Source organism: Lithobates pipiens, unplaced genomic scaffold (assembly GCF_037356315.1).
Source record: "Lithobates pipiens isolate NorthernLeopardFrog02 unplaced genomic scaffold, aLitPip1_a1.2 Scaffold_1, whole genome shotgun sequence".
NCBI classification, from domain to species: Eukaryota; Metazoa; Chordata; class Amphibia; order Anura; family Ranidae; genus Lithobates; species Lithobates pipiens.
The window spans coordinates 58558148-58702326 of NW_027507685.1; the positions used below are offsets into that span (position 1 = coordinate 58558148).

Genomic DNA, 144179 nt, shown 5'->3' on the forward strand with positions numbered 1-144179 from the left:
GACTACTTCTCCCGCAGCTCCTGCCTGCTCACCTGTGCCAGCCGTCCAGCGGTTCCTGTCCAGCATCCTGCGCTGGTTGCACCCTCTGCTCCGGTCCACCATCTGCTCCGGTCTTCTCTACCAGCTGACCAGTCTGGCACTTGTGCCCTCCGGACTCCTGAATCCCTGTTCCCATCTCCAGGGGCTCTCGAGCCGGGGCTTACGAGGCGCCGCTCCCTGCACGCTTGGGCTCTCCAACCAGGTACGTGACAGTACGGGACAGCCATGTCCGAGCCCTCGCAGGGAGCGTCTCCGATGGATGAACTGTGCCACCATCTAGCCGGCCTCACCCAGGCCGTGAAGAACCTGCAAGAGGGTTATGGTCGTTTGGAGGAACGGGTTCAAGCCCTATCTGTTGCAGCTCCAGTTGCCTCGGGATCTCCAGGTCCCCCTTCAGTGGTCATGTTGCCGCCAGAGCCAAGGGTCCCTACACCAGACCGTTTTTCCGGTAACCGGAATAAATTTAGGGCCTTCCGGAATTCCTGCGAGCTCTTCTTCGCTCTTCAGCCCCGGACCTTTTCTCTTGAGGCTACGAAAGTAGGGTTCGTTATCTCCTTACTTACCGACGAACCCCAGGCCTGGGCACATCGCCTCCTTGAACGAAAAGACCCCTGTCTGGACTCCTTAGATGTCTTCTTTCAAGCCATGTCTCGTCTTTATGAGGACCCCCAGCTCGCAGCCACCGCAGAAGCAGCTTTGCATGCACTCCAGCAAGGCCGCAGGCCAGTAGAGGACTATGTGTCTGAGTTCAGGCGCTGGAGCGCCGACACAGAGTGGAACAGCTCAGCTCTCCGTTACCAGTTCCGCATGGGACTCTCGGAGGCCTTGAAGGACGAACTGGCCCGTGTAGGAACTCCTGAGACCCTGGAAGCGCTCATCGACCTCTCTGTCCAGATCGATAGGCGGTTAAGAGAGCGTCGTCTGGAGCGCTCTTCTTCCACCTCGCGCCCAGTCTGGATGATGCCACGGGTTCCAAGTGCCAATCCACCGGTTCTTCCTGATCCTTCTTCTCCGGATTCATCGGAACCCATGCAGCTGGGATTACTACGTTCACCTCTGACCCCCGAAGAGCGCCAACGCCGAAGATCTGGTAACCTGTGCCTCTACTGCGGAGGATCTGGACATTATGTTCGCACTTGCCCCGCCAAGTCGCGTAAGTGCCTGCTTATTCCTCCCGCCTCTCCTCCTACTACGCCTAGTACCAGTACCATCTCTCACCTGGCTGTGCCTCTTCTTTTACAGTTCTCTGGCAAGACTATCCGCGTCAACGCGATCATTGACTCTGGGGCCTGTAGCGGTTTTATGGACCTATCCTTCGCCCTGAAGAACAACATTCCCCTCCGGCCCAGGGCCAAGGAACTTCCTATCTATTTGGCCGACGGTTCCTCTCTGAGATCCGGACCTGTAACCCAGGAAACATCTCCCCTTCTTGCCACCATCACGGGGAACCACCAGGAGCACCTGTGTCTGGACATTATCAAGTCTCCCCTCTTTCCCATAATCCTTGGCATACCCTGGTTGAAGGCCCACAATCCCCTGATAAACTGGTTCACGGGAAAAATCGAGTTTCCATCGGCCTACTGTCATCAGAATTGCCTTCCAGCCATCAAGACGGACCCTCCTTCTCTGCTCTGTTTGGAGACGGACACCGAAACCCGACTGGCAGTGCCCGAAGTCTATCACCAATTTCTGGATGTTTTTAGTAAGAAGGGCGCAGAGACTCTACCTCCCCACAGACTATATGATTGCCCGATAGACTTGCTTCCGGGAGCAGAGATTCCCTTCGGGAGAATCTTTCCCCTATCTGAGACCGAGCTGGGAGCTCTAAAGACCTACCTGGACGATAATTTAAAGAAGGGCTTTATCCAACCTTCCACTTCCCCGGCAGGTGCAGGGATTTTCTTCGTCCAGAAGAAGGACCACTCCCTACGACCATGCGTAGACTACCGGGCACTCAATAAGGTTACTGTGAAAAACCGCTACCCTCTACCGCTGGTGCCTGAATTGTTCCAGAGACTGGGGTCGGCTAAGGTGTTCTCCAAACTGGATCTGCGGGGCGCCTACAACCTGGTCCGTATCCGCAAAGGCGATGAGTGGAAGACCGCCATTCGTACCCGCTTCGGGCATTATGAGTATCTCGTCATGCCCTTTGGACTCTGTAATGCCCCTGCTACATTCCAGCATTTCGTCAATGATGTCTTCAGAGAGTACTTAGACCTGTTTGTTGTTATATACCTTGACGATATACTAATCTTTTCTTCCTCCTTAGCCGAACACCGGGAGCATGTGAAGATTGTCCTGGCTCGTCTCCGTCTCCATGGCCTGTACGCCAAACCGGAGAAGTGCGTCTTCGAGCAACAGAGCATTCAATTCTTGGGCTTGATCATCTCCGTAGATGGAATAGAAATGGATCCCCAGAAAGTCTCAGCCATCCTAGACTGGCCCGCTCCCTCGGACCGGAAAGGGGTCCAAGGGTTCGTGGGATTTGCCAATTTCTATAGAAAGTTTATCAGAGGATTTTCATCTATTATCTCCCCCATCACGGAGCTGACCAAACAGGGTCAAAAATTCCTATGGACTCCCAAGGCGCAAGAAGCCTTTGAAACCCTGAAGAAACTATTTGTTTCAGCTTCGATCCTGAGACACCCTGACGCTACGCTGCCCTATATCCTGGAGGTGGATGCCTCGGAAGTAGCCGTTGGGGCGGTATTATCCCAGAGACAGGGGCCTAAGTCACTTTTGTACCCAGTGGCCTTTTTCTCCCGCAAACTCTCAGAAGCTGAGCGGAACTATGACGTCGGAGACCGGGAATTACTGGCAATCAAGGCGGCGTTGGAGGAATGGCGCTACCTCCTTGAAGGTGCTTCCCACCCGATCCTGGTTTATACGGACCACAAGAACCTGGAGTATCTTAAATCTGCCAAACGACTGAAGCCAAGACAGGCCCGGTGGGCACTTTTCTTTTCCAGGTTCGTGTTCCATATCACGTACAGGCCCGGGTCGAAGAACGTGAAGCCTGATGCCCTTTCCCGGATGTACAATGAGCCAGTGTTATCTCCTACGCCAGACACCATTCTTCCCCCAGGAAACTTTCTCCTGCTCCATGAAGATCTCTTGTCCCGAATTAAACAGGCCTCCAGTGATCCGGCTCTATCTTCTGACACCTCTTTAACCCCCAAGGACGGTCTTCTCTGGCACCAGGATAGAATCTTTGTCCCCCAGGAGTTACGTACTGCGGTCCTCAGCTCCTGCCATGACCACCCATTGGCCGGTCACTTTGGGGCATTCAAAACCTTAGACTTACTTCAACGTACGTTTTGGTGGCCCCAGATGAAGAAACACTGCAGGGAATATGTGGAAGCGTGTACCACCTGCATTAGGAATAAGGGGAGTAAGTCGAAGGTTTGGGGCTTGCTGAGACCATTACCCATCCCGGATAGGCCGTGGAAAATGATATCCATGGATTTTATCGTGGAACTGCCCCCCTCTGAAGACTTTTCCTCGATCCTGGTGGTAGTGGACAGATTTACTAAAATGGCTCACTTCTTACCCATGAAGGGGACTCCATCGGCTACAGAGATGGCCAGGACTTTTATTAAAGAAGTAGTAAGGCTCCACGGCATTCCTGCTGACATCACCTCTGACAGGGGTGTTCAATTCACGTCCAGGTTTTGGAAGGCTCTCTGTGGGGCCCTGAAAATCGAGCTTCGCCTATCTTCGGCCTCCCACCCTCAAACTAACGGCCAGACCGAGAGAACCAACCAAACGCTGGAGCAGTATCTGCGTTGCTTCTCTTCCTTCTCCCAGGACGATTGGGTATCGCTTCTACCTTTAGCGGAGTTCGCATATAATAATTCCGTCCATTCGGCCACCAAACAGTCCCCCTTCTTTGCAAACTTCGGTTTCCATCCACTTTTTCTGCCCAGTAATCTTCCTGAGTGTTCGGTACCGGCGGTCCAGGAGGACCTTAACTTCTTCAGGAATAATAACAGGATTCTTCAAGAAACGCTGGCTAAAACCCAGGAACACTATAAGGAAGTCTTCGATAGGAAGAGAAGGGGCGAGCTTAACCTCCAGGTCGGGGACCAGGTCTGGCTGTCTACGCTAAACTTGAAGTTGGCCTGTCCTTCCAGGAAGCTGGGCCCGAAGTTTGTGGGTCCATTCCCCATTCTGAGGAAACTAAATGAAGTAGCCTTTGAGCTGAAACTCCCGGGGTCATTCCGGATCCACACGGTTTTTCACGTTTCATTACTCAAGCCCGCGGTTCCGGACCCCTTTGCCGACCGGAGTACCAACCCCCCAGAACCCGTGATGATTGATGGGGAATTGGAATTCGAGGTTGAAGCTATCTTGGATTGCAGGAGGAGACGTAACCAGACCCAGTTTCTGGTTAAATGGAGGGGATATGGCCCTGAGGAGAATTCATGGGAACCAGAGTCCAACCTGCATGCCAAAAGACTAATCCAGGCCTTCAAAAGAACTCACCCGGATAAGATGGCACAGTTGGGCATCCGGAGGTTGCCCCTTGGGGGGGGCAATGTCACGGTCGTTCCACCACCCCGGTCACCCAAGTAAGACTTACCCGCAGGTTCCCGGTACGAGGGGATCGTCGGTGCCTTCGGACGCGGGTTGGCGCTAACGAACGCACGCGAGTGCACATAGTCCCCAACAGGCGCACGCGGGTGCGCGTTGACACGAGCGGGCGCACGCGGGTGCGCGACGAGCCGAACGGGCGTACGCGGGTACGCGGGGTCACGAACGGGAGCACGGTCACCCGCGGGGATACGTAGACGTACCGTGCGACCGTTCTTGGCGCCCAGTTGCCTACTTAAGGGACCTGCTCCTGCTGCTCTGTGCTGTCCCGTCTGCAGCTTTCCCGTGACTCCTGCTATCTGTTCCTGTGTGTGTGTTCCTGATTCTGTACCCGGCCTGTTCCTGGACTTTGCCTGTTTGCCGCCTGCCTCCGACCCTTTGCCTGATTGACTACGCTTCTGCCTTCTGCCTTGTACCTCTGCTGCCCGATTGTTGCCGACCCAGCTCGTCCCTGACTACTCCTGCCAGTCTGCCTACGGACCTGCTCTGACTACTTCTCCCGCAGCTCCTGCCTGCTCACCTGTGCCAGCCGTCCAGCGGTTCCTGTCCAGCATCCTGCGCTGGTTGCACCCTCTGCTCCGGTCCACCATCTGCTCCGGTCTTCTCTACCAGCTGACCAGTCTGGCACTTGTGCCCTCCGGACTCCTGAATCCCTGTTCCCATCTCCAGGGGCTCTCGAGCCGGGGCTTACGAGGCGCCGCTCCCTGCACGCTTGGGCTCTCCAACCAGGTACGTGACACCTTTTATCTTGTCACTTTCCACCAGTACACTGCGGGACCAAGTTTTTCCATACCAGGCCTCTGGCCATTTATCAGCCCGGAGACAACCCCCTTTCCCGCAGTGCCACCAATCGTGTATTCCAGCCTACCCTTCCGCTCGGATACACCAAAAGGGGGCACATACCATCTATGAGCCCCCCCCCCCCCCACACTTCCATCAGTTTCCTTGCCCCGTCAAAGACAAAAGACACTGCTGTTACAGCTGCTATGGTGACCCACATCACCGACCCCTGTAAGAAAAGTAAACACAGACAAACAACAAGAAAACAACACAACAAATAAATACAGTTATACCCCACAACACAAATGGGAGGGTGGGTGGGCAACTTCTCCTGTGCTCTGCCCCACGCTTGCCGCTAGACTCCTCACCCTCCTTTTATATCTCTCCACCCGCTCCATTCATTTTGCACAACTCCACCCCTTCTTCTCTCTCTGTATGTTTTAACCCCTGAGTTCCTTCCCCTGAGCATTTGTCATGCCCGGCCCTCCACCTACGTCCTTCTGCCTTCTTTTCCAGGCCTCCCTAACTTGTTACAAAGATTACAACACATATTATTGCAGTCCTTTGCAACATGCCCTGAGCCCTGACAGAGGGAACATTTCTGCACAGAACATGAGATGGAAAAATGCCCCTTTTCACCACAGCAATGACACAGCTTTGGTTGCCCTGCATAAAAAATAATAATCCTGTCACGACCTATAAAGGCAAACGAAGGGATGTGCTTAACAACATTACCCCTGACATGCAGTTTTACTAACACTGTCCATCCTTCTGTCCATATCCCCCTATCATCTACAACTTTTCTCAAGGGGGCTTGGACATCTGCATATCTCCCTAACCACACCACCAGATCTGCAGCAGGAATGGACTCATTATGTACTAAAATGGTGAAGTTTTTTGTATAATGGCTGGTGAGAGACTACTTTGGGTGACAAACCTTGCAGCGTTTAAAGGAGCGACCAAATGGTGTCAGATTGACCTCACCTTTAATCACATCCCTCCTAGTGACCGTAGAATAGCTGGCCCTACTCACCCTCGGGACAGGTGAAGCCACCCCTGGAGCATATGAAATAACCACACTCCTTGCAACATCCCGCACATCACTTTTAGTTACAGATCCCTCTTTAGATAAGGTAGAAACAACATTATTGTCAGGAACAGATGGAGCAGAGACTTCTGACACATAAATATCATTTACATTACCCTTGGTAATTCTTATTACATTACCAGTAACTAAGGATGAGCTCCGGCGGGTTAGCACACCCCACGTGCAGAGCTCACCAGCGCAGTGCCAAATTCCTGGCGGGCTCTGCACTTGGGGTGTGTGAAAACGCCGGAGCTCATCCTTACCAGTAACTAAAGGGTTACTAACAGTGGAGATGTCCTTATCAGCACTCTTCAGAGTCTGTACACAGGTGGGAGTCTCAGCCAGGAGATGAGCTTGCTCTCTTCCGCCCTCTACTGCACCATCCACAGGAACTACACCTCTATTATGTTGTATAGGCAAGTCATGAACAAAAACAGCTTTTTCTGTCAACCGATGTTTCAGAGGTTTTGGGGGGACATAATTATCCTCTTCGTCATCCTCAGATGATCCAGACACGGCAAACTTGCCACCATGCAAAGGCGATTCCATTTCTATAATGAACTTTAGCATACCTGCTCCCTTCGCAGGCTCAAATGGATCATCTTGCTCCATAGCCTCCTGCTGCAGTGAGAAGGATGGATCATCTTGCTCCAGAGCCTCCTGCTGCAGTGACAAGGGCACAGAACTTCCTTGGCATGATGACTTACTGCCAGTCAAAACACCTGACTGCTGATCACTCGCAGCCTGCCAGAGCTTTCTCCAGGCATACTGATACTTGACTTGGGATGCGAAGATTTTCCAGTGTGCTGGCCAAAAACACAGTCCAAGCCCACAGAAACTTCTTTGCATTGCACTGACCTTGGCTTCTCGCATTCTGATAATACCTGCCCTCCACTGGCCTCTATGACCCCTCTGCACATTGCAAGGAAGCATCATTGCCATACTTTTCCTTGAAAGCTTTGCTGGTTTCTTTCAATGCAGCCATCAACATACTCAGTTTTTCCACTTTGGCCTCCAAAGCCATTAACGCATCTGTCTTCTCTTGGAACTGTGAAGCCGGTCACTTGCAATTTTTTTATGCTTGAAGTCAAACTTTAACTTCGCCAGTACTTCCTCCTTGGCGACTCTCACAATCCTCGCACAAACCTTCTTTCTGTAGTTTGCCAGGATTTCACCTTTACCTGGGCCATTTCCCAGGTCCTCAAACACTGGTATGGGAAGACCAGTACTCTGGCCATCCGGGGGATCCTCCCCTGGGTTCACCCCAGATCCCTGCATCTACTCTGGGTATAGGAAGTAATCAAGCTCCTTGGACCAGTAGGCCTCACTGGAGCTCAGGAGAGCAGCAGTTTTGCAGCTATAACAGCTTCAACTCTTCTGGGAAGGCTGCCCACAAGGTTTAGGAGTGTATCTATGGGAATGTTTTACCATTCTTCCAGAAGCACATTTGTGAGGTCAGGCACTGATGTGGACGAGAAGGCCTGGATCACAGTCTCTTCTCTAATTTATCCCAAAGATGTTCTATCGGGTTGAGGTCAGGACAGTCAAATTCCTCCTGTCTTTATGGACCTTGCTTTGTGCACTAGTGCGCAGTCATATTGGAATAGAAGGGGACCATCCCCAAACTGTTCCCACAAACTTGGGAGCATGAAATTGACCAAAATGTCTTGGTATGCTGATGCCTCAAGAGTTCCCTTCACTGGAACTAGGGGGCCAAGTTCAACCCCTGAAAAATAACCCCACACCATAATCCCTCCTCCACCAAATGATTTGGACCAGTGCACAAAGAAGGTCCATAAAGATATGGATGAGTGAGTTTGGGGTGGAGGAACGTGACTGGCCTGCACAGTCCTCGCCCTCAACCTGGTAGAACACCTTTGGAATGAATTAGAGCAGAGACTGCGAGCCAGGCCTTCTCGTCCATCATTGGTGCCTGACCTCACAAATGTGCTTCTGGAAGAATGGTCAAACATTTCCATAGACACACTCTTAAACCTTGTGGACAGCCTTCCCAGAAGAGTTGAAGCTGTTGTAGCTGCAAAGGGCAGGCCAACGCAATATTGAACCCTACAGACTAAGACTGGCATGCCATTAAATTTCATGTGCGTGTAAAGGCAGGTGTCCCAATACTTTTTGTAATATAGTATATATAGGCACGTAACATACTCTCAAGGATTTCATAGAAACTTCATAAAACCAAGTGTAGCGGCCATAACCCTTGTCAGGGTGGCCTTAACTTTTGGGCTTACCAGTTACCACCGGTTACTTCCACTTGGCTGGTTCTTCCACGTCTAGGGGTTCCCAGAGTTAGTACCCAACAACTTTGGATGCTGACACCATAAAAGTCCTGTAGAAAAGGTTTTTATTTGCAGGGGTAACATCCAACAACACAGTCTTGTATGGGAACAGAGGGCAAGGGTGAAGAAACTCAGGCACATTGAACCGCTAATATCAGAAAGTCTCTAATACCGCCCAGAGATTAGCCACTCGCAGCTGGGCGCTTCAAGGCTGAACAAATCTCTAGCCAGAGATTATGGCAGTCAGCACTTTGATCCGGAACTTGAGAAATCTCTGACCTTGAGTAACTGGTAACAGAAAAGAACAGGAACCTTTTTCCTTAGTACCTGGAACGTTCTCTGTCTCCTTGGCAGTACTGGAAAAGCGTGAAATTGTCAGTGTCCTTCCCAACTCAGCAACCAGGCACTTCTCAGGATGCCAGCTTGTTGGCCCTCCTCCGAAGAGTCCTCCCCCGGTCACCTACATGAGCTGCGGTGCCCCTCCAAGCCGAGAGCACACCCAGACGCCTTGAATCCTCCCTCAGTTACTGCGCCTCGGACCAACCGGTTCCGAGACTCGGGAACAGACAGATCCTTACCCCAGACCAGGCGGGTCTATTGGGGTTAGCCAACGAAGAATGTTGGGGAGCAACGAATGCTCCCGTGACTTGGACCCCTTTGCAGGGCTACCCCGGTCCAGAATCAGGAACAGACCGCTGAGGCCTCATGAACGAAACTTGGACACGTGACCTCAACATCTTAAGTTCCCTTCCCCAGACTCCTCAGCAGGGCCCGGCGTACCCACTGATTGGCTCCGGGAAAGCTGATACCTAAAACGTCCAACCAGGTCTGGTTCTGAGCCTGTCATGTGTACCTAACTGTACACATGACCAGGAAGAACTCTAACACAGCCCAGCCAAACTGATGTCAAAGTTAAACCTACACAATTAACCCTCAGAACCCCTTTACTGTTCTGAGGCAAAAACGAAATTTGTACATGACAGACACTTTGTCCAAAGTGTCATCGCTACACAAGTGTGAGGATCTGTATTCAATAAAGACTCTCAACATAGCTCCCAACTGTCCCTGATTTTGAGGGACTGTCCCTGATTTGGAGCAATGTCCTTCTGTCCCTCTTTCCTCCTCATTTGTCCCTCATTTTGGTCTGATCTATATAGTTGTATATAAAATGCTTCCCAATGCTGAAAAGTGCTGAAAGTTCTAAATGGTTGCATTTGTAAATTTCAAACGCCAGTATGAAGGAATAGAGGTGGTAAAAAAAAAAAAAAAAAAAAAACCCACTGGTACTTTTGATAATAGGTGTCCCTTATTCTAAGCTCAAAAATGTGGGAGAAATGCTTAATTTAAAAGCTACTTTGCAAATACACAAGGTTGGGCAGCAGTTTTTGCTAATTTCTTCATAACAGATGTTCTTTCATTAGCAGTGAAGTTTAGGCAATGATTCACTATGAGTGAATTATGCTACCATGTGTACCTCCCAAATGTCCCTGATTTTGAGGGCCTGACCCTGATTTGGTGCGATGTCCCTCTGTCCCTTTTTCCTCCTCATTTGTTCCTCATTTTGGTCTGATCTATATAGTTGTATATAAAATTTACTTTTTATCTTTCAAAAAGTTTTTCCCAGTGATAAACCTTTCATCCAAATTCTAAATTGCGGCACCTGTCAATTTTAAAAGCCAATATAAAGGAATAGTAGTGGTAAAAAAAAAAAAAAACACTCGTGGATTTAATTAACCTTTTTTTAAATTATTTCCCCTTTCAGGGGTGTGGCAGGGGCGTGTCCTATGTCTACATATGCTTCAGCCCCAGAAGGATTTATTTTTTTATAACATCAAAGTTTATTGAGAAGAGTCAATAAGTACAAAATTGGAGTCGCAGCTCCAAGCAATAAAAATTTGAAAACAGTTAGATGCATTTCGATAATTGCATTAAGATGTAACAAATTGTAACTAAACATGGTAAACAGTTCAGGATAAATATACCCCAGGAGTATCTCAGGGGGACACATGTGTCCCTTACCTTGGAAATAAAATGCTTTGTAATCCTGGTGAGGTCATGGTGGGAATCTAACCAGTCATGGAATTAGTAAGCTAAGAAAGCTGAGGATGAGGAGAAGGAAAGAAGGAAGTCTAGAAAGAGTCTAAGTAGCAAGGAAGCGTCTTGAAAAGGTTACATGCGCATGGAGAACATCATTCTTATCTGTTCTGGGCAAGGAGTCCCTTTAAAAGCCAGTATGTCAATGGACACAATCAGGTAGGGAGCCTTATAAGATCGTTTAACATTCTTTGAAGAGATCAGTATATGTCTGAGAATATGTGAATTCAAACTAAGGAGACCATGTTGCATGAAAGTGATCAACTTTCTCCGTAGACTGGGCTACAGTCTCTTCCATTTCACAAATCTCTGAAACTCTGAGCAGCCACTCCCGAACAGTTGGTGTCCGTGATGACTTCCAGTAAAGTGGAATCAATACTTTGGCCACGTTCAAAAGGGGCTTGGCGAGTGAGAATTTGTATTTCTTAATAGGGAAATTGGTAATGTGAAGAAGACAGTTGATCGCATCAAGTTTTAGTTTTGTCTCCGTGATTTGCAACACTAGTTTCCTAACCATGGATCAGAAGGGCTGTATCATTGGGCAGTGCCACCATATGAGTGTAACTTCACCGGAGTAGCGTACCAGTGAGTTAACAGTTTGTATGCGGTTTCTTACGTTTTGGTACTAATAGAGCATTTGTGAGAAAATATACAGGCTTTCTTCCATTGTTTATTTGTAATTGAGACGCTCAATTCTTTAGACCATCGCTCTCTGAGTCCATCCCCTTTTGGGGCACCACCTCCCTGAATCCATCTGTGTGTAAGTGTTGTCGCTTTAGGGATCGGTTCGTCTGTCAAACAAGCTGTCTCTAGCTCAGTCAATTGTCTACAGAAGTTCATCCTAGCTGGCGCGTTGTTAAGGTAGCTACGAATTTGAAAGTAAGTCCATAGGGGTAGGTCAGGTGTATGATTTTCTGACTTAAGAGCTGAAAAGTCTTTGAACCCATCATTGCTAAAGCACTGTTTAGCTAGGAGTGGTTTTTCCGTGGTGGGTGGTGGGTGAGTAAAGGAATTTATTTCCAAAGCCAGGGGAAAAATCAGGATTGTTGTATAGCGGAGTTAGTGGGCTTAAGTGAAAGGAGAAGTTATTGAGTCTCGTTAGTTTATGAAAAATGTCTAGTGTGGTGCCTATGAGAGGGTGTGACGTTAAGGCAATGGGTTGGGTCGCCTAAGGAATCCAGGGTGAGAATCTGAGTGGAGTTGGGTGTACTGCATTTTCCAACTCCACCCAGTCCTTGAGTTAGTAGTGACAATTCCAGTCTATAATCCTGGTGACATGGGAGGCAAGATAGTAGTGTTGATAATTAGGGATGCTCATTCCTCCCCTGTCTTTGGAAAGTGATAATAGCGCAAATTGTACTCTAGGGTGTTTGTGCACCCACACAAAAGTCATCTGAATGGAGTGGAGGGTTTTGAAAAAAGTCTGTGGGATTCTTATTGGGATGTTCCTAAGTAAGTAAAGGACTCTTGGCAATATGACCATCTTACATATTGCCACCCTTCCGAACCAGAAGTATCTTGGGTACCAATTTTGGAGGTCCGTGGTAATTGCTTTTAATAAAGGTATGAAGGTAGCTTGGGGGTCAACCAAACTCCCAGAAATCTACCCATTTGAAGGGGCATTATTGATTTTATCGAGTTAATGGTGTCAGCGGGGATGGAGACATTCATTGCCTCAGATTTGGTGAGGTTCATTTTCAAATTGGAGATCCATCCAAACAGGGAGAATTCCTCCATCAAAGGGGGTAGTGAAGTGGTCAGATTAGTTATAAAAAACAATAGGTCATCCATGTAGGCCGCTACTTTGTGCTCCTTTTTTGCCATTGTAAACCCCTGTATTCTGCTCTCTGCGACAATGTGTCTGACAAAGGGCTCCAGTGTTAGGATAAATAGTAAGGGCGAGAAAGGACAGCCCTGTCTCGTTCCATTGTGAATTTGAACTGGTTCTGATAGGGAGCCGTTAATCTTGAGCCGTGCGGTGGGGTTTCTATACAGTGAGGCAATCCAGTTGATCATGTGTTCCCTCAAGCCAATGAACCTACACGTTTCGAGTATAAAATCCCAGGCAACTCGATCGAAGGCCTTCTCCGCGTCATTAGACAGGAGAAGACCCTCGATCCCACGCAGCTTGGCCACATGTATCAAGTTCAATGCCTTAATAAATCCTGCCTGCTCCAAGCCTATCAGGCTATGGAGCAAGGGCTTCAATCTGTTGGCAATAATTTTTGACATGAGTTTCACATTTAAATTGAGCAAAGATATGGGCCTGTAGCTCGCACAGACCGCTGGGTCCTTGTTCGGCTTGGACAGGACTGTGATATATGCTGAAAGAAAAGCTGTGGGGGTCTCTTTAGAGTGTGACGTGGAGTTCAGAGTGTTCAGTAGCGGCCCCAGCAGAGGGTTGAGGAAGGTTTTATAATATATGGCAGTAAAGCCGTCTGGGCTCTTCCCCTCCTTGAGACCCTTAATAGCTTGTTGGAGTTCTGTGTCCTCTATGGGCTTTTCTAACAGATCTAAATCTGAGGCTGTCAGAGTTGGCATATTGGATTCCTTTAAGTAATTTAGTATGGCTTGTCGTCTGTTACCATGGACATGTCCTGGTTTCTGCGGTTTGGGGAGGTTATAAAGAGTGGAATAATACCCATGGAAGTGGTTAGTTATTTGTCTAGTGGTTACCTCGAGTTTCCCTGTCCTGGAACGGATGCCCAAGATATTTTGGCTTGAATTGGCTGTCCTCAAGGCTTTTGCTAGGAATCTACCCATCTTGTCCCCGTGTTCGTAATAAACTTTTTTTTTAAAAATAAAAACCATTTTGTCTTGACATCAATTGTCTGCTGGAGAACTCTCCTAACCTCCAGGAGCTCCACTGCAGACTGTTCAGTCAAGGATTGTTTGTGTCTCGTTTCTAATTCCCGAATCCTCCCAACCAAATGTCAAATTTTCCGTTCTTTTTCATTTCTACGCTGGGCTCCTAATCTGATGAGGACCCCCCTAATAGAACATTTGTGGGCTTCCCAAATTGTCATAGGGTCCATGCCTGGTGTGGTGTTCAGAGCAAAATACTCTTTAAGCAAAGTGGCTATCTGGGGAAAAAGTACCAGATCAGTCAACAGTGACGAATTTAACATCCATGGTTCGGATCTGGGGGATGGTTTTGTCAGGTCCAAGGTCAGGGAAGTCTGTGCATGATCTGAAATGGATTGTATCCCAATGTGAGCCTCAGAAATCAAGTCAAGGTCTCTTTGTGTAATAAAAATGTAATCTATCCGGGAGTAGCGCCCATGTGGCGTAGAGTAAAAAGAGTAGCCCCTGTCTTCTGGGTGGAGGAATCTCCAGGAGTCTATGAGTTGCAATGAGTTCAGTAGCATTTTGAGTTTTTTAAGGATCTTATATGTAATATAAGTTTTGCTCGTGGAGGTGTCTGTAAGGGGGTTCAAAGGCAGGTTAAAGTCCCTTCCCAGTATCAAACAACCGGAGCAGAATCCTTTAAGTGCATCAATCATTCGGTTGGCGAAGGCCAGATGGGAAGCATTAGGGAAGTAAACGTTTGCTAGCGTAATGGGAGTGCTGCCGCATTTCCCTTTCAGGAAAATATATCTTCCCTCCGGGTCAAATAATTTGTCTGTAAGTTCAGAGGAAGCAGACCCACTAATAAGTATTAGCACTCCCTTTGATTTGGCTAAATCATTTGTTGCGTGATGAGCCTGTGTGAAGAATGCGTCTGTCAGTCTAGGAACTTGGTGGGTTCTGAAGTGAGTTTCTTGTAGGAAGACAAAGTGAGGCCTACCTTTTTTAAGTTCCCTGAGGAGGGCAGTGCATTTCTCAGGGATGTTTAGCCCTTTCACATTGTACGATATCACTGTGGGGTTCTGGCCCAATGAGGAGTAGGCCATGGTACGGACCAAAAGAGCGATGGCGTGCCTGCGTCGGCAATACGACTCAATAAACAAACAAGAAAAAAAGAAAAACGAGAAAAAAAAGGGTTTGTAAGAAAACAACGTTGCGTTATGCAAAAATTATTCATGCTTTACCTTTCCAAAGATTAGAAGAGATAGACAAAAGGGTAGGAAATTAGATAAAGAAAGGAGAGAGATGAGAGAGTGAGGTATGCTGATTTCACCCGGGACCTAAAGGGTCCCGGGTTAGCGAATTAGTGATTCCTACGGGGTAAACAGTCCCCTGTAGGGATCATTCTGGGGGGTAGTACACTGTGGCCTATGTGGACAAGCCCACTATCCCATGGTCTGAAAGGAACAAGTCAAGATAGTGAGCCTGGATGAGCCGCAGCCTACTATAGCATATTTAAAGTTGAGAAAGCCATTTCTGCACCATTTGCGCCTGAAAGAGCGCAACCATTTAACATAGGAAAAAACCCAAAACTTTAAATAACAATTAGACAATTTAAGGAACCTTGTGCTAGTTGGTGAAAGGGGAGCCCTCCTTCTTGGGCACGCAAATAGTCCCTGCTTCGTGAACCCACATGGGTGACCAAGAGTGTCACCATCCACGGGGAGTCAGTGTCCGAGGTTGGAAACTCAGCGGCCAGTTGCCTATAAGACATGTTAAATCAAGTTATCCCTTCAAGCAGCTAATACCAGCATAAGGAGGCCACTTAAGGCATCCAACATGGGCATTTCTCATGTACTTATATAATCTGAAGTAAAGCCTGTAAAGCTAAAAGGGGTTATAGCCCTACCAGTTCAGGTGTGCAGTGTTAATTCACCTATCGGTAAAGGGAGGTCCTTCTGCAGCTGTGTAGTAGCTGTCGTGGTGCTGCCTCGGTTGGAGAAAGGGGAAGATAGTTGGTAGTTAACCCCTCTCAAACCATGTTAACTGACAGATGAGTAAGAGAGATAATAATTGACTACTCAGTGTGATAATAATCTTCGTGGGTGAGAACAGTACCCATTCGTGTAATTATTCCTTAAGGCGTCGGTGAAATATGAACTAAAACTTTGCTTACTTAGGAATAAGATATAATCTGTTCCAAAAACAGCCAACAAATCAGGTCTTGCGTATTTGGTTTAGTTGTAGCAGAGACATGTGGATGAAGAGTTGGTAGATGTTTGGGGGTAGAGATTACTTACAGTCTAACATGTTCTACGAGAACTAATCTATTTCCCCTCCTTGTGATCAGGCATCTTCAAATCCTCTTCAGGAGTGTGATCTGTGGCTTGGGGTGCCCGCTTGTGAGCCGCCAGGTCGAGAAGGCCTCGGTTTCTTAGCAAGGTGTTTATCCAGTGAGTCAGAGGGGAAGTCATTCTGATATCTGCACATGGGTAAAATTCAGGGAGATCATCCGGGGAACGTAGATAGTGTTGTTTCCCATTGTGATTGATCAGCGAAGCAAAGGGGAATCGCCATGTGTAACGTATGTCCCTCTCCCTCAGCCTCTCCAGCAGTGGCTTCAGGGCTCTGCGATTTTTTTGTGTGATCTGGGAAAGATCATGGAAAAGCATAATTGTCTCTGCATTAAAAATGATCTGTTCATTCCTGCGTGCTTTCCTCATTATGCTTTCTTTGAGGGAGAAACTTTGTGAGCAGCAGATTATGTCCCTGGGGGGTAGATTATCCGGGTCTTTGGCTCTGAGAGCTCTGTGAGCTCTGACAAATTCAATGGCCGTATCCTCAGGCCTTTCCAGCAAGCTGTTAAATACTCTCTCTAGGGCCGGGGTGATTAGATCTGCTTCGACAGTTTCGGGTATCCCCCTGGCCCTGATATTATTTCTCCTCCCCCTATTATATAGATCTTCGAAATGCCTGGTAATCTTGATAAAATGCTGGGTTTGTGAGCAGGTCACCTTCTCTAGTCTAAAGATTGCTCTGTCTCTATGTCTCCCTGCCGCCTCTGCAATGGCCATCTTCTCAGTGATAACAAGCATGCTGGACTTAAGGTTGGTTATAGTGGCCGAAAAGGTTGCTTTAATGTCTGCAGCTATGCCCGACATCCCAGCATAAGTGTGGGGGAGATCTGGGTGAGGAGTACCCCTACTGTCATCTTCCAGCGCAGATTGGGAGTCCTCGCTGTATTCTTCCTCCGCATGTGGCGCCACCATCTTTCCTCCAGGCATGCTGTGTCTGGCCACCGGCGGATTCCTGAAGAGATCCGAGATATTTCTCCCCTGATACTTGGCTGCTAGTCTCCGGGATCTTGTGCGAGGTGTGCCGTGGGTTTTCCTGCTCATGATAGAGCGATCTGGGTGCAGAAAGGCAAGCTAAGGCTGCGGTGTTGTCAGAGCTGTTATATTAGGCGTCCATCTCCGTTGCGTGCCAAGCCACACCCCCCGCCCCAGAAGGATTTAACCACTTCCTGACCAGGACATTTTTTGTGATACAGCACTGCGTTATTTTTACTAACAATTGCATGGTCGTGTGACACTGTACCCAAACTAAATTGATGTCCTTTCTTTCCTACAAATAGAGCTTTCTTTTGGTGGTATTTGATCACCTCTGTGATTTAAATTTTTTGCACTAAAAGCAAAAAAAGACTAACAATTTTGAATAAAAACCCAATATTTTTTTTACTTTCTGCTATAATGCATATCCAAAAAGAAAATATATATAAAAAAAAAAGTATTCATTAGTTAAGGCCAACATGTGTTCTGCTACAAATTCTTGGTAAAAAAATCGCAATAGGCGTATATTGATTGGTTTTCACAAAAGTAATAGCGTCTACAAAATAGGGGAAAGATTTAGGGATATTTTTTTATTGTTTTTACTAGTAATTGCGGCGATCTGTGATTTTTAACGGGGCTGAGACATTGCGGTGGACAAATCTGACCCTAAGTGACACTTTTTCGTGACCAGTGACACCAATACAGTGATCAGTGCTATACAAATGCACTGATCACTGAATAAATGGCACTGGCAGGGAAGGGATTAACGCTATTGGTGATCAAAGGGTAAAGTGTTGCCCTGGGGAGGTGCTTTCTAACTGTCAGGGGGGTGGGCTCACTGGGAGTAGAGAGAGATCGCTGTTCCTGATCACTTGGAACAGCTGATCTCTCTCTCTCCCCCTGTCAGAATGGGGATCTGCCTTGTTTACAAAGGCGGATCTCCATTCTGCCTCTCTCCTGCAATCACGGGTGGCCGGCGGACATCGAGTCTGCCAGACCTGTGGGCGAGTTCCCACGGTGCGAGCGCCCGTAAAAACAGTACCAGTACATCGATTCACGCAGTCGAGCCACCTTGCCGCAGTATAACTGCTACGGCTGGTTGGCAACTAGTTAACTTGTTTTGGTTACCCTGAATCTTTGAAGGCTATAACCCAGCTTAGCAGACCTTAAAGGGTAACTCCACTTTCGTGGGGGGGGGGGGCAAATAATGAAAAAATATGGTATATACAAGTGTGACACAAGTCATTTTGTAATTAAATGTTATTAAAAATTACCTTTCCTTTTTTGTGCGGTGCCAAGGACCCACAGTGGTAACAAGAACTGGTTATGGGAAGACAGAGCTGGATCCCAGGCACTAATAAGTACCTGATTTTTTAAAGTCAGCATCTACTGCTGACTTTAACCGCTTCCTAACCAACCGCCGCAGTCGCGATGACCGCCGAGCCACGAGCGATCGTGAGCTGAAGACACAGAACAGGGACGTGTTTGTAACCACACACTTCCCTGTTCTGACAGGAGTGACAGATCGTGTGTTCCTATTAGCTAGGTACCACGATCCTCTAGTCAGTCCCCTCCCCCTTCAGTTAGAATCACCTCCCAGGGAACACAGATAACCCCTTCACCGCCCCCTAATGTTAACACCTTCACTGCCAGTGACATTTTTACAGTAATCAATGCATTTTTATAGCATTGATCGCTGTATTAATGCCAAGGGTCCCAAAAATGTGTCAAAATTGTCCAAAGTGTCCACCATAATGTCGCAGAGAGAAAAAATGTGCTTTTTTAAAAAAAAAAATGGGGATATTTATTATAGCAAAAAGTACAAAATATTGTGTTTTTTTTCAAAATGTATGCTGTTTTTTGTTTATAGCGCAAAAAAAATAAAAAACGCAGAGATGATCAAATACCAACAAAATAAAGCTCTATTTGTGGGAAAAAAGGACGAAAATGTTGTTTGGGTGAAATGTTGCACGACTGCGCAATTGTCAGTTAAAGGGACACTGGTCGGTACTTCCAGGGCTGAAGTGGTTAATAAAATGAAAAGAAAGTTCCTCTTTAACTACAATGAAAAGTTGATGCAGCAAGCTTCACAATCATTCAGGCAGTTACAGTAATAATAAAATGCCAGACATTTTAGGATTTTCCCTGATTACAGGGCATTTTTTCTTGCTGACTCACCATGAGTGCGTAATATATTAAAAGAATAGGATGTCAGTTAGCTAATTAATGCTTCAGATTTTGACACAGAACTACAGAATTTCAAAACCTAATTTTAAGGGCCAATTCACACCAGATGCAGTTCTGCGCACTTTTTTTCTGCACTAAAAATACATGTACAGTGTTTTCTATGTATTCCAATGACTCTAGTTCACGCCAATGCGTTTTTTGACACTTTTTTTGGTGAATGAGTAGAGGTACAATGTACCCGATACCCATTCACATGGGGGGTGGGACAAAGGGGCTTCCAGATTCCGATAAGCCCCCCACCCGCAGACCCCCACAACCACCGGGCAAGGGTTGTGGGAATGAGGCCCTTGTCCCCATCAACATGGGGACAAGGTATTTTGGGGGGGGGGGGAACCCAAAGCACCCTCCCCATGTTGAGGGCATGTGGCCTGGTATGGTTCAGGAGGAGGCACACTATCTTGTCCCCCGCCCTTTTCCTGTGGCCTGCCAGGTTGCGTGCTCTGATAAGGGTCTGCTATGGATTTTGGGGGGACCCCATGCCATTTTTTTTTCAATTATGGTGTGGGATTCACCTTAATATCCATACCAGACCTGAAGGGCCTGCTATGGATTTTGGGGGGGACCCCCAAACCATTTAAAAATATATATTTTTTTTATCAATTATGCCGGGATCCTACAATACATTACAGCCGCAAACAGTTGTAAATTAAATTTTTTCCCTTAGGTACTGTTATGAATGGGAAATATGCGCTACTTTACAGGCAGACTAAAGCGACCCCCCCCCCCCCCCCCCCCGGCACAATATTTAACCACCTAAATACAGGGCACATACACCCCTTTCCTGCCCAGGCCATTTTTCAGCTTTCAGAGCTGTCACATTTTGAATGACAATTGCGCGGTCATGCTACACTGTTGCTACACTGTACCCATGTGAAATCATTTTCTTCATACAAATAGAGTTTTCTTTTGGTGGTATTTAATCACTCATGGCTTTTTTATTTTTTCCTAAAAAAAAAAGTCCAAATATTTAGAAAAAAAATAGTTTTTCTTAGTTCATTTTGTAAATAAGTAATTTTTCTCCTTCACTGATGGCCACTGCTAGGCTGCACTGATGGACACTGATGAGGTGGCACTTAAGCCGCGTACACACGAGCGGACTTTTCAACGTCCAAAGTCCGACGGACTGAGTCCGTCAGACTATTCGATCGTGTGTGGGCTGCAATGGACTTTTGACTCGCCAAAGTCCGAAGGACTTTAGAATATGGAACATGCTTCAAATTTTCCCGACGGAACTCCGCCGGACCCGGGTCCCTTCGAAAACTCCGCTCGTGTGTGTGCTATTCCGACGGACTAAAACCGACGCTAGGGCAGCTATTGGCTACTGGCTATGAACTTCCGTATTCGAATCCAGTCGTACGTCATCACGTTCGAATCCGTCGGAGTTTAGTGTGATTGTGTGTGGCCAAGTCCGCTCCGCCGAAAAGTCCGTCAGAACTCCGTCGGAACTCCGGCAGAACTCCGACGGAACTCCTTCGGGAAGTCTGTCGGACATAAGTCCTCTCATGTGTACGGGGCTTTATGGGCACCAATGAAGCTGCACTTATGGTCACTGATTAGGTGGCACTGATGAGGAGGCACGAATATGCCGCATTTATGGGCACTGATAGGATTCACTGATAAGTAGCACTGATGAATACTGATAGGCGGGACTGATGGGTGCCACTGGTGGGCACTGTGCACAGATAGGCAGCACGGATAGGTGGCACTGATTGGCAGCACTGATATCCAGCCCTGACTGGCATCACTAATGGCCACTGATTGCTGGCACTTGTGGGAACAGATTGGTGGGCACTTAATTGTAATCAGGACACTGATGATCAGTGCCCTGATTACATACCTCGTTCACCTCTGTGAGGAGATGCTGCTGATCGGCTCTCCTCTACTCACACTCTGTCAGTCACTTACCGGCATGTTCACATCCGACCAGCTGTGATTGGACACAGGCTCGATTCACATCCATGCATGTTGCTTTTGAGCGTTTTTGCAGTGCTTTTTGTGGTGCTTGTCGCGTTTTTGGACACGCATTTTTACCACGAATTTGGCGCGATTTTGCCGCGTTTTGCTTTTTTTTTTTTTTTTACACTGTGGTTGCTTAGCAACAAGATATATACAGTGAAAAAAAAAACACAAAACACAAATTGTGGCAAAATCGCGGTAAAAATGCAGCAAAAACGCTGTAAAATGTGGTACTTGCGTTTTTGATGCAGGTCCATTGACTTCTATTGCATGCAAAATGCTGCATTTTGCATGAAAAAAAGTACCTACCCTTTCCAAAAATGCAGAGGCACAAAAATGCATTGATGTGAACATGTTCCATAGGAACCCATGTTAAAAAATGTCCCTGCATTTCTGCAAAATGCAAAATGCATCAAAAATGAGTTAGTGGGAATCAAGCCAAAGAGCCGCGTCCACCCAGAATGAGAGCCGCACCGCTTAGCAGGGTTGGCGGCAAGTGGTTAAAGGAATATTTCATTTTTATTGTTTCACTTTAAGCATTATTAAAATCATTGCTCCTGAAAAACATCAGTTTTCAGTTTTTTTGCATTGATACATGCATAGAACAAATCTGCAAAATGCAAAAAACACTAAAAATGCATAGGTGTGAATCCAGCCTACCAGTCAGTTTCCGGTCAGTTTCTGCACCAAAAACTGACCAGAAACTGACTGCACTGGTGTGAACTAGAGCCATTGGAATACATGAAAAACACTGTGCATGCATTTTTAGGGCCAGTTCACACCACAAAAAGGCACTCCAGATACGTTCCGGGTCAGTTTTTGCTTACAGTTCACACCACACGAAGTTCCAGTACATTTTTGATACAATTTGCTAGGTTCCAGTACAATTCTGTGCAGAAAATATGCAGCATGCTCTACTTTTTTTTCTGCACTGGAAACTGACTGCACTGGTATGAACTAGAGCCATTGGAATACATGGAAAACACTGCATGCATTTTTAGTGTAGAAAACAATAAGGCACAGAACTACATCTGGTGTGAACTAGCACGTAGAAAAGGAATGATTGAACGTTGCTTGGAATTTTGATTTGCCTAAATATTTGCATACAGATCTGTCTGATCACTGAAGACTCAAAATTGAGCATTCCCAGCAAAAGCGAGACATCAATTTGAGACATGTTTTCATGATACCATACCTGCATTGCATGTTATTCAAATGCTGGTGGGCTGTGAGAGAGCTTGAAAAGTGTGCATGTGAGTAGAATTATAGGGGTCTGATAATGTTGAGATATAACTTTAAGAATTTGTAATACACTTTCTTTCTTTTTCTTAGGTAGGCGTTTTCAGTCTATGATGACCTTCACCGCCAGATAAGCAGCAACAGTTTACTCCCTTTTTGCTCCAAGAAATGGACAGTCTTATCTAGCTGCTCTGATCCAGTACTCCATCCAGTCACATGATGTAACTACCCATTTAACCGTTCCCTTGCTACTAAGAAGATATGAATGCTGATTGGACTAAACTATACAATCACACCTATAACATGCCTAGTGCTTATGCATATTCATAAAGTATATATTGTTAAACTTGATGTTTTTAAGGCAGTCAGAGACACTTCCTTCTTCATTCGGCCTGGTAGTGCTGACTATCGGTGCGTGTTGTGTCTCTCCACTGCAGTGTATGAATAAAACACCTGAACTGGTGTTGGATGGGGGCTTTGAGGCAGGGGGGCCTGTGCCCCCCACTCCAAAACACCTTGTCCCCATGTTGATGAGGACAAGGGCCTCTTCCCGACAACCCTGGCCGTTGGTTGTCAGGGTCTACAGGCGGGGGGCTCATCAGAATCTGGAAACCCCCTTTAACAAGGGGGCCCCCAGATCCTGGCCCATTATACCTTGTGCATTGTACCCCTACCCATTCACCTCTCCGGGTCTTCTCCACTGATGTCTTCTAGCCCTCTCCGGTTCTTCTCCCTCTGTCCACTGTCTTATCGCTCTTTTTCTGGCTCTTCTCCGGTGTCTTCTCCCTCTGTTCTTCTTCCGATGTTGACTCAACACTCTCTCTCGTTCTAATGCTGGGTGCGTGGTGTGCCACTACTTATATTGGCATGGGGCGGGGTCACTGTTCTTCATTGGAAGAAGAACAGAGGGAGAAGACAGCGGAGAAGACCCAGCAAAAGAGTGAGAAGACAGCGGAGAAGACGCAGCAGAGGCAGAAGACAACAAACAGAGGGAGAAGAGAGTGGGCTAGAAGACGCAGCAGAGGCAGAAGACATTGCCAGAAGAGGGAGAAAAGCCAGAGAGGGGAGAGGATGTCAGAAGAGATGCCGGAGCTGTCTTAATAAATTACTTTAAAAACTTGTATACTGCATTTTATTTTTGACACATTTCTTTAAGGGAATGGGTAAGGCTACAATGTACCCCATACTCATTCACATAGGGTGGAGGGCCAGGATCTGGGGCCCCCTTGTTATCAGGGTTGTCAGGAAGAGGCCCTTGTCCTCATCAACATGGGGACAAGGTGCTTCAGGGTGGGGGACGCAAGGCCCATCCTGTCCCAAAGCACCCATCACCAATGTTGAGGTCATGCTGCCTGGTACGGTTCAGGAGGTGAGGTGCTCAATCTTCCCCACCCCCCTTTCCTGACCTGCCGTGCTGCATGCTCGGATAAGGGTCTGGTATGGATTTTGGGGGAACCCCACACCGTATTTTCTGCATTGGGGTTCCCCTTAAAATCCATGCCAGACTGAAGGGGTTGGTATGATCCTGGAGGGAGAACCCATGCGTTTTTTTATTTATTTTGCAAGGAGTTCCCCTTCAAGATCATCAGAACACAAGTCGCATGCCAAAGTCAGTCAATCAGTTAGGATGGCGATTCGACTTTGATCCAACTTTAGTGATATTCGGTGGGCTGAAGTAGGACCAAAGTTGGTCCAAAGTAGTGCAAGGAGCATTTTCAAAGTCGGACCAGTTAAGACGGCTCTCATAGGGAAAGATTGATTTTTACACATCATGCGACATGACCTCCCAATGTCAGAGCGTTTGTTGTACAAGTGTGAACCCATATTATTATTATTCACGATTTATATAGCGCCAACAGTTTACGCAGCGCTTTACAATGTAGAGGGGGGGGGACAGCACAATTACAGTACACTACAGAAGGAACAGGAGGGCCCTGCTTACATTCTAAAGGGAGGGGGTGGTGGTACAAAAGGCAATAGATGAAGGGAATGCGTTGATGGGGTTGTTAGGTGGGTGTGGGATAGGCTTCCCTGAATACGTGAAAGGTGGACAGGTTAGGGGCTGATCGGATATACTGGGGCAGAGAATTCCAGAGGATGGGAGAGTCTCTGGAGAAGTCCTGAAGATGAGCATGAGAGGAGGTAACATGGGAGCTAGAGAGCAAGAGGTCCTGGAAGGAGCGGAGGGGACGATTTGGGCGATATCTGCAGATGAGGTTGGTGATGTAGCTGGGGGGCAATGTTGTGGATGGCCTTGTATGTTGTGCTTAGCATTTAGAATTTTATACAGAGATGGTGTAGAAAATCCATACTAATGGCTTAATTGTAATGACCAACATACAGCTGCTTTTAATGTACTCAGCCCACGTAGCATTCCGAACATCCAATTCTTCTTTCATATAAAGCAGGCATTCAGTCTGGAAGGAATTAGAGTTGATTAAGTATAATTTTGCCTAAAGTAGAAATGAAGAATGAAGACAAAGCATATTTTGGATAGGGTTATAGGCCCTGTCAGTTTTCTTTTGCCCTCTGTCTACCATTGGGGAGGATTTCATTTCACCTTCTGTCCCATGTTCAAAACAGCTAATGAGTGAAAATCCCAGTGAGGGAATTCCTGGTTGTCACCAGGATCACCAAAATTAGGGTCCCTGTTGTAAGATGTCCTCTCTATTCCTGTTCTGGTGACAACTCAAAATTTTGGATTTTCTTTCACTTTCAGGTGTAACGGTAAACAGGACAAATAAGGGTTTATTTACTAAACTGAATAAATTGTGCACATTAAAAGTGCAGTTTCACAAATTTTTCCCAGCGTTTAGTGATTGTCGTGAATTTTCACTTTGTAAACAAAACCCAATCAGGTGCAAAGAGAATTAAAAAAACACTCAGTGATGTAAACGGGCGACCCTGCTTTCCTCTGATGTCATGTGGCATCAGAGGGGGAGTGGGTTCACCCATTTACGTCACAGGGAGGCCCCACTCTCAGCTATATAACAGTCACTGGGAAGAAGCGTCACTCAGCGGGAGCCTTCCATGGAGACGGAGCTGCTGCAACTTTTTTTTTTGGCTCGTCGGCAGCATGAGATGGATCTACATCACGGGGCATTTTTATTTTTTTAATAAAGGACTTGTCCCAAAGTGTCTCCTGTCTTTTTCACTATTTTCACAAAAAGTCCTGCCAGCAGGTTTGTTGCAGTGGTGTAGGAGCGGTGAATACACTACTCCTACACCACTCTTCCCCCGCTCCTGCCTATTGAAAATAATGGGGCAGCGCCGTGATACTGCCGGCAAAGCGCCGCTGCAGCAGCGTTTTGCGGGTGGATTTAACCCCTTTTTTGCTGCTAGCAAGGTGTTAAAACCGCCCCGCTAGTGGCCGAATAGCACCACTAAAACACCAGTAAATCGGCGCTAAAAATAGCGCTGCTTAACCGCTGATGCTCGGGGCGGCTTAGTTTGAAAGTAGTCTAAGAAATGTCATTTTGCTGTGGTACTGTTTTAAACACGAGAAAACTGCTCCACTTTACAGACATACTATAGACACCCTCCCCCCCCGGCACGATATTTAAGGGAATATTTCTTTTTTATTGTTTCAATTTATTATTTATTATTAAAATCACTGCTCCCGAAAAAACTTTCCTTTTTAAAACTGTTTTTGCATTGATACATGTCCCCTGGGGCAGGACACGGCCCCCAAACACTTTTTAGGACAACTTGCATATAAGCCTTTAAAATTAGCACTTTTGATTTTTCATGTTTGTGTCCCATAGACTTTAACAATGTTCGTGTGTTTGTCTGAAATGTTTGCCTGTTCGCAAGTTGTGGAGCAAACCAAACAGGGGAGTGTGTTTGGCTCATCCTTAATAAAGACATGATGTAAAGACATGTTCTGATATTCCACCATAAAATAAAGTATTCTCTGCATCCAAGAAGTTTCTAGCGCTTAACTGCAATACTCTGATAACTATAATAACTGATTAACAACCCCCCCTGCTACTTAACTAAGCAGATCAATATCCCAGGAGTTTAACTGACTTGATACCATACTCTGATTAAAGAGGAAGTAAACCCTCATGAGTTTACTTCCTCTTTGTCTCCCTGCAAAGGTAAAGCATAATGGGCTACTATGCATCGCATAGTAGCCCATTATGTGTCACTTACCTGAAACAGGAGCCAGCGATGTCACCGCTGTCCACTGTAGTACGGAGCGTCCATCTTCTTCCGGGTGTCGCTGCTCCAGCCACTCACAGCGCCGGAGCAGCGATAACGTCACTCCCGCACATGTGCACAGGAGCCGCCACTAATGCCACGTACACACGTAGCGGACTATCCGGCGGACTTAGTTTGGCGGACTTCCCGCCGGACTGTCCGCCTGACTTTCTGAACGAGCTACTTGCCCACACACGGCACTTTTTCAGCGGACTAATACGGCGTACTAAGTCCGCCGGACTATCCTCCGTACTTTTGAAATGAACGGACTCGCCCACACACGCGGAGGAAAGTCCGCTCATTTTGAGCGCGTCTCCAGGTAGCCGGGGCCAGCAAAGGAGGCGTCGCTGGCCCGTCACCTGGTATGGACTTAAAGGAGAACCCCAACTCCAAAAAAATCGGCGTGGGGGTCCCCCCAGGTCCACATCAGACCCTTGTCCGAGCATGCTACCCGGCCGGCCAGGAAATGGGGGGACAAGCGAGCGTACCAGGCCGTGTGCCCTCAACATGGGGGGTGCCTTGGGGAAGGGGGGGCCTCGCGGCCCCCCCACCCCAAAGCACCTTGTCCCCATGTTGATGAGGACAAGGGCCTCTTCCCGATAACCCTGGCCGTTGGTTGTCGGGGTCTGCGGGCGGGGGGCTTATCGGAATCCGGGAGCCCCCTTTAATAAGTGGGCCCCTGGATACCGGCCCCCCCACCCTATGTGAATGAGTATGGGGTACAATGTACCCCTACCCATTCACCTGTAAAAAAAGTAAAAAAAAAACACAACACACAAGGGTTAAAATAGTTTATTGCACAGCTCCGGGGGTCTTCCGTCTTCGGGGGTCTTCTCGCCAGACTCCTCAGCTATCTTCTTCTAGCTCTTTTGCTATCGGAGGAGCCCGGCTTTCTTCTTCGCCGCCACCCTCTTCTTCCGACTTCGGGGGTCTTGTCCCCCTCTTCGGTTCTTCTTGCCGGGCCACCGCGCCTTCTTCTAGCTCTTTTACAGCTGGTCTTCTGTCGCCGCTGTCGCCGTCTTCTGTTCTTCTCTTCTTCTCTTCAGATGTTGCCTCATCGCTCTCTCTGCTCACAATGATGGGGACGCGGTGCGCGGCGACTTATATAGGGACATCACCGGATGATGTCCCCGCCCAGTATGATGTCACAGTCCCAGAGGATGCCGCTCGTTTGTCCCCCCATTTCCTGGCCGGCCGGGTAGCATGATCGGACAAGGGTCTGATGTGGACCTGGGGGGACCCCCACACCAATTTTTTCGGCATTGGGGTTCCCCTTTAAGTCCATACCAGGTGATGGGGCCAGCGACGCCTCCTTAGCTGGCCCCGGCTACCTGGAGATGCGCTCAAAATGAGCGGACTTTTCTCCGCGTGGGAAAAGTCTGTTCATTTCAAAAGTACGGTGGACTGGCATACCAACGTCTGGATTGTCTGTCGAAATGCGAGTCCGACGGAAAGATAGGAGTGCAAAACTTCTTTCTAAATCCGCTGTACTTTTGGGTAAGAAAAGTCCGCCGGAGGCTACACACGGGGGGACTTTTCCACCGGATTGTTTGATCGTGTGTACGCGGCATAACAGCATATTGCCGTAGACAGCAGTGCCTGTCTTTTAGTAAATATGCAAAGGATATAGGAGATATTCATTAAACCTACAGGTAAGCTTTATTATAAACTTACCTGTAGATAGAAATGTATACCCAGAGTTTACTAGCACTTTAAGAAAAGGTTATAACCCTTCCCCTTTTTTTTATTTTTTTATTTCCCTTTACTTTATGTTCCATAGGAAAAAACAAGAAGTGAGAAGAAATACCTCCAAAGTGGTCATCAGGGTCACTAGAACTAGTGTCCCCATTGGAAGATTTTCCCTCTATTACTTTTCTGGGGACAACCCAAAATTTAGGCTTTTCTTTTACTTTCACTTTCAATGATCATGGTAAAAAGGACAAATAGAGAGGGTAAATCTTCCTAATGGGGGTGCAGACAGCAATACCAACTGACAGGGGTTCTAATCCTTTTCCACTCCAATCAACACAAAAAAAAGTCTTGCCTTGAGCCCACGTTCACATTGAGCCATTTTGAAATGCGATTTGACATGTCAAATCACATGTCAAATCGCCGGTGCCACACTGATTGCCAAAAGTAGTTCTTGTACTACTTTTGGCGACTTTGGGGGTGATTTGAATAGACATCTGTGCATGAAATTGCACAGATGTCTATCAAATCGCCCCCCCCCCCCAAGTCCGACTGCATTGCCAGTTTAAAATCATGCCAGTTCAGCTGACAATGTGAACCTGGGCTTAGTTACACTTTCTTGTCTGCACTGCTGAAAACTAATAAATTGCTGAGGTCATCTAACAGTCTGCTAGTAAAATGACACTTTCAAGAGTATTGCCCTCCTGTGTTCTATAACCACTTGCCCACTGGGCACTTATACCCGCTTTTTAACAAGGTTAATTTTCAGCTGCATCGCATAGTAGCCCATTATGTGTCACTTACCTGAAACAGGAGCCAGCGATGTCACCGCTGTCCCCTGTAGTACGGAGCGTCCATCTTCTTCCCGGTGTTGCTGCTCCGGCCACTCACAGCGCCGGAGCAGCGATGACGTCACTCCCGCGCATGTGCACAGGAGCCGCCACTAACAGCATATTGCCAGCAGTGCCTGTCTTTTAGTAAATATCTCCTAAACCGTGTAGGTTTAGGAGATATTTCTTGGACCTACAGGTAAGCCTTAATCTAGGCTTACCTGTAGTGGTTTGTAAGGGTTTACAATCATTTTAAGGAGCATGGTCGGGAATGCGTCTTTAACAACCGATAAGTCATCAGCTGTCAACGGGCTTCCCCGCTGACAGCTGAATAAAAAACAAACTATTTGCCTTCAGGTCTGGTATGGATTTTAAGGGGAACTCCACTCCAAGAACAGAGTGGGGTCTCCTCCAAAATCCATACCAGACCCTTATCCGAGCATGCAGCCTGGCAGGCCTGGCCGGTGCATGCTGGGTTCGGTAATGTCCCAAGGGGACGGTGCCACCTGGTGTTGCCAGGTGACCCCACCTTTATCTATAAAAGAACTGTGAAAAGACAAGCCAGCCTTTTGGTGGTTTACCTTTAGAATGGGTGGAGTGTTTTTTTTTTCTTTTTCAGGTCAGCGGTGCGGCGAGCGGCGTTATTGATGGGGGGATACTATTTTTTTTACTTTAAAGAAAAGGAATTGTCAAAAACTGTGTCTGTGTTTTTAGTACATTTTGACACTTTTTGTGGTAAATGGGTAGGGGTACTATGTACCCACACTCATTCACATGGGGGGCGCCTGGGACCCACTTATTACCAGACCCTTATCCAAACATACAGCCTGGCAGGCCAGGAAAGGGGGGGGATAAGCAAGAGGACCATAAATGGCCACATGCCCTCAACATAGGGGGGTGGGTGTTTTGGGGTGGGGGGCTCTACCAAAAGCATCTTGTTTAACAAGGGGACCCCCCAATTCTGTTCCCCCTATGTGAGTATGGGGCACATAGTATTCCTACCTATTCACCAAAAAAGTGTCAAAAAGTAATAAAAAACAGAGACAGTTTGTGACAATTCCTTTATTAAAAAAATAAAAAACAGAAAAGTGCCCCCTGATGTAAATCCATAGTTAATCCTGCCACCGCCACACCACTGACCCAAAAATGAAAACAAAGAATAATCTCTCCACCCGTCGTGAAGGCAAACTGCTAAATGGCTGCCTTGCCATTTGAAGGTTCTTATATAAATAAAGGTGGGGCTCCCTAGCGACGTCACCTAGTGGCACTGCCCTCTGTGACGTCACCAACCGGTCGGTGCATGCTGGGTCAGTAACGTCGCAAGGGGGGCGGTGCCAAAGAAATCTATGTTTTTTTTCAATATATGATGGGTTTACTTCCTCTTTGTCTCCCTGCAAAGGTAAAGCATAATGGGCTACATAATGGGCTACTATGCATCGCATAGTAGCCCATTATGTGTCACTTACCTGACACAGGAGCCAGCGATGTCACCACTGTCCCCTGTAGTCCGGAGCATCCATCTTCTTCTGGGTATCGCTGCTCCAGCCCTTTGAGTCACTCTTGCACATGCGCACGGGAGCTGCCACTAATGACATATCACCGTTAGCAGCTGTCACTGTCTTTTACTAAATATCTCCTAAACTGTGTAGGTTTAGGAGATGTTTCCTGGACCTACAGGTAAGCCTTAATCTAGGCTTACCTGTAGGTCAAAGTAGTTTGTAAGGGTTTCCAACCACTTTAACCTCCCTGGTGGTATGATTATGTCAGATTTTTGATGCTTAAATCGGTACATTGTTTTGCATGGAAATTTGGCGTTTTATATTGTAGGCCTGTAATTCTTAGGAATAACTCACTTAAATCTGTCCAAACAAGAGTCTAGTAAACATCCCGGGTATGATAACGTTTGAAACACAAAATCATAAATTATAACATAGTAAATACCTATAAATAATTATCAAACATAATATTATAATAATGATAACATTTATTCAATAATGTAATCAACTCAAAAACACTGAAATGCGCTCAGTTGCAGAATTGTCACTGTCATCACTTTCAGTGTCTGATGACGAATTTACTCACTAGTCACTATTGCTCAATTCTGCAAGTGTTCTAATTTATTATCACTGTTTTCTAGCTGGTCTAAAACCGCTTTTGATGTAAAGGGACACTTTTTAGTTGCTATGGACATTCTCCAGTTTTCAGGCAGAAAGCAAAGTATATATAATATAAAACTAAGTGCAGGGCACTGGACAAAGCATTAGGGACAATAGGGAGGTGAAATTATTTGATGCAGTAATGTAATCTGTAAGATTACAGTGTACTGTATGTGCTCTGTTTTTTGCACTTTTTGAATTTCCCGCCAGGCTCTGTCTCCGTGCATCGCAATGCTTGGTATACAGTACATCGGGCAGAAGACACAGCCGCCACACACACAGCGGGAGGACATTGCAGGATCCTGGGGACAAGGTAAGTTACTTTCCCTGGATCCTGCGATGCACCCCCAAGTGTAGCTCGGGGTTACCGCTCTTGGTATGGAAGATTCACTCCGATCCACACTTGGGAATATTGCTAAGAAGGTTAAAAAGTGTACCTTTAATTTTTTTGAGCAGTGTACAGTAAAAAAATCCTTTTTTTGTGTAAGGTTCACTTTTTTGAATATCAAAAAGAAAGTAATCAGACAGGCTGGATATTTTAAGATAATAATGATGGATAATCTACTGCATGTGTTTATTTATGATGTAAACAAATATTGAGAAAACATATACTAAAAATTTTTTTTTTTGAATATACTCTAAATATTCCTAAATTTAACAAAACATTCTAAATTCTGATTTTGGTGCAGCATTGTCGTATGTGACTATTGACGTATTTTCCTTGGAGCAGAAAGCACCATCTGTATTTCACTGATGATGTTAGTAAATCTAGTAAATTAAGCTTTAATAACAAACTGGGGATTTTAAACTGAGCATATTTTTGAATAAATACAAGCAGAAGTTGCCTTCAAAAAGCATGTTAAAGGGATCAGTAGGTTTAGAAAAATAGATATAGACAATGCCATACTGATGTTCCCACAATAGGGATAAAACTTTTTAGCGGAAGGGAGTTTAACAAGACTCGTAGCCACTCATTTAAATGAGAAGAAAAGAGGTTTAACCTTAAGCCTCAACCTTAAAAAGAGGGTTCCTTCCTTACTGTAAGAGCAGCAAGGATGTGGAATTCACTTCCACAGGCGGTGGTCTCAGCGGAGAGGGGGGAGGACATCGATAGTTTCAAGAAACGATTAGATAATCACCTGAATGACCGTAACAAACAGGGATATACAATGCAATACTGACATATAATCATACACAGGTTGGACTTGTGTCTTTTTTCGACCTCACCTACTATGTAACTATGTAACATCACTCAAAAAACCTTGCTAAATTCAATTTTTACCAAACAAAAGAACAACTCTTATGCCCCGTACACACGATCCAAAAATGGGACGACAGATCGTCTGTTTTTTTTTACATACTAGTCGTAAATCGAACCTGAAGAGTTCACTAAAGTAAAGAAAATTATCGTACGACAGAAAAAAAAAAAAATATCGGAAGTGATGTCATGTGTTAGTAGTAGTGTATTTGTATTGTATTTTTGGACGATAACTGTACTGATTAAATGAAAATCGTACGATCTGGTATTGTACAAGAACATTTTTCGTGTTTGTCCAATCGGATAATATCGGATCAACTGTCGTGATCGTCTCTCGAAAGCTCTGTACTAATGATCCAATTATCATACGATCATGTCAAAAGCGGTATTTTTCTTCCTATTTTCGGATTGTGTGTATGGGCCATTAGCTACAGCACAAAGTAATCAAAATAGAATCTCTAACTTTCCAAGTACATAAATATCAACTCTTTGCAGACTTGTCTGAACTTACTATCAATAAAAGATGGGCTTTGAAACCCCTGCTTCAAGTGTTGCAACGCAATCAACTAACTTACCAATGTGGTTTTCCCTTTTTGTTACGTTTCACATACCAAGGCTCAAAATATGTATAACGTACTGCAAATGATTTACAAAACACCCTTCAAGACATGCATTTGATGGATCCACCTCAGACCCAGAAGACACATGTTGCAAATCAACTTCATGCTGAGCACGCAAGTCATCTACCCAATGAGGAAGGAGCGAATATCACAGTTCAAACAAAAGAGGTTGCTTTAGATCCCCAGATCCGGTTCCTGATGATTCCATGGTCTGAATGTTGCAACATAATGAGGTTTCTATACCCAATGCCTGGTTGAGACTATTGTCTCATCTCATACTATTTAATCAACATATAGCCATAAAATGTAGCCTTAAAAATTTGTGCGAACATCGTTAAAGTCTATGGGGCACGAACATAAAAAATCAAAAGTGCTAATTTTAAAGCCTTATATACAAGTTATTGCCATAAAAAGTGTTTGAGGGCCTGAGTATTGTTCCACAGGACATGTATCATTGCAAAAAAAAGACCCCTGTCGCCCCCCCCCCTTTTCCTGTGGTCTGCCAGTTTGCATGCTCGAATAAAGGTCTGGTGACCCCCATGCAATTTTTTTGGTTCCCCTTAAAATCCATACCAGACCTGAAGGGCCTGGTATGGATTTTGGGGGGACCACCACGCCATTTTTTGTTTTAAATTTTGGTGCGAGGTTTCCCTTAATATCCATAACAGACCCGAAGGGCCTGGTAATGGACTGGGGGGAACCCATGGCATTTTTTCAATGATTTTTATCTATATTTCTGGGATCTGGCAATACATTATAGCCGGGGCATGAACATGAAAAATCAAAAGTGCTAATTTTAAAGGCTTATGTTCAAGTTATTGCCATAGAAAGTGTATTTGGACCTGAGTACTGCTGTATCAATGCAAAAAAAAAAAGACCCCTCTCTTCCCCCCCTTTTCCTGTGGCCTGCCAGGTTGCATGCTCGGATAAGGGTCTGGTATGGATTTTGGGGGTCCCCCACGCCATTTTTTGGTTCCCCTTAAAATCCATACCAGACCTGAAGGGCCTGGTATGGATTTTAGGGGGGACCCCCACGCCATTTTTGGTTTTAAATGTTGGTACGGGGTTCCCCTTAATATCCATACCAGACCCAAAGGACCTGGTAATGGATTTGGGGATCCCATGCCATTTTTTTCAATGATTTTTATCATATGGCCGGGGGCCGGCAATACATTACAGCCTGGAGCAGTTGTAAATGACATTATCCTTTAGAAATTGAATTTTGCTGCTTTCATTCATTATACTATATACGGTCGCTATGTAAACAGCCTTATATGGTGTGCTGTGTGGACTTAGCCCCCTGAACCATGATTGGCCAAAGGCACCCTGCCTTTCTGTGCTTGATCCACAGCTGGTATCTCTCGTTTATACAACATGGTTTCAGCAACATCAGTCTGTCCTTTTCCAGAATTATGCAAGTCTTTTGGACTCTCCCAATCAGAAATATTCCGCTATCTACACATAAAGAATTTCTACACCCCTCTTTTGAATACTAATGATGTAATAAATAAAATTTCCCAATACAAATACGTATGAAAGATCCACATGCTAGGGACCAAATTTCAACACTCTACTCTCAACTGCTCATTAAATCAGATATAAACCCATCCTCTCTTTTGTTGCTAAATGAGAAAAAAAATCTTGATTGCACTGTTGATACTACAGGTTGGTCTGAAATATAGTCTAATACCAAATATTCCTCACAAAATGTAATAGAAATTGAAACTGCATATAAGGTACTTAGATGTTGGTATTTGGTCCCTGCTATAATTACCGAATTTGCACCTGATCACTCAGCTCTCTGTTTCCGTGGCTTTTCTGAGTAGGTTATGCACATACACATCTGGTGGAGTTGTTCAATAGTACAAAATTTCCGGAAAAAACATCTTCACACTTGACTCAGAAATGTTTGAGCATTCTATTATACCAGATCCGGCAATGGCTCTTTTAAATTTAAGACCAGACTTTCTAACACATAAACAATTCAAATTATTCATCCAGCTTTCAACAGCTGTTAAACAGACCATAGCTAAAGCATGAAAAAAAAAACATCCTCTTTAAACATAGCTGAGACCGAGTACAGAATGAATCAAACGCTATTGCATACAAAGATGGAAGCTTTGGATAAAGACAACTTAAGTAAATTCGATAATTTATGGAGACCATGGATTAGCCACTGTTTTATTCTATCATAAGGTTACAACATTATGTTATCTTAAGTATTTATGCCTCCGGGATCCCTATACCCTTTCTATCCCTTTTTTTTTTTTCCTTTTAGTTCTTTACCTTCCTTAAAAAAAAAGGTATTTTCACTAACAATTTACACATACTACCTTTACCATCAGTTAATTTCTATTATGTTTGGATGACACCAAATAACACCAGTACTGTAATTAACCTCAGCTCAGCGGGTTTTATAACTATGATTTTCCAAATATGAAAGAACTATTAAATTACATCTAATTTAAAATGAGCTCATGTATATTAGTCTAACCTTCTAACAAAGCAAAAAATGACAAAATTACCACTTTGACTTAAATTGATCTTAGTTAAACAGATCTTTTCGTTGAAGTGTCATATTTCCCTAGTACTGTATTTACCTGTAATATGTGTACCACATAACATTCTTATAAATATTCTTATCTGATATATTATAATTGTTATTTTCTGATGATCTCTCAAAAAATGCTTGAACTTGGGACTGAGCCACTGAGAGCAGGACACCAAGTGTAACCAATCCATACTGCACCTATATTACACTCTGTACAGGCATACCCCGCTTTTAAGTACACAATGGGGTTTATTTACTAAAGTCGGAAAGTGCAAAATCAGGCTCACTTCTGCATAGAAACCAATGAGCTTCTAACTTCAGCTTGTCCAATTAACTTTGGTAATAAAACCTGTAAGCTCATTGGTTTCTATGCAGAAGTGAGCCTGATTTTGCACTTTCCAGCTTTAGTAAATAAAGCCCATTCCATACTTAAAAGTGGGGTATGCTTGTACTGCACTTATTCTAAACCTAGACTGTGCCTATTGTATACCAACCTTTATGGCATTATAGCAAACCTTACTGCATCCTATACTGTACCTGTACTATACCTATACTGCATACAGGTTATCTGGGGCTGTTGTTAAGTGCACCAACGCTCTTAAAGAGCCCCAATGATAGGTGGCAGATGAACCTCTCAAAGGACTTTCCCTTCCATAATTATTCTTACAGCCCCCTTTGTTCCCCTGCCCCCCCCCCCCCTCTGTTACCATCATTCTTTTCTTGTAGACAGTGCATACCCAGTCTGTCTAGGACTAGCATTGCTGCCACAAATGTGCCCTGGCTATATGGTTCCAGTACTTGGTAGATTAAACTTTACTACTGCTCACCGCTGCACTTGAGGTGACCTTGCTACTTATGCTGATCTGGATGCCAAATGTAATTTTATGACTAATCCTTACTATTAATCCCTTTGTATGCTAAAAAAAATTCTCACTATTGTTAATCCATTTTATGTTTGCCTAGTTACCAACCATAATGGGTAACAATATATTATGTTTGCCTTTTACTACCTGGTTTGGTGCATGTTTTTTTCTACTGGATACTGTAGCCATGGTGGAAGGAAACAAAATTGCATAATCTATGGGCTGCTTAAGTATTACTTTCAGTGATTACCTGTGATATTGTATGTTTGTACACTCAACCTGGGTTGTTAGAGGGGTTGTTTTTTTGGGAAAAGGTTGAGACAAAGAAAAGAGGACCCATCCTAATCAGCAACTCCTACGGGGATAGCGCTACATTGTTAATTTTGAAGAATGAAATAGGAGGGTTGGGAACATTAGGTTTGTAACAGTAATAGTTGGAGTTCAATGTAGTGACACAGTTTGGAACTATAGTAAAGAGATCTCATTGTTAAAGTCCAGGGCTGGTGAAAGCATTTCTGCATCGTCCCCCCGATCGTCCCAAATCCCTCTCATCCCCCACAGACAGAAAAAAAAAACAACAGGTTATAACCCTCCCTTTTTTGCCTTTAGTTCTTCTTTAAAGTGTTCTGATTTATCTGTAACATTATACTATGTTGTATACTTTGCAAAGTACAAGGTTTACCTTTTAGGCCCCTTTTACACGGTTGTTCTGATTGGGTTCCGATTGGGTTTGCCTGTCCATTTTTCAGGTGGAACTTATTGGACCATCCATTCTCCTCTATGGAGAGGTGGAAGTAAATGGACAATCCGACCTCATAAAAACAGTCTAGCAAATTTGATCAGGTGATAGATGCAGACAGAGGGCCGGTTTACATCTGACCCAAATGGAGGAGAGCAGACGCTGTCCATGTCCACTCTGCATAAGCGGACCTGTGATCCACCTGGGGATCAGCGGACAGATCTCCCGCTGGATCGGTGCTGGAGTTTATCCGTGTGAAAGGAACCTAATAAGTACATCTTATTATACATCACATCTAGTAAGTGAACTACTGAGGTGCAGGAAGGGACATGGGCTGTGTATCTTATACAATCTATCAAGCCATAGAACACCTCCTAGAGCAGGGATAGCCGAGAGGACACACATGTAAAGGTATGCTGGGGGTGCCATGTTCCATGCATCCTTCTCCAGTACACATTGATTGAACACAGTGACTTTCCACAGTTCTCCCTCTGTGCAGCCCATGATAGAGATGGGAGGGGGAGGCAGTCCAGTTCGTTTTGGCAGACAGCAGACAACAGACCGTGCAGAGTCCCGGTATAAGAAGTTCGGTCCCGCACATCTGCACCACTGGAACCAAAACCAAAATCACCCATGTGTCAGGAAGAGGAATGGCCTCTCCCCCTGAGCACTGTCAGGCTGGAGCGGAGCATGGTGACAGTACTTTGTATTCCGGAGTGCTCGACATCCTATGGGGGGAGACTGTACATGCGATGTACATGGCATAGGAGGCACTAAGGCGATCAGTTCAGCCTGAATTTGTGTCAAAGGGCAGATCCCACTCGTGAATGATCAGTCAAGTGTGGTCGAAGCAGGTGCCTGGGGAATGGATTTTACCACCTCCCCCTCATCCTGGTGCCCGAAGGTGGCTGCCTTGGCTGCCTTATGCTTGGACCCGCCCTGTTGAAGTCCCCAAGACATATAATAAGCCAGCAGGTTACTCATCAACCACTACTATAGCAGATGGATGAATTTTAATCTGAAGGAATGATATTTATTTATAATCTCTTTGGATGCTAGTTCTGCCCTTCTTAGACTGGCACCTCCTAAAACTGCACCCTGGCTTTGGGGAAATTGAAGCAATCCAAGAATAACTGGATGACACACTTGGTATGTTCGAGAAATTGCAGAGATTCAAATAAACTACTCTCTTATCAAACTAATGGATTTCTAATTTACTGCAACCCAAAGCAATTTAGCACAAACACATCTGTAAAAGAGACCAGGGTTTAAATCTTTGTAAATCACCACACCTAATCCAAGAGGGTTCAATGTTTTTCTTGTACTGGCTTCTTGCTCTGAGGCTAACTAGGTCAAATATATTGCAAATTGCTACAATGCATAAATATTGCACTGTGTCCTTGGGTTGACCTGCTGAACTGGTGGTGTCTGAGAAGGAAGGGTTAAAGTGGTTGTAAACCCTTACATACCACCACTTTGACCTACAGGTAAGCCTTAATCTATGAAATATCTCCTAAACCTACACAGATATATTTGCAAAAAGACAGGCACCGCTGTCTACGGCGCATGCACCGTAGACAGAGGTGTGCAGGTGCACTGAGAATGCCGCTGCTAACTGCGATATGCCGTTAGTGGCGGCTCCCGTGCACATGTGCGGGAGCGACATCATCGCTGCTCCTGCGCTGTGAGTGGCCGGAGCAACGATACCCATAAGAAGATGGACGCTTTGTGCTACAGGGGACAGCGGTGACATCGCTGGCTCCTGTGTCAGGTAAGTGGCACATAATGGGCTACTATGCGATGCATAGTAGCCCATTATGCTTTACTCTTGCAGGGAGGCAAAGACGAAGTAAACCCATCAGGGTTTACTTCCTCTTTAACAACCAGCTTTTACTGGGTCCTGATTGGGCAAAGCTTTGGGCACAGAATGCACTGTGCAGCATGCAGTGCTTGCAGGGTGTTCAGTGGGGCGAACACCAGCCGAACATCCTGCAAAGGATATAGGAGATATTCATTAAACCTACAGGTAAGCTTTATTATAAACTTACCTGTAGATAGAAATGTATACCCAGAGTTTACTAGCACTTTAAGAAAAGGTTATAACCCTTCCCCTTTTTTTTATTTTTTTATTTCCCTTTACTTTATGTTCCATAGGAAAAAACAAGAAGTGAGAAGAAATACCTCCAAAGTGGTCATCAGGGTCACTAGAACTAGTGTCCCCATTGGAAGATTTTCCCTCTATTACTTTTCTGGGGACAACCCAAAATTTAGGCTTTTCTTTTACTTTCACTTTCAATGATCATGGTAAAAAGGACAAATAGAGAGGGTAAATCTTCCTAATGGGGGTGCAGACAGCAATACCAACTGACAGGGGTTCTAATCCTTTTCCACTCCAATCAACACAAAAAAAAGTCTTGCCTTGAGCCCACGTTCACATTGAGCCATTTTGAAATGCGATTTGACATGTCAAATCACATGTCAAATCGCCGGTGCCACACTGATTGCCAAAAGTAGTTCTTGTACTACTTTTGGCGACTTTGGGGGTGATTTGAATAGACATCTGTGCATGAAATTGCACAGATGTCTATCAAATCGCCCCCCCCCCCCAAGTCCGACTGCATTGCCAGTTTAAAATCATGCCAGTTCAGCTGACAATGTGAACCTGGGCTTAGTTACACTTTCTTGTCTGCACTGCTGAAAACTAATAAATTGCTGAGGTCATCTAACAGTCTGCTAGTAAAATGACACTTTCAAGAGTATTGCCCTCCTGTGTTCTATAACCACTTGCCCACTGGGCACTTATACCCGCTTTTTAACAAGGTTAATTTTCAGCTGCATCGCATAGTAGCCCATTATGTGTCACTTACCTGAAACAGGAGCCAGCGATGTCACCGCTGTCCCCTGTAGTACGGAGCGTCCATCTTCTTCCCGGTGTTGCTGCTCCGGCCACTCACAGCGCCGGAGCAGCGATGACGTCACTCCCGCGCATGTGCACAGGAGCCGCCACTAACAGCATATTGCCAGCAGTGCCTGTCTTTTAGTAAATATCTCCTAAACCGTGTAGGTTTAGGAGATATTTCTTGGACCTACAGGTAAGCCTTAATCTAGGCTTACCTGTAGGTCAAAGTGGTTTGTAAGGGTTTACAATCATTTTAAGGAGCATGGTCGGGAATGCGTCTTTAACAACCGATAAGTCATCAGCTGTCAACGGGCTTCCCCACTGACAGCTGAATAAAAAACAAACTATTTGCCTTCAGGTCTGGTATGGATTTTAAGGGGAACTCCACTCCAAGAACAGAGTGGGGTCTCCTCCAAAATCCATACCAGACCCTTATCCGAGCATGCAGCCTGGCAGGCCTGGCCAGTGCATGCTGGGTTCGGTAATGTCACAAGGGGACGGTGCCAGGTGGTGTTGCCAGGTGACCCCGCCTTTATCTATAAAAGAACTGTGAAAAGACAAGCCAGCCTTTCGGTGGTTTACCTTTAGGATGGGTGGAGTGTTTTTTTTCTTTTTCAGGTCGGCGGTGCGGCGAGCGTCGTTATTGATGGGGGGACACTATTTTTTTTACTTTTTAATAAAGGAATTGTCAAAAACTGTGTCTGTGTTTTTAGTACACTTTGACACTTTTTGTGGTGACTGGGTAGGGGTACTATGTCACATGGGGGGTGCCTGGGACCCACTTATTACCAGACCCTTATCCAAACATACAGCCTGGCAGGCCAGGAAAGGGGGGGATAAGCAAGAGGACCATAAATGGCCACATGCCCTCAACATAGGGAGGTGGGTGTTTTGGGGTGGGGGGGCTCTATCCAAAGCATCTTGTTTAACAAGGGGACCCCCCAATTCTGTCCATCCTATGTGAATGAGTATGGGGCACATAGTATTCCTACCTATTCACCAAAAAAGTGTCAAAAAATAATAAAAAACAGAGACAGTTTGTGACAATTCCTTTATTAAAAAAATAAAAAAACAGAAAAGTGCCCTCTGATGTAAATCCATAGTTAATCCTGCCACCGCCGCACCACTGACCCAAAAACGAAAACAAAGAATAATCTCTCCGCCCGTCGTGAAGGCAAACTGCTAAATGGCTGCCTTGCCATTTGAAGGTTCTTATATAGATAAGGGTGGGGCTCCCTAGCGACGTCACCTAGTGGCACTGCCCTCTGTGACGTCACCAACCGGTCGGTGCATGCTGGGTCAGTAACGTCACAAGGGGGGCGGCGTCTAAGAAATCTATGTTTTTATTACTTCTTTTACACATTTTTGGTAAATGTGTAGAGGGTACCCCCTACTCATTCACATAGGGTGGGGGGGGCCCTGCCCACAGACCCCCACAACCATAGCCCAGGGTTGTGGGAAAGAGACCCTTTAGGGACATTTAGACAGATTTTTTCAAGGAGTTAGGTATCTTCATTTAACCACTTGCTGAACGGGCTATAGCCAAATGATGGCTACACCATGGTCATCCAGTTCTGAGACACCAACAACACTTCAGTTACTTCCTTGTTTCTTGCCTAGGCAAATCAGGTTATACATCCCTGGAGTTCTCAGGAGGGGTGGAGGGTTTTTCTCAGCTAAGTACAACCTCCTGCCTGTATGCCTGTGTTAAGGGTAGATGGATTTCATGTAAATGCCACGTGAATCATTTGTCCTTAATCAAGATGGCCACAGCCAGAATGCTAGGGGATGTTTTTCAAGGTGATTTTTCAACAAAACAAAACACAGAGACATGGATGGATGGGGTTTGCTTTGAATATTAAAATTAAATGATTAGTGTTTTTATATCAATATAGGAAAAGTGCATTTTGGGACTTTAAATGAGGCCAGCATCAAATGGACGCCAGCCTCCATTTTTAGAGGCTTGTTGCCCAAAATACTTGCAAACAATGTATGATTTGTGAAATATAAATAAATTACATTTTTCCAGTCACTTGACCAATCCATTTACTGCTGTGTGCGTCACTCAAAGTCCCATCTCTCTCCTCTCCTTATAAAATAGTGTTTTTAGTTTGTGGTGCTCAGATGCAGTGAGGATCTGCTTTAATTAGAACAATGAGATGCCTACTAAGTAAATATATTTTACGTTTAAAATGTTGTTGAATAATGTGCCAATTTTCTAAGCAATGAAAGAGAAGTTTACTACTTCCTGATAAGCACATGGATAGTGAGTGATAATGTCATGACTCATATTATAATGTAATAATGATTTTGAAGTGTTAGCTACTGGCAAATGCTTTCCTTCTTTTAACCACACCTCTCCCCTTTGCATATATAAATCTCTACTACAATTGTACACTGACAGCAGCAAGAGGCAAAGCAGTGGATGCTGATCCAACTAGCACTAGGTGAGTGTTATTCCACTACTGGGTACACAGGGGATATTAGTAGCTGCAGATTTTTTAAAGTACATTTTATTAATATATAAAAAAAAAGAATTCTTTGTTGCTGTAACACCTTTTTAATCTTTACCTTTAATGAAAAGAAAAAGAAGGATAACAGTAAAAAGATTATTTTTTAGATACGTTGTTAGAGCTAGTCATCTTTTCCTTAATTTCTTCTAATGTGCACATATTTTTTATTTTCTACATTAATATCCTTATGTCAATGAGCTATTATAAACGTTTGATAAATGCATGTTATTTCATTTGCAGGTTAAGTTAGAAAATAATCTATCCAAGTCTCAGCAGATAAACTAATATGATCTTTTGCATAATATTTTTATTTATTTTGTTTGCTTATTTATTTACATTTTTTTACAATTTATTGATTTATTTAAATTTTTTTAACCCCCACCCATCGTGTTTCCAGGGCAGTTTCTAAATGTAATAATTCTGATTGAGTATAAAGATGCTTTTATAGGCTATCTAAAGAAATAAAATGTTTTAAAAGAAAGGTGAGGACTTGGCTTCAATACTTTCATAGTATGTGACCCTGGAAGAAGGTGCAAAGCTCTGACATTATTCTGATTTCACATGCTGCATACTTCTTCAAAGTTAATAACACATAAAGCATTGATGTGAGAGACAGCCAAGCAGCTACCATTGTTCATCGCTAGGTCAGCAAGGGTTTTTAATGTGTATGTTCAAAAAAAAATAAAAAAATAAAAAAAATAAAAATAATATATATATATATATATATATATATATATATATATATATATATATATATATATATATATATATATATATATATATATATATATATTATTTTTATTTTTTTTATTTTTTTTATTATATATATATATTTTAGGTTTTGCATGTAGTGGGGAAAGATTAGAACCATTGTCAGTTTTTTTCTGTTACCCTTAGCTCCATTAGAGAGATTTATGTATACAGGTATACCCCAATTTTAAGTACACAATGAGGTTTATTTACTAAAGCTGGAAAGTGAAAAATCAGTCTCAATTCTGCATAGAAATCAGTGAGCTTCCAGGTTTTATTACCAAAGCTTAATTGAACAAGCTGGGGTTAGAAGCTCATTGGTTTCTATGCAGAACTGAGCCTGATTTTGCACTTTCCAGTTTTAGTAAATAAACCCCATTGTGTACTTAAAAGTGGAGTATGACTGTATACATTTATGGAAACCTGGAGTAAAAACCTGAAAGAACCCCTTTTTGGGGGTAAACACAGTTTGCTGGAGTCAGACCAACAAACTAAGTTATAAAGTTATCAAGTAAAATGATATTCCTACACATCTCAGCTGTGATGGGGAGACAGGGTGACACTTCACTGCTGAGTAAGAGATGGGAAAACAAAGATGTGCTGATGTGCTATTGAGTAATGTGTAGATATGCATGCAAATGTTAAGGGTAATGGTGCTGCTGAGTAATGGATGAGTGTGCAGAGACCATGGACATTATGATCCTAAGCTGCGGGGGGTCAGTGGTATTTGAATGGAGGATGTGATATTCCCTGGGACACTACACTGCTGGTTCGCAGATGAGAAGAGTGATATCTCTACATAGTTATTGCTGAGGCACAAGTGCATTTCAGTGCCAGTTCACACTGCAGCGTTGTCCAAGATCGGATGTGATTCGCACACCGCACTGCAGTGCAAGTCACATGCGATCTCTGTGCGATGCGATTTCAGCCATGCAGATAGTATCACTGAAATCACATCGCATTTGGACCAAAATCGCAACTGGGCCCTTTTTTTGGTCCGCAACAGAATCGGATTGCATGGGTGTTTACATCTATGCGATCCGATTCCTGTCCGAATTTGCAGATTGCACTGCGATTTGCAAACAGATTTGGGGGTTATTATCTTTTAACTGACACTCCAAGGAGTTTGCACAGGGCAGGGCAAACTGCCACCGGGAGACATGCGATGCTGGAACCCGCAGTGAATTTGCAGGGTTCCCGCATCGCAGCAGTGTGAACCGGCCCTCAAGGGACATTTATTCTCATTTATTCAAGGAGTTAAGTGTCTTCATTTAACCACTTGCTGACCTCGCTATGGCTGAATGACAGCTACAGGGCAGACATCTCGTTCTGGGATGCTATCATATGGCAGCTTCCCGTAATCGCTCCTGTCATGCACCACCTGCAAGGCGCGGGCGGCGCTCTCTGTGATTGTAGTGTCTACAACGATAATCAAGGCACTGGTTATCAATGTCCTGGTTATTAGTGCAGTCCCAACAGTGCCCACCAGTGTTGCCAATCTGTGCCCACCAGTGCTGCAAATCTGTGCCCACCAGTGTTGCCAATCTGTGCCCACCAGTGCTGCAAATCTGTGCCCACCAGTGCTGCCAATCGGTGCTTACCAGTGCTGCCAATCCATGTCCATCAGTGCCTCCTCTTCCATGTCACCTATCAGTCCTGCCTACCAGTGGCCATCAATGCAGTCTATCAGTGCCTAAAAAAATTATAAAAAAATTCTTCAGGTACAGTGTTGCGACAACACTGAAAGCTGAAAATTGGCCTGGGCAGGAACAGGGTAAAAGTGTCCAGTAGGCAAGTGGTTAACATGCTATGTGAGTAGTCAATCTGAGTATCAAGACTGAATAATTGAATGAAATATTCACTCTCTCCATTAGAAAAACAGTCCAACTGTGGTGCTAAATGGGGTAAATGTAAATGATAAAAAGGTACTGTAAAATAAATGAATGTTGCTGTTCATAAATTGCAGCTATACATACAATGTCCTGAAGGTATTCTGAGAAGTCAGATCAGATTAAGATTTTTGGCATAGTTTCAGCATGTTTTCCAGGGAAATACACTGCACTGCAAAATGATTTAGTTTCTACCCAATGTTACTTTGAAAGTCTGCCATATATTTCTCATACTGACAAACTGTATATCCTGGGATCCTAAAAGTTACATTTATTAATTACATTTGAATGTTCATATGTTTGCATCTTCTTTTTACTGTTTGCTTTCTCTTAAAGGGTTTGTCTGGGTGGATTTTGATTTTTTTCTTTACACAAGTGAGTTTAATTACTGTAGCTTAAAAATAAAAAGCTGCTTTTTATTTCTGAAGATGCAAGTTCTGGGGGGTGGGTTCATTCTTATAATTGATTTAAAGGGTTTCTCTAATTTCATGGAAAAACTGTCAATATAAAAAAACTTTGATAAAAAAAAATTGCATGTATAGTATAATTGCTACACAAGCCATTTTCCTTTTCGATCTACAGCCACTGTAATTTTCTATAAAAATCAATGCACTATGGCAACCTGGAGCACGGAATGCCCCCAGAAATGTAATTTTCTGCTTGTGTGATTGGCTCACAAATTTTTCCAGAAGACTGCCAAGTCACATTGGTGGGTCACATTTGGTGAGATACTCTACAAGGGTTAAATGTTTCTAAAGGGATGCCAACACTACAAAATTTCTGATTAGAACACACTAGGTGATTGTGATGAATCAGTATTAGAAATTGTGAAAATAAATAGCTTTTTCTTCAGAACTAAAAAAAAGTTAGGAATCTGCAATATAGTTTGATAAAATCCTTGCAATGATCACCCAGAAGGGATTATTGAAAACAATTAAAATTCATGCAATCACGAAGATCACATAGGTACAGGAACAATAAACTGACGCATTTCACACCTAGACATATGTCCATTTCCCAAAGATAACCTCTGGATATGACGCTAAGCACATGCACTAAACTTCTTTGGTCGACCATGGCGAGGCCTGTTCTGAGTGGAACCTGACCTGTTAAACAGATGTATGGTCTTTGCTACTGTGCTGCAGCTCAGTTTCAGGGTCTTGGCAATCTTCTTATAGCCTAGGCCAGGCATGTCCAAAGTCTGACCTGGGGGCCATTTACGGCCCACGTTCCAGTTTGCTGTGGCCCCCACTTGGAATTTGCATATATATACATCTGTGGCCTCCAAAGCTTGAGCATTTTATATTTTTTATGTTAATGTTTTCTGTTAATATAGAGCGCTTGGGATTTGTCAGGCTAAAGAAGATAGATATATTAACAGCATAAAAAACACAACACGCTCAAGCTTTGGGGGCCACATCAAACCGGAACGTGGTTCCTTTCGAGATATATAGATATAGAGAGAGAGAGGTATTTTTAAGCATAACATGCCTGAGCTGATCGTTGCCCTGAGCGGAGAAGAGAAGATATATAATATGTATGATCATATATTGTCATCAATGTTATGAAATGAATAGTATGCCGTTTGCAATAAACTTGCATAAAATATTTAATTTGCATTTAATTTTAATGGTTCACAAAATTTCAGGCAAAATGGTCGGCCCTTACACATGTTCACTTCATGAAATCTGGCCCTCTTTGAAAAAAGTTTGGACACCTCTGGCCTAGGCCATCTTTATGTAGAGCAACAATTCTTTTTTTTTAGATCCTCAGAGAGTTCTTTACCATGAGGTGCCATGTTGAACTTCCAGTGACCAGTATGAGAGAGTGAGAGCGATAACACCAAATTGAACACACCTGCTCCCCATCCTGTAACACTAACAAGTCACATGACACCGGGGAGGAAAAATGGCTAATTGGTCCCAATTTGGACATTTTCACTTGGGGGTGTACTCACTTTTGTTGTCAGCGGTTTAGACATTAATGGCTGTGTGTTGAGTTATTTTGAGGGGACAGCAAATTTACACTGTTATACAAGCTGTACACTCACTACTTTACATTGTAGCAAAGTGTCATTTCTTCAGTGTTGTCACATGAAATGATATAATAAAATATTTACAAAAATATGAGGGGTGTACTCACTTATGTGAGATACTGTATATAAATATATTATATATATGTGTATTTATTTTTAATATGTTCATCTGTTTTGCCAAAGGAATTCATGAAAGGTATTTCTCACCCTCCAGTTCTGAGATATTCACTGCTCTGCCATACAGCATATCCCTGTCTGACAAGCAGGAGTTTTTTCACTGCTGCAGATGTGTAATAAATAATATAGGTCTTGTATCTCCCTCATCCTGTGACTGGGCAGTGAAAGCAGAATTAGCAGATTGATGAGATCATCTTTCAGTCACTCTGATATCTTGTCCAATCAGTGTATTCCTTGTTGATCCCATAAGAACTTCAGCACCGCTAATTGGCTGTTTGCACGGCTTCTCCTTCTCTAACACCAAGTTTTGCTGTACATGAGATTGCAAGAGATGACACTAGGTCATAGTAACCTGACATTCACATGCTTAATCAATTTAGGCGAATCACTAAGTAAAGAGAGGGGGGATCAGGATGACAGCTCTAGCGCTTGCACTGACTTTCACAAGTCCACAGAACAGCTCACGTATTTCTATTCTTATCCGTTAATTTAGCTGAAAATAATCTCATCAAGACATGTTATAGATTCATATTTTATATAATCTCTTTTTTTTTTCAAATCAGGGAAACAGTTTATTAAGGAAAGGCAAAATATTCCAGAGTAGACAAGTAGCCATAAAAATGAATACGTTACATCTCAGCATAATACAGTAGTCATAATTTATTTATTTCAGGCATTTACAGTATATAGCACTGTCAACTTATGCAATCCTTTACATATATATTGTACATTCGCACCAGTCCCTGCCCTCAAGTTGGTTACAATCTAAGGTCGGGTAACTCCACTTCTGTGGGGGAAAAAAATAGCAAATAAAGAAAAACGAATATAGCGTATACAATTGCGAAACAAGTCATATTGTAATTGAATGTTATTAAAAATGACCTTTACTTTTCAATCTGCAGCTCTGTAAATTTCTGAAAATGACATGCAATATGACTACCTGGCTACCTGGTACAGAACGTTCCCCAGATACAGTTGTGCTCATAAGTTTACATGGCAGAATTTATGATTTCTTGGCCATTTTTCAGAGAATATGAATAACACAAAAACATTTCTTTCACTCATGGTTATGGTGTTTGGCTGAAGTCATTTATTATCAATCAACTGTGTCCACTCTTTTTAACCTCCCTGGCGGTAATCCCGAGTCTGGCTCAGGCTGGGATTTCAGTACCATAAACGGTAACCCCAAGCCAGACTCGGGATCGCATCGCTGAATACAGGGAGAAGTTACTTACCTTGTCCCCTGGATCTAGTGATGTCCTCCACGCTGTGTGATCGAGCTGTCCTCCGCGCTGTGTGATCGAGCTGTCCTCCGCGCTGTGTGATCGAGCTGTCCTCCGCTCGATTCACACAGTGCCCGAGTACCGCAGAGCTCCGTTCCCTGCAACGTTACGGCGCACAGGAGCGGAGATCGGCGCCAAATTCAAAAAAGTAAATACACACAAAACACACACAGTACTGTAATCTTACAGTGATTGTGTATGGAGTTAGTTAACTTCTTTCTTTCTTTCTTCTATTAATCCCTCAGTGTGAGCTGGAGCAACACTAGAACACATGCATGGAGGGGGGTCATCTTCTATAATTCACAAAGAAATCTGATAAACTTTCCCTGCATTTCTATATTCCTCCCTGATGGTGAGTGTTCTCCTGTGCTGACACTGCACCCATCACAGGGCACACTGCACCCGTCACAGGGCACACTGCACTCGTCACGGGGCACACTGCACCCGTAACAGGGCACACTGCACCCTTCACAGTGCACACTGCACCCATCAGAAGGCATACTGCACCCATCACAGGGCACACTGCACCTGTCACAAGGGGCACACTGCAGCCATCACAAGGGGCACGCTGCACCCATCACAAGGCACACTGCACCCATCAGAAGGCATACTGCACCCATCACAGGGCACGCTGCAGCCGTCATAGGGCATGCTGCAGCCGTCTCAAGGGGCATGCTGCACCCATAACAGGGCACACTGCACCCGTCACAAGGGGCAAGCTGCAGCCGTCACAAAGGGCACGCTGCAGCCATTTTTAAGAGGCACGCTGCAGCCATCACAAGGGGCACACTGCACCCGTCACAAGGGGCACGCTGCACCCGTCACAGGGCACACTGCACCCATCTCAAGGGGCACGCTGCACCCGTCTCAAGGGACACGCCGCACCCATCGCAAGGCACGCTGCACTGATGAGCCTCTATGTGCCCACACAGACTCACATTGCTTGCACTGAGCATCACATGCTTCCCTTTTCTCAGCTCAGTGCAGTGTTATGTTTACACAGAGATCTTTGTATCAGACCCACAAAACACTGCTCTATTCTGTTGTTAGAACAAACCTCTTTTTTTGCATTCCTTAAAGCTGAACTCCAGGGAAAGGGAACCCCCCCCCCCCCCCCTTGTAGGGGGGCTGTGCCTGCACTGCAAGAGTTAAATGCCCATGTAGGTCGCATAGTTACTTAGTTGGTGAGGTTGAAAAAAAAGACACAAGTCCAACCTATGTGTGTGATTATATGTCATGGGTTAACAAATGCTTTAAAGCAATAGTTTGGTTGAGGACACAAACAAATGTGTCAGCAATCCCAGCATTTCAGGAATGTAACTGTGTTTTAAAACCGTTAAATCAATTGGTTTAGTTCCCCTTTATGACACAAAGGGGTTTGAAAGGCTATTAAAGGTAACCATCCTCACCTGCGATCTGTTTGCTTGGAATTAGTGTGTGTGTATAAAAGGTCAATGAGTTTCTGGACTCCTGACAGATCCTTGCATCTTTCATCCAATACTGCACTGACGTTTCTGGATTCTGAGTCATGGGGAAAGCAAAAGAATTGTCAAAGGATCTGCGGGAAAAGGTAGTTGAATTATATAAAACAGAAAAGGGATATAAAAAGATATCCAAGGAATTGAGAATGCCAATCAGCAGTGTTCAAACTCTAACCAAGAAGTGGAAAATTAGGTGTTCTATTGAAACCAAATCACGGCCAGGTAGACCAACTAAGATTTCAGTCACAGCTGCCCGGAAAATTGTTTGGGATGCCAAGAAAACCCCACAAATAACTTCAGGTGAAATACAGAACTCTCTGAAAATATGTGGTGTGGCTGTTTCAAGATGCACAACAAGGAGGCACTGGAAGCAAGATGGGCTGCATGGTCAAGTCACCAGAAGAAAGCCATTACTATGCAAATGCCACAAAGTATCCCACTTACAATACACCAAACACCACAGAGACAAGCCTCAAACCTTCTGGCATTTGGAATGATGAGAAAATTTGAGCTTGAAAATTGAGCTTTTTGGCCACAACCATAAACACTACATTTGGAGAGGAGTCAACAAGGCCTATGATGAAAGGTACACCATTCCTACTGTGAAACACAGAGGTGGATTGGTGATGTTTGGGGATGTGTGAGATTTTCAAGATGAATGCAGTATGTTATCAAAAAATACTGTAGGAACATTTGCATTCATCATCCAGAAAGCTGATCATGGGACGTATTTGGACATTCCAACATGACAATGATTCAAAACACAAGGCCAAGTCGACCTGTCATTGGCTACAGCAGAATAAAGTGAAGGTTCTAGAGTGGCCATCTCAGTCTCCTGACCTCAATATCATTGAGGTACTCTGGGGAGATCTCAAACGTGCAGTTCATGCCAGACAGCCCAAGAATTTACATGACCTGGAGGCTTTTTTGCCAAGAGGAATGCAAGCTTTGTCATGTAAAAGGTAAGAAGACATTACCTTTTACATCGCGTGGGGGCCTGCAAGCCGTGCCTCTGACTATCTTCAGGATCAACGGTCTACAGCTTCATATTGCTCGACCAGACATCTGAAGTCCCTGGAAAAAAAGGCTCTGGCTGGGTATTAGCCACAAGTGTTAAAGCTTGTGCAGCTGCTACCTGACGCTATACACTGCACAGATCCCTGTGGATTGTGTTTGTGGCTCTGAATGATATTGGATCGTGGATGGCAATATTATCGCAGATTGAGGCCTGATTATTACTTTGTGCTGGTGAGTTTAAACCCCAGAGGGGTGTGTGAGACACTGTTTGGAGGAATCTGGTGAAAGGTGCAGTTATCGCAGACAGCATTAGGACCACCTACTGTGTCTACTACGGACTTTTCTTATCACCATCTGCTATTGCTTTTTCTTATATGTGGATTTACATATATTAGCCAGTCATTTGATTTTGTGACAGGAGTGCCGCTTTAATATTTTATACTGTTGGCCAGTTTGATTTATTTGTTTTTATGAGATGTATATACATCAATATAGTCTAAAAGTACAGTCAGGAGATGGGAAGAGAACATTACAGCCAAAGTTAAACTATCATCCTGAGAAATACCAGATCTATTGGAGAGAGTCTGGGAGCATCCAACCAGCCATCCCACATATTTTTTAAATTCATCTGGACGACCCATGTGTTATTAAATGAGGTGCTTATGACGCTGGGTACTACCCATGTAATCGACTTAATCCTGCACGGTTGGGAGGTTTTTAGACTTGTGCCTGTTTTATAGTATCATCTAAAATAGCCATTATGCACTGCTTAAGCTCCATTTTGACATCAGTCTGGAAAGTTTTGCTAATTATGTTTACAAATATGGGTCAGTACTAGGAAGCTTGGGGCAGCGCCATATCCTGTGTATCAAGTCGCCGTGATCTCTACAACATTTACAGCAAATCCGGTCTTGTAGCAGGCCCAAGTCTTATATAACCTGTTTTTATGAAAGAATTTTACAACACAAAGTGAAGCCATTGCCAAGGGCATCTCTAAAGTGATGAAACTCTTGACAGTAATTTGGAAACAATGACATAAAAAGCCTAACAACAGAAAAGTATACACAATCTCATTAGACGTCTTACATATATCTATCTATAGATAGATATATGTATATAGATATATATCTATTAGCTTTGGTTAGAGTAATAGAGGGGAAAAAGTAATTTCAGTTTATTTTTTGATGTCATTGGAGAGATTTCCCTTCACTTTGTGTCCCGAAGATGTAGCAAGAAGTGATAGGACATTTTAGAAAGGAAGAAAGGGAGGGCTATTTTATTGTAGCATTAATTGTAGTGTAATGGATCTCAGGGGGGAACCCCATACAAAAAACAAGAAAAAAAATCATGGGATTTTCCCAAAATCCATATCAGACCCATCTAAGTATGCCAAGTATGTAGCCTGACAGGTCAGAAACGTTGTGGGGGGGGGGGGGGTGGCAAACATGCCCCCTTTTTCCTGAATCATAACAAGCCTCATAAGGTTGTGCAGGTCTACAGGCAGGTGACTTATTGGAATCTGAAATCCCTCTTTTAAAATAATGGGGGCCCCAGATATCCACCTAACCATTTCAACTCATCATTACTAATTGCATACTATGCAGCACACTGATTGTACATCACTGCCCTCTCATCTCACTTGAAATTTTTGAAATGAGTTCTGACAATAAATTTAACTTCCAGATGACTTATTCAAAATAATAAATTCATGGAACAGTAATTTGCCAAGAGTAATTTGGCAAGAAGGATAATTACACCGCTTAGCATATAGATAGCAACTAAAGGTAGAGCCAATATGTGCCTATATTTCACTGTCAATCAAAATATGACAAAACAAAAGATTAAAAAAGTAGCAAAGTAGTTTATGTTAAGTAGAGCTTATGACATATAGGAGGGTTTTCTTCCAAAAAGAAATAGGAACATTTGAATGAAGGCCAATGAAGGTGTGGAGTATGCATAGAGGATTTTAATCCCTTTGGTCTTTTTTAAATTCATGTTTTTTGGCAAAAGGAGCTGATTAACAATTTGCCGACCTGCCGCAGTACATATACTGTGACAGGGCAGCTCCTACAGGTACAGTGATTTCCCCGTACCTTGCTGCCTGTCTCTGGGGTTTTGGGCTACTCCGCTGTGATTTGACACAACGAGAGTTTGTCAGCAGATCCCAGCCAATGATTCATGGCCAGGATTGGCTGATCAGCTTTGCCAAATCACAGCTCAGAGCCCTGTGTTGACAAACAACACAGGACTCTATACAGAGGGAATGATCACTTTGTTACTTTTCAATGTAAAGCAGGGAAAATAAATAAATCGATCTGTAGTAGAAAGCAGCACATATTACACACATTATACATTGTTAGGAACCTAAATAGCCCATTGATTGCCTCTAGTAGTTAACCACTTCTCAGCCAGTGTCATTAGTACAGTGGCAGTGTATATTATTAGCAGTCAGTGTCATATTCCCACTGTAATAGCTTTGAAATCAGAGGTTGATGAATTAATGCTGACGTATTACTGTAATACAGTTAGGTTGCTTTATTCCTTTTTTTTTTTTTACCAGTGTGGCAAGGTTTAAAGGAGCCTATGCTGCCAGCACAAAGCAGAATCAGACTGCAGCTCTTAAAGAGGAAGTAAACCCTGATGGGTTTACTTCCTCTTTTTTTCCCTGCAAAGGTAAAGCATAATGGACTACTATGCATCGCATAGTAGCTCATTATGTGTCACTTACCTGACACAGGAGCCAGCGAAGTCGCCGCTGTCCCCTGTAGTCCGCCGCATCCATGTTGCTTGTGGCGTCTCGCAGCTCCGACGAATCACAGCGGCGCAACCGCGATGACGTCACTCCCGCGCATGCGCACGGGAGTCGCGCCTCGCAGCTCCGCCGCTGTCATACGGCGAAGCCGCGATGACGTCACTCCCGCGCATGCGCACGGGAGTCGACAAATTTGGCAAATCCATTCTTGGATTTGCCGCATTTAGTGCGCCTGCGCGCCGCTGTCTACGGCGCATGCGCCGTAGACAGCGGTGCCCATTTTCGGGCAAATATCTCCTAAACCATATAGGTTTAGGAGATATTGCTTGGACCTACAGGTAAGCCTTAATCTAGGCTTACCTATAGGTCCAAGTTGTTTGGAAGGGTTTACTTCCTCTTTAAACACAAGCTCTCTTGTGTCCCAACACAAACATTTAAGTACCACCTTAGTCAAAATAATTTTGCTCCCTGAGCATTGCTGTTAAGAAGGACAGTGTTTATAAGGATTGCCTCAAAGAGCTGGACTGCTGTGACTTTCCGAAATAAATAGTGGAGGCATTTTTATTATTGTATTTGCAGCCTGGCTACATTACAGTAATGACTTAAGAGGGTTCAGGTGGACTTTAATGTGATTCAGAGCTTCACTGGAAACTACTTAAAAGGATTGGCATTGGTATAGAGGGACAGACAGTGATTCATGAGGTTAGAGTCATTTCGAAAGCTGACTCAGTAGATTTTGAGGTTAAGGAAGAGAAGTTTGAAAGTCTTTTGTGTTGTGTGAGGGGTGTATTTTATACATGCAATACATATCAGGCTCCATGCGCCCTGGGCTTAAAAAATGCACTTGGCAGAAAAAAAACTCTCATATAGAGCATCTTTTATACAAAGTTTAGACAAGTTTAGGAGACTTGCATTTTTTCTGCCAGAAGGCTGCAACCAGAAACGCAAACCAGAAGGGTTTTTTCCTGCCTCTAAACAAGCTCAAAATAAGCATGTAATCGCCCTAATGTGCATGGACACATAGGATAACATTGAGCTGCTTCTACAGGCAGAACACAAAACTCCTGTAGAAGCAGCAATTTTTAAGCCAGTGTGCATGGAGCCTTACAGTGGTAATTAGGCAAGGCAAGAAGTGAGTAGAAAAATTGTCTTTGCTGTTCATATTCACACATTCACACAACGTATTTCTTTATTATTTCTCGTGATCTCCTGAACAATCGTTTTTATTTTTCAAGCCAGATCTCCATAATAATGCTTAAAATTTGTTTTTTGTTTTTTGAAAAATCTTTATTGGGTTTTGTGCATTTATAATCTGTTTTTATTGTCATCTTTTTTTTTTAATCAAGAACTCCTTTTTTTTTTTAATTAAATTAAATTTAAATTTTAAATTATTTTCTAGTCATCTCCATATTTTTTGTTTTGTGTGTCAATTTTCCACAAAAACATTATTATCTTGTATTTTTTAACCTTGGTGTCCCTTGTTAATTAGACATTGTATTTTTGAAATGTACCTGCCTACTCACAAACTGTCCTATTTGAAGAAAAACACATAGACAAGTATTTTCATATATATAAAAAAAAACGCATTTATTGTGGCTCATAACAAAATAAAGAGGAGGGCAACACTGGAGAAACTGCTTGAATTAGCGAAGGCACACATCAACTCTTTGTAACTTAAAATTGGCAGCCTGAGAAGTCCATAGAATAGGGAGCACAATCTGGTCCAGGACTCCCAGAGATCAGGAACAGCAGCAGATGACATTTATGTCCCCAGGCTGTGGTACTACAACAGCCTGCGTCTTCTGTCAGACTAGACTGAGCCCAGGCCATCACTTTCTTGTCTTCCCTGCAGCCTTCCCTCCACGGTTCCCTGCAGCTTTCCCTGCAGCCTTTCTTTTGAGGTTGTGGCTCTGGAGGTGGACTTGTGGCAGGAGGAGGAGGAGGATGGGCGAGTGCACATAAGTGCATGTTATCACTCATTTGGCCCCTCAACCCCTTCTGAAGGGCCTGAAAAATAATATTCTCACACATGAGGTGTTGGCTCTCCTCCATTTGCTGCAATTTTGCAGCTACATAGCAGCCATGGGCCTCTTCAGTGTCGGAGAGTGTTTTCAGGGCAACATTAGCGTCCTTAATGAGGCCCAGTGCTGCTTCCTCCACGTTTCTCTCCTTCCTGGCCCTTTTTGTTGTAAAGCAAAGGGGAGGCACCTGGGATTGGTTTAGGCAAATGATCTGGCCACCTCCTGGCTGACACTTACCCCCTCCTCCTGTCTGCCACATTCCAGAGCCCCGTCCTGGCTGAGGTCTTCCTATGTATGAAAAAGGGACATAGTTTTCGTTTTTGGTTCATCAGTCACACACAATTTTCAGCTCATGACTGTTCCAAATTGAATGTTAATAAATAGAAAAAGACTATCATTCTGAGTCCAGCATTTTTCATTCCTGTCACAATCTTTTTTGTCTCCTACTGTCTATTGATATGTAAAACATTTTTTGTTAAATCATTCATTTGTTATCAATAATAACATCTAGTTTACAAAAATAGTTTTCGACCACTAAATATGTAAAAAAATACTATACCTGGCTACAGCTAGGCTCGTCAACTTCTTCCAGGATGGAAGGCCCAGGTTGGTCCTCAGAAGCCTCAGCTGGGGTTGAGGGAAGGGTGGATGGAAGTGTAGAAAGTTATTCCCTGGCTTTAATCTGGTCTTCCGGAAACCGCATCCTGTTGTAGTACCACAGCTTACACATCCTTTGCTGCTGCTCCTGATTTCATGGAAGCCTGGACCTTATTAAGCTCCTTCCTAAACACGCTTCTCAAGCTGCCAATTTTTTTATCTACCAACTCGATGTCTGCATCGAGGACCTGTGTCTTTACAAATTGCAGCAGTTTCTCCAGCTATGCCTGCCTAGCTGGTTTATTTCTATATAAGGGGTTTTTAACCTCCCACAAATTTCTCATATCCCTGTATCTGTCTATGAACTGGCCCATGAATTCAGGGTCCTTGAATTGTTTCATATTTGCTGCAAGACAAAATACAAGACAAAAACATTAATATCAGGCTAAACTCTCCTAATATTATCCCAATATACACCTCAATCTCGAATCAGTATAGGCCACTGTCTCAAATTAAAATGTTACCTTTATTAAAATGTTTGTCCTCCTTCCTCCACACACAGAACGTACATACGACACACGCTTGATAACTTTATATACACTGCACATTTGTGTGAAACTCCGCCCGCATCGCCCACCTCTGACGTTCTTTCTAGAATATTCCCCACCCTGTCTCTTTCATCTCAGTGGGAAAGGAACATGGCAGAGACACAGCAGGTGCTTAATAGCAGTAACAATGAGGAGGAAAGCCCAGAGCAAGAAACGTCCCGGTCCAGGAGGAGATTTAAGGCCTTCAATATGTCCTTTGGTGAGATGGTGGAGATGGTGCACATATTGAAGAGGGCCGACTATGAGGGGAAGCATGAACCGTAACTAAACCCAAATGTGAGAAAGGCCAAAATAATGACTAAAGTTGTGAAGAGTCTGTGCCGGAATTTTGGGGTACTACGATCCAAGGAGCAATTGAGAAAATGCTGGTCAGACCTAAAATTGAGGGAGCAGGATCAGTACAGAAGGATCAAGTGCTTCTAAAAAGTAAGTACTTGTCTTGTGTTCCTATTATTATTATTATCATTACTTGTATGCTGCTCCATGTGCTTTTCCTTACTGTTGTACAGTTTAAAATGTAATCGTTGATAGGAAATATTGTTTGTTTGCCAACTAAATACAATGTTTTGGCAAATACAGGGTTAACTAAATTTGGTCATGCTAATTTGTACTAAAAGAAGTTTAGGACATTGTTGTCTAGATGTCTTTGAAACTAGAATGAATTGCAAACTTGATTCAGTGTAATGTAAGAAGAGGGCACTCAGCAGCTGTTTACACATCTGGACTCAGGAGCACTAGTGTGGGACACCAGAGCAAACTTTTTAGGGTGACCCACACAGGTGCTCCCGTGGATACTTGGGATGTCTCCATGTGTGAAACTTGTCCAAAAAAGGTAAGTATTCCAGCTTTGTTAAAGGAAAAATCATGTTTTCAGCTTGGAGCTCTGCCAAAACAGACAATTGTACCCCACTTCCAAGAAATGTTTCATATTCCTATTTCTGGCCTCAAATATCTGTGTGCTAAGTATACCTTTTGTTTCATTGTCATAGGGGAGAAAAGAGTCGGGACGTCTGAGGACACCAGGAACCCCCCACCTCTAAAAGAAGGGGAACAGAGGACACCACAACCTCAGGATGTGGAGGAAGGAGAGGTGGAAGAAATGGTTGAAATTTTTACCACAGCAGGTCAGTGTCAGACACCACAGATTCAGGTAATAGAGGTATGCATGGTGTGTATTTTATCTTTTAGGTGATGTGCAGGTTGTGGAAGAACAATCTCCTCATTTCACCAATGACAGTGCACAAAGACTAATCCAGGACATAATGTGGTGTATTCGGGATTTAGACATCATAAAGCAAAAAACAAATGAGGTTGAACAAAAACTGAAGAACATGATTGTTGTATTAGGGAGAATCTAAATAACAACAAAATACCACCATGTTTTCTTGCATTTTAAAAGCCAAATTTTGAAGATGCACACAGTGTGTGAACATGTGCTATCTGCCATCAGGGGATTTCAATGTATGCGTTTTGTGGGTGAAACCCCTTCCTTGCAACTCTAGTAGGTGTGAGGAAGTGGTTGCACTCCCAAAACAGGTCCGTTGATCCCCATGATGGGAGATAGCACATGTTGACATTAGGCATGGGATCAGGAGGGAAATCCCCAGTTTGACTCCCAATTTGTGTGCATCTTCAAAATTTGGCTTTTACAGGGGTGACATCACCTCATCTCATCTGAAGGCAAGATCAACACATTTTTGACACTATAATGCCTGATATTGCCTTCAGTTTTTCAACGCTGAACTTTGTAAGTTCCTGAGTTGTGTATCTTATGTTTTGAAACATGCCTGTTTATGTACTCATAAAACATTTTCAAGGTAAAAATATATAAAACCAAGATGGAGTTTTTTTTTTTAACCAAAATAGCTTTTATAACGCACGTGCATGTGCATGGAGTAAAAGGGTTTTATACTCAACAATGTGTGGCTTCTTCTTTCAATGCTCAATAACTGTTTTTGTATTAAGTTGGTGTTTACAGTGACAATGGGGCTTAGTTAATAATGTAAAAACAACTTGGCACTACAAGTGCACTAGGAGAACCTAGGAGACAGCTAAAAGAAAAACAAGCAGTAAATCATGATCAAGATTTTATCAGATAACATTTTTTTATAAAAGAAATTATTTACAAATTTGCTGGCATAGCAATGCCCCCCCACCCGTAAAATAATCCACATATTTTTGCGGCACTTCATGGGCTCTTATGGGGGGGGAAGCCAGGGTGGCCAGCTGGGGGGGCCAGGGCCGTCAAGGTAGTTTCAGGAAGTCCAGCCTCAGGCCCAACTGAGCAATATAATTTGGAGCATTTCTCTTTAAAAAGTTGTGAAGTATGCAGCATGCTAGAACTATGTGGTTCAGTTTTTACTCCGTCATATTTCTTGTCGTAAGTAATAGGCAGAAACGGCTGGCCATTATCCCAAAGGCATTCTCCACGACTCTTCAGGCTCTGGCCAGCCGGTAATTAAAAACCCTTTTCTCCGGGGTGAGGATCCTCTGGGGGAATGGCCTCATCAGGTGATCACCCAGACCAAATGCTTCATCTGCAACAAACACAAATGGGAGTCCTTCCACGTTCTCTCCGGTGGGTGGCAATCCCAAGCCACCACTCTGGAGACATCTGTAGAACTTGGTCTGGGCAAAAACTCCACCATCTGGCATACAGCCATTCTTCCCCATGTCCACATATAAAAATCCATGTTTCCCATGGATTGCCCCTCCACAGTTAGGAAAGTCTTAACACTCAGCAAAATGGGAGGCCACAGTCTGCCATTCCTGTGGTGTTGAAGGAAACCGTGGAGTCAAAAAAATTAAAAAATACAATTAGTACTTTCACACATAACATTGCAAGCAGATTAGACACAAACATTCTTGGCCAACATCAGCATAACATTTATTTTAAGGAGTATTTAAAGACAAAAATTTAAGGTCCTCTTATCAGATTCCTCACCACCTCTGATGGCCCATTGTAAAAATTTTAGAAGGGCGGAGGGTTATAAATTGAGAAATTGAGAAAAGCTTCTGGCACTCTGCCTGAATTTAAGGACAACAATGACATTTGGACACATTTTAGGGGGTGTTTAGGGTAAAACTCTACAATTGAGCTGACAAAATACATTGTTAAGTGACTAGGCTAGGTATGTATGGGCCCAGAATAGCAAGCTGGGGAGGTTAGTGAAGGCAAATATGCATGTAGAAATGGAAAAAATTATGCCGCGCTAGGAAAAAACGTGAAAACAAATAAACTATATGTGAAACAGGCAGCAGCAATAGATGTGATAGAGAGAGAGAGAGAAGAGAGAACCAACCAACACCGCACCATTGAGCTTCCCCCTCCCGGCTTCTACAGCCCGCCTCCGGCCTCCCTGACCCGGGCGTGCTTGTCACTTCCGCCGAGCCTGCCTCTTCTACTTCCTTCCGGAGCTCCGGACTCGGCGGAGGATCCGGGACCCACCCTGAGAGGAGAGGAATTACTGAGCTCCTTATTGGGACCACGAAGTATATTAGTATCTGGAAGGTACTATTAGGAGATGGAGAGCTGACCCACTAAAAAGGAGGATATCTTTTGATGGGACCCATCGAATATATACAAACGCCCTAATTTGTTTACTTTCTGGTAAGCGCATTGAATATACGGTGACGGGCACTTTATGCGCTTTTTGGATCGTGTTGAATCACTGTGGTGTCACAAACGTTTATCCGGACTCACTTATGAACTTTCCATGATTGGACTTTTGTTTATGATATTTTTACTTTATGTATTGCTGTGTTTTTTATGCACTTAAGGTGTTTTTTTATCGTTATAATCATTTAATGATAATTACTTATATATTTTGTCACTATTTTTTGTTATTTATTTTAGTATAGGGTTGCCGCAGTTTTCCATTTCTGTAAATATGCATGTAGGCCAAAAAAGGAGCTTTAAAAGCTTAAAGCATGCATGAGGATAAAGAGGATATTCACAGCATATTCCAATCATGGTAATTTGGGAATGATGAAAGAAATACAAAACATTAGCATACATTAAATACTAGACATGTGCACACTGAAATATTTTGTTACGGAATTTTTGTTTTTGTAATTTATTTAGTTACTCCCGAAATTCATTTTTATTTATTTTGTTTTTCGTAAAAAATTGCATTCATCCGAAAATCCAAATGAATTGAGGTTGAATCTGTCATTGAAGACTTATGGTGTCTGTTGAATGTTCAAAGAAGATTCGACGGAGCAGCTAAACTGTATGACTCCATATAGTTTTGCTGCTCCGTCAAATTTTCTTAGAACTTTTCGACAGACACCATAAGCCAAAGATTCAACGTTTGTATGTTTTTCGCTGCTTTGTCGAATCTTTGTCGTTCATGTTGAATGTATATCGTTCAAACAGAAAATGGACTGGTGATAGTGATCATTGATCAGACAGGTAATAAGATAGGGTATATAGAATCTATATAGAATCTCAATCTATAATATAGAATCTATAATAATAAATTCCCCCCCAACACGGGCAGCCTCTGAGGCTATTACAACACTAGAAACACTAGTATCACTATAAAGTTCACAACACTAACACAATAGCAGCAGATTATTATGAAAAAGTTAAGTTGAACTGTAGCTTGCTTCACTATTGTTCTGTGCTTATGCTTAATTGCTAAATAATTTAGGTTCTCTGACAAACAGACCAGCTAAGATTGACTGTCTTCTGAAATAATTCAGTGTGTGTGTCTCTCTCTGCAATCGTATGTGAAAGTAAGTTGGCTGTACATGTGTACTTAGTTCTTGTTATTTTACTGCTCCTCCTCTTTGATTACAATCAGCCAATAGCATTCATCATCATCATTATTTTTATTTTACTTCCCCCATCCAATTCCAGCAGCGATCTTTTCTCTCTATGTCAAATCTTTTCTCTCTATGTCAAATCTTTTCTCTCTATGTAGAATAATCCTGGACTAATAGAGTTAAGGTTAGGCACATTCGACCACATGTTCGATAGACACAGATTGTTATTGTCAGCGTCATATCGAATCTCCTATCTGTATCGAACTGTTGTCGCAATGAAAACAAAAATAAAGTATTTGTTTATGTCGGGTTTTTCGGATTCTGCACCTTTGTTATCAATTGTTAAAACGATAACAAAAATACCTGAAATTAGGACAAAAATGCATTTGGACAAAAAGGAATGCACATGTCTATTAAATACATATAATGTAATGCTAAAGGAGAAAACTTACCCTAATATAGCCCTTCTGCAGGATATGAATGATGGCAGAACAGGTCTCTGGAACAATGATTCCCAGAGCCTGGGGGGAGATGCCTGTCGAGAACTTGAGGTCCTGTAGACTTCTCCCTATTGCCAAGCACCACAAGTTGGTGACTAGCCTCTGCTCGGGAGTGATGGCTTGCCAAACGCAGGTGTCCTGCTTCATAATACAAGGGGACAGCAAAGCCAACAGACGGTGAAAAACGGGGTCCATCATCCGTAGAAAATTCCTGAAATCATCAGGGTTATTCTCCTGGATCGTCTGCAGCAAATGCATATGAGAGCATTTTTCATGCTGGAGTAACCTATTCTTTTTCCATTAACTCCTCCCCACCCTGTTCATGGACTGAGCTTGGGACAAAGTAAGAACCCCAATACCAAGCCCCTGCACAGCACGAACACTACAACAAGGACCTACCTGCAACATGGCTTCAAAGCGCTCCAATGGTCATAACGAACTAACAGAAGGCACTGAAAAACAGCAAGGCCTGTGAGGAGCGAGCTGAAAATCAGAAATGAGCGGACAAAAACGCACTGAAAAACAGACATGAACTGACTACATGCACTGAAAACCAGATACAAACCCACAAGCACAAACTGAAGAGCAGTAATGATTGGAAAAGCATGAGTCTAAAAAGTGTGAATCGCCTCTCACCAAAATTCTACTAACATGAGATAAACACAAGATTAGCAGAAGGAGCCTAAAGGGTGGCCCACTGGTTACTGAACTTACGTTTTATAGTCCCGTCGTACGTGTTGTACATCACCGCATTCTTAACTGTCTGAATTTGATGTGACTGTGTGTATGCAAGACAAGCTTGAGCAGAATCCCGTCGGAAAAACCATCCAAGGCTTTTCCGATAAAAATTACGATTGTGTGTACGCGCCATAAGATTAAGGATCCAAGTCCTGCTCGTTATCTTCAGACTCTGCTAAAAAAAGCTGTGGGAGCTGGCTGTAGTAGGAAGACTGTATTTATCGAAATCTCTCTGTGGACCAGAAGCTGTATCTAGAGAGCTAGCAGAGAGAAAAGTATCCCAAACAGCTGCATGTTATGACGCCATCTCAGATGTAGCCTGTGTTCCCAAGTGCTGCTTTATTGAAAAATGCATACAGGCACCCTTAAGAAAGAAAAAATTGTCCAGCTTCCACATCTACATACATAAGCTAGAAAAATAAAATTTTGGGGTTGTGATAATGCCCCACTGTTGTTTGCTGTGGATAAGCTGTTTGATTTGATCTACCACGCAAGGCTCATGACAATCTGATTCTAGTCCACTCTTCCTATAAGTGAAGGTTCACTGGTTTATAACTGCACTTAACCACTTGCTTGCTGGGCACTTACACCCCCTTCCTGCCCAGGCCAATTTTCAGCTTTCAGTGCTGTCACTCTTTGAATGACAATTGCGCAGTCATGCTACACTGTACCCATATGACATTTTTATCATTTTTTTCACACAAATGGGGTTTTCTTTTTGTGGTATTTATTCACTACTGAGGTTTTTATCTTTTGCTAAACAAACAAAAAAAGACCAAAAATGTGGAGGAAAAAAAAAAGCAGTTTTCATAGTTTGTTATAAAATTTAGCAAACAGGTATTTTTTTTACGTTCATTGATGTGCACTGATGAGGCTGCACTGATGGACACTGATAGGCAGCACTGATGGGCACTGATAGATGGCGCTGGTGGGGATTTATGAGGCTGCACTGATAGGTGGCATTGATGTACACTGATAGGTGACACTGATGGGCACTAATAGGTGGCACTGATAGGCACTGGTAGGTGACACTGATAGGCAGCACCAATATTTTTTTTCAACATTTCAGGTCCACTATGTATCAATATACCATGAATGTACTTTTTTTGCAGAAAAAAAAGCTTTCTATTTTTCTTAGACCATGCCTTGCCTCAGTTTCCTGTTGAAAACTCCTCCATTAGCTGTCCTGATTTTGGTATTCATTATGAGAGAACCAGACCTTGCAGCTGTCCTCCTCCAGGAAATCACTCCATTTAAAATGCAATCAGCGATCACCATTCTCACTAAATAAACAGCCATCAATTTTTTTTACATAGATTGCACAGATCCCTCATTTGGCAGAGTGTGCAGGAGCTGAACTATCACAACTTATGTGAATAGAGCTGTAGTATTGAAAACAGGAGAAGTGTGTCCTTGAAGTCAGGTAAACTTTAGATCTACCATTAACTATGTAGTGCAAGGGCCTACCTGATTGGATATAGAGTGAGTGGATAGATAGGTGTCTCCTCCTATTATATAGTTTTGGTAAATCTAAAGGAGATCGTACACAGATTGTACAATCAGATAGTGTATGGCCACCTATATACACCTAAAATAAACAGGTAATAAGCTTTCAATTACATTAATTAATGACACCTCAAACACAGAAGCAATCACACATTTTGCCACATGAAGAAACAAGCAAAAATGCAACAAAATGCACTGTAAAAAAAGTGCAAACTGCAACATGCCCCATAAGGTACTTTTCCATGTGTAAAACAGCCCATTGAAATCAATGGACTGCTCTATGCGTGTTGTGGGAAAAACATGCCACAAAAAGTGCACTTCCCCTACACTAGGTGTGGGACCTGAAAGTGAAATTGCTGTGTTTACACCAGTACAATGAGGCTCCATTCAACTCTGCGCATTTCCAAACATATGGCAAACTGCACAGAAAATGCCTGCTGCTGTGCATTTCAGAAAAGCGTTGCAAATGCACATAATTCTTTTGTTGTTTTTAAATGTTAAAGGCATTCCAAGTGCCAATAGTAGACATGGGTTTTGCCCTGTGGCAAATGCTCTGCAAACACACCAAAAAAGCATGGGATGTTTGACGCATGTAGGGCAGCTCATTCAAGTGATTTCAAGTGAACACGCTGCCCTGCGTGTGATGAGCGGAAACGCTCCAAAATGCCCCCAAAAAAATACATGAGAACCCACTATGAGTCCCCACTACGCAGAGATGTGAAGGAGGCCTGACAGCTGAGTGTCTCCATCTACTCCCTCCTATATACTTGTATGAAATGGGCATACACTATGCAATCTGATAGTACAGTCTGTAAAATTTCCTTTAGATTTACCAGAACTATTGGGTAGGAAGGCACACCTGAACAGGGGCAGATTGACAACTCATGGGGCCCCCGGGCAATAGGAGATTATGGGGCCCCCAGGCAATCAGACATTATGGAGCCACACAGTATACACAAACACACACACACAGTATACAATCGCACAGTATACACAGACATGTTTCTATTGGCTGAGAAGGAGAGGTGGGGCAGCTATAATCTTGGGATTTTTAGACCAAAAGGATGTTGGTAAGGGCCATTTCAGAGACAGATGTAAAAAAAACACAGATTTTTACATACTTTCCATGGTTTTACTGAGGCTGGCAACTTTGATGGGGCCCCCTAGTGGCACAGGGCTCTCGGGCAGTGCCCGAGTGGCCCAATGGTCAGTCCGCTCCTCCACCTGAACAATCCATTACATTTTTTATCAAATGGGACAAGCTCATGCACTACATAGCTTATGGTAGATCTAAAGGAGATTGTACAATCAGATTGTACAGAAAGTGGGTAGAAATAACACAAGAGTAGGTATAGTAATGGGGAAGGTTTGGTCCAGACAGGTTAACATCCCCTTGCATGCCCTCTTCTGTGATGCAGTAAGGAAGGGCATGGCTATCACTTCTACAGGAAGTGATGGAATCTAAAACATTTTTTTTAAATCCAAATAGGCAGAGGAAAATGTAGAGCTTCTATAGACGAGGTAAATGAGAGATAAGCACATTGGGGTGGCTGGGTCAGAAAATAGAATAGAAATTGCTTCTATTTATTATGAAATTATTATGAAATTCTGCCCAAAATATGTGGACTTAGCCTTTAAAGCAGAGCTCCACCCAAAAGGGAGCCTGCTGCCACTTCCGGGTGACTTTCCTGCAGCCCTCTCTTCCTTCTTCGCAGCCAGGCCATTCACAAAGTACAGCGTGCTTCACGCCTTGCGGATTCACTGCCGGTCTCCCATAGCTGAAATGACAGCGGTAGCACCCGAGAGCTGATTGAAAAATTAGTAAGGTATACTAAAAGTTAGCAGCTACATTTATTATATTTGTAGCTGCTGACTTTTATTTTTTTCTGAAGGAGCCTGGAGCTCCGGTTTAAGTCGCTTCATCTTGTCTTTGCATTGATTTGCTGTACAACATACTGTATGTAGGGCACTGTTGCAATGCTTTGAGGTGCATTGGGTTTGAGTGATGGTTTCCAGTTGCCTGGCATGATATAAGGCAGAAAACAGTTTGAAAAATGCTTGTTTTTTTTGGTTGGTGACTGGAAGAAGCTCTTCATGTCAGAGAGGAATCTGTGCTACTTAGTTAGTGCCTGGATGGTAAGGATTTTTTTTTTTTTGTTTTGTTTTGTTTGCAACCTTTTTAAATAAAACTGACTTAGAAAAAGCCCTTCCATTTGGACTGCCTTTTTCTCAGAGAAGGTGACCGCAACTTAAGCTAACCCCCCCACATATTGTGGATTTGGCAGGCAAATTCCTGAGCAAGTGGAAAGATGGATGCTGTGATAATAGCCTTGCTGCAGGCCACTGCAACCCAGCAGGAAACCAAATGCCAGTTTGCAGAGATTAAGTGGCAGATGGCAGAGATTCAGCAGAAAGCCACTGCAGCACAGCAGGAAATAAATCACCAGTTTATAAGGCCCAGCAAGCAGACTCAGAGCTCCTCAAGGAGGTGGCGGAGGTGGCCCAACACCTTGTGGAATTAAAGAAGGTCTCCGCAGGTCCACTGCTGGTGGAACAGAAAATGGTGCATGCCAGCTATTAACTGCAAAAGATGACATGTCATTTTTTGAGAGATACTTTCAATAGGAACATGTCTAAAGGGATGCAGGCCCAGCAGATTTTCTCATTAGTGTTGTGCAGCTTTAAAAAAATAACATTTTTGTTGCAAGGGATGCCTGAATTCTGATTTGTATCTTAGGCAGACTTCTGGCAAAATTGGTGAGCCAGTCACACAAGCCAGAAATTATGTTTCTGGGGAGTGGTCAGTACACAATCTGTGCACAGAAAACCTCCAGGTAGCCATATTGCAATGCATTCTCAGTAAATTACATTGGCTGCAGATTGAAAAGAAAAGGTAATTTTTAATAACATTCAAGTACAATATGATTAGTGTCGCAATTATATGTGCTATATTATTTTTTCTTTATTTGCTAGTTTTTTCCTCACGAAAGTGGAGTTACCCTTTAATGTCCTAAAACTTTGAAAGGACATAGACTTTGCTGGCTGGCTATACAGTATACTATAGCTTAGTATATGTATATGCCTGAGCTCTTTGTTGATAGCCCATATTTTATAGATCGTGTCAATAATACTGTAGAAAATTGGTGACATTCAAATAACAATGATCAAAGTTGATTCTCGTATGGTAATTTATCCTTACTTCATAGGTTTTAGGAGTCTACTGATAATATGGTGTGGTGGTGAAGTACATTGGTGCCTGCAGTAGATCCAGAAAAAAAAATGTAATGCCCCTTGTTAAGAGCCTACATGATAGGTTGATATAGGTATTGTGTAGAAAAACACACATGCATTTATCCATTTCACAGTCGTAGCACACTACAAGTGTTAGGAGTAGAGTTAGAGAAGCCATCTCTTCATACATTAACAATTTTAGTCTGTATCTTGACTTTTGTCAATGAATATTAACAGCAGCAAGTTTTTGTTTCAGTTAGAGGCATGGTTTACTTTTTCAGGTCTAAGCAGCAATTGTCTGTGACAATGACTCATCATTCCTGATCATTCTACATTTTCTCCTATAATTGGCTGTTAATAAAGTGGAAACACACCCAAATTTGACTTTGTGTTATCACAATAATGTTTGCTAATTATATTATATGAAAGATATCTAAGCAGGAACCTGTATTAGCGTAATCCAGTGAGCATATCATTTGCATGCCTATTCCAGATGATTCATTCTCTATTAAGCTCTTGCATTTACCTTTTAACGTAGTCATCACATTGCTACCTGAACACTTGGAACTTCTTCTACCACCTCTCCAAACATTTCCTTGTTGACTTGAATGAGGTAACTAATATTTTATTAGAATGTCATAGTTAAAACCCTAAAACTGCTTGATGGAGGTTCAGTTCACTCAGAATAAATAATTAATTAATGTCTGGATATTGGTAGTGTGAATAAACATTGAGCCCAACAGTGAAGTCTTCCTGCCAGCATTCCGTAGTCTGTGTTGACTCTGTCAATGACCCTCACTTTCGTGATTCCCTCTTTAAACAATACTTTCCATAACATAGGACAAGCAAGAGTCCAACAGGGAGATTAAAGTATATCTATAGCCAAAAACCTTTTTGTTTTCTTTTTGGATGGAGTAGGGAATGAGTAAAACCCATCATATTTGTTTGTTGCAACCTGTGTCACATTGAAGAAATCTCTCTTTGCTCCTTGTCCTGTAGACTTAACAAAAAGTGAGAAAAAATCTCTTCAAAGTGCAGTGAATCCCTTCTTATGCCGCGTACACATGATCAAACAATCGGGTGGAAAAGTCCGGCAAACTCAAGTCCGCCGGACAATCCCCCCGTGTGTAGCCTCCGGTGGACTTTTTTTACCCGAAAGTACGGCGGACTTAGAAAGTATTTTTGCACTCCAATATTCCCGCCGGACTCGCATTTCGGCGGACAATCCAGCCATTGGTATGCCAGTCCACCGTACTTTTGAAATGAGCGGATTTTTCCCGCGCGGAGAAAAGTCCGCTCATTTTGAGTGCGTCTCCAGGTAGATGGGGCCAGCGAAGGAGGCTTCGCTGGCCTCGTCACCTGGTATGGACTTAAAGGGGAACCCCAACGCCGGCGTGGGGCCCCCCCCAGGTCCACATCAGACCCTTGTCCGAGCACGCTACCCGGCCGGCCAGGAAAGGGGGGGGCGAGCGAGCGCCCCCCCCTCCTGAGCCGTACCAGGCCGCGTGCCCTCAACATGGGGGGGTGCCTTGGGGAAGGGGGGCCGCGCATCCCCCCCACCCCAAAGCACCTTGTCCCCATGTTGATGAGGACAAGGGTTAAAATAGTTTATTGCACAGCTCCGGGGTCTTCCGTCTTCGGGGGTCTTCTCGCCGGACTTCTCCGCTATCTTCTGCTAGCTCTTTTGCTAGCGGAGGAGCCTGGCTTTCTTCCTCGCCGCCACCCTCTTCTTCAGACTTCGGGGGTCTTGTCTCCCTCTTCGGTTCTTCTTGCTGGGCCACCGCGCCTTCTTCTAGCTCTTTTACAGGCGGTGGCCCGGTCTTCTGTCGTCGCTGTCACTGCCTTCTGTTCTTCTCTTTTTCTCTTCAGATGTTGCCTCATCGCATCCTCCGCTTACAATGACACGGACGTGACGCACGGCGACTTATATAGGGACATCACCGGATGATGTCCCCGCCCATTATAGTGTCACAGTCACAGAGGATGCTGGGACTGTGACATCATAATAGGCGGGGACATCATCCGGTGATGTCCCTATATAAGTCGCAGCGCGCATTTGTCCCCATCATTGTGAGCAGAGAAAGCGACGAGGCAACATCTGAAGAGAAGAAGATAAGAACAGAAGAACAGAAGGCGGTGACAGCGGTGACAGCTGTGACAGCGGCGACAGCGGTGACAGAAGACCGGGCCACCGCCTGTAAAAGAGCTAGAAGAAGGTGCGGTGGCCCGGCAAGAAGAACCGAAGAGGGGGACAAGACCCCCGAAGTCGGAAGAAGAGGGCGGCGAAGAAGAAAGCCAGGCTCCTCCGCTAGCAAAAGAACTAGCAGAAGATAGCGGAGGAGTCCGGCGAGAAGACCCCCGAAAACGGAAGACCCCCGGAGCTGTGCAATAAACTATTTTAACCCTTGTGTGTTGTGTTTTATTTTTACTTTTTTCCACAGGTGAATGGGTAGGGGTACATTGTACCCCATACTCATTCACATAGGGTTAGGGCCGGTATCCGGGGGCCCCCTTATTAAAGGGGCTCCCGGATTCCAATAAGCCCCCCGCCCGCAGACCCCGACAACCAACAACCAGGGTTGTCGGGAAGAGGCCCTTGTCCTCATCAACATGGGGACAAGGTGCTTTGGGGTGGGGGGGCCGTGCGGCGTCCCTTCCCCAAGGCACCCCCCATGTTGAGGGCACGTGGCCTGGTACGGCTCAGGATGGAGCGCTCGCTTGTCCCCCCCTTTCCTGGCCAGCCGGGTAGCGTGCTCGGACAAGGGTCTGATGTGGACCTGGGGGGACCCCCACGCCGATTTTTTCAGCGTTGGGGTTCCCCTTTAAGTCCATACCAGGTGGCGGGGCCAGTGACATCTCCTTTGCGGGCCCCGCCTACCTGGAGATGCACTCAAAATGAGCGGACTTTCCTCCGCATGTGTGGGCGAGTCAGTTCATTTCAAAAGTGCGGCGGATAGTCCGGCGGACTTAGTATGCCGTATTAGTCCGCTGAAAAAGTGCCGTGTGTGGGCAAGTAGCCCGTTCGGAAAGTCCGTCGAACAGTCCGGCGGGAAGTCCCCCGGACTAAGTCCGCCTGATAGTCCGCTACGTGTGTACGCGGCATATAACAACTGTCACTATAATGAGTGTCACCATTGAGACTTCCCCTCCATTTCTATTGTGGTGACAACTCAAAATGTTGTCTTTTCACCTCACATTTCATCCTGATGGCAATGGTCATTGAGACAAATGGAAAGACTAAATAAATTAGACAGCAACAAAAATCTGACGATGGTTCAAAACCCTATCCACAATTAAAAAAAGATAGAAAAAAACATATTCAGCTGCACTTAAATCACATCTTGAAATGGCTGTGGCAATAGGTTGAATCTGGGATTTCAGTACAGAATCTTATCATTATCCCCAAGAGAAATAAAAAAATGGGGTGTTCATTCAATAGCATTTGCCTAAAACTGCAATAACTTCTAACCATTGAAAATTAGAAAACAGACACAATTTGCTTCCAGTATATTTATTTAAAATATTATGTTGTTGTTTGAAGGAACATGTGGAACCTAAACTCCAGAACTGGATCTAATATCATCAGAAGTTTATATTTTCAATACATATCTGGAATTATGATATACCTCATAGTAAATGCAAAATTGGCAACATCATCGGTAATTGATGGTAGGTATTACATTAATGTATTATTGTAAACCTTCCTTCCACCCTTCACCCCTTTTCTCTCTTTGTCCTTTCTTCCTAAAGTGAACCTAAAGGAAAATGTTAATTTATGTAAAGCCCAAAATGTTCTGTTTAGTTTTCTCTATAAATATGTAAATGTTAAAACTCTTGTCAGGTTTAAATTTATGTTTGCATCACCACTGCAGAGTTCCTGAAGACCACTGTGTCCAGTACAGAAAGAGATGTAAAATACTATATTTATAGCTGCCACCATAACAGAGGGCTAAAGGAAATCTCTCAGTAAAGATACCTGTTCTAGTGACAATTCTCTTAAAGGGAATTTCCCATCACTTTGGAGAGATTTGCACTTACAGAGCCTTGCAAAAGTATTCACACCCCATTGGCTTTTTACCTATTTTGATACATTACAGCCTTTATTTCAATGTTTTTTTTTTCATTTGAATTATATGTGATGGATCAGAATACAATAGTCTAAGTAGGTGAAGTAAAATTAGAAAAATATATACATAAAACTATTTTTCAGAAATAAAAAACATGATAATTGGCATGTGCGTATGTATTCACCCCCTTTGTTATGAAGCCCATAAAAAGCTATGGTGCAACCAATTACCTTCAGAAGTCACATAATTAGTGGAATGATGTCCACCTGTGTGCAGTCTAAGTGTCACGTGATCTGTCATTACATATACACACCTTTTTGAAAGGCCCCAGAGGCTGCCACACCTAAGCAAGAGGCACCACTAACCAAACACTGCCATGAAGACCAAGGAACTCTCCAAACAAGTAAGGGGCAATGTTGATGAGAAGAACAAGTCAGGGTTAGGTTATAAAAAATATTCAAATCTCTGATGATCCCTAGGAGCACCATCAAATTTATCATAACCAAATGGAAAGAACATGGCACAACAGCCAACCTGCCAAGAGGCAGCTGCACACCAAAACTCACATACCGGGCAAGGAGGGTATTAATCAGAGAGGCAGCACAGAGACCTAAGGTAACCCTGGAGGAGCTGCAGAGTTCTACTGAAGAGACTGGAGTATCTGTACATAGGATGACAATAAGCCGTACGCTCCATAAAGTTGGGCTTTGTGGCAGTGTGGCTAGAAGAAAGCCATTACTTTCAGCAAAAAACAAAATGGCACATTTTGAGTTTGGGAAAAGGCATATGGGAGACTCGCAAAATGTATGGAGGAAGGTGCTCTGATTTCATGAGACTAAAATTGAACTTTTTGGCCATCACTACTTTTTGAACTCATCTGATGCAAACCCAACACATCACATCACCCAAAGAACACCATCACCAACACCATTGAGGTCTGGGCTTGGCTAGGCCATTCCAACACATTTACATGTTTCCCCTTAAACCACTCAAATGTTGCTATAGCGGTGTGCTTGGGGTCATTTTCCTTCTAGAAGGTGAACCACCATCCTAGCCTCAAATCACACACAGAGTGGTACAGGTTTTGCTCAAGAATATCCTTGTATCCCTGTAATCCCTGAAAAAAATCCCCAGTGAAACATAGTGATGGCAGCATCATGCTGTGGGGATGTTTTTCAGCAGACGGGACTGGGAAACTGGTCAGGGTTGAGGTAAAGATGGATGGTGCTAAATACAAGGATATTCTTGAACAAAACCTGTACCACTCTGTGTGTGATTTGAGGCTAGGATGGTGGTTCACCTTCTAGAAGAAAAATGACCCCAAACACGCCGATATAGCAACATTTGAGTGGTTTAAGGGGAAACATGTAAATGTGTTTGGAATGGCCTAGCCAAGCCCAGACCTCAATCCAATAGAAAATTTGTGGTCAGACTTAAAGATTGCTGTTCACAAGCGTAAACCATCCAACTTGAAGGAGCTGGAGTAGTTTTACAAGGAGGAATGGGCAAAAATCCCAGTGGTAAGATGTGGCAAGCTCATAGAGACTAATCCAATGCGACTTGGAGCTGTAATAGCCACAAAGGTTGGCTCTACAAAGTATTGACTTTAGGGGGGGGGGGTGAATAGTCATGCAAATTGACTTTTTCTGTTATTTTGTCCTATTTGTTGTTTGCTTCACAATAATAAAAAAAAATCTTCAAAGTTGTGGGCATGTTTTGTAAATTAAATGATGCAAATCCTCAAACAATCCATGTTAATTCCAGGTTGTGAGGCAACAAAACATGAAAAATGCCAAGGGGGGTGAATACTTTTGCAAGGCACTGTACTTCCTGTTTTGTTTTGAATGATTGCTCTTTTATTTAATAAATATCAATTGCAGAGTTTACAGCATCTTTTGTAGTGTGACGTTACGCATCTCATTACATCTAACCTTCTCCGACCATTTCTCAAGCCATAGCCTACTTTTCTCTAGGAAAGATGCTCCGAGCCTTCTATTGTCCTTTATTTATCCATCCCAGAAAGACTGTTAAACTTTGTAAAATGTTTTTATGTGTGATCCAATAATTTTGAAACAAGAGGCCACAATTTTATGATTTTTTTCCCAAATTAAAATTAGCTGCATTTGCTCATAGGCTTTTGTGTACCACGCATGAGCTCAAAGTTTGGAATTGTTGATAGATATTTTTTTCCCTACGGAATTGCCTCTGCAACTGTGCAAATAGATTATACATATTTTAACAGCAGTTAAAGATATACATATCAATGACCCATTGTGAAATGCTTTGTATTTGTTTGAAGTGGAAGTGAAGGCAAATTTTATTATTCTCAGTTGTAGCTATCCATATTTCTAATTTGTGTGCCTCACCTTTTACATTATTATATTCCAGACACATTGTTAATATAATAGGCAGTAAAACTTGGCCCCTGATCTGGATAGTGATTCCAAAGTGTGGTGGTGGTACCAGAATACATGTCTGTGTTTTGAACACTCCTGCTGCCCCAACAGTTTAATGTATTCACTGGAGCTTAAAATTGTATATCAATATCATTGCAAGGTTTATCAGCATGACCATATAGGTTTTTAAACAAGGAATCCAGTATATATTTGTTTAAATTTCCAAAAATCTCACAAATAAGGAATCATGATTGCATGGTTTCCTAAAGTGTATGATTCTTTGAATATCAGACAGATTTGCACAGAAATTTTAAATGCAATCAAAATGTACTGAATTGGCGATGCTCTCATGATTTGATTATTGGTATTTAAAAACTAGCTCTGCCACATACAAAAACATTATTTTAAAAAAATGTACATTAAAAGAAGCTTAGGAATACTTACCTTTCCCGCTGTCCACACCACCAAACACTAGGATGTTGAGAAATCCCTGCCCAAAATTTCTTCAGAGACTGACTCTTTTGGGATTGTCAATTTTCTTGGGTCCCTGCTGTTCATAATGTTCCTCATGCTTACTTGAATGTCTCTACTGTATCCTAAAATGGGTGTAAGTAAGCCAGAAGAAGCACTGAGAAATGCTAGGGACTCTTTTAAGGTTGAATATAATTTTTATTAGTTTTTCAATAAAGTAACAATATGACAAAACTAGTATCATTAAAAAAAGGGGGGGGGGGGGTAGGAAACAGAATAAAGAAAAGGCAAAGGGAATGGAGTAGGGGAGGTGGTCCACACCGCCTCCCACCTAGTGCAGTACATAAAAAGAACAGTTACAGGCAAACTTGCATGTTTAATACACTTTTTTGTAGAAAAATATATCTCTGTGCAGTGTCGTCTCTCTCTAGACACCGCCCGGAGTTTGTCATCAACATTCAAACTGTTGTACGGGGGAGGGTATAGTAGAGGATAGGGGAGTTAAGTGGAAGGAGGGGGTGGGGACTCAGCTTCATTGTACTTGTAATATCCAAGTTACCTATGGATTGTGGTATAAGTAAGTGTCAGAACAAAGAGCATTGGAACCCGAGGTTACCACGGCATTCATCAGTAATGGCGGCTCCATCCTCTACCTTGGTGTAGAATCTAGTCTAGGCCTCAAGTAGCAAGGCTGTTGAGGAGGAGATCAGATGAGGAATGGTGGCACCAAAGGAACCACAGAAGAACAAATTTATCATATGTGCCCTCCAAATTTGCTTGTAACTCCTCCATGAGCATTATGTCATTGAGGATGTCCATCCATCTAGAGATAGAGAGGATGTCATCCTTTTTCCAGTACAGAGAGATGACATGACAAGCTGCAGATAAGAAGAATCTGCTAGGGACTCTTTTAAAGTTATACAATGGGAAATTATGATTATAATGCATACTTAGCATCTAACGTATAAACAATAATGGATTTTATAAATTGTGCCTCCTGTGACTGCTCTTTTAGTTGACCCGCCTACGAATGTTAAAGTTGAAGATCTTGGATATTTGGGACTGATGGATGTAACTTGGGAGCCTCCAATTTCACTAAATGACAGTCAGTGCACAGCACGATATGAATTACAACATTATGATACTAATGAACCGCGTTGGAAGGTAAGATTTCATTTATAAAATAGTGTTTTAAGATGTATAATCTTAAATTGCTACTAAAGCATACAGCCTGCAGCAATCAAAAAGCAATAACAATGGATCGTGCATTTGCATAGCATTTGCTTAAGAATTCAGCATTGTCAAGTTAATTAAATGCTTTGAAAATGTATTTGCTTGCTTTAACATTTTATAGGACTTTGGGGCCATGTGCTACAGGACATCCTCTTGTAGCAGGGTTGTTTGCTACTTTTGAATGTGTACTGAATTAAGGATATTAAAGCGGAGGTCCACCCTAAAGTGGACCTTCCGCTCATCGGAACCCTCCCCCCCTCCGGCGCCACAAATGGCACCTTTCAGGGGGGAGAGGGGTGCAGATACCTGTACAGTACAGGTATCTGCACCCACTTCCGGGATAGCTCTCTGCGGAAAGGGGCGTATATTACGCCCCTTTCCGCAAGTGCCCGCCCCTTTCCGCAAGTGCCCCGCTGCCTGCTGGGAAAACACACAGATCCCAGAGGCAGCGGGGACCGTCCTTATTGCGCAGCGCGGCTCGCGCATGCACAGTAGGGAACCGGGAAATGAAGCCGAAAGGCTCCATTTCCTGATTCCCATACCCAAGATGGCAGCGGCAGCACCCGAGAGACGATCTACAGATCGGCTTCGGGTGCCGACATCGCGGGCGCGCTGGACAGGTAAGTGTCACTATTTTAAAAGTCAGCAGCTGCAGTATTTGTAGCTGCTGGCTTTTAAAAAAAAAAAACCCCCGGCGGACTCCCGCTTTAAGGATTTTAAACCTCCATGCCTTGCAAAGTGCACTAATAGCAAAAGCAGCATATTATTGAAAACCCCATCTTAATATAAGTTAGAGTTTTACATGTTATATGTTAATTACATAGTCAGCCAACTAAAAACTGACATTTTAGCTTTTGGTAGCTGCTGGAGAGGCAAATTAACTGACAGTTTTGTATGTCTTAGGCCGCGTACACACGGGCGGACTGTTGGCTCAACTTTGTCCGCTGAACAGTGTTTCAGCGGACAGTCCGCTCGTGTGTGGGGCTTCAGCGGACAGTTTCAGCGGACAGTTTGACGAACAAAGTTTTTCGGAAATTCCGAAAAACTGTCCGCTGAAACTTGGTTTGAGCGAACAGTACGCCCGTGTGTAGGCTACTTTCGAAATGAGCAAACTGTTCCCGCTCGGAGGGAAGTCTGCTAATTTCGAGCGCGTGTGCAGGTAGGCGGGGCCCGCGACGGAGACGTCGCGGGCTCCGCCGCCTGGAATGGACTTAAAGGGGAACCCCAACGCCGAAAAAAATCGGCGTGGGGGTCCCCCAAAGTCCACAACAGACCCTTGTCCGAGCACGCTACCCGGCCGGCCAGGAAAGGGGGGCGAGCGAGCGCGCCCCCCCTCCTGAGCCGTACCAGGCCGCGTGCCCTCAACATGGGGGGTGCCTTGGGGAAGGGGGGGCCGCGCGGCCCCCCCACCCCAAAGCACCTTGTCCCCATGTTGATGAGGACAAGGGCCTCTTCCCGACAACCCTGGCCGTTGGTTGTCGGGGTCTGCGGGCGGGGGACTTATCGGAATCCGGGAGCCCCCTTTAATAAGGGGGCCCCCGGATAACTGCCCCCCACCCTATGTGAATGAGTATGGGGTACAATGTACCCCTACCCATTCACCTGTAAAATAAAAGTACCCCAAAAAAAACACAACACACGAGATAAAATATTTTATTGCACAGCTCCGGGGGTCTTCCGTCTTCGGGGGTCTTCTCCCCGGACTCCTCCGCTATCTTCTTGTAGCTCTTTTGCTAGCGGAGGAGTCCGGCTTTCTTCCTCCCTGCCGCCGGCCTCTTCTCCCGACTTCGGGGGTCTTGTCCCCCTCTTCGGTTCTTCTGCCGGGCCACCACACCTTCTTATAGCTCTTTTGCAGGCGGTGGCCCGGTCTTCTGTCGCCGCTGTCGCCGCCGCCTTCCGTTCTTGTTCTTCTTCTTGTTCTTCTTGTTCTTCTCCAGGAGATGTTGACACGTCGCTCTCTCCGGCCGGAATGCCAGAGCCGCGCTGTGCGGCCACTTATATAGTGACAATGGGGCGGTGTCACATGGTATATGTCACATGGGTTGATGTCACATGGGGACTATGACATCGTAAGGGGGCGGGGTCACCATGTGACCAACCCATGTGACATATACCATGTGACACCGCCCCATTGTCACTATATAAGTGGCCGCTCAGCGCGGCTCTGGCATTCCGGCCGGAGAGAGCGACGTGTCAACATCTCCTGGAGAAGAACAAGAAGAACAAGAAGAAGAACAAGAACGGAAGGCGGCGGCGACAGCGGCGACAGAAGACCGGGCCACCGCCTCTAAAAGTGCTATAAGAAGGCGCGGTGGCCCGGCAGAAGAACGGAAGGCGGCGACAGAAGAACGGAAGGCGGCGACAGAAGACCGGGCCACCGCCTGCAAAAGAGCTATAAGAAGGCGCGGTGGCCCGGCAGAAGAACCGAAGAGGGGGACAAGACCCCCGAAGACGGAAGACCCCCGGAGCTGTGCAATAAAATATTTTATCTCGTGTGTTGTGTTTTTTTTTGGGTACTTTTATTTTACAGGTGAATGGGTAGGGGTACATTGTACCCCATACTCATTCACATAGGGTGGGGGGCCGTTATCCGGGGGCCCCCTTATTAAAGGGGGCTCCCGGATTCCGATAAGCCCCCCGCCCGCAGACCCCGACAACCAACGCCCAGGGTTGTCGGGAAGAGGCCCTTGTCCTCATCAACATGGGGACAAGGTGCTTTGGGGTGGGGGGGCCGCGCGGCCTGGTACGGCTCAGGAGGGGGGCGCGCTCGCTCGCCCCCCCTTTCCTGGCCGGCCGGGTAGCGTGCTCGAACAAGGGTCTGTTGTGGACTTTGGGGGGACCCCACGCCGATTTTTTTCGGCGTTGGGGTTCCCCTTTAAGTCCATTCCAGGCGGCGGAGCCCGCGACGTCTCCGTCGCGGGCCCCGCCTACCTGCACACGCGCTCGAAATGAGCGGACTGTTGCCTCGTGTGTGGGCGAGTCCGCTCATTTCAAAAGTTGCGCGGACTTAGTACGACGAACAAAGTTTGCCATATTTGTCCGCTCAAAAAGTGCCGTGTGTGGGCGTGTTGGTTCATTCAAAAGTTTGAGCGGACTGTTTGACGAACTTAGTTTCGGCAGACAGTCCCCGTGTGTGTACGCCGCCTTAGAGATAATGTAGAATTTCTGTGTTTGTATTGCTGGGTGTGTTCACATGTTCATGTGCTGTGGTGATAATGACGGGTCCTATTGAGTGATGTATTTAACACATCTGACACTGGGAAGGGGGGAGGGAATAACTGCACACTGAAGGTGGGAGCAGAATTGCCCATGGGGGAGGGGAGACTAAACTTATCATATCCCTCCTTTGTGCAAATTGTCTAGGAGGGATGCCTTGAAGGGGATCAAACAAAAAAATCTGTTGAGTTTAGCTTGCTGCCCGCTGAACATCTGGAGGTGTGGCTGGCCGATAAAGTGGGTGCCACTTCATGGTGTATGGCTTGTAGTGTAGGAGTAAATAAAACCCATCATTTGTGTTAGTGGCAGTAATAGTAGCCCCCAGCACTGGTGGAAGTAGCTTCAATAATCCCCCCTTCATTGATGGTCAGTGGTAGTAATGTTAAACCTCCCAGTATTGGTGGTCAATGGCAGACTGTAATAATAACCCCTCATAGTATTAGTGGTTGGGGCATGTTGTAATAATACCCCCCAGCAACAAACAACTGTGGCTATGTCCATCAGGCTCTACTTATAACTAAATATGACGTTACATACATCCCAGGGCCTTAAAATGTATTATTAAAGGTTAATTGTATTTCAGTAGAAAATATAGTTATCATTTTGCCACATGTTCCCTGACCTAGAGGTAAACTCAGCCTGCAGAGATCGTCAGCATCTTCTACAGTAGAATCTTATAAGGTCCTATTGCAGAAGTGATGTGCTTTATATGAGATGTAGGAGCCAGTTGGGGTCAACAAACAAGTTAGTACTTTTCTCATGCCACCCATTGCTTTTCTGTGGTATTTTCACTCTACCTTATTGTGAAACGTAGGCCTGAAAACCTTTGCAATTAAAATATTGTATTTTTCTAATTTTTAATGGGCTATGCTTTTTTTAAATTTTACTCTTTCCCTTAAAATAGAAGTTAGGCTTTCCCCCCACCAAAAAATCATACTTACCTGGGTGGATATTGTATCTGTCCCCCGCTGATTTTAAAACTGAGAACTGAGCGATCAAAAACCACTGATCGCTCGGTTCTCAGAGCTCCGTGAGCAGAGAACTGACCAGTCACCGTTCTCTGCTCTGCCCCCCCCATCATCGCTGAGAGGCTGAGCTCAGTCGGATCCCGACTTTATTGTAGCGATCTTGCCCGAGCCTGCACAGGCTGTCTGCTGAAAACGGGACACAGGAGTGCAGAACGAACTGAACTCCTGTGATCAAAAACAGAAGTAAAGCCAAACAAGCTTCTCCTTCAAAGAGTATGTAAACCCATGATTTCATATTCCTGATATGTGCCTGCTGTACCATGTTCTGTTCTGGACATTTTGGCCAAATCTCCTGTTTCCCATAATACTAACATTTCCGTCTTAATGATATAATACTTTAGCTTACCTTCCAAACCATCCAAGTATTCAGATATCACCCGCATTCCTACATCCTCATCTCAGCCTCGCTGCTTCTCAGCAGTCCCCTCTGGTTCCCCATTAAAGAGACATCACCAGCATTCTTACATTCTCCAATCGGTCAGCATGTCTGAGCTCTGACCTGAGCAATCTGCTTTTATTTACATATCAACAGGAAACCATGCCCTGGAGGGTTTGCCTCCAACCAGCTAAACACCTCCTACAAAGCTTGTGACCTCACAGCAGCAACACGGGATGTGAATGCCCATATAAGGAAAATAGAATGTAATACAATACACTAGAAAGTGATGTCTTCACAGACAGCCAGACATTTGTTTTTCTTCAAAAGAACCAATCTCAGACATGTATACATTCAAATAGTCAGTGACGCAAACTGACTAAATGCTTTCAGTGATGGAAACCATACAAAACCAATGAACGATGACTACAATTCCGTTGATAGAAATCCTTAATATACATTGTTCCAGAGAACAATGTATACCTGGATTATTCTACACCTCCTTGTGGATGGAAGGTTATCCCCAGATGTGTGCCGCCCATCTCCACATATGGTGATCAGATACAGCAGAGACAATGAGCGCACATCCGCACACAACCAATCCTTGCAGAGCAAGCATATGCCCCCAGACAATCGTCTGTACAATGTATAGGGGCCCTTTCGCTGGCGGACATCCCCCCACTCCGCAAACACCTCTTTCCAATCCCAGGAAGTTATCCACTACCTAACGGATCTCAACCAGTGTCAGTCTGCCCCAGTCAGCTCTTTTAGAGCGGGCTAGGGTAGAATGAACACAGAGGGGCTCTTATGACAATACATATAAAAATACATCTAAAATTTTCCACAACATACTTATATAAAAAAAGTATCCTGTTCTATTTGTATTGCTTCCTTTGTGAGAAATCCCTGGTGTTCCTGCCAAATTCCTCTGCTTTCCTATTAAAAATGGACCACACTAAGCAGGAGAGCACACTGTGGTCAGTTCACTAGTTGTGCTGGGAACTGCTCTCCTCTAATGACCAGACTTGTCCTGACACACCTCCCCTGCACAACCTTTCAATGTAAAGAGCAGTGTACTGTTGCTTCTCCTCTCCCAGCTCTTATGTAGTGAGAACAGAAGTAACAGAGGAAAAAAAGGTATTTATAATGTTTTTTATATCTGTAAACAAAAGTCTTACCTTTAATTTCTATTTTTAACTGAATGGGTTGTTTTACAAGGTGATCGTTTACAATCACTTCAACAAATGTGTTCTTATTTTACAATATGATATAAATAGGAGTGATGTGCTTATATTGGGCATTCTAAAAGCAGCTTGCATTAGCCTACCCAAACTAAGCAGCGGTTTGACTTCCCTTTTATTTGTTAATATACAATCCCATCTGTGTGATGTATTGCCTTACAAAAAAAAATTAATTGATTATGTCCTTTTATATTGTGGTTGCAAGATTTTCTTTTTTTTATATATAAACAATGGCTTACTAACAGGAATAATTTTTAATTTAGAAAATATTGTTACAAATTTAATAGCATTTCTAATTTTTCATGTCACGTTTGTCTTTTATTTATTCTCAAAGTCAGTTAGGACGAAGCAACTAAAGTACAGAGCTGCATTTAATTTTGGGAAGGAAATTGTCATAAAAATTCGAACTTACTTAAAAGGAGCATGTACAGAGGATGAGGAAATATGGAGCAAGTGGATACAAATAAATAAATCCATGCCTATGGAAGGTAGCATGAATTAGAAAAATAACTTTTTACTATGATTGATGTTAATTGCAATTTGTTATGAGAAGTTACAAATGATAGCACATTACAACAACATTAGTGAATGAACCTATATCTACACTTTTTGTATAGCACTATTTTAACATACTTGTTTTTATAATTTTCTGTAGTAACACGGGTATAATTTAATCTACTGTCTTCAGTTCTATTTAGAATGCACAAACAGCTGAATGCATCAGAGGCAGTAAACATATTCTCCCTTTCTCTATTTTATATGACTCTGTATGTAATTTCAATGAGTGAGCGACAGAGCACAACTAAACAGCTAAATCAGGGCTGTTTAATTTGAAAAATAAACACATTGACATAATAAGATAGAAGCAATTAAATATTAAATATGCTTATTTTAAAATGAAGACTTTATAGGCTTAATTAAAAAAAAATATGATATCACAGATCAGGTTACGCATTTGTAAACCTCTATAAATAATTAAATAAAATGTACCAAAAATGTATTGTTTTATTCCATAAAAAGTTGTATATTCTGGTTAGTTGTGCTTAAAAATATTACATTTTTTTTATTGAATAAAACCAGTTTATAAAATATCACATGATAAAACTGAAATGTAATTTCAGAAGAGATCGCAAGAAATTCCAATTAAAGGAAATATTATCATAAAAATCTAGTATTCTGATTAGAGCAATTAGATGCTGGTTGCTGCCATGTTGACTCCAGACCCCGCCCACTTCTTGGCAGGGATAGTCACCTACCTACTGTTTAGGAGATACTCCACCACATTGTGTCGCACTTTTCCTATTGGCCTGAGGCTCACCTCCACCATTTTTCCAGCCACAGGCCTGCTACCTGTAATAAATGAATCTCCATTCCAGTTGCATTTTAAATGCTTTACTAGGCAACTCAATCAGTGGTTTAGTACATCTCTTGTAAACAGCCACTTTACAGCTTAGCGTCTATTAATATGACTCACTGAGCAGAAGTCTAATGTGTGGAGCACTATTCCTTCATTACATGACTTAGTGAACAGAAACCCCTCAAGTGAAGAACTCACAATGTCACAAAACCATTACAGCCATCTTCCCCGACAATATAAGATTCTTATCTCAGATGTTTTGCCATAGAGTGTACCTCCCTCTCACTCAAAGGGTGCTCTTCACACAGACCCTCAGGCTATCCTAAACCAAGCCACAGCAGCTGCTAGACGAAGGCCAGGGGTGGCAAGGTTTCTGTTTCAGTGATTCAGCCCTGCAAGCCCTGCAGGGGGCTCTCTCTCTCTAAGTTCACTGGCCTAGATCATGCTGGTCAGGGGTGTCCTGTTCACATACCCCCAACTACCCTGGGTCCCACCCACAGCTGGTATAAAAAGGGGCTCTAACTATACCCACTACATCACCACAGGAGTGGCTGCTGATCTATGAGTGGCTATCCCTGCTCAACAAAAGTTGATTATTAAATCAACTTTTGTCATGGGAATATGAAAGTTTCCTTGATCAGCACTACAGGGATTCATTCATCCACCTCATTTGTGCAGATGGAGGAATCAGTTTTTTTCACTCAGCCCGCTGGCCAGAGTAAAGTGCTATTTAAGTCTTAAAAAAAAAGTACCTGCCCCCCTGCAAATAAATGACATAATGTGCTAGTATGCACCACATACTAGCATAATATGACAGACTTACACATAAAATGGAGCCCTCCAGAGGTGCACTATCACCTCTGCCAGGGATTCCATCTTCACTCAGTCTACCTTCCAGGTACGCAAGCTCCAGCTGTTTTATTAGCATGTGCACAGAAGTCATGATCGCGGCACCGCTCTTTGGTTTGATGGCACATTCAGTGTCCCCTTAATTCAGAGCGAGTTACGCATGCACCAGTATCGTCACCAGCTGCAGAATTTGTGAATATCTCCTAAATGGTGCAAATATTCATTGTGCCTACCAGTGAGCTTTATTATAATCCTGCAGATAAAGTGACCAACGGAGTTTACTCACGCTTTAAGTGCCCAGGTCAGCTGCTAGAAATTGTAAGAAAATGTTAGAATTTAGGAAAAGAGTACCAAATTAGTGCGCATGTGAATATTTCTTAATGGTGATAAAGTGATTAGTGCTGCACCTAAATAAGGAAATTTGAATTCTTGATGCTACCATATTGTTATAAGCCTTTTGTGCAAACATGTAGGTAACATTTGAAGTGATGAATGTACAATGAATAGGTAAAGGGAATCAGAGGCAGTGCAGCATAGATACAGTGATTCATATGTTCTTTGCTAGCTAAATGATCCCCTCTGGTGGCCAGAAGTAGCACTGTGCCATTTTATAATGTGATTCTGGACATGAGAATTGTATGAAAATTGTGCTGCAAAAACAATGAATTATACAGTGCTTGCAAACCATCAAGGCTCAAGAAACAGGAGTGAGATTCCAGACCACAAAATCCAAATGTATTCGCAAAAACTCAGCTGAGGATCTCAAAACACATTTTTCATCTGTGTTGTCCCCAGAATCAAATCAGTCAGCATAAAGCATGTCTAATGCTGCACCACCTCAGCCCTGTGCACTGTCATTTTCTAGTCATGAGAATGCCACAAATATTCATTTTCATGAAGTCTACTGCCTCAGTTTTTATGATGACAATTTACATATACTCCAGAATATTATGAAGAGTGATCAGATGAATTGCAGTTGATTGCAAAGTCCCTCTTTGCCATGAAAATTAACTTAATCTCATAAAAAAACATTCCCCTCATTTGTGAAGTAGGCTTTAGGGCACCCAAGGAAGTCCATTAAGTGCCAGGACCATCTCCTACAGCTGATTTAGCTGTGGGATTGGGGCACCACCAGTGCAGAGCTTGCTCAGGAATGGCAGCAGGTAGGTGTAAGTCAGGGGTGGACTGACAACTCGTGGGGCCCCCGGGCAATAGGAGATTATGGGGCCCCCGGGCGATAGGAGAAGATTATGGGGCCCCTGGGCAATAGATTATGGGGCCACATGGTATACACACACAGACTCACAATGTACACACACACAGAATACACATACACACACTGAAAAGGTACTGGAGAGGAGGGGCAGCTATAATCTTGGGATTTTTTTTAAAAACACTGATTTTTACATACTGTCCCTGGTTTTATTGAGGCTGGCAACCCTGATGGGGCCCCTTAGTGGCATTGGGCCCTTGGGCAGTGCCCGAGTGCCGAATGGTCAATCCGCCCCTGGTGTAAGTGCATCTGCACGTACAGTAAGGTGAAGACTTTTTGAGGATGGCCTGGTGTCAAGAAGGGCAGCAAAGAAGCCCCTTCTCATCAACAAAAACATCAGGGACAGACTGATATTCTGCAAAAGTACAGGGATTGGACTTCTGAGGGCTAGGGTAAAGTAATTTTCTCTAATGAATCCCCTTTCCAATTGTTTGGGGCATCCAGAAAATAACTTTTCCGGAGAAGAAAAGGTGAGCGATAGAATCAGTCCTGTGTCATGCCAACAGTAAAGCACCCTGAAACCATTCATGTGTGGGGTTGCTTCTCAGCCAAGGGAGTGGGCTCACTCACAATTTTGCCTAAGAACACAGCTATGAATAAAGAATGGTACTAAAACATCCTCCGAGAGCAACTTCTCCCAACCATCCAAGAACAATTTGGTGACAAACAATGCCTTTTCCAGCATGATGGAGCACCTTGCCACAAGGCAGAAGTGATAACTAAGTGGCTTGGGGAACAAAACATCAATATTTTGGGGCCCCTAGGAAACTCCCTAAACCTTAATCCCAATGGGAACTTGTGGTTGATCCTCAAGAAGGGGGTGAACAAAAAAACCCCACAAATTCTGACAAACTCCAAGCATTGATTATGCAAGAATGGGCTGCCACCAGTCAGGATGTGACCTAGAAGTTGATTAACAGCATGCCAGGATGAATTTCATGCCAGAGGTTTTAAAAAAGAAGTGTCAACACTGCAAATATTGACTCTTGCATAAACTTAATGTAATTGTCAATAAAAGCCTTTGACACTTATGAAATGCTTGTAATTATATTTCAGTATGCCATAGTAACATCTGCCAAAAATATTTAAAAACACTGAAACAGCAGACTTTGTGAAAACTAATATTTGTGTCTCAAAACTTTTGGCCATGGTTTTACATCCCACAAAAAGACCCCCCTGTGAGAAGGACATAATCTGTTTACGCCAAACACACCCATACCCCAGCCTGGAAAAAAACTGAAATTACATTATCATCAACAACATTTCACAAACACGATACATTATTAAAAATGAAATACAGGTATGTTATTTTTTTTTATTTTTTTTAACAGTTTTGTCAACTTGGATCAATGTAACAATGTATATGCCGTACCTGGGCAATGCCCTTGCAGGCTGGAAATCACTAAAGTAGTCACTATTATTCCAGTGATCTCCACTTGCTGTCAAGTCCTGAGCTGATCTCCTAACTTGCTGCATTCTAAACACAGGAGGTTGGCTGCTCAGCATGGGCGCCCTTCAGAGAAAACTTTGCATTCTCTGAATAAATGTAAAGCATTCTCTAAATGGACGAGGTAGAGAGCATGACATCACTGCCCTGCCTTTTTTTATCTTGTCCAATCAGAGAACGCTGAGTGGTTCAGCACAGGCCCTGTAAGCAAGTGGAGATTACTTGACTAGCAGTGTCTACTACATTGATTTCCAGCTTTCATGGGCATAAATCAGGTATAGTTTCATAGTTAGTTAGGTTGAATAAAGACACCAGTCCATCCAGTTCAACCTGAGTGAGTGTCTACAATGGTCCCTTTCCCTGTACATTGCTACACCCACATCAGTCCCTATCCTCAAGGAGTCCACAATCCAAGGTCCCCATTCATATGCTAGGGCCGATTTTGGACAGAAGCCAATTAACCTACCTGCATGTCTTTGGATTGTGGGAGGAAACCGGAGTACCCAGAGGAAACCCATGCAGGCACAGGGAGAACATGCAAACTCCAGGCAGGTAGTGTCATGGTTGGGATTTGAACCAGTGACCTTCTTGCTGCTAGGTGAGAGTGCTAACCACTACACCGCTGTGCCGCCCAATAGGCATAGTATATATACAAGCTGGAGCAATTTAATTACTGTATTTAACCGCTTCCCGACTGCCTCACACCGATATACGTTGGTAGAAGGGCACGTACTGCCAAAATCGCATTCCTGTACATTGCCCTTTAAGAGGCGGCGGGGGCAAGCATGCGTGCCCGTGGGAGGCTCCGTGAGTCTGGTCGCGGGTCCTGCAGACTTGATCGGCGCAGGGATACCTGCGATCGCCTCACGGAGAGGAAGAACAGGGAGATGCTAAAGTAAACAAGCATCTCCCTGTTCTGCCTAGCAACAGTGACACTGATCTCTGCTCCCTGTGATTAGAACAGAGATCAGTGATCTGTAAAACACAGCCACGCCCCCCACAGATAGCAACACGTCCCTAGGACACAGTTAACCCCTACACTGCCACCCCCTGGTTAACCCCTTCACTGCCAGTGTCATTTACACAGGAATCAGTGCATTTGTATAGCACCGATTGCTGTATAAATAACAATGGTCCCAAAAAATGTGTCAAAAATGTCAGATGTGTCCTGCATAATGTCGCAGTCACAATAAAAAATGCTGATCGCCGCCATTTAAAAAAAAGAAATAAATAAAAATGCCACAAAACTATCCCCTATTTTGTAAATGCTATAACTTTTGCGCAAACCAATCAATAATCGCTTATTATTATTATTATTATCGCTATTATTATATTTTTTATTACCAAAAATATGTAGAAGAATACATATTGGCCTAAACTGAGCAAAAAAATATATTTTTTTATATATTTTGGGGGATATTTATTATAGCAAAAAGTAAAAAAAGGCTGAAGTGGTTAACGGCGTATAATATGCACTTTTTTCCCCTGAAAAAAGAGGACAAACAGTTTCTGCATGTTATACGCTGATATCTCTTTCTTTTATCAACGGGGGGGGGGGGGGTAGGGATTGGGTGGGGGTGTCTGTGTAATGTGTGGAGGGGATCTGTGCAATGTGCGGGTGGGGGCTTTGGTCTGTGTAATATGCAGGGGGGCTTTGGTCTGTGTAATGTGCAGGGGGGGGGGGCATTGGTCAGTGTAATGTGCAGGGGGGGGGCATTGGTCAGTGTAATGTGCAGGGGGGGGCTTTGGTCAGTGCAATGTGCAGGGGGGGGGGGCTTTGGTCTGTGTAATGTGCAGGGGGGGGGGGGGCTTTGGTCTGTGTAATGTGCAGGGGGGGCTTTGGCCTTGAATTCTTCTTTAATAATGCTTTACAACAGTATAGAATGAATGAGATCAAGTTAAACACATAGGGGTTGATTTACTAAAGGCTAATAGACTGTGCGGTTGCTCTTTGCAGTTGCATTTGCTCCAGAGCTTAATAAATGAGATAAAGCTTAACTTTGCAAAGAATACCTAATCACGTGCAAGGAAAATAAAACAACAGCATTTTTGCTTGCATATGATTGGATGGTGGAAGTCAGCAGAGCTTTTGCTTATTTACTGAGCTCTGGAGCAACCGCTCTTGCAGAGTGCAACTGCGCTTTGCAAAGTGCATAGTCTATAAGCCTTTAGTAAATCAACCCCATAGGGTTTGTTCACACTACTTGTATGTTAAAGGCTGCATTTTAGTGTGCAGGCAGCTGCAAGTGAGCAACGTTCTGTGATGTGCACTTCAATGCAGCTGCAGTGCCGAGACATGTGGTGTCATCCAGTGTGCTGTGGGAAAATGCAGCATGCATCATTTGGTGTGACATACACAATCAGGAAAACTATTATTTTCTTTGTGCTCTTGCACTGTCTGGTTCCAGTATGGGACACACACCAGTTACTGCACATAGTTTGAATTAGCCTATACTCTTTACTAGCTAAATTATAGCCTGTGCCTATTCAGAAGTAGCAATTTGCCATTTTGTAATGTGATTCTAAATATGAGTAATCTATAAAAAATAAGGCTGCAGAAACAGATCAGAGCAGATAGTGTTATTCAAAACCTATGCAAAAAAGAGGGCAAATTGGTTTCAAATAACTACCCTGTTTCCCCGAAAATAAGACCGGTGATGGCTGCAATATAAGCCCTACCCCCCAAATAAGCCCTATTTGTTTCCCTGAAAATAAGCCCTACCCTGAAAATAAGACATACAAGGACTTTAACTAGGGCTTAATTTTAGGTGGGGTAGGGCTTATATTGCAGCCATCACTGACAATCACGCTAGGTCTTATTTTCGGGAAAACAGGGTAGGTGCTTTTGCTCAGCTCAGTTTCTTTAATATACTGCATCATAAATAGTTTAGATTATCTAGATGTTCAGATGTGTTTGTCATGGTTTTTCCCTATGTTTCTAAATCCCCAACATTTCTGTCTGTATCACCTTTGTGTAGTTTCATCCTATTTGTCCTGGTGACCATTGTCTGTTATTGACAATGATGGTAAATTAAAAACATTACATCTGTCACCAAAACAAAAGGTGAGGGGAACACTTCCAATGGGACCAACTGTTGACAACTGTCCTAGAGGGAAAAAAACTCTCACTTTGTAGATTTCCTCTAATTTCCTGTGGTGTCTTATGTGGTGCCTTCTGTCCTATAACAGAAAGTTATAGGACACAAACTGCAAAAGTAAATATGTAGGGGTTCACGCCCATGTCTTCTCTATCCAATCCCTTCTCTATCCAAAACAAAACAATACAAAAAAAGTTTTGTCTCTGCATACACTTGGATTACTTTTATTTATGAGCCAAATATTATTTCATTGGGTTCATTATTAGTTTTATATAATTCTTTTTTGACAGTTGCTGGATAAATGACAAATTAAAACTCCTAAGGTCTGACCTCATATTATATGGTTTTGGTAACCCTGAAGGAAAAAATCAGCAGAAAATCTAATAGTGTGTGTGGGGCTTAAGGCTTAATTTGCTTATGTGTTTTTGTGTCCCGGTGAACCCCATCTACCGAGTTACTTGCTGTCACAGTGACAAAAAGTAATGTAAATCTCTGCAATGGAATCACAACCAGCCATTTTAACCAGACAGATGTCCTATACATTCCTATCCAAAACTAGAAAAAAGTTTTGTCTGAAATGTAGTTTTTAATAAAGTTTTCACCTATACTTAAGACCATGCAAATTGAGAGTCACCTTGTTAACCTTTGCAGGTGATCCTGAATCAAGCGTTAAAGGCTTTTACTGCATCTATTACAATTTTGAAACATTAAGATGTGAGTGGAAAGCTGGAAAACTCAGCAATGGCAATTACGAGTTACAATACTGGTTTGTATTCTTTATTTACAGAACCTCACCTGACTGAACCTCACTGTATTTGCTTTTACACGACTTGCTCCTTCTTGCAATTTTGGGTTTAAAGTGTATGTGAAGCCAACAGTTTTTTTTTAAGGATACAGTATTGAAGGGTTTAAACCAGGGATATGCAATTAGCGGACCTCCAGCTGTTGCAGAACTACAAATCCCATGAGGCATAGCAAGACTCTGACAGCCACAAGCATAACACCCAGAGGCAGAGGCATGATGGGACTTGTAGTTTTGCAACAGCTGGAGGTCCGCTAATTGCATATCCCTGGTTTAAACCCTTATCAATTTATTGACTGTCTGCATCAGACTGTGGAGATTCCCTTTTACTTCCTGTCCTGGAGGCACAACAGGAAATTAGAGGAAATTTCTCCCAAGGGATCTCTGTCAGGGAATGTCTGAACAATTAATTTAGTCAGCTACATTATTTGTTTAATTGACTACTATACATATACAATTCCATTTAAGAAGATACAATGAGTTAAATCATGGTAATGATAATGGATTGAATATGTAGATTACTATTTTATATTTTGTACAATTTATGCATAATAGATCCGCTCCACTGCATTTAAGGAAGCTCACCTTCTCAACATCAAGTAATGTAATCTATGAAAATAAAGGTGACAGTTTTTTTAGGTATGTTAGTTCACGAGCTAAGATAGAGCATAAAAAGTGCATAACCCTAACCCATGCCAAATCATTACATTCATTTTTCAGTAGAGATAGATTAGTGGAAGGTTATTTTCAGTTAATTAAAATGAATAAGAATAACTTTAATTTGTAAATCATAACTGGTTCTTGCCATATGCAGATATGTTCCTAAAAACAGAATGTTTTTTGGTGATTATACAAAAGCTCAGGTAGCCCTGTCAGTTAGCATTGTCTCCTCTACTGTGGCCAAGTGGGAACAAAACATTTTTTTGATGGAGTTTTAAATGTCATATTTGGCTTAAGTTGGCAAATGTTGGTCCTAACTGTGTATAACCATATCTATGGAATGGTAAATCTACCCTGCAACAGATTTGGCCATCACTAATAGGGCCTAGACATTATATGAAAATTGAAGGGAAAATTCCGTTTTCGGAATAATTATTTTTATATAGTGTGTACACAAATTTTAAGAGTCAATTCAGACCTTCCAAAAGAAAAGTACTTAAGGAGCATACTGCAATTTTTTTCTAGTTACTGAACAGAACCTATGATTTTTGTGTAATGTGTACTGCTTTTGTACAATAAAACATCACATGAGAATTAATACACATGACTGGAAAAAAAATTACAACCCAGAAGCACATGCAGCCATTCATAACAACAGAGTAAATAACATAGGCATTATAAAAAAAATAATATATAAAAATATGTATAAGAAAATCCTTTTATTAATTGTAATGGGAGTTGTGCAGCAATATATTAGTCTTCTTGTCTCTGTGATCCTACGGAGCCGTATGTAGCAGAAACCAGGTTCTATGCTATTTGACCAGCAATCTTGCAATTAGTATTGCCCCGTTGTTGATATCAGGAGAAGGAATAGTGCCCTATCTTTTGTGTCTGTAGGAGAAACAGTGCCCCTTCACTGCTGTCAGTGGAAGGAATAGTGTCTTATCTCTGGAGTCAGTGGGAGGAATTTTGCCTCACTTTTGGTGTCAGTGGAAGAAAGATTGCCTGATATCTGTGGGAGGAATAGTGCCCCAAGGGTCATATAAAGGCAAGCAAAGGGCTGTATCCAGCCTACAAGCTGTAGTTTGGAGACCACTGGTCTAGAACATTATACATACTTTTGCTGGCAAACAAGGTAAATTTATTTACACATATGAGCCCATTAAACTTAAAGCCCAACTGTAGTCTTCTCAAAACCTGTTAAAATCAAGCCACCTTGATTCAAAAAGCAATTGCTATGTGAATGGATTCAGTAAATTATTTTATTCTTTCTTTTGAAAGGCAAGAGGGGATGTCTGAGAAAAAGACCTGCGATCACTACTCGAAAACAAATGGAAAAAACACTGGATGTACATTTGGAAGACAGGAACTTCAGTTATTCTCCAATTTCTTTGTTTGTGTCACTGGAATCCCTGGCATGGATCCAATCAGACCTTCCTACTTTACTTTCCAGCTTCAAAATATAGGTGAGACATCAGAACACCCTGATTATTTCATTTTGAAATGGTATGCACTGCCACATACCAATTTTAAAGAAAATCTATAAATCTTAAATTTGTCAAGCCCGTTCCCACAACTGACCAGTTTTTATATAGATTATGATAGTCTTAATAAGGCCTACCCTATATAGGACACTGAGATTTCTGAAACCAGTGTTTGCAAGGTTGTAATACTGTTCTTTCTACCTACTATATATTAAAAGAAAAAAATCTCTAAATGTCATCTGGCTATGTAGTAGGAAATACTGTATATGTGGTTACTAGGGATGAGCAGAGTGATTTCCACAAATCTGATTTGGCCATTTATCATTTGCAAAAATCTGGAAACTCTCAATTTATGCTCACCGAGCCGCATAGTTGAGCTTAGCTTGAACAAAAATTTGAGCTGTCTTATCTGGTTTTCTTAGCACAAATGTCCATAAGAATAGTTTACTTTGGGAACTAAAGTAAATGTAGTGTGGAATTTAAACAAAATCACATTTTTATTAATGTAATAGGTAAACCTGGTCCTCCAGAAGATGTAAATATCAGCAAAAGTCAGGTTGATGAATTCACATTAGATTGGACCCCACCCAATGGCAAAATTCCTGCACGTTGTTTAGAATATGAAATTGAGTATAAAGACCAAATGGACGCTTGGAAGGTTTGTATTCTATACATTTCTTTTTCTTTTTAGATATGTATTTTCTTTCAACCTTATTTCCATATTTAATTTCTTACATGTTCTGAAGATCCTTCTACTTTTTATCATATGATTTATTAAAGGTTTGTTAGAAATGTTTTTGTAATGTTTAGGAGTTTTATAAAACCAAGCACTAAGAAGCTTAGCCAACTGCAGCTCAAGCTTCTTGGCAGATCCCTATTGTCAGGATCCCTACCCAGCCTGGACCAGATCTGTGATGTCAGCCGACAGCAGACTTTAGCTTGCTGTCAGCTAAATCTGGGTCACAAGTAGGGATGAGCTTCGTGTTCGAGTTGAACGCATGTTCGACTCGAACATCGGTCGTTCGTGCGTTCGCCGAATTCCGAACGTTTCGGCCGTTCGCGGCAAAATTCGTGTGGCCCACAATGCACTGCGATGGCGCAATGCATTGCTGTCTCACGATTGGCCAAGCATGCACTGTGACCCCGCATGCTTGGCCAATCGCAGCGCCAGTAGCGAGGAGAGCAATGGTTGGCCACAGGCATCCTGCCTGTGGCCAATCATAGCTCAGACTGTGTAGTGCACGCCCCACACTATATAAAGCTGCCTTTCAGGCGGCCTCGTGTAGTGTTTGTTAGCATCTGAAGCAGTGGGTGTTCTGTGTACCTTCAACACAGTTACACACCAATCGTTTTTGGCTGATTTACTATTTTGCTCTTGTGTAGTGGTTACTGTCTGTGCCCTGACCGCAGTATACACCACTATATTCACCTCACCTATATAGCTAGTGATCTAGCTTTAATAATAGAGCTTGCAGTCAGTAGTGTTAGTGCGTGCTGTCTGCATGCTCTGTACCCAGTACATACCACTATATACACCTACAAAGCTGTTCTCTATTTGAGCCCGATTGTCATTTGCTGGAGTTATTGGAAGTTGTGTGTGCCTCCAGCACAGCACAGTATACATCTGTATATACCCCTTTAACTCTGCTGTTTTCTTGTTATTGTCTGCGTGCCCTGACCGCAGTATACACCGTGATATTCACCTCACCTATATAGCTAGTGGTCCATCTTTAACAATAGAGCTTGCAGTCAGCAGTGTCACTCAGGAGATAGTGCGTGCTGTGTGCCTGCTCTGTACCCAGTACATACCGCTATTATCCACCTACATAGCTGTTCTCTATTTGGGCCCGATTGACATCTGCTGGAGTTATTGGAAGTTGTGTGTGCTTCCAGCACAGCACAGTATACATCTGTATATACCCCTTTAACTCTGCTGTTTTCTTGTTATTGTCTGCGTGCCCTGACCGCAGTATACACCGTGATATTCACCTCACCTATATAGCTAGTGGTCCATCTTTAACAATAGAGCTTGCAGTCAGTAGTGTCACTCAGGAGATAGTGCGTGCTGTGTGCCTGCTCTGTACCCAGTACATACCGCTATTATCCACCTACATAGCTGTTCTCTATTTGGGCCCGATTGACATCTGCTGGAGTTATTGGAAGTTGTGTGTGCTTCCAGCACAGCACAGTATACATCTGTATATACCCCTTTAACTCTGCTGTTTTCTTGTTATTGTCTGCGTGCCCTGACCGCAGTATACACCGTGATATTCACCTCACCTATATAGCTAGTGGTCCATCTTTAACAATAGAGCTTGCAGTCAGCAGTGTCACTCAGGAGATAGTGCGTGCTGTGTGCCTGCTCTGTACCCAGTACATACCGCTATTATCCACCTACATAGCTGTTCTCTATTTGGGCCCGATTGGCATCTGCTGGAGTTATTGGAAGTTGTGTGTGCTTCCAGCACAGCACAGTATACATCTGTATATACCCCTTTAACTCTGCTGTTTTCTTGTTATTGTCTGCGTGCCCTGACCGCAGTATACACCGTGATATTCACCTCACCTATATAGCTAGTGGTCCATCTTTAACAATAGAGCTTGCAGTCAGTAGTGTCACTCAGGAGATAGTGCGTGCTGTGTGCCTGCTCTGTACCCAGTACATACCGCTATTATCCACCTACATAGCTGTTCTCTATTTGGGCCCGATTGGCATCTGCTGGAGTTATTGGAAGTTGTGTGTGCTTCCAGCACAGCACAGTATACATCTGTATATACCCCTTTAACTATGCTGTTCTATAAAAAAGGCATCTGCAGGAGTTAGTGGGTGTTGTGTGCCTCCAGCACAATATAAACTACCCAACTACTGTTTTACCCAACTCCCTTCAGGCCATTACCATGTCTGGAAGGCCAGCAAGGAGAGGCAGACAGGCGCGAGCCGATAAAAGAGGGCAAGCAGGCTCTGTGTCTAGAGACAACAGTGCTGGTCGTGGACGCGGTGCATTGTCATCAGCACGTGGCCATGGGACATGCTTGTCCTTCTTTTCTGCAGCTGGACATGTTGAACCGCAACATGCCAACGACTTGGTAGAGTGGATGACCAAGCCCTCTTCATCCTCCTCATCCTCTCTCACCCAGTCTCAGGGTAGTAGAAAAGCAGCTGCCAACACATCGTCGTCCCTCCTCTCAATGTCATCATCAGTGACTCCTTCCCTAGACCCACCACGTCCTCCTGAGGAGTCTCCTGAACTCTTTGAGCACAGTGTTGGGTACATGCTCCAGGAGGATGCCCAGTGTTTGGTGGGCTCTGATGATGACACTCAGCTAGAGGAAGGCAGTAGCGTGAGCACAGAGAGAGGGGATGCTCAAGAAGGACAGCAATCTGGCAGTCATGTTCCACAAGCTGCAGCATACTGCCAGGTTTGCTACAGCGATGAAGAGGGAGGGGATGATGAGGGCACTGACTCCACGTGGGTGCCTGGAAGGAGGGAGGAGGAGGAGGAGGAGGAGGAGGAGGAGGCACATGTCCAACGAGGCAGGATGCCCTCCGGGGGCACGCTTAGGGGCAGCACACCGACTGAATCACACCGCAGAGCTCCGCCTGCGCAGAGCGCTTCCTCTGCGCAGAGCGCTTCCTCTGCGCGTTATTCTAAAAGTTCTTTGGTGTGGGCCTTTTTTGAGACGAGTGCATCAGATCGCACCGCTGCTATTTGCAACATATGTCTCAAGCGTATCTCACGTGGCCAAAACATCAGCCGCTTGGGCACCACATGTTTGACCAGACATATGTTGACCTGCCATGCAGCTCGTTGGCAAGCATACCTCAAAGACCCACACCAAAGAACAAAGCGGACCTCTCCTTGCTCCTCATCAGCTGGCATCTCCAACCCCACTAGACCTTCAGTCCTCTCTGAAACCTGCTCTGAGAGGAATGAAGGTGTAGAATTAGGTGTGTCACAGCCAAGTGCTTCCGGGAACTCTGCTAGTGGTACATCCACGTCCGATTATAGCAGACAAATGTCCCTGCCCCAGCTGCTGGACCGGCGGAAGAAATTTACTCCCAGCCATCCACATGCCCAGCGGTTGAATGCTAGCTTGGCTAAATTGCTAGCACTTCAACTGCTGCCTTTTCAGTTGGTAGACTCGGCCCCCTTCCGTGAGTTTGTACAATGTGCGGTTCCTCAGTGGCAGGTCCCCAAACGCCACTTTTTCTCACGGAAGGCAATTCCGGCTCTCTACCGGCATGTGGAAGGCAATGTCCTTGCCTCGCTGCACAGGGCGGTCAGCGGTAAGGTGCATATTACCGCTGACTCATGGTCCAGCAGGCATGGACAGGGACGTTACCTGTCTTTCACGGCCCATTGGGTCACTCTTCTGGCTGCTGGGAAGGATGCAGGACAAGGTGCAGTAGTATTGGAGGTTGTTCCGCCACCACGCCTCCAAAATGCTACTATTGGTTGTGACACACCTCTCTCCTCCACCCCCTCCTCTTCTTCTTCCTCCATGGCCTCTTCCAGTGCTCTGTCCTCAGAACCAGCGGTGCTCCGTAGGCGTTGCAGGGGCTACGCAAGTACGCAGGCAAAACGATGCCATGCCGTGCTTGCGCTGGTTTGTTTGGGGGACAGGAGCCACACTGGGGCGGATGTTTTGTCAGCTCTGCAGGGGCAGGCCGAGAGGTGGTTGACGCCACGCCAGCTTAAGCCAGGAATGGTGGTTTGCGACAATGGCACCAACCTCCTCTCCGCCCTCCGACAGGGACAACTGACCCATGTGCCCTGTGTAGCTCACGTCCTTAACCTGGTGGTGCAGCGGTTCTTGGGCAGGTACCCCGGCTTACAGGATGTCCTGAAACAGGCCAGGAGAGTCTGTGTGCATTTCCGCCGATCATTTAATGCCTGTGCTCGGCTGGCTGAGCTCCAAAAGGAGTTGAACCTGCCCAAGAACCGCCTTATATGTGACATGCCCACCAGATGGAACTCAACAATGGCCATGCTGCAGCGGCTGCACACGCAGCAGAGGGCCATCAATGAGTACCTGTGCGACTACGGCACCAGGACAGGGTCAGGAGAGCTTGGTTTTTTCTCACCACGCCAGTGGGGCATGATCAGGGATGCATGCACTGTCCTGTCACCGTTTGAGGAGGCCACAAGGATGGTGAGCAGTGACAGTGCATGCATCAGTGACACTATACCTCTTGTCCACCTCTTGGAGCATACGCTGCGTGGAATAATGGACAGGGCACTTGAGGCAGAACAGAGGCAGGAAGAGGAGGACTTCCTTGCCTCTCAAGGCCCCCTTTATCCAGACAGTGTTCCTGCTGTGCCACCCATCACACAGGAAGAGGGTGAGGAGGAGGAGGAGGATGATTGTGTCAGCATGGAGGTGGAGGCTGGCACTCAGCATCAGCAGCAGCAGTCTTATAGGGATGATTTACAGTCCCAAGAAACACGTGGACTTGTACGTGGCTGGGAGGAGGTAGCTGCGGATCATGTTGTCCTTAGTGACCCAGAGGACTCCGGACCGAATGCCTCAGCTAACCTACGCTGCATGGCCTCCCTGATCCTGCAAAGCCTGCGGAAGGATCCTCGTATTCTTCGGATCAAGGAGAGGGACCATTACTGGCTGGCCACTCTCCTTGATCCACGGTACAAGGGTAAGGTTGCCGACCTTATCTTGCCATCGCAGAGGGAGCAGAGGATGAGACATCTCCGGGAGGCCTTGCAGAAAGCTCTGTGCAACGCGTTCCCAGAGACTGGGAGGTCACAAACTCCTGGTCCTGGACAACGTGTTGCTGAGGCATCAGTCAGAAGGAGCGGTGGAGAAGGTGGCCGTCTGACTGATGCTTTCAGACAATTTTTTAGTCCGCAGCCCCAAGGTATGATTGGTTCCAGCACCCATCGCCAGCGTCTAATTTACATGGTGCAGGAATACCTAGGGGCAAGGTCAGACTTGGACACCTTTCCCACTGAAAATCCTCTGGCTTACTGGGTCTTGAGGATGGATCACTGGCCAGAGCTTGCACAGTATGCAATTGAGCTACTGGCCTGTCCTGCATCCAGCGTTCTTTCGGAACGCACCTTCAGTGCTGCTGGTGGCTTTGTTACCGATCACAGGGTGCGCCTGTCCACCGAATCAGTTGATCGACTGACCTTCATCAAGATGCATCAGTCTTGGATCACCCACAGCTACCAAGCACCTGAAGCTGATGTAACCGAATAATTTTTTTTGAAATACCACATCCCTTCAAGACTGCCTATGCTGATGCTGAGTGACTGTCCTGTTATGTTGATTGTCTATCCTCTTCCTCCTCCGCTGATATGTTGGAAGAACATTTTTGGTTCTGGGTGATGCCAGCAGCCCAATTTTTCTGCCCCTGTTTAACAGGGGCGTTTAAGTACAATTTTTGATGCAATGCTTTGCAGCAGGGCTAATTCCTGAAAAAAAACTAGAGTGTATGGCAGAGGTTGCAGTGTGATGGCACCAGTGCCTAAGGCCCAATTTTTCTGCCCCTGTTTAACAGGGGCGTTTAAGTACAATTTTTGATGCAATGCTTTGCAGCAGGGCTAATTCCTGCAAAAAAACTAGAGTGTATGGCAGAGGTTGCAGTGTGATGGCACCAGTGCCTAAGGCCCAATTTTCCTGCCCCTGTTTAACAGGGGCGTTTAAGTAAAATTTTTGATGCAATGCTTTGCAGCAGGGCTAATTCCTGCAAAAAAACTAGAGTGTATGGCAGAGGTTGCAGTGTGATGGCACCAGTGCCTAAGGCCCAATTTTTCTGCCCCTGTTTAACAGGGGCGTTTAAGTACAATTTTTGATGCAATGCTTTGCAGCAGGGCTAATTCCTGCAATAAAACTAGAGTGTATGGCAGAGGTTGCAGTGTGATGGCACCAGTGCCTAAGGCCCAATTTTTCTGCCCCTGTTTAACAGGGGCGTTTAAGTACAATTTTTGATGCAATGCTTTGCAGCAGGGCTAATTCCTGCAAAAAAACTAGAGTGTATGGCAGAGGTTGCAGTGTGATGGCACCAGTGCCTAAGGCCCAATTTTTCTGCCCCTGTTTAACAGGGGCGTTTAAGTACAATTTTTGATGCAATGCTTTGCAGCAGGGCTAATTCCTGCAAAAAAACTAGAGTGTATGGCAGAGGTTGCAGTGTGATGGCACCAGTGCCTAAGGCCCAATTTTTCTGCCCCTGTTTAACAGGGACATGTAATTACAATTCTTGATATAATATTTCACAGGAGGGCCCCTTCCTGTGCCCACCCAGAGTAACTGTGAGGACTTATAGTGTTGTGGCACCAGCACCACAACCACCAAAGGTCAATTTTTCTACCACTGTTCAACAATGGCATGTAATTACAATTCTTGATATAATCGTTCACAGCAGGGCGCTCCAGCGCCCACCAAGAGTCACTTTGAGGGCTTACAATGTTGTTGCAAAACCAACACCTTGTTCCGCCATTTCTGCAGAGCATATAGGGCAGGCCCCTACTTTCAAACATCCAACTTACAAACATCTCCTACTTGCAAACGGAAGGAGACAACAGCAAGTGAGATGAAAAAAGATGGACGACAAAACAAATTATACAGGGGTGATAACCCTTCCCTATGTTTTCCAAAAAGCTTAAAAATATTTTTTTTGACTGGAGCTACACTTTAAAAATGTACCAGTTGAAAATTACAAACAGATTCAACTTAACACAACAAACCTACACAGTCCCAGTCTTGTTTGCACCGCCTGTATACTGCTGTTCTGAGTATATAGGGCCTGGGGGCCACACGCATTTCCTTTTTTTAATATGGGTACAGGGTTCCCCTTAATATGCGTACAAGACCCAAATAGGCTGGTAATGGGCAGGGAGGGCTACCCATGCCATTTTTCTGAATGATTTTCAACCATATTGCAGGAACCAGATATAACATTAAAACCGCAAGCAGTTTTAAATGGTGTTATTTCCGCTTAATGTCATTTTGTGCAGGGACTGTTCTAAACACGGGAAACACGTGGCACTTCACAGGCATACTACAGACACCCACCAGGCACCATATTTAAAGGAATATTTCACTTTTTTTTCACTTTAATCGTCATTAAAATCAGTACTCCCACCAAAACGGTAGTTTTTCAAACTTTTTTTTGCAGTGACCCATGTCCCCTGAGGCAGGAGGCAGGTCGCCAAACCCTTTTTAGGACACTATCTTGCATATTAGCCGTTAAAATTAGCACTTTCCAATTCGAACGTTCGAGTCCCATAGACTTCAATGGGGTTCTAACGTTCGTACCGAACGCGGGGGTCGTTCGCAAGTTCTGGTGCGAACCGAACCAGGGGGTGTTCGGCTCATCCCAAGTCACAAGAGTGCAGAGCTAAGTGCACTCCTGTGACTCATGGGAGAAGCATGGCCAAATAAGGTTTGGCTATACTTCTTTTTTCATTTTACAGAATGTACTTTACTAAACCCCGACCAATACAGAATGGATTAGATTTATGTTAAAGTAGCCTTTTCATTTGTAAGGGGCTGTCAAAACACAGAATGTTAAAAAAAATTGAAATTTTGTAGATCGTGTATTGCCATGGGTTGTGCTGCACTACAATGCAGGTGCTTTGGCGTTGCATTGCCCTATGACAAAACCTCCATAAAAGTCTATGAGATATCAACACACACTCAGGGCATCTGCCAAGCTTCATTAACGCGTTAAAAAAAGCACCATTAAAGCATAATTTAAGCATTGTAGAAGCTTTAAAACACATTAAAAACGCAAGTTGAAGTGGTAATCGCTTCCATGTGTTGAAGCAAGTGTAAAGAAGCCCCACCCCAGCCATTGTTTTCAGAACTCATAAAAATATACACAAATTTGAAATGTTGCTTGGCTTTGACCTGACCTCTAAAGTCCTTTTTATTTATATTCTTTTTACAAGGGCTCTAACTGTCTGGTCTGTCAGCTGTAAATTGAGATCGGATTGGTTATTAGAATAAATCTTTGAATCAACCAGAGGACCTTTCAATTGTTTTTAATACTTAAATTTAAATGTAATTGATCTTCTTCCTTTCTAGACAATTGCAGAACAGAGAGAGTCCACTCATAGCTTTAACATGTCTGCGCCATTGCCTGGATTCTGTGTCCGTATCCGTGGCAAAACAAACAGATACTGTGCAGATGATGGATATTGGAGTGATTGGAGCTCCGAAAGCTGTTGGGAAGGTAATGTGTAAACTGTAATTACATTGTCAGAAGAAAATGGGGTAGGCAAAGCAGGTTGAATACATGCAAAAAGAATATTATAAATAGTTTCTCCCTCAACTTCTGTTTTCAACACATCAAATAGACAGGAAGTGAGGAGAAGTTTTTCAAATGGGATTTACAAGCAAATTGTAGATGAGTGCATTCCATAACTCATACAGACCTCCTAAAATGGTAGATGCTGTAAAGACATAGATAGATGGTGCGGTTCTTAGCAGAGCAATGCAAAGTGAGGTATGTCGCCTGGACATTAACATAATTACCATTGGAAGTATTTACTGGAGTCATATAACAGAAAGATGCAATGTTTTGGGCCTCAAGTGGACCTCTTCATCAGGGAAAAAGTGACCATCACTCCCAAAACATTACCTTTTTCTGTTACGTGACTACAGAAAATATTTTTTTTATGGCAATTGGCAAATATGTTAGTGTGCTGGTGAGACACCTCACTTTATATTTAAAATAGAGACATAGAACTGAAAAATAGTTGTCAGGTGCTCTAATCCTTTTCTGTTCTATAAAACTCTAAAATAATAATGTTTTTTGCTGGAATTGGGCTTTAACACATTTGCTAATTTATGTTATTTTTATGACATGTCAGCTAAGTACTAAAAACAGTGCTAGATCATAAAATGTTACCGTGAGAAGATCTCAGCTGGCTTATACTATTTAAACACCATTGCTGGGAATTCAGTCAATAAAATATTGCGCACGGCGGTGAAAACAGCTTTAATCATCTGCCTCGTAGACTAACCTGAAAAGTGTTTGTATCCTGTTCCAATGTATCCTGGACAACAAATTTTACTTTAAAGGATTGTGTACATACACATTATATAGAAGATAAAGAGGTTCAGCACTACAAGAAATTATTGGATATTATTTAATTTCTCAAGTATTTGGAGTCAATCATGCTACCTTCCTTCTTTTTCGGCAGCAAATATCATAGCTTCCAGTGGTCTCTTATTTGGAGGGACTGTCCCTCATTTGAAACCAAATCCCTTTGCCCATCATTGCTACTCATACTCTTTTTGCTCCAATGTATGGATCTGTTTTTTTCTGGACTTTTTACCAACCAAAAGTGGTATACTAATTTAGACCATTGATCCTACCTATAAATGATTGCATTTTTTTTTTTTTTACCGGGGCCTATGTAACCATGATGGTTGGTTACAATATCTCAGCTTCCCTTTCACCTTGGTTTGCTCTAGACTTCACAAACCAGCCCCTAAACAAGCTATCTCTGCTGAAAGGCCCTTTGCCTCTTTTGTCTATATCTGTTTGCAGAGTAAGATTCTTAAATTATTTGTAGAATACCAGTGCTATAATAATATACTGTAGTTCAGTGCTGGTAGTGGGCAGAGAAGGCACTTGCCCTGAGCGCAGTGTTCCTTACACTGATCTTCCTGCCCACCTCCTCATTCACCTTATCTCTTCTGTTTTTCTTATGATCTCTGCTCTCCCCACAGCAAACCCTCACTGCAGCCTCCCGATCTCAGCGCTGGACATGCTATAGGCATCCTTTCCATTACAGCTTACTTTTTAGCTTTTCCTATTCTGGAACTATCCTGTGACCATCATTCACCTAGCCCATTCTCTGCAGCTATTTACTCTGCTTTTTATTAAGACTGCAGGGGCTCATTCACTCTACTGCAGTAACTGGCTTATTTTCACACTGGAAAAGCCAGTCACTGCAATGGCATATATAGAATACAATTGTTTATTTGTGCCCCATTTCCAGTGCAATGAAGCCCAGAGGCGATACAATGCAGACATGCTGAACAGGCCCTTACTATCCCACCTCCTTCATGTTTTCACTCTTTCCTTATCCCAGATTCCACTTTTTTTTCTATTTATAATTCAAATGTTATCACCTAGGGGCTAGTTCATAATAGTAGCGGTGCAAATTTGCTGCAAACCTGCACCACATCTAATTCACAAACCTGTTCAAGCAAACTGATTACGCAGTAATATTACCCCCTCGCCCATTACCCAGTCAAACAGCAGCAATGATAGACACACATGGTATCAAGCCCTTTCAGGTCCCTTCCTCCCTCAGTCCCGGTTCACACTGGTGTGATGCAGGAAACCCTAAAAATTCAGTGCCGGTTTCCGCATCGCAGACTGATTCACACTGACATCTACGAACCACTGGGGGTGTCAATGTTAAGTTATTGACACCCCCAGATTGGTTCACAGATCGCAGTGCGAACTGTCAAATGGTGCAGGAATCGGATCGCATAATTGTGAACACCCATGTGATGCAAATCCAGTGCGGACCAAAAAAAGGGTCCTGCACTATTTTGGTGAGAATACAATGCAATTTCAGTCATACAAACTGTATGGTTGAATTCACATCGCACAGACATCGCATGTGATGTGTACAGCAATGCAGTGCAAATTACATCCGATGTCTGGCATCAAACTAGTGTGAACCCAACCTCAGAGCCCCATTACAGTCTTTTAGTTCCATGCACCTTCAGATCCCAGCTTCTCAAATCCACCGAAATAGTTGCCAATCAGCCCCCCCTTAAACTGATAGTGACACTGCAGCATTTTTTTCCTTTCATTGCACCACAAATGAAAGGCCATTTTTTATTTTTAGTGATACCACTGATGCAGGGACATTTTGGTCTTTGCCACTGTTAGACCCATATTTGTGCATCTATTTTAAACTCCACATTACATACATTGGCCCCAATCTCTCCTCCACGGGGGAAGGGGGGGCATTGGTGGGGGTTTATTAGAATAGTGATGGTGGTGGGGAGGGGAACGCAGTTTGCAAACTTCTTCCTGGGTACTGGATGATCTTGTCCCGGCACTGCTGTAGTTAGAGTTTTCTTTAGGTTTGCCCTGATAAATACATAATGAAATATTTTTCTCATTTCAGAGTCGTCGCCAATACCTGAGATATCTAACATGAAGTGGATCTACTGTTTTAGTGTTTTAGCTGCAGTTCTATTGGGTTTCTTTGTGATTGCAATGCTTTATATAGTCAGGAAGAAAAGGTGAGTGTCCACAAATAAAATATTTATAAAACATAACGATGTAATATTGTTTCTGTTGGAACAGAATGGTATTACTATAGTTTAAAGTAGGTGTAAACCCCCCTAATTGCACGACATTTAATTAGCTAAAATGTTATGTATCATACACAATTTATTTTTCATCCCAATGCTACTGGTTTCCTGCAGCCTCTTTCAGCTATTTCTTGTCTGCATGCACTCGCCTAGCATTGACTGCACATCTGTGCCCTGGACCAGCTTCCTGATAGAAACAACAATGGACCATCCCTAGATCCATCAATGATTCATGTAACAGGGTGACACCACAGGAGTACAAATGGGATACAGTTTTCACTCCACCACAGGAAATGCCTGGTCTTAAATCTCAAATGGTAGTGCTGCATTTAACATAAGGCAGTTGTTGACCATTGTGTGGGGGAGGGAGATTAGGGGTAGCAGAAAAACAAATTATAATTTTTATGCCTTGTAGGGCCATATTTGAATTCTTTGGAGTAAAGAAAAGAGAAAAATGAGTGGAGCTGCAATATCATCAGTTGCTTAAACAGTGAGGTTTGAGCTCCGCAGAGATTGTACTGCTGTGAATTAAAGGATACATTCACCTTAAAAAATAAATACATGCACATGTTTTTGCAGGTAAAAAAATGTGCATTTATTGCATTGCATTTTAAAAAATTTTCAAAGGAGCCTGCACAGCAGTGCACTCACGATCAGGGGTGCAATCTCGGGCTCCTGCAGACTCTCAGCATAGCTGTCTGCTCATACCTCATATGTGCAGGCAGTTACCAGAAAGCTGGAACATCAAGGACTACAAGAAAGCTCACCATTGCCCTTGTAGTTCACTGAGAACTGCAAGCCATCAGCCACAATGGCTGATGGTACTTATAGGCATTCATTCACAGGAAACCGTGATTGAATGATGCGGCAGTGTGGGATGAGCCCCGCATGGGCTTGCTGTTTTCAAATTGTGACAGTGAGTGCAGGCAGAAGATCCCCCGCCCACTGTCACAGGGAGGGGGGTTCAGGGGAGAGGCTGTAGATTCTGGAACATAATGTAAATAAAAACCCCTGTGTGTTCGCTAACCTCAAAATCAACAAGATAAGTAAAAAAAAAAACAACACAAAAAAAACTTTAAGCTGCAGCAAACACACAATGGGGTTAATTTATTTTTGTCAAAACTTAATGGAACAAGCTAAAGTTAGAAGCTGATTGGCTTTGTTCTGAGCCAGATTCTGCACACTTCTGTTTTATTAAATCATCCTCCATGTGTATTCAGCTCACATACAGTATGATATATTTTTGGTATTATTTTTATATTTGATTATTGTTTTTTATTGCTTTGAGCAGCTCAACAATTTTTTGAGTTTTCCTATTTTTTTATGTGGGAACACATTGGGGTTGATTTACTAAAACTGGTGCACATGGAATCTGGTGCAGCTGTGCATGTAGGCAATCAGCTTTTAACTTCAACTTGTCCATTTAAGCTTTGACAACAAAAAATGGAAGCTGATTGAATTCTATGGAGAGCTCCATAAGATTTTTTACTCTCCGTTTTAGTAAAAAGTGCACGAACCCCACAGGTAAAACCAAAAGTCTATTGCCCCATGCACACGATGAGATTATCGGACGAATGATCGTCCGTTTTTTATTGCATGCTAATCTCAGATCGAATCTGATGAGTTTACTAAAGTCACGAAAATTCCCGCACGACAGAAAAAAAATTCGGAAGTGATGTCATGTGTTGTAATGCATTTGTATTGCATTTTCGAACGATAGCTGTACTGATTAAACGAAAATCGTACGATCTGGCATCGTCCGAAAAAAAATTCTGTGCATGTCCGAAAGAATAATATCGGATGAACTGTCCTAATCGGCTCTCGAAAGCTCTGTACTAACGATCCGATTATCGTACGATCGCTTCGAAAGCGGTATTTTCCGTACGATTTTCGGATCGTGTGTACGGGGCCTAAACCTCCATGTGTATTCAGCTCACTAAAGCCCCATACAGACTATCAGATTTTCTGCTGATTTTTTCCTTCAGATTTACCAAAACCATATAATATGAGGTCAAACCTTAGGAGTTTCAATTTGTATGCAATCAGACAGGCTTTCGCACTACATGGTTTTGGTAAATCTGAAGACAAAAATCAGCAGAAAATCTGATAGTGTGTATGGGGCTTAACTGGCGGGGTGGTATGTGATACATATACATGGTAGGCTAAAAATATATAATTAAAAATGCTTATATTATGTAAATTATAATTATCTTTCAAATTATTCATTTATATATGGCAGGTCTCAGCATTTTTTATAACTATTCATTATGTTTTAAAGTGATGCTTAATTTAGCAAATTGTATCCATAAGTCCCTTTTCTCTATTCATATTGTAAAATGTGTGGACATTTTTATACTTCAGTATGACAACTAGTTTAAAGTGGTTGTAAACTCTCCCCCCACAACTTTGTCCCATGTAAATCAGCATAAAAACCCTAATGAACACTGCTTGTAGATATCTCCTTACTTGCTTAGTATTGTTGGAATCCTTTTTGTTCTTTAGAATGATGTCACTGAGTATGCCCAGATCTCCCCTGATTTACAGCACACTCTCTTATGTGCTTGTCTATCTGTTATCAGGACTTCCTACGGCACACCACTGATATCCCAGGAGGCTGCAGAATCATTCAGAGCTTCCTCCTACACACCATGTGACCATGTGACATCACATGCAGTGTAAACCTGGCCATTACTGCAGTCTTATCAGTTGAAGCTGATAAGACTGACAAAGGAAAACATTAGACAATTGGCACAAGTAAATACTATGAAATAAAACAAGTCAGCTATGAACAGGGAAGCAGGGTTGCCATAGAAACATTGGATTGAGAAGGAGGCTTGGTTAACAGTACAGGAAGTGCTCAATGTAAGAGCAGAAAATAGGCTCCACTGTGGACTCAGAAAACAATACTTAAGATGGCGCCGCCTAACCCCTGGAAACAAGTTTTTTAAAGTTTCTTTAAACAGTAAGTAATATGCGATTTGGGCTGGATTACAGTGGCTATAGTCTGATAATTACTTATTATAATGGACTAAATGAAAAGAAGCATCCGAGTGGGTGAGTTTACCTCTTTAAGCAAGGTAGATATATGTTACTGCCTGTTTTTAATACGGCCAAAAACATTTTATATTATTATGCTGCCTTTTATTAAAAGCAACTTTTTTTATTGTTGATACAGTACAGTAGATAAGTGTTAAAATCCATTGTTGGGAAAGAGTACTCATTTTAATTATTTGTTATAATTACATACTATATCTTCAAAATTGTATGCTTACTATTGAATTGTTACGATCCTAAAATGAAGCTCTTATTTGTTTTTACAGGCACTGGTCAGAGAAGTTACACCACAAAGCTAAAGAAATCGTTTACTGATCATTCTGATGCTATGTACAGAGTCATGCATCATACAATACAATAAAGGTCATCAGATGAACAGAAAAGCATAGCTCCCATGTTACACTGGATTTACCATGATATAGCACTTTACAATGAAGAGCATATAAAAAGCTAATTACAATTTCTTAAAGCGGAGGTCCACCCTAAAATGGACCTTCCGCTCATCGGATTCCTCCCCCCCTCCGGCGCCACAATTGGCACCTTTCAGGGGGGAGGGGGGTGCAGTTACCTGGATAATCCAGGTAACTGCACCCACTTCCGGGCTAGCTCTCTGCGGAAAGGGGCGTACGTTACGCCCCTTTCCGCAAGCGCCCGCCCCCTTCAGCAAGTGCCCCGCTGCCTGCTGGGAAACACACAGCTCCCAGAGGCAGCGGGGACCGTCCTCATTGCGCAGCGCGGCTCGCGCATGCGCAGTAGGGAACCGGGAAATGAAGCCGAAAGGCTCCATTTCCTGATTCCCATACCCAAGATAGCGGCGGCAGGACCCGACAGACGACCTAGCGATCGGCTTCGGGTGCCGACATCGCGGGCGTGCTGGACAGGTAAGTGTCACTATTTTAAAAGCCAGCAGCTGCAGTATTTGTAGCTGCTGGCTTTTAAAAAAAAAAAAAAAAAAAAAAAACGCGGAGTCCCGGTGGACTCCCGCTTTAAGCTAGCTGCCATTTCCAAAATGGCCACATTTCAGACTGTTAAAATATTTTTTGTTCCTAAATAAAGCCTTCTACTTGTGCCCCTTAAAGGGGAATTTTAATTTAAGCCTGGTTGGGACCCTTCCTTGTAATAACACAGAGATGTCCCTCCTCCAGCATTCCACAATTTGTAGCGAAAAATACACAAACATTATCTAATAAATATATATATTTTTCAATGTAACTGTTAATATTTAATAGTTATTCCTATGTATTTTAGATGCCTATTTTTTAAAATGATGTCCAAATAGACTTTCTGTAAATGGATGATTTATATTTTTAAATAAAACAATTTGAACTATAATGTTGTAACCTATACAAAGCACTTCTGATGTCTGGAGTCTGCTTTAAAATTGTTAGTCAAAAAACTGAGCTTTTATTTCTGTGTAGAAAAAGTTTCTTTGGAGACACTAACTCCAACACTGCTTTTTTAAGTAAAGCTGCCAGGGGGGAAAAAAACTGCTACCTGCGCACACCAGCAGTAGTTATGGCTGGATGCTGGGCCAGATAGATGCTTCATGATAATGCAGACACTTGCCTGTCTCTTTCTGTCTCCTGTGTGTTTAAAGTGATAAGAAAATGAGATTTTGTGTAGGATGGGAGGTAACCGTAAGATTTGGAAATGTTGGAGCTTTGGCAATCATAACAGCATGGGGTTTGCCTATACCTGCAGGCTTACAAAAGGTTGCTGCAGATAGTTCAGGCACCTTTATATGCCTGCAATTTATCCCTGCAGCAGTTTTTTTTTTTTTTTTATTTACAGAGACTCTTAACCACTTCAATACCAGGCACTTAAACACCTTCCTGCCCAGACCAATTTTGAGCTTTTAGTGCTATTGCAATTTAAATGACAATTGCGCGGTCATGCTACACTGTACCCAAATGAAATTTTTATCATTTTTTTCCCACAAATAGAGCTTTCTTTTGGTGGTATTTGATCACCTCTGCGGTTTTTATTTTTTGCTAAACAAATAAAAAAATACCGAAAATTTTGAAAAAAAAAATGTTTTTTTTTTGTTTCAGTTTCAAAACTTTGCAAATAAGTAAGTTTTCTCCTTCACTGATGTGCACTGATGGGGTTACACTGATGGGCAATGATAAGGCGGCACTGATGGGCACAGATGAGGTGGCACCAATGAAGTGGCACTGATGAGGTGGCATTGATGGACACCGATATGTGGCACTGATAGGCGGCACTGATGGGTGGCACTGATGGGCGACACGGATGGGCACTGATAGGTGGCACAAATTGGCACTGATAGCTGGCACGGATTGGCATGAATGGGCATGGATAGGTGGCACAGGTGGGCATGGGTTAGTCGGCACAGGTGGGCATGGGTAGGCGGCACAGGTGGGCATGGGTAGGTGGCACAGTTGGGCATGGATGGGCACTGATAGGTGGCATGGATGGGCACTGATAGGCGGCACAGATGGGAACTGATAGGCGGCATTGTATTATAATATATTGTACTAATGGATGCCAATCAGTGCCAAACAATAATGCATGCCAATCAGTGATGCCCATTGTGGGCACTGATTGGCATCTATTATGGGCACTGATTGGCATCCATTGTGGCACTGACTGGAATCCCTGGTGGTCTAGGGTGGCATACCTTGTCCTGTGCATCCCTGGTGGTCTGGTGGCGTCCCTGGTGGTCCAGTGTGGGCATCCTCGGGGGGGGGCTGTGCTGATATTCGATCAGCACAGACCCCCCTGTCAGAGGAGCAGCCGATCGGCTCTCCTCTACTTGCGTCTGACAGACGCGAGTGAGGAAAAGCCGATCACCGACTTTTCATATTTACACTGTGATCAGCCGTGATTGGACACGGCTGATCACGTGGTAAAGAGTCTCCGTCAGAGACTCTTTACCGAGATCGTAGTTGCCGGGTGTCAGACTGACACCCCGCAACAACGATCGCCGCGATGCGCGCCCCGGGGGCGCGCAGCGGCTCATAATCCTGATCACGTCATATGACATCCGATCAGGATTATGCAACCACTTTGCCACCGTCAATTTGTTATAGGGCGGGCGGCAAGTGGTTAAATAAAACCCGTTGCTGATATACTAAAGGCAAATAAGCGGTTTACTTTACAATTAAACTTTCCTTTTGTTTAGTGAATGAGACTTTGCTAACCTCCGTCATCCAATTGTGTGCAAAAAAAAAAAACATTTTTTTTTACATTGTTCTTGCACATGATTGGGTATTCTTTACAAACTGAATTTTCAACATATTAACTAAGCTAAGTAAAAATTCCCTTGTAAAGTGGAAATTCATCAAGTGAAATTTTTTGTAAAATAACCCAACTTGTAACCCCATTAGTCTTTGCAAAAAACACTTATATTCACCATGCTTTGACTCCCCTCATGTCTCCTTTGCAGCCAATCTCAATACCCAGCATTTACAGGTATGGGGAGAGAATAATACCTCCTCTCCTTTGACATTGCTTGGGTCTCACAACCAATTGTTAGACCCATGTACTTATTTATGAGCCAAGAAAACACACCATATAGTGAACTTGGTGCTAAGTCATCTGTCTTTGCAGATGACACCAAGATATGCAGTGGAATAACGTCTTTACAGGATGTCTCCAATTTACAAGCCGACCTCAATACACTGTCTAATTGGGCGACTATGTGGCAGATGAGGTTTAATGTTGATAAATGTAAAGTTATGCACTTGGGGCCTAAGAATATGCATGCATCATACATGCTAGGGGGAGTACAACTGGGGGAATCCATAGTGGAGAAGGATCTGGGGGTTTTGGTAGACCATAAGCTCAATAACAACATGCAATGCCAAGCTGCTGTTTGCAAAGCGAGCAAAGTCCTTTCTTGTATTAAGAGAGGTATGGACTCCAGAGAAAGAGATATAATTTTGCCCCTGTTCAAATCATTAGTAAGACCTCACCTGGAATATGCCGTTCAGTTTTGGGCACCAGTTCTCAAAAAGGATATCGGGGAACTGGAGAAAGTGCAGAGAAGGGCAACCAAACTGATAAGAGGCATGGAGGAACTCAGCTATGAGGAGAGATTAGAGGAACTAAATTTATTCACTCTTGAGAAGAGGAGATTAAGGGGGGATATGATTAACATGTTCAAATATATTAGGGGTCCATATAGTGAACTTGGTGTTGAGTTGTTCTCTGTACGGTCAACCCAGAGGACACGGGGGCACTCTTTACGTCTAGAGGAAAAGAGATTTCAGCTTCAAGTACGGAAAGGTTTCTTCACAGTTAGAGCAGTGAAAATGTGGAATAGACTCCCACCAGAGGTGGTTCTGGCCAGTTCAGTAGATTGCTTTAAGAAAGGCTTGGATACTTTCCTGATGGTACATAATATAACTAGGTACTAACATAGGTAAAGTTGATCCAGGGAAAATCCGATCGCCTATTGGGGGATCAGGAAGGAATTTTTTTCCCCTGCTGTAGTAAATTGGAGCATGCTCTGCTGGGGTTTTTTTTCGCCTTCCTCTGGATCAATTGTGGGCATAAAATTGGGTATCTGGATTGTACGATTATTTTTTATTTTATTTATTTGTTTTTAAGGTTGAACTGGATGGACTTGTGTCTTTTTTCAACCTGGCTAACTATGTAACTATGTAACTATCACAGAGGACAAGGGGGCGTGTTTTACGTCTAGAGAAAAGAGATTTCTCCAAAATCTTCAAATATGGAAAGGCTTATTCACAGTAAAAGCTGGGAAAATGCGGAAGAGACTCCCTCAAGAGATGGCTCTGGGTAGCTCTGTAGATTGTTTTAAAAAAGGCCTGGATTCTTTCCTAGATACACATAATATAACTGGATACTAATATTTATAGGTAAAGTTGATCCAGGGAGTATCCGATTGCCCCTTGGGGGATCAGAAAGGAATTTCCCCTGCTGGAGCAAATTGGATTATGCGTTATTAGGGTCTTTTGCCTTCCCCTGGATCAACTGTGAGTATAGGATTGTGGCTATAGGATTGTATATATATTTTTTCCCTTCTATTGGTTGGACTGGATTGACTTTTTTTTTTTCAAGCAGACTATCTATGTAACTATGTAACATCACTGCTCCCCCTAGTATCTGACCCGACACGAGGGATTTTAGTGCCAGCTGCGGTAGAGGGAGGAATGACAAGGGAGCAATAGTGAGTAGTGTCTTTGCAAAGACACTGTCACTTTACCCATATTATAATAATGCTTACTACTAGTCATTGGGAACAACTAATGGCATAATAACCACCATTGACCATATTTTGTTTATGGTGACATCTGAACCATTGCGCATATTAACAAATTGGGAAGAACTTAAAGAGGAAGTAAACCCTGATGGTTTTACTTCCTCTTTCATTCCCTGCAAAGGTAAAGCATAATGGACTACTATGCATTGCATAGTAGTTCATTATGTGTCACTTACCTGACACAGGAGCCAGCAAAGTCATCGTTGTCCCCTGTAGTCCAGCACATCCATCTTCTTGGTGGGGTCTCGCGGCTGCGCCGCTGTCATTTGGCGAAGCTGTCACTCCCGAGCATGTGCACGGGCGCCGCCACTCGCGGCATATCGCCATTGACCGCGGCGCGCCCAGTGTGCCTGCGCATGAGCCGTAGACAGCGGTGCCTGTCTTTCGGCAAATATCTCCTAAACTGTGTAGGTTTAGGAGATATTTCTTGGACCTACAGGTAAGCCCTGATCTAGGCTTACCTGTAGATCAAAGTTGGTTGTAAGGGTTTACAACCATTTTAATAGGATGTTCTAAACAATAGGTCCTCTCCTCTCTTTGTTTCTTGCTTTTTTAAATCTAATATTATTGTCCCCTGTAGTCCAGCGCATCCATCTTCTTGGTGGGGTCTCGCTGCTCCGCCGCTGTCATTCGGCGAAGCCGTCACTCCCGAGCATGTGCACGGGCGCCGCCACTCGCGACATATCGCCATTGACCGCGGCTCGCCCAGTGTGCCTGCGCGCCGCTGTCTACGGCGCATGCGCCGTAGACAGCGGTGCCTGTCTTTCGGCAAATATCTCCTAAACTGTGTAGGTTTAGGAGATATTTCTTGGACCTACAGGTAAGCCCTAATCTAGGCTTACCTGTAGATTAAAGTTGGTTGTAAGGGTTTACAACCACTTTAATAGGATGTTCTAAACAATAGGTCCTCTCCTCTCTTTGTTTCTTGCTTTTTTAAATCTAATATTATTGTGCATTTAATAGTAGGAGCCCAACCAACTTGGAAGCAGTAAAGTTCACCTTTGAGAAATAGCACATAAATGGAATATGTTATATTGTATTCAGGATTAACCACTTGACCTAAAGAAAGTTTTACCCCCTTCATGACCAGGGCATTTTTTTTCTATTCATCACTTTGCTATTTTAACTGGCAATCGCTCACAGTCATGCAAAACTACCTAAATGAAATGTATATAATTCACTTTGTCAGACTGACACCCCGCAACAACGATCGCCGCGATGCGCGCCCCGGGGGCGCGCAGCGGCTCATAATCCTGATCACGTCATATGACATCCGATCAGGATTATGCAACCACTTTGCCACCGTCAATTTGTTATAGGGCGGGCGGCAAGTGGTTAAATAAAACCCGTTGCTGATATACTAAAGGCAAATAAGCGGTTTACTTTACAATTAAACTTTCCTTTTGTTTAGTGAATGAGACTTTGCTAACCTCCGTCATCCAATTGTGTGCAAAAAAAAAAAACATTTTTTTTACATTGTTCTTGCACATGATTGGGTATTCTTTACAAACTGAATTTTCAACATATTAACTAAGCTAAGTAAAAATTCCCTTGTAAAGTGGAAATTCATCAAGTGAAATTTTTTGTAAAATAACCCAACTTGTAACCCCATTAGTCTTTGCAAAAAACACTTATATTCACCATGCTTTGACTCCCCTCATGTCTCCTTTGCAGCCAATCTCAATACCCAGCATTTACAGGTATGGGGAGAGAATAATACCTCCTCTCCTTTGACATTGCTTGGGTCTCACAACCAATTGTTAGACCCATGTACTTATTTATGAGCCAAGAAAACACACCATATAGTGAACTTGGTGCTAAGTCATCACAGAGGACAAGGGGGCGTGTTTTACGTCTAGAGAAAAGAGATTTCTCCAAAATCTTCAAATATGGAAAGGCTTATTCACAGTAAAAGCTGGGAAAATGCGGAAGAGACTCCCTCAAGAGATGGCTCTGGGTAGCTCTGTAGATTGTTTTAAAAAAGGCCTGGATTCTTTCCTAGATACACATAATATAACTGGATACTAATATTTATAGGTAAAGTTGATCCAGGGAGTATCCGATTGCCCCTTGGGAGATCAGAAAGGAATTTCCCCTGCTGGAGCAAATTGGATTATGCGTTATTAGGGTCTTTTGCCTTCCTCTGGATCAACTGTGAGTATAGGATTGTGGCTATAGGATTGTATATATATTTTTTCCCTTCTATTGGTTGGACTGGATTGACTTTTTTTTTTTTCAAGCAGACTATCTATGTAACTATGTAACATCACTGCTCCCCCTAGTATCTGACCCGACACGAGGGATTTTAGTGCCAGCTGCGGTAGAGGGAGGAATGACAAGGGAGCAATAGTGAGTAGTGTCTTTGCAAAGACACTGTCACTTTACCCATATTATAATAATGCTTACTACTAGTCATTGGGAACAACTAATGGCATAATAACCACCATTGACCATATTTTGTTTATGGTGACATCTGAACCATTGCGCATATTAACAAATTGGGAAGAACTTAAAGAGGAAGTAAACCCTGATGGTTTTACTTCCTCTTTCATTCCCTGCAAAGGTAAAGCATAATGGACTACTATGCATTGCATAGTAGTTCATTATGTGTCACTTACCTGACACAGGAGCCAGCAAAGTCATCGTTGTCCCCTGTAGTCCAGCACATCCATCTTCTTGGTGGGGTCTCGCTGCTGCGCCGCTGTCATTTGGCGAAGCTGTCACTCCCGAGCATGTGCACGGGCGCCGCCACTCGCGGCATATCGCCATTGACCGCGGCGCGCCCAGTGTGCCTGCGCATGCGCCGTAGACAGCGGTGCCTGTCTTTCGGCAAATATCTCCTAAACTGTGTAGGTTTAGGAGATATTTCTTGGACCTACAGGTAAGCCCTGATCTAGGCTTACCTGTAGATCAAAGTTGGTTGTAAGGGTTTACAACCATTTTAATAGGATGTTCTAAACAATAGGTCCTCTCCTCTCTTTGTTTCTTGCTTTTTTAAATCTAATATTATTGTCCCCTGTAGTCCAGCGCATCCATCTTCTTGGTGGGGTCTCGCTGCTCCGCCGCTGTCATTCGGCGAAGCCGTCACTCCCGAGCATGTGCACGGGCGCCGCCACTCGCGACATATCGCCATTGACCGCGGCGCGCCCAGTGTGCCTGCGCGCCGCTGTCTACGGCGCATGCGCCGTAGACAGCGGTGCCTGTCTTTCGGCAAATATCTCCTAAACTGTGTAGGTTTAGGAGATATTTCTTGGACCTACAGGTAAGCCCTAATCAAGGCTTACCTGTAGATTAAAGTTGGTTGTAAGGGTTTACAACCACTTTAATAGGATGTTCTAAACAATAGGTCCTCTCCTCTCTTTGTTTCTTGCTTTTTTAAATCTAATATTATTGTGCATTTAATAGTAGGAGCCCAACCAACTTGGAAGCAGTAAAGTTCACCTTTGAGAAATAGCACATGAATGGAATATGTTATATTGTATTCAGGATTAACCACTTGACCTAAAGAAAGTTTTACCCCCTTCATGACCAGGGCATTTTTTTGCTATTCATCACTTTGCTATTTTAACTGGCAATCGCTCACAGTCATGCAAAACTACCTAAATGAAATGTATATAATTCATTTCACACAAATAAAGCTTTCTTTTGGTGGGATTTGACCCCTTGCTGACCAGGGCACGACAATGTACCTCGGCACACTGGCACAGCTGGGCAAATGGGCATACCTGTACGTTCCCTTTAAGATGCGGCTTAGTGGGTGCATGAGCGCCCGTCATGTACTCCATGAGTGTGCCCACCACGTACTCCATGAGTGTGCCCGTGGTTCCCGTGGACCTGATGTCCGCCGGGGGCTTGCAATCGTGACATGTAGTGGCAGAACAGGGAGATGTAAACAAGGCATTTTCCTCTTCTGCCTAGCAACATGACAGGGATCTACTGCTCCCTGTCATCATTGGGAGCAGTGATCTCTGTCATGTTGTAGTGAGCCCCCCCCCCCCCCCCCACAGTTAAAATCACTCCCTAGGACACACTTAACCATTTGATTTCCCCCCAGTGTTTAACCCCTACTCTGCCAGTGTCATTTACACAGTAATCAGTGCATTTTTATAGCACTGATCGCTGTATAAATGTCACTGGTCCCAAAATAGTGTCAAAAGTGTCTGATGTGTCTGCTGCAATGTCACAGTCATGATAAAAAATTGCGGATCGTGACATTACTAATAAAAATAAATTCATAATAAAAATGCCATAAATCTATCCCCTATTTTGTAGACACTATAACTTTTGCGCAAACCAATCAATATATGCTTATTGTGATTTTTTTTTACCAAAAATATGTAGAAGAATACATATCAGCCTAAACTGAGAAAGACATTTGTATTTTTATATATTTTTTGGGGATATTTATTATAGCAAAAGGTCAAAAATATAGCTTTTTTTCAAAATTGTCGCTCTTTATTTGTTTATAGCGGAAAAATAAAAATCGCAGAGGTGATCGAATACCACCATAAGAAAGCTCTATTTATGGGAAAATATGTGATACAAATTTTGTTTTGCTACAGCATTGCATGGCTGCGCAATTGTCAGTTAAAGCGACAGTGCCAAATTGTAAAAAGTGCTCTGGTCAGGAAGGTGGTAAATTCTTCCGTGGGTGAAATTAATCATTCACCAATGTTTTTTTTTTGCAATGCAAATAAAAAAAATACACATTTTTTGGGGAAAAAATTTGTTTTTCTTGGTTCCGTTATAAAATTTTGCAAACAAATGATCTTTCTTCATAAATTTAGGCCAAAATGTAATCTGCTACATTTCTTTGGTAAAAAAATAACCCAAATGAATGTATATTATTTTGTTTATGTGAAAGTTATACAAACTATACTATATACTGTCTATTTGAAAATTGAGCAATCCTGGTAGCCTCCTTTCTTGAGACCCTAAAATGCTAATACAGTACAAATACCCCCCTAAATGACCACTTTTTGGAAAGTAGACAGTCCAAGGTATATAGTAAGAGACAATGGCAAGATTTTTGAAATTGTAATTTTTTTTGTCCCAGTTGTTTGGAAAATAAACAAAATTAAATAAAATTTGTTTTTCACATAAAAAAAAAAGTTTCACCAGTGCAGTACAGCATCATCATATGATTAGTATGGTGGTGATCAGAGATACTGACCTGAGACAGTATATACAAAATGTAAATAATTGTTTTTTACATTTTCTTTTGTTTTAATATGTTTTTATTGAAGAGTTCTGGAACAAACATCCTACAACTTTAGGAGGCATAGGATGAAAAAGGAAAAGTACAAAAGGGTTCACCCCGCAAGGCGCCATGAAAGAAATACATATACAATAGGGATGCAATATAATTACATAGAAACACAAACTGCACATAAACCAAGTAATGCAGTGTAAGGAATGAAAAAACCCAGATCTGGTCAAGGGTCGAGGTTTGCATCATGAGTCATGAATACCAGAGTGCTAGGTGATTCCATTTTGCCTCAAAGGGCCTCAGGGACATAGAACGAAGGGCTATAATTTTTTCAAATGAATAGATGGAATTAGTTGTAGTGATCACTTCTGACAGGTTGGCTACCCACTCCGTCTTCCAATTTCTAGTAATTGTAAGATGAGCAGCCACTGGGGTACAAGTGACTAACACAGGGTAATTACCATGGAAGTCTAGGGCTGAAACGATTAATCGACATCATCGATAATAATCGATAATGAAAATCGTTGTCAACGATTTTCATTATCGATTAGTCGGTCCGCACCATGTGATCCACGGAGCGGTCCGTGGCTGCGGCCTTAGGAAAGGCCGCGGCTTCGGCCTAGCTCCGGAGCTGGCGGCCATCTTGGCACACCCGGCGGCGGTGTTGTATTGTAACCCCGTCACTTCCGGTGCGGCACTTCCGGTGCAGCTCTGTTGTAGTGTCATATTTTGCTGCCTATCACAGAATGCTACGGAAGTGACGTTGCCGCCAGAAATTGCGTACTGCGCATGCGCATAGCGTTCCAAACACTCGCGCCGTGCGTTCCAACATAGTTTCGGCAATACAGTTCAGCGAAACCATCACATAATGTTACGGAAGTGACATTACAGACAACACAAACACTGGGCCGTGCGTTACAACACTAATACTTCCCTTGTTACCTAGTATTATTTACCAACCATGCTGAGCTACGTGCCGTGTTAGTGCCTATCCTGAGCTACATGCTTCAATGTTCAGTGTCCTCATCCTTATCCCTGTGCTTCAATGTTCAGTGTCCTCATCCTTATCCCTGTGCTTCAATGTTCAGTGTCCTCATCCCTATCCCCCTGCTTCAATGTTCAGTGTCCTCATCCCTATCCCCGGGCTTCAATGTTCAGTGTCCTCATCCCTATCCCCATGCTTCAATGTTCAGTGTCCTCATCCCTATCCCCGAGCTTCAATGTTCAGTGTCCTCATCGAAGCAGGGGGATAAGGATGAGGACACTGAACATCGAAGCCCGGGGATAGGGATGAGGACGCTGAACATTGAAGCCCAGGGATAGGGATGAGGACATTGAACATTGAAGCCTGGGGATAGGGATGAGGACACTGAACATTGAAGCCCGGGGATAGGGATGAGGACACTGAACATTGAAGCAGGGGGATAAGGATGAGGACACTGCACATTGAAGCCCGGGGATAGGGATGAGGACACTGAACATTGAAGCACAGGGATAAGGATGAGGACACTGAACATTGAAGCAGGTAGCTCAGGATAGGCACTACAAGTCCCAGCAATGCAGAACCTAACACGGCACGTAGCTCAGCATGGTTGGTAAATAATGATACTAGGTAACAAGGGAAGTATTAGTGGTGTAACGCACGGCCCAGTGTTTGTGTTGTCTGTAACATCACTTCCGTAACATGTGATGGTTTTGCTGAACCGTATTGCCGAAACTATGATGGAACGCACGGCGCGAGTGTTTGGAACGCTATGCGCATGCGTAGTACGCAATTTCTGGCGGCAACGTCACTTCCGTAGCATTCTGTGATAGGCAGAAAAATATGACACTACACCATCACTGAAACAGCTGACGGCGGCCCTTTACCGCGCATGCGCCACTTCAATGCTATTAACAGCGCATGCGCAGGATATTTCTTTAGCGGCAGAGAAAAAGTATGGACTGAAGCGGGCGGAGACTTGCGGGCGGAGTTGGACAGATAACAGAAAAAAGGGGGTTTGCGCTATGGATAAGCTGCAAAAGAACGGTGGATATAAGAGGGCTGCCACTACCCCAGGCTCGCAACAAAAAGTTGGAACAGTATACCAATGTTATAAATACAGGTAGTAAAAGCGCTCTACTCTGATGTTTTATAACCCCAGGAAATGTAAAATATACAAAAATTAAAATGAAATTAGTGGGTGTGTTTTTGTAAAATCTGTGCAAAGTGCAATGTGCAAATCTTGTTAATTATTGTATCTGCACAATTTAAATTCAATTGTGACAAGTGTTCTTTCATATATATATTTTTAATAGTATTGGCTTTTTTATTTAGTCATTGTGCACTCTGAGATATATATTCATCACGTGGTATAATTTATAGATCAACATTTGATAATTGATTCATTTTTACATTGTGCGTTTATTTTTCATATTGTGCGTTTTTTTTTTTTTAAATATGATTTTATCCGATTAATTGAGTAATCGAAAAAATAATCGGCCGATTAATCGATTATGGAAATAATCGTTAGTTGCAGCCCTAGGGAAGTCCTCTATCCCTAAATTAAGTATTGCTAAATCAGGCTTGGGGTTGGTGGGGACACACTCCACCAGAAGCTTTTCAGGTTCTTACAAGACTATAAAATATGCAGGAGATTACTATTTTGGCCACAACCTCACCAGCGGAGAGGGGACCCATTAGGAGTGAAGTGGGTTGATTGACACAATGGGAAATGTTCATTGAATCGCAAATATCTGTAAGCTTGTGATGATCCACATATGTGTTTTGGAGGTCATTTTTCCACACTTTATTTGGGGGAGCTTTAGAGAACAAAAACTTATTTTGCAACAGATTATAAAAGAATCAAATACCTTTGGGGAGGTGCAGGGAACTGTGGTAAAATTGCCAAATGACGTAAAAAAAGACAAGTGTGGGAGAAATGATTTGACAGCATCTATGGGTAATGTGACAGTAGTAAATAAAGATGTAGGCATAGTAGAGCCACCAATAAGGCTTCTCCAAGCTCATAGTGATGCTAAAAATGTGTCAGGAAGAGAATCTAGGGGTACCGGAGACAAGGTATCTGCCAATAAAAGCGATCCCAAACTACAGACTGATGACATAGAGGTCTCTATATTCACCCAGATATTAACATGGCAGTGAACAAATGCTTCATTTGATCTAGCAGAACAGCTATATAGTAGTCATTAATATCGACTAAGTGTATTCCTCCCATTGACCTATGTTTCACGAGTTGGGAATAAGAGCAACTGGCTCTCTTCCATTTTGAGATACCGCTTAAAGGTGGATGTGAAGATAGCTAGGGGGGATGGCTGGAGGGGAATAGGGAGGGTTCAGAAGTAATCTAAAATTTGTTGAAGTATAAGCATTTTGAAAGCGGCCAATCTGTCTGAAAAGGACAGTTCAATGCTAGAAATATGTTATAATTCTGTAGTAATTTTATCTATCGGGGTTTAAAGTTGGCTTCAGCTAGATTGACAAAGAGGGGGTTAAAGTAATACCTAGATAGGGTATCCCAGAAGCTGCCTAAGTATAAGGAAAAGAGTATTTTAAAATTGTCTGATCCTTATTGGAGATACCTAGGTTTAAGATAAGAGACTCGGAAAAGATCACTTTATAATAGGAAATAGAAATGAAATGTGTGAGGCATTGGTGCAACTGCCTTAGGGATTGTGGAGGGTTTGTTAAGAGAAGAATCACATTGTCAGCAAATAGGTATATGACATGGGAGCTATTGTGAACTTTAAAACCTGTAATATTAGGATAAGTCTCTGCTAAGTGTTCTATCATCAGGTAAAAATAAGTGGAGGCAGAGCACCCTTGCCTCATGCCACTTGTGATGTGAAAGAACTTAGACAAAAGATTGAAGATGTATACCTGAATAGTAGGGGAGGAATATAATGCTCATGTAGCACTAACCCCTGAAGGAGCTGCTGGTTTGATTGGGCTTACAGTTACCTTCTATACCTCGATTTGCATCTAGGGGTTTCCCGTGGTAGATGGCCCAGAAACTTTAGAGACTGGCGACAGATCGGCTTAAAGGGATTTTTATTTGCAAAAAACGTAGTTAACGAACAGTTAAGGTACTCTTGGTATCAAAGTCAATGATAAAGGACTTGCTTACTTCGACTAAATCCACAGAATAGCCATTCACAGCTGGATGTTCACTCAAGTTGGATAGTCCCTCTATCACAAGGCCTAGCAGCCAACAAGGTGCTTAAATCAGGAACAAGTCTCTGCCACAGGCGTTGTTTTAGAACATGTAGGAATAAGTCTCTGCCACAGACGTTGGTGTAGAACATGTAGGAAACTAGAACTTGTAGAACATTTGTGTTGTACCAGTATCTTTCAGCCGGTTCGGCAATACCCAGGAGATTGGATTCACTTAGGTCCCTCAGCCTCACCAGGCTCTTGCTAAGAAGCCAACCCATACGTGGCCTTCTTCTGAAGAGTCCTCCCCTGGATAGCTACGAAGATGCTGGGCCTCTCCACAACCGGAGACGGCACCGGACCACCTCGGAATCCTTTCTTTCGTTTCCTTGCCTCGGGCTAGCCAGTCCGAGACATAAAGTCAGGTGGGTCCACACCCCAGGCCATAGCCTTCCTGGGGGCTGTTCCAGGACCATGGAGTCAGAACATACTTCTGGACCGGAACCCCGAACCACGTGACATCCGCATCTTAAGTACCCTCTCCCAGAAAGCACAGCAAGAGTGACACTCCCACTGGGCTGGCTCCGAGAGAAAGTAACCTTAAAGCACCCAACCAGACTGTGGTTCCATGCCTGCCAGAAGAGACAGTGCCCCCTATGGCCAGGCTGAACACCCTATAGTCCAGTCAGACTGATGCTGAGGTCCAAATTTGGAATAATTATACCCAAACCAAACTGCAGTTCAGGTGTAACATTACATTTTAAAAAAATATAGCGTGTGCTCTTCAGGAGCTGGCACTACACACTCCCCCTGCCAATTTAGACGATGTCCCCATCGTCTAGGCAAAAAAAAAAATAGTTCCAAAACCTAGAAAAACTTGAGTATCTGAACTTTGGGATAGGAATGGGGAAAAGGGAAGAACAATAAAACTTTAAACATTATTAAAACATTGTTTAGTAACACAGAATTATCACACGCATACAATGCATCCCAAAACCTGTCTACCTAAACCAACCACTCTCTGGCAGCTTGATAGATGTTCTTTGGTGAATCCTAAAAGAAAGAAGAAAATACACAGCCAACAAATTGCACACAAACTTATCAGAAGGCAGGGTTCCATCCCAGTCTCAATGGAGCCCTCTCTCCTAAACTTTAAAACTTTTTTTTTCAACAGGTAAAAACAGTACCATTTGTGCTGACTCATGCCACCTAGTGGTAAGAGTCACTGAAGTGCAGTCTTTCCCTAAAGCAGGTACTGTGACCCATAAGGTAACCATGACACGGCGTTCTGTTGAGCTGACTCTGTCTAACTACCCCACAGTTCCTGGATTTTTTTTCTTTCCTTTTTCAGGAAAACAGGGAAAAAAGTAAAACTCTTTTTAACCACTTGGGTACCGCGCTATTGCCGAATGACGGCATTAGCGCGGACCTAGATTTCCAGGACTACGTCTATTGACGTCGTCCTGGTTACGAGCGGCCTGCGCGCCCCCTGAGGGGCGCGCGCGGCGCGCTCTGTGATCGGCGAGTCCGTGAGACTCGCCTGATCACCGATCCGTGTAAGGGGTCGATCCCGACCCCTTATCACGTGATCAGCTGTCAGCCAATGACAGCTGATCATGTGATAGAACGGAGCCGGTAATCGGCTATTATTCCTCCTCGCGCTGACAGCGCGAGGAGAAAAAAAAAAAGCCGATCACCGGCGGCCGTGATCGGGACATCAGTCCCGATCACGGCCAGCAATGAAAGGCACCACATGCCACCTGCCAGTGCCCACCTGCCTCCCGCAGTGCCATCCTGAAATATAACAAAGTAAAAGTAAGTGCCCCCCGTCTGTGCCCATAATGCCCACAGTGCCACCCCACAGTGCCACCCACAGTGCCACCCACAGTGCCACCCCACAGTGCCACCCACAGTGCCACCCACAGTGCCACCCACAGTGCCACCCAATCTGCCTCAAAGGTGCTGCACCCCAGTGCCGCCCATCAGTGCCCAGCAGTGCCACCCATCAGTGCCCAGCAGTGCCGCCCATCAGTGCCCAGCAGTGCCACCTATCAGAGCCACCTATCAGTGCCACCTATCAGTGCCCATCAGTCCCATCTATCTGTGGTACCTATCAGTGCCCATCCGTGCCACCCATCCGTGCCACTTATCCGTGCCACCCATCCGTGCCATCTTATCTGTGCCCATCTTTGCCCATCAGTGCCGCCTTATCTGTGCCCATCGGTGCCGCCTTATCTGTGCCTATTAGTGCCGCCTTAACTATGCCTATCAGTGCCCACAAGTGCAGCCTATCAGTGCCCACCAATGCAGCCTATCAGTGCCCACCAATGCAGCCCATCAGTGCCCACCAATGCAGCCTATCAGTGCCGCCTTATCAGCGCACTTCAATAAAGGAGAAAAATGACCCGTTTGCAAAATTTTATAACAAACTATTAAAACATGATTTTTTTTTTTTTTTTTTTTGCATCTTTTTTTGTTTGTTTAGCAAAAAATAAAACTCCGAGCTGTAACTAAATACCACCAAAAGAAAGCTCTATTTGTGGGAAAAAAATGATAGAAATTTCATTTGGGTACAGTGTTGTATGCCCGCGCAATTGTCATTCAAAGTGCATCAGCGCTGAAAGCTGAAAATTGGTCTGGGACTGAGGGGGGTTTAAGTGCCCAGTAAGCAAGTGGTTAAGTTCAGAAAAGCATAGTTCCGGTAGCCTTTCTCCTACCAATAGAAACGCGGGTCTGGTAAGGTTAAGTCTTTCCCCTGTGCATCCATAGTGGTGATAAAATAAACGGCACTATCTTTGTCTGGTCGGCAAATAAAAACTTTGTCCCATAAATGTGCCGACTGTAACTCCAATGCTGTAGACATCCGACAAACTGTTCATACAGTTCCGGTGAAAAGGACTTCTTGTGAAGCGGCTTTGGTACTTTTAAATAGTTCCAAACATCGTCCTCGTACCATGCCTTGCGGTTCTCCTCAATTACATCCATAATTTCCCTTGGGACATATGGGAATTCCAGTCCATATTCATTGGCTACTCTTTTGTTAAGGAGCTGCTGCGACCTTGCAAGCCTTGGCAGCGCATGGGCACTTCCTTCCCCGGGAGGTATACAGGAGTTTGGGGACCTTTGCACCAACACAGCAGAGTCCTTCTGAAGTGTGGGCTAATTCACGGGTTTGGGCAAAGTCACATTCACCGTGATGGGGTTTTCTGCACTCTGCATTCCACCCCCTGAAGTAAGGGATAACCAGCCCGAAACATCTGTACAAGTGGCGGCTACATCATCCCCTCCAGCCCATAACAACTCTTGGGACAGTATCTCAAAAATGTCATTGTCCCCGTAACTGACAAGGACTCTAACTCTGAGTCCCGGTACTCTTCTTCCAGTAAATAGTTCACTACAGTTTTACTCACAGTCTGCGTAGCTTTCCCCCGAAGCAATCTTCTTCCACCGATTGGGTCCAGCCAGACCCGGCAGTGGTCTTCCGTTGCGATGCCGGGAAGATTTCTCCAAAGCAGGCATGGTGACTTCGGTAATGGTGGTTGAAGCAGTGTCCATCTGCTCCAGAGTGGCAGTCGTTGAAGTAGCAGAATCTCCCTCAGGGGTGTCAGCAGCAACAAGTATCACTGCTGTGGAAGGCCTCACTGAAGGAGCAAAGATGGCTGACTCCTTGGTTGTCACGCTCGTGGTCCAGTCCACGTGGTAGGCCCCCGGTAGCGCGATCGAATGTTCCACTTTGAAAAAGTATTCCCCACAGGCAGGACAGCGGACAAATGGCTGGGGGTTCACAAACAGTCCCTCACACCTTCCACATCGCATCCCCAGGGCCTCAACATCTCCCGATGAGTACAGGACGAACCACCCTTGAGGGGTCAGGCGAATCCCTGTGTCGGTCAATGTAGCTCCCGGGAGTCTCACACTCATAAGACCTTCTCCTGACGGCATACGGGGTCCCATGCTAGGTGGCATTTCCAGAGCTCAGAACATTTTTGTGTTAAAAGTCTCTTTTCTCTGCATCCAGAAGAAACAACCTGCTTCTTCCTCTCCCGCAACACACTCATGTGGTGCCTCGTGCAGGGAAACAAAACAGGCTAGACTCCTCCCACTGGTTCCTTCAGCTGTGCAACTCGCTGGCTTTTTCCAGGCTCCTCCCACGCTTACGTACCAACAGTGAATGTCCATCATTTTACAAAATGGTGTAGTCAAAAAAACACAACCCTCTGTCCTGTATTCACCACGTGCACAGTTCTTTCTTTCAAGGGGTAATGGTAAATCCCGGACTGCGAGCCCCCACATGTAGCACTAACCCCCGAAGGGGCTGCTGGTTTGATTGAGCTTACCGTTACCTTCTTCACCTTGATTTGCGTCTAGGGGTTTCGCGTGGTAAATGGCCCAGAAACTTTAGAGAATGATGACAGATCCACTTAAAGGGATTTTTATTTGCAAAAAATGTTGTTAATGAACAGTCTCTTAGTATAGGATCAGAGGGTTAGGAGGAAAGTTCAGTTACTCTTGGTGTCAAAGTCAATGATAAAGGACTTACTTTGAGTAAATCTAGAGGATAGCCATTCACAGCTGGATGTTCACTCAAGTTGGGTAGTCCCTCTATCACAAGGCCTAGCAGCCAACAAGGTGCTTAAATCAGGAACAAGTCTCTGCCACAGACGTTGTTGTAGAACATGTAGGAAACTAGAAGTTGTAGAACATTCGTGTGGTACCAGTATCTTTCAGCCAGTTCGGCGATACCCATGAGATTGGATTCTGTCAGAAACCATGAATCAGACCAGGACAGAAGTACAATTAAATCACACTTGTTTATTAAATAAAAATAAAAAGGTAAATAGAGAAAGCATAGTCAAAGCATAGCCAGAGTCCAGTAACCGGATCGAGTAGTCAGCCAGGCCAGAGTTCAATAACCAGATTGGGTAATCAGCCAGCCCTGAAGTCAGGGATCCAAGTGGAGCAACAGCAAACAGGATAAGGAGCCAGAAGGGATGTCAGCAAGCCAGTCTTTAAACAGAACCGCAGGAGATGGTTTCTTGTGATGTGACTAAGGCAAAGGCAAAGATGAGGTGAGCTGGACAGCTTTAAGTAGGCAGGTCAGACGAGCATGATCAGGAACAGCTGGTAACTGTGGATAGATATGAGAGCTGGCAACTAGCCGACAGAGGAGCAGCCAGCCCAGAGAAGGAAGGGCTAAGCCAGCCCTGACAGATTCACTTAGGTCCCTCAGCCTCACCAGGCTCTTGCTAAGAAGCCAACCCGTATGTGGCCTTCTTCTGAAGTCCTCCCCTGGATAGCTACGAAGTTGCTGGCCTCTCCACAATTGGAGGCGGCACCTGACCACCTCGAAATCCTTTCTTTAGTTTCCTTGCCTCGGGCTAGCCAGCCCGAGACATAAAGTTGGGTGGATCCGCACCCCAGGCCATAGCCTTCCTGGGGGCTGGTCAGGAGGACCAGGACCATGGAGTCAGAACATACTTCTGGACTGGAACCCCTAACCACGTGACATCCGCATCTTAAGTACCCTCTCCCAGAAAGCACAGGAAGAGTGACACTCCCACTGGGCTGGCTCAGAGAGAAAGCAACCTTAAAGCACCCAACCAGACTGTGGTTCCATGCCTGCCAGAAGAGATAGTGCCCCCTATAGCCAGGCTGAACACCCTATAGTCCAGTCAGACTAATGCTTAGGTCCAAATTTGGAATAATTATACCCAAACCAGACTGCGGTTCAGGTGTAACATTAAATGTAAGCCCCCAGCCTTCCTGGGGGCTGGTCAGGAGGACCAGGACCATGGAGTCAGAACATACTTCTGGACCGGAAACCCCGAACCACGTGACATCCACATCTTAAGTACCCTCTCCCAGAAAGCACAGGAAGAGTGACACTCCCACTGGGCTGGCTCACAGAGAAAGTAACCTTAAAGCACCCAACCAGACTGTGGTTCCATGCCTGCCAGAAGAGATAGTGCCCCCTATAGCCAGGCTGAACACCCTATAGTCCAGTCAGACTGATGCTGAGGTCCAAATTTGGAATAATTATACCCAAACCAGACTGCGGTTCAGGTGTAACATTAAATGTAAAAATTTTTTTAAAAAAAGCACCGGTCCTTGAAAGCCAAATTTCCTTAGGACCTGAGCCACGTAATTCCAGTGTACCCTATCAAATGCCTTCTCTGCATCAATAGAAGCAGAGAAGGCATTCACGTGTGCTCAGAAAGGTCTATGTGTTTGATGAGGCATCTTGTAGCATCAGAGGCTTGATGAGCTTTAATGAATCTGATGGGTTTAATTAGGGAGGGCATAATATTCATCAGGCAGTATGCTAATACTTTGGCATAGAGTTTAATATCTGAATTTATTAAGGATATCAGCCTAAAGTTTAGAGGGGGTGGTAGGGTCTTTCCCAGGCTTTGGGAGCATACAGTTTTCCTGTGGGAAAACAACTTGAGATTGTGTTGCGCTGAACATTTTAGTAAGATAAGGGGATAGACGTGGGCTAAAGGCTTTAAAATATTAGTTTGTAAACCCATCTGGGCCAGGTGATTTCCTTAATGGTAAGGTTTTAATAACTTTCAGACACGGTGAAAAGGGCGTTCAGAAATTTATGGTGGGAGTCAGAAAGTGTAGACAACTTCAGTTTGGACAAGAACTACGTTATCTCACTGTCTGATGGTGGAGTAGCCTGGTCATTTTTAAGTTTTAGAGAGAGCTAAAGAAGTGAGCAAATGCATCAGCAATGCATTAGGGATTGAGAAGCTTCTGGGAGGTAAACGAGTGATAAAGAAATTGTATTTTCTCTTTAGCTCATTTGGTTTTAAGTCTGCTAGCTAAAAACTTCCTGGCTTTGTTATTGTGATAGTAGTACTGGAGCTTCAAATACCGAAGGCATTTGTCATGTTGGAGATAAAGATGTTCTCTAAGCTCTGTCCTCAGTTTGGCAAGGGAGGTAGAAATAGAGTGACAAGGATTTGTTTTATTCTGGAGCTCCAAAGCATGTATGTTGCTTAGGAGTTTCTTGTATTTGGAGTTGAGTGCACACCCCTCATAAAAGCCTTTTGGGCATTCCAAAGAGTAAAAGCATCTACATCCAATGTATCATTAGAGGAAAAATAGTCATCAATAGATTTAGATAGTAACTGCTTAATTTTGTGTTCAAGAAGTTAAGGGTGGCTCCAGTCTGAAAATGGGTATTCTGAACTTCCGGGATATCAGCTTGGTGTAGTTTAGCTTCCTTCCAAAGTGAAAAGCATTTTGCCGGGTAGTTTATAGGACATCTCTCGGTATATGCACTGGGAGAAATGAAGCAGCAGCCTGGAAAAGGTCACGGACATAGTGGGGTAGATGAGAGAGAGAAACAGGTTCAGGTTTACTACGTCTGTCTAGATTGTTGTGCCGTGACCTGTCCTCAAGGTCTAGAAATGCCATCAGCACTCCAAGGATTCCTCAAAAGTCAGGCAAATGAAGGGTCCCTGCATGTCTCAAAAACCTTGCTGTATGTGTATTGTGTGATCAAGTGAATAAATCTTTGGCCCCCTTTGAGGAATCCTTGGTGTGCTGATGACATTTATACACTTTGATTGTCTACAGTTTCCAGCTGGTGGTCATTACCCATCACCTAGCATTACTGCAGCCGCTTTCTGGAATGTTTGTGGGGAATATTACATTTGGACATGTCCCCAAGGTCAGCAAGCTTGTTTTTGATCCAGGTAAGGTCCTCTTTTTGGGCTTCATGGGCCTCTACCAGAGTATTATAGGAGGTCACATACTCCTCCCATTTTATCCTAAACATGATTCAGCCTGTCTTCCAAGTCCCGCACTTGCACTTTAATCTCACGGACTTAGGAGAATAAATCTGCTTGGAGTGAGGCTTGCAGCGAGATCAGCATATCTTTAAGTGTCCTTTCAAAGTGATCATATGATTCCCCAGCCACTCACAGTGGCTGACTATCTAGCACCATAGTTACATAGTAGGCAAGGTTGAAAAAAGACACAAGTCCATCAAGTTCAACCTATGTGTGTGATTTTATGCCAGTGTTACATTGTATATCCCTGTATGTTGTGGTCATTTAGGTGCTTATCTAATAGTTTTTTTTAAATTTATCAATGTTCCTTTCTGAAACCACTGCCTGTGGAAGAGAATTCCACATCCTTACCATAAACCGCTGTGTTCGCCAGACACATCAGTCATAGGATCACGCTGCTGCATGATCCAGGAGGCACACCAGTGCACCTGTGCTGAGCGGTGTACCAATACATTCCTTAGCCTGGAGCTACCACCTACCCACAGTAAAAGGTAATGTGGGTGGGCAGCAAGTGGTTAAATAATAAAAATTTGAAAAAATAATGAAACATGGCATTCGAGTATCTAATAATTACATTTACAATTATAAAATTGAGCTCTTATCTCATTTATACATGTTTACCCACCTATTTTTATCTCCTCGGTTGTCAAAATGCTTTTGTTAACAGTATTAAATAGCTCAAGCTCAAATTTACACCCAAAAGTATACTGTGTCAGGGGAATTTCAAACCACTGCACTAGGTGTAACATAGTGATACACAGCAGCCTTAGCAGTTGTAGCATACACTGATTTTTCTAAAAAACCTTATTATTCACTTGACAGCATACAAGAAATATAAGACTTTGATTGGATTGAATCTTCATTTTCAAGCTAACTATTCTGTCCTCAGTACCTTAGCAGTCTTTTTCTAACTGATCCTTTTAAGGTTAGAAGATTTAATAATCAGGTTGGAAAATTAATGTTGCGTTCAATAAAAATGCAGTTTGGTCAAATCAGAAAAAAGTGTAGACTGGATAGCAAAAACATGGAAAGAAAATTCCTTCCTAATCCTCAAAGGCAAATATTTTTCCAGATCATCAGTCTAAAATTGCCGTTCTTATAAATGTTAGTTTGTTTTTGGTGCATTTACAAAATGTGTGAAGTAAATATTTTATGCTAATAGTAAATTGAGGTATAAAATATCACTGTGATTTTCTTATTGATTAAGGCTTCTCTTTTTTAAAGTGAAACACACCAAGCACCACAAACTGAATATTCTATTTAATTCATTTTTAATACTAAAAGCAAAGTCATCCATCCACATCTCCATGCTTTATTTTTATTTTACATTTTTTTGTATAATCTTTTTTTATTGGTCAGCGTCAGTCTCGGGTATTGTCAGATTAGTGCCAGTAGCGCTAACACACACTCACGCACCATAGACCTTCCTTAGTAGTATAGTGTCTGAACGGATCAATATTTGAATTGATCAGATCTATACTAGCGTCCCCAGTAGTTTAGGGTTTCCAAAAATGCAGCGTTTGTGGGATCAGCCCAGATACCTGCTAGCACCTGCGTTTAGCCCCTCCACCCAGCCCACCCAAGTGCAATATCAATCGATCACTGTCACTTACAAAACATATAACTGCAGCATTTGCAGAGTCAGGCCTGATCCCTGCAAACGCTAACAGTTTTTTTGGTAGTGATTGAAGCAATCCCTGCTCTCTTTGTCTGTGAGTTGCACTAGTTGTACCTGTAATTGTATTTAGAGGCCAAAATGTCCAAACAGAGGTACACTAGTGAAGAGGCCTACACATTTATGACCATGACAGATGAGAATGAAGATGAAGTCACCCATCTGTCAGAGTCAGGCTCACAATATGAACCGGTAGACAGCAGTGGCACCCTGACAGACAGAGTGGATATAAACACACCCTTGGTAAAATGTCAGGTTTCTGTAAAGTAAAAAATGAGACAAAGATAAATAATTTCAGAACTTTTTCCACCTTTAATGTGACCTATAAACTGTACAACTCAATTGAAAAACAAAACTGAAATCTTTTGGGGGGAAGTATAACTAAAAAACTAAAATAAAGTGGTTGCATAAGAGTAGTTACACCCTCTTGTAACTGGGGATGTAGCTGTGTTCAGAATTAAGCAATCACATTCAAACTCATGTTAAATAGGAGTCAGTACACACCTGCCATCATTTATAGTGCCTCTGATTAACCCCAAAATAAGTTCAGCTGTTCTAGTAGGTATTTTGTGACAATTTCTTGGTTGCATCCAAAGCATCAGAGGGATCTCATTGTTATTGGTAATGGCATAACAGTGACATTATCAAGAACTGGTCATTCCTCCAGACGAGACAAAAAGATGAGACAAAAACTGGTCAGGGAGGCTGCCAAGAGGCCTACAACAACATTAAAGGAGCTGAAGGAATATCTGGCAACTGTGTGGTACATCTGACAACAATTTCCCATAATCTTCATATGTCTGGACTATGGGGTAGAGGGGTGGCAAGAGGGAACCCTTTTTTTTTATGAAAGAAAAACATCCAAGCCCGGCTAAACTTGGCAAAAACACATCTGAAATCTCCTAAAAGCATGTGGGAAAATGTGTTATGGTCTGAGGAAACCAAGGTTGAACTTTTTGGCCATAATTCCAAAAGATATTTTTGACGCAAAACAATACTGCACATCACCAAAAGAACACCATACTCACAGTGAAGCATGGTGGTGGCAGTATCATGCTTTAGGGCTGTTTTTCTTCAGCTGGAAGAGGGCGTTAGTCAAGGTAGAGGGAATTATGAACAGTTTCAAATATCAGTCAATATTGGCACAAAACCTTCAGGCTTCTGCTAGAAAGATGAACATGAAGAGAAACTTCATCTTTCAGCATGAAAACGACCCAAAGCATACATCCAAATCAATAAAGGAAGGGCTTCACCAGAAGAAGATTAAAGTTTTGGAATGGCCCAGCCAGAGCCCAGACCTAAATCTGAAAATTGGATTTGGAGTGTTTTTGCAAAGAAGAGTAGGCAAATATTCAAGATGGGCCATGCTGATAGACTCATACCCAAAAAGAAAGCTGTAATAAAATCAAAAGGTGCTTCAACAAAGTATTAGTATTAGTTTAAGGGAGTGCACTTATGCAACCATATTATTTTATTTTTTATTTTTACTTCCCTCCACCTAAATTTCAGTTTGTTGTTCAACTGAGTTGTATGATTTATAGGTTACATTAAAGGTGGAAAAAGTTCTGAAATTATTTATCTTTGTATAATTTTTTTACATCATAGAAGCCTGACATTTTAACAGGGGCGTGTAGACTTTTTATATCCACTGTAGCTCTGACGACAGAGTAGTGGTCCCTGCTCAGATCAGGCATACCCAACCTCGTTCTTCTTCTGTTGTTGAGGTGCAAGAACCGCAGGGCTCTTGTATGGAGCAGAGAGCGAGTACTAGTGCCGCTCATCCTTCTGGCGAACTGGCAAGCACCAGATGCCTAATACACCCTGGTCGTACATCCAGCACTGCAGTATCACGTGGTAATGTGGCAAGTCCCATAAGTGAAGTTCAAGCTGGTGCGGTGGCTAGCGCAAGTAGTGTCCCGCAGCCACCAAGAGGACAAACAGGCCCATTGAGGCCATAGTACCCTTCCCGCTGCATATGCCAATCCTAATTGGGAGCCCACCACTTCTGCAGCACCCGTACTTCCCCCATTCACTGGCCAACCCGGAATTCAAGTGGAAACAGTTGATTTTACGTCACTTGATTTTTATTCGCTGTTTTCCACAGAAGCACTGTGTGATCTAATCACCGTTCCTTCCCCCAACGGCTTGTAGAATCCCGACCTAGACTGGGGGACAGAGCCTGCTTGAAGTGTAATAATTTGCTCGCAGTGAAGTGTGGGATAATTGTAATGTTTTTGTTCTGTCCTCCCTTCACGAAGATACGACAGTCCAAATTCCAAATTCGGTGACTAGTGTTGTGGAGAAACATCTCTGTGTCCACAAATACAACCTTAATATGGTAGGGGTGGACCTCAATGACCAGTTGATGGCGCCATACTTAATTGCCCATAAGGCCAGATGCTGGTACAAAAAGTGCTTGTATACAATTGGCTCTGCTGAACGCTTATGTGCTATACAAAGCGTCAGGATGAACTGGATCCTTCCTTAAATTCCAGGAAGAGATTGTCACAGCCCTTCTTTTTCCAGATGATGCTGTGGCCCAACTTCCCAATCCAAATACAGTGAGAGGCATTTTCCGTATGTCCTGCCTGGTAACCCTACCCAACAGCCACCCCAAAGAAGATGTTGTGTCTGTAAAGAAAGGGATATAGGCGTGACACCCACTATTATTGTCTCTCCTGTCCTGGCCAACCTTTTCTTTGCATCTGTGAATGTTTCGAACGCTACCACACACTAGTGGAGTATTAGCGTAGGGTACAGCACTGCACAGTCTAGGGTACACTTTCACATTTCGCATTTTGAGAGACCTAAACCTGGAACTGTTACAGTTACAAGTAAAAGTGTAAAAAAATAAAAATAAGATATATATATATATATATATATATATATATAATAAAAAGGGCAAAAATAGTTGTTGTTTTATTGTTCTCCTCTCTCTATTCTCTCTCTATTGTTCTGCTCTATTTTACTGTATTTTTTAACTGAAATGTTTTATCGTGTTTGCTTTTCAGGTATGTAATTCTTTTATACTTTACTGTTTACTGTGTTTTATTGTTAACCATTATTTTTTTATCTTTTCAGGTACTCCATTCAGCTCCAGCACTGATTTATTCATCTTGACAGCAGCTGCGTTTGCGCTCAAGATACGTAAATCAGCAACTCCAGTGCTGTAGGAGGTGATTTCACCACCACTGTTGAAAAACAAAATATATATATACCGAAGCATGGGAGCAGGGGTGGAGGGGCGATTTGCCCCTAACATTAGGGGCAGATTGCCCCCATGCTTCGGCATATATTGTTTTTTCTTTTTTGGAACAGATTGTTGTTGTTTTATTGAGTTCATGTTTTATTGTTACCATTGTTTGCTTTTTAGGTATGCCATTCACCTGCAGCACTGATTTATTTATCTTGACAGCAACAGTGTTTGCTCTCACAATATGTAAATCAGCGACTTCAACACTGTAGGAGGTGATTTCACCACCACAGTTAAAAAAACAAAAAATGGTGTATTTATGCCCATCATTAGAAGTGGGTGGATGCAGGGCAGTATTCTAATGGTGGGAAAACCCACCGATCAATCTCTTTTTTCATTCTGCCCACAGGCTGCATGAAAAAAAAGAACATTACAATATATGCCCAACAAGGACCAGAGACGTACTGGTATGTTGCTGGACTTTGAGTGGTTATACCAGAATGATGCCTGCAGGTTTAGGTATCATCTTGGTATCATTCTTTTCAGCCAGCGGTCAGCCTTTATGCTAAAGCAATCCTAGTGGCTAATTAGCCGCTAGACTGCTTTTACAAGCAGTGGAATGGAATGTCCCCCCTCCCGCCATCTTTCATGGTTTTCTCCTGTCCCACCAGGGAACCTGAGAATGCAGCCGGTGGTTCCGCCAGCTGACCATAGAGCTGATCGAAGACCAGAACATCTCCAATCATCTCTGTGGCCTAAGAAACTGGAAGCTACAAGCATTTAATGACTTTGGTTTCACCGGATACAAACAGCACCATTGGGAAATTGGGAAAGCATTTTATCACACCGATCTTGGTGTGGTCAAATGCTTTGAGGGTAGAGGAGAGATCTAGAGTCTAATAGACCCCAATTTAAAAAGAAAGAGTATCTGTCGCTACCTATTACTATCATAGGGGATGTTTACATTCCCCATGATAACAATAAAAATAACAAAAAATAAATAAAAAATTAAAGGAACAGTGTAAAAATAAAAAAAACAAGCAACAATTAAGAAGAAAAAAGCAATAATAAAAAAAAAAAAAAAAAAAAATCACCTCTGTCCCCCCCATGCTCGCATGCAAAGGTGAATGCAAGAGTCAGTGTCATGTCATATGTAAACAGCAATTGCACCATGCAAGGTCAGATCGAGGGCAGTAATTTTAGCAGTAGACCTCCTCTGTAAATCTAAAGTGGTAACCTGCTTTCTTCATCATACATCACGGGACACAGGAGCTCATTACATAGTGGGTTATATAGGCACCTCTGGTGATTGGACACTGGTTAACCCCAATTAAGGAGAATTCCTCCCCTATATAACCCCTCCCATATGGGAGGCACCTCAGTTTTTTCGCCAGTGTCTATGGTGGTTGGTCACGTAAAACATGTGCTATGAAGAAAGCTCTGTGCAGGTCCCTGCGGGGGCCTAAGGGCTACAACAAACCGGATCCATATCTCTGGCCGATATTTTGACTCCCAAGATGGTATGGTACCCGAGCCTCGTCATCCGAAGAAACACGTTTTTGCCTGTAAGTCCTCTCCTATCGGAAGACTGGGCTCTGGGAAAACCAGACTTGGTGTACTATTTACATAGTATATGTCACTGTGGACTCCCTTAGGGCTACATTGGAGGGTTTTGAAAGGAGAATAATGAATTTTATTTCTGCTTCCCTGAAAGATAGCAGGAAAAGGGGTAGATCCCCTCCCTCTGCTGAGATTCCTCTTTCAGATGACTCTTCTGATAATTAGGAGAGATCCCTATCTTGGGACAGGGATCTTGAGCAGTCGGAGGAATCAGAGGAAGAGGAAAGAGTCCCCTCCTCCCAGGCGCTCAGAAGACAGGTGCAGTATTATACTGAATTGGTGCGTACCACATTCAGAATGCCTGCTGCTGAAGTCGCTACGTCCTCTGTTTCTTCCCTGGGAGTCAGGAAAGTCCCACAGACTTCTTTTTCCTTTCCAATTCATCCCTTAATGGATAATTTGTTGTATGAGGATTGGGGACATCCCGATAAACTGTTTGCTCCTCCTAAAAGGTTTTCTATGCATTATCCTCTGGAGGAAAGTTTCACCAAGAAATGGGGGGTCCCATCTGTGGATGCAGCTGTTTCTTGCTTGAATAAAAACCTGACCTGTCCGTTGGATAATGCTCAGGTATTTAAAGATCCAACTGATAAGAAGCTGGAAACATTAGTAAAAGCCTCCTTTTCCATGACTGGCGCTGCAGTGCAACCTACAGTCGCAGCCGTGGGGTTGTGTCAGTTCCTCAAGGAACAGGTTAAGCAGATGCTTGGCCTTCTTCCCAGTGAGGAAGTGGAGAATTATGCAGAAATACCTCAAATTCTGTGTTTCATGATTGATGCGATTTTGGATTCTGTCCAACAAGCATCTCGTTTGTCTCTCCTGTTGGTACACATGCGAAGGGCCCTATGGCTAAAGAATTGGGCAGCTGAGCTGTCATGCAAGAAGCATTTGATTGGGCTCCCGTTTAAAGGGGAACGTTTGTTTGGAGAAGAATTAGACAAATTCGTCCAAAAATTTCAGGGGGTAAATCTACTCTCCTTCCAGTCAAAAGGAGCAAAAGTCCATCATTTAGGCGTTCTCTCTCTCCTGGAGCATCAAGCTCTAAGCAGTGGCGACGGCCTTCTCAACCCTCCTCTTCAGGAAAGGCTCAAGGCCGGGCCCAGGGGCAGAAGAAATCTTGGGGGCAAAAGCCTGCCAAGCAGAGCCCAAAAGCTTCCTTGTGAAGGGGCGCCCCCGCTCGGCCGAGTGGGGGGAAGGCTCCTGCAGATTGCGGAAGCCTGGCGCGAAGAGATCCGGGACAAGTGGGTGATCTCTTCGGTATCTCTGGGCTACAAGCTAGAGTTTCAGGAGATTCCACCTTCTCGTTTTCTAAGGTCAAGGATCCCCAGGGACCCAGTAAAGCAAAAACCGCTATTTCTGGCCTTAGATCATTTACTATCCCAGGGGGTGATAGTAGAAGTGGACCCAAAAGAACAGGGTTCAGGGGTTTACTCTAATCTCTTTACCGTTCCGAAGCCAAATGGAAGTGTCAGACCTATCCTGGATCTGAAGGATCTGAACCGTTTTTTACGCATCCGGTCCTTCCAAATGCAGTCAATTCGCACTGTGGTCTCCTCCCTGCAAGAGGGAGAGTTTATGGCATCAATAGATATCAAGGATGCATATCTCCATGTGCCAACATTTCCCTCACACCAAAAGTATCTAAGGTTCGCGGTAGAACGGCGCCATTTTCAATTTGTGGCCTTGCCGTTCGGGCTCGCTACAGCCCCTTCGAGTCTTCACAAAAATTCTGGACCCTCTCTTGGTAAACCTAAGAGCTCAGGGTATAGCTTATCTAGACGATTTGCTTCTCATGGAGAAAACAGTAGCGTTCCTGAACCACAGTGTTACCAGAACGCTAGAACACCTGGAACGCCTAGGTTGGATTATAAACCTAGAAAAGTCGTCCCTACAGCCTGCTACCAGGTTGGAATACCTGGGTATGCTTATCGACACCGCTCAGGGCAAGGTGTTTCTTCCAAGGCCAAAAGCCTTGGCCATTGGGGATCTGGTGCGCCTAATTCTGGGCAGGAGATCTTCCCCCATTCAGTTGTGCATGAGACTGTTAGGGAAAATGATCGCCTCTTTCGAGGCCGTTCCATTCGCCCAGTTCCACTCAAGGCCTCTACAAAGATGCATCCTTGCGGCTTGGAACAGGAAGCCCCAGTCCTTGGATCTTCCTATGCGTCTATCCCCAGGGACACGCAGAAGTCTCGTCTGGTGGTTACAAACCGACAATTTGCTGAAAGGCAAAACTTTTCTTCCTCTTCCATGGAAGATTATTATGACAGATGCCAGCCTGACAGGCTGGGGAGCAGTGTTGGAGGAGACGTGTTCGCAGGGGAAATGGTCTGCGATCGAGAAGCTATTGCCCATAAATGTCTTGGAGATCCGGGCAGTTTATATGGCTCTCAAAAAGTGGTCTTACAGACTATGTGGTCTCCCTGTTCGGGTTCAGTCTGACAATGCCACAGCAGTGGCCTATATCAATCACCAGGGCGGTACCAGGAGTCTGGTTGCGCAAAAAGAGGTGAATCGCATACTTGTCTGGGCAGAAAAGCATGTTCCATGCCTTTCTGCAGTCTTCATTCCAGGAGTGGAAAATTGGCAGGCAGATTTTCTGAGCCGCCAGCAGCTGTGCCCAGGAGAATGGGCTCTGCACCCCGACGTGTTTTGGAACATATGTCGCAGGTGGGGTACTCCAGACGTAGATCTGTTTGCGTCCAGGTTCAACAGAAAACTGGACAAATTCGTGTCAAGAACAAGAGATGCACTTGCTCAGGGGTCAGATGCTCTGACAGTTCCCTGGGATCAGTACAATCTGATTTATGCCTTTCCCCCATGCCCGCTTCTGTTGCGGTTCCTGGGAAGAGTCAAGAGGGAGACAAAATCGGTTCTTTTGGTAGCCCCGGCTTGGCCCAGACGACCATGGTACGCAGAAATCATGAAGTTGGCAGTAGGCAGGCCGTGGATCCTCCCTCTCCGGCCAGATCTGCTCTCACAGGGTCCAATTTACCATCCTGCTTTACACAGTCTGAATTTGACGGTTTGGCTGCTGAGACCCACATTCTGAGAGACAGTGGCCTTTCGGGGCCAGTCCTTCCTACTCTGGTCAATGCCAGAAAGCCGGCCTACAGGCTTATTTACTACAAAATCTGGAGGGCATATGTTTCCTGGTGTGAACTCAGGGAATGGCATCCTAGAAAGTATGTCATTAGCAGAATCTTGGCCTTTCTCCAGTCAGGCCTAGAAATGAATTTGGCCATAAGCACTATCAAGGTGCAGATTTCGGCCTTGTCAGTGTTTTTTCAGAAGCCACTTGCATCGCATTTCCTGGTGAGGGCTTTCATTCAGGGGGCTATGCGGATAAGGCCACCAGTCAAACCTCCGGCATGCCCATGGGATCTGAATTTGGTTCTCTCGGCTTTGCAGGGGCAACCATTTGAACCTTTGCATCTGGCTTCATTAGTTCTTCTGACTAAAAAATTGGTTTTCTTGGTAGCCATATCCACGGCTAGAAGAGTGTCAGAACTAGCAGCTCTCTCCAGCAAAGAGCCATATCTAATTATTCATAAGGACTGAGTGGTCATGCGTCCCAACAGGTCCTTTCTACCTAAGGTGGTTTCGGGTTTCCATTTGAATCAAGATGTAATCCTACCATCCTTTTTTCCAGACCAACAGTCCGCAGAAGAAGAATTTTTGCACACTTTGGATGTGGTTAGGGCAATCAGTATATATCTTCAAGCAACTGCTCAGATAAGGAAAACTGATTGCTTATTTATTTTGCCGGAAGGCCCTAGGAAGGGCCAGGCGGCGTCAAAATCCACTCTCTCAAGGTGGATTAGACAGATTATTTCTCAGGCCTATAGTGTTAAAGGGAAAATCCCTCCTTTTCAAGTGAAAGCGCACTCTACTAGGGCTGTAAGTGCTTCTTGGGCAGTGCATCACCAGGCCTCCCTGGCTCAGATCTGTAAGGCTGCAACTTGGTCATCAGTCCACACCTTCACCAGATTCTGTCAGGTGGATGTCACAGGGCAAGATGATATCGCCTTTGGGTGCAGTGTACTGCAGGCTGCAGTTTAGGTCCTCTGGTCCCTGGCGGTCTATAATTATGATCTGTGTCTCCCCCCCTCAATCTGATCATTGCTTTGGGACATCCCACTATGTAATGAGCTCCTGTGTCCCGTGATGTATGATCAAGAAAATAGTATTTTTATATACAGCTTACCTGTAAAATCCTTTTCTTGAGAGTACATCACGGGACACAGGGCTCCCGCCCCTCTTGGGTTTTAGGTGGTTTCTTATTGCTTTGCTACAAAACTGAGGTGCCTCCCATATGGGAGGGGTTATATAGGGGAGGAATTCTCCTTAATTGGGGTTAACCAGTGTCCAATCACCAGAGGTGCCTATATAACCCACTATGTAATGAGCTCCTGTGTCCCGTGATATACTCTCAAGAAAAGGATTTTACAGGTAAGCTGTATATAAAAATCCTATTTTTAAAGGCTTTTAAAAATGTATGTAGTTTGTCGCCGCTGCGCGGTTGTGTGCAATTTTAAGGCATGTCATGTTTGGTATCTACATACTCGGCATAAGATCATCTTTTATATTTTAACAAACATTTGGGCAATATAGTGTGGTTTAGTGCATTAAAATTCCAAAAAAATAGCTTTTAAAAAATCGCTGCGCAAATACTGTGTGAAAAAATAAATTGCAACACCCACCATTTTAATCTGTAGGGCCTTTGCTTTAAAAAAAAATATAATGTTTGGGGGTTCAAAGTAATTTTCTAGAAAAAAATAAATAAATTTCATATAAACAAAACGTGTCTTCAAGTGTTTAGAAGAGTGGGTGAGTGGCTTCTAATGTTGTGCACAAAATACCTGGACAGTTCAAACCCCCCAAAATGACCTCATTTTGGAAAGTAGACACCCCGAGCTATTTGCTGAGAGGCATGTTGAGTCCATGGACTATTTTATATTTTGCTACAAGTTTTGGGAAAATTAAATTTTTTTTTCTCACAAAGTTGTCACTAAATGATATATTGTTCACACATGGCATGGGTATATGTGGAATTACACCCCAAAACACATTATGCTGCTGCTCCTGAATATGGGGATACCACATGTGCATACAGGCCCCCGAAAACCAATCACCGCCTTCAAGATTTCTAAGGGCATACATTTTTGATTTCACTCCTCACTACCTATAACTACCTATCACAGTTTCGGAGGCCCTGAAATGCCAAGATGCCCCCCTCTAAATGTTGTGCATAAAATGCAAGGACAGTTAAAAAAAAAAAAACTTACCCCATTTTGGAAAGTAGACAAGTATACCAAATAATAAAAAATATCATTTTCAGTCTTTTTTGTTAATAGGTGATCAAATACCACCAAAAGATATCTCTATGTGTGGGAAAAAAGGGACGTACATTTTGTTTGGGTACTGCATTGCATGACCATGCAATTACCAGTTAAAGTGATGCAGTGCCAAATTGTAAAAAATCCTCTGGTCAGGAAGAGGGTAGAATCTTCCGGGGCTGAATGCATTATGTTCTGGGTGACACAGTGGTGTAGTGAGTAGCACTCTTGCCTAGCAGTAACACAGGTTGCTAGTTCAAATCCCAGCCATCCTGTACCTGCATGAGGTTAATTGACTTCTGTCTAAATTGGCACTAGAATGTGAGTTAGGAACCTTAGATTGTAAGCTCCTTTGAGGGTAGGGACTGATGTGAATGTATATATAAAGCGCTGCATAAAATTGACAGCTCTATGTAAGTACCTTAAATGATAATTATATTTGCAAGTTCTTTGGCCACTGTTTATCAGTCATTGTATGTAGATAAACCTTAATTCGTATTATTTGCCAGACTGTTTTCGTAAATCAGCTGACATATTAGCGAGGCACATTTTTTTAGTTAGGGTAATAATAACTGTCTCCAAGAAAACATGAGAATGGGATGACTCAGTTCAGACATGAGGAGCAGAGGCAGCCAATGTCAAAATAAATTGTGTTTACCACTGGTTAGTATTAAGTCAGAAAATGTTAAAGACAAATCATTTATTAAAAAAACAAAAGTCATAACTTTACATACTATACATACTGTAGCTTGCTTAAATATGCCTATGTATACCTTTAACAGTAAACAGAATGAAATCTGATTTGGCAGGGCATTATGATTTCTGTACAGAAAGAGAAGATTAAAGGATGGAGACCTTCATTAGTCATCTATGGAAAGAACAGCTGGAGATAAGTGTGATATATAGGTTACACATACAGTACATCCATGATGTATTTTACAAGATACATGTTCCAAAAACTGTTATTGGAACTCAGAGGCATGGTTAGTTTAATGATTCCTGTCTGTAAGTTTTCTACTCCCTGACCCTAATTCGTATTTAATGGAAACAATTGGAGCAATAGAAAGCTATGGACTTGCCATTTGCAGCGACTAATTACACCATCACATTTCTATTAATGTGTACGTAGGGGCAAAACTAATTTAGATAGCATGGGGAAAGTTTAGACACACTGCCAAATTTGTATTTGTTAATATGCCCCTGCTAAGTAGATTTTATCCCCCAATTTATCATTGTGACCATTGTCACCAAGACTGAAAATAAGTGACAATCGTAAATGTTAGGGTTGTCATGAGAACTAGGAAATCCTTCAGTGGAGGAAGATATTCTGATGACAACTGCCTAAAACTGAAATGTTTCTCAATTGGGAGCTTGAGAGAGATTTCCTCTCACTTCCTGTTGTGTCTCCAAGACTTGAAGTGAAAAGAATTTCCCACCTGACAGGACACA

General features: G+C 43.6%; 1 protein-coding gene across 1 annotated transcript; it reads left to right on the top strand.

The window, feature by feature from the left end:
• The first annotated feature begins 42563 nt into the window (after positions 1-42563).
• LOC143924518 (interleukin-13 receptor subunit alpha-2-like) lies at positions 42564-109841 on the top strand. Its single transcript, XM_077448902.1, has 10 exons — positions 42564-42703; positions 71666-71793; positions 76074-76222; positions 82487-82640; positions 90828-90942; positions 92920-93104; positions 93635-93780; positions 102171-102318; positions 105245-105362; positions 108755-109841. The coding sequence occupies exons 2-10, from the start codon at positions 71670-71672 to the stop codon at positions 108801-108803; spliced, it is 1188 nt and encodes a 395-aa protein (XP_077305028.1). The 5' UTR covers positions 42564-42703; positions 71666-71669; the 3' UTR covers positions 108804-109841.
• Positions 109842-144179: the final 34338 nt, after the last annotated feature.

What these genes read in the sequence shown, in the direction of transcription:
- LOC143924518 (XM_077448902.1), top strand. Translation starts at nt 71,670, where the DNA reads ATGTGGAACCTAAACTCCAGAACTGGATCTAATATCATCAGAAGTTTA. An exon ending in CTAATGAACCGCGTTGGAAG is followed by an intron (nt 76,223 to 82,486) that starts GTAAGATTTCAT and finishes TTATTCTCAAAG; the next exon opens with TCAGTTAGGACGAAGCAACT. An exon ending in ACCAAATGGACGCTTGGAAG is followed by an intron (nt 93,781 to 102,170) that starts GTTTGTATTCTA and finishes CTTCCTTTCTAG; the next exon opens with ACAATTGCAGAACAGAGAGA.